The sequence below is a fragment of the Candoia aspera genome, chromosome 2 (genome assembly GCF_035149785.1).
Source record: "Candoia aspera isolate rCanAsp1 chromosome 2, rCanAsp1.hap2, whole genome shotgun sequence".
NCBI lineage: Eukaryota > Metazoa > Chordata > Lepidosauria > Squamata > Boidae > Candoia > Candoia aspera.
Genome location: NC_086154.1, coordinates 42,464,560 through 42,608,738, shown reverse-complemented (window position 1 = coordinate 42,608,738; position 144,179 = coordinate 42,464,560). Strand labels below are relative to the sequence as shown.

The 144,179-nt window shown below is 40.6% G+C and overlaps 1 protein-coding gene across 1 annotated transcript; it reads left to right on the top strand.

The window, feature by feature from the left end:
* The first annotated feature begins 70,617 nt into the window (after nucleotides 1-70,617).
* On the top strand, nucleotides 70,618-125,832 carry CHST13 (carbohydrate sulfotransferase 13). Its single transcript, XM_063291686.1, has 3 exons — nucleotides 70,618-70,952; nucleotides 121,418-121,500; nucleotides 124,553-125,832. Exons 1-3 carry the CDS (start codon nucleotides 70,859-70,861, stop codon nucleotides 125,396-125,398), a joined length of 1,023 nt encoding a protein of 340 aa, XP_063147756.1. The 5' UTR covers nucleotides 70,618-70,858; the 3' UTR covers nucleotides 125,399-125,832.
* Nucleotides 125,833-144,179: the final 18,347 nt, after the last annotated feature.

Sequence of the window (144,179 nt, the reverse complement as noted above, 5' to 3'; positions counted from 1 at the left end):
CACAATGGAGGAATGGTTGGTAAAGATAACAGAATGAGCCGAGGTGGCAAAATTGACTTGTCTGGTTAGGGAAAGGGCCATAACCACATTTATTAGTGACTGGAAATCCCTAATGGACTTTTTTGCTGAAGAAAGAAAAAAAATGAACTTGTAACTCATGGTTTTGATGACTAGAAAAGGTAGATTATAGAAAAATATAAATGCATTTATAACCGTTGTTAAGAAGATTAGAAGCTGCTTATTTATAATCTTTTCTTTTCTATTTTTCTTTCTTATCTATTCACTATTTTTCTTTATTTTCCTTATTTGTTCTCTAAAATTTGTAGTGTTTTTATCTTGTTAAAAATTTCTTTAATAAAAATTATAAAAGAAATGCTACAGACCACCAAGAAAGAGACTGTTGTTATCTTCCCTGTGTTTCCAGGGAGGCTTTTATTATATAAAAAAGTAACAAACATGCTTATTTCCTAACCTCTACCGTAATATTTATCACTAAACTTATGCTATATTACACTATACATATACTAATGCCTATGTGTTTGTCTAACTCCTAAACAGTCCTATGGACAGTTCTGTTGTGCTTTGTTGCCTGAGCTTATAACAAAGTCACAGTCTTTAGCCACCATTTAGCCACCTTCAAGTCTGTTGGTCTCTGTTGCTCTCAGCTTCTGTTCTAAACTGCTGCTGAAGTCTTGGCTTTGCACGGCCTCTCAGTCTGTGCTGAGGGTGGGAGGGAGGAAGGTGCTTGACCAGATGTGGGCTCTCAGTATCTCTGCTGCGGTGGTGAGGCTACTGGGCTATGCTACCCTTTCAGCTCATCTGCTGTTGGTTTGTTGAAATCTAAGCCTGCTCCTCCTTTACTATCAATCACCTGCTAAGCTGGCTGCTACAAATTCATCCTCTCTGCTCTCCCACAAAACACAGACCTTCTTCCAACCTGTACACCCACAGGCTGGTTCTAGTGGCGTTTTCCTTTTATAATTGGAAACCAGGTGTGCTGCCTTAAAGTCAGTGGAGAAAACAAAAGGAACAAAGAGCTACTGCTGGCCATTGGGAAGTTTTCCTTCCACAGTTACCATACTGTTATCTATTTTAGCCGATTTTTTTTTTAAAATATAACATTACACCATGTGTGAAGTTCTCTAAAGTCAGGCTGCACAAAGGAAAAGGTATTTGCGGTTATTTATCTGCAAAAGATAAAGAGTAACTACACCAAAGATGGAAATGAGGTACAGTAAAGGGTTGATGGAACTGTTCAGTGTGACTTTGCTTCATGTTAATCAAGTCATCGCTCTATTTAGACATCCCTATGCACTGTCAGTGCTTTCAAGGAAAATATGGGCAGCTGTAATTTATTGTCTCATTTAACTTTCCAATTGATTGTTATTGAAAAAAGTGAAATGCTTAAGAAGGCAGTTAAGTCCATTTCCACTTAGTTTAATGCTTGATTCGCCAATGTGTTGTTCATGATTGATATGCTGCTACTAGTATTATGACAGTCTTAAATTAATATCTTATTGCATGTTAAAATGCTTCCCTGAGAGGATGGAATGTTAGCCTACTGCACTTGCTGGGTACAGCATTTAAAAGGTCCCCTACCCCCAGTTATTGATTCTGTGCAGTACATAACTGGAACATGGAAACCTGAAAAGAAATGGTGTTTGGTATCATGCCCACAGGAGATGCTGCATTCAGACCAGACTTCGCACATCTAACTTGTCCTACTCAGCACTCTAGCAAATTAAGGTCTAATGATTAAGTTCTTATGCTCATGGTCATAAAATCAGCTTGTATTTAGAAGATAAAGTTAATGAAGCTCATGCTGTAAGCTGTAAATATCTTGTGAATAATCTCCCTTATTATTTTTTCACTATTTTTACTTAACCTTCCAGCATTGCTAAATTCTACTATATCGCTGATAGATTTTGAAAGGAGATAACTTGCTTGGCTAATTGCAAGAGTATAAAATCTGTGGTTTGTATATATGTTTATTAGATATCATTTGAATAAATGTTACAAATTATACACCATATTTTATTGTGTTATAGTATAAATGTTAATCTTATGATACTAGAATAATTGACAATGTTGTTATAGATTTACAGGTTTTATAGGTTCAATCTCATAGGTTAGTTTTAATTGATTGTAGGTTCTGTTCATTTTTATAGGTTAATAGGCCTTTGTAGGACTACAGGCTTAGTCATTTGGCTTAGTTTTATATATTTTAGTCATGCTTTATTTATATTTGCCTCTGAACCAACTCTTGTTAGGTCACAACATAGCAAAACAAGATAGAAACAATACAGAATAAATAAGATGGGATCTCGCCATTCAGTACAAAAACATAGACAAAAGCACATCCAACAGGGGGCTCCATCTAATCCAAGTCTTGGGAGAACAGCCAGGGGTTCGTGACCTTTCAGAATGTCATCAGGGGGGAGCAACACAGAGCTCAGGAGGAAACTCACTCCAAATGGCAGGCACAGCAACAGAGGAGGCCCAATTCCTGGGTCCTGTAGATGGCACTGGTTAATCAAAGGGACCTAGACCACACCAACTCTGTTGGTTCATACCAGCCAGGTAGAAACCATGATAGATAGGTGGTCCCTCAAATAACCTGGCCCTATACCATATATGGCTTTATAGGTGATAACAGCACCTTGAATTGCACCTGGAAGCATACTGGCAAGCAGTGCAGCTTGCAAAACAGTGGTGTTACATAGGCATACTGAGCCATGCCCATTCTTCTCTATGACACTGCATTCTGGACCAGCTGGTCCAGAATGCAGAGGTCTTCAAGAGCAGCCCCGTATAGGGCATGCTGCAATAATTGAGCTGTGAGGTGACTACGGTATGAGTGACTGTCTGAAGAGCCTCCTAATCCAGGAAAGGATGCAACTGGCATAAAAGTTAGACCCAAGCAAAGGCCTTTGGGGCCACAGCTGCCACCTGTTCTGCCAGGTTTTATGCTTATAATAACAAAGTAAAGTAAGATAAGATGAAGAAGAGAAATTGGCTTAAGCTACCCAGAAAACTTCATAGAAGAGTGATTTCCCCAGTCTTAGCCCATCACTTCTAGCAACTGTACTTCCATTCTTGAACACTGGTCAATAGTATATATGTATGTTTTTATTTATAATATCTGCGGTAATTTTATTAAACATTACAATTAAAAAGATAAAAGCTAATGGGTTTGGGTTTCCCTTGACATTAAGTCCAGTCGTGTCCGACTCTATGGGGCAGTACTCATCTCCGTTTCAAAGCCGAAGAGCCGGCGTTTGTCCATAGACACTTCCGTGGTCATGTGGCCGGCATGACTAAACGGAACACTGTTACCTGCCCGCCGAAGCGGTACCTATTAATCTACTCACATTTGCATGTTTTCGAACTGCTAGGTTGGCAGGAGCTGGGACTAGCAATGGGAGCTCACCCTGTCACGCGGATTCGAACCGCCGACCTTCCGATCGGCAAGCTCAGCAGCTCAGCGGTTTAACCTACAGCGCCACCACATCCCTTCCATAAAAACTAATACGAACTAAAAAAATAAAAGAATAAAAATAAATGAAAAGTGCAGAAAACAAGAGAAAAATAGAAAAGAAAGAAAAACTAAGAATATAGTAAGGAAAAAGAAAAGAAATATATAAAGAAATGACTTCCCCCTTTGTCACAAGTACAAACTATTTTAATAACTTATCAACTTCTCTTAAAATGCAACAAATGATCTCTTCTTCCCATACACCATCTCTTTACTATAAACAAACCCTTAAAGCCTCATTCAGTCCTAAGCAGCAAAAGTCCATTAAGGGTTACCAGAGATAACAACATATCCATTTTAACCCTGATCAAATAAACCACCTTCATATTCCTTCCTTTTACTTTTGACAACTTTGATCTTTAAACCCTTCAAATAATGTCCTAGAACTTTATTTCTTTTCATTTTTTCTTTATCCCTTCTCACAAAATCCTTCAAAACTTTAACATGTCTCTTTTGTAAACCCAATACAGGTAGTCCTTGACTTATAACCATTCATTCAGCGACTGTCTGAAGTTACAGCAGTGCCGAACGAAGGGACTTACAACCCGTGCCCAAAGCTATGGCCATTGCAGTGCCCTTGCAGTCATGAGATCAAAATTCAGGTGCTTGGCAGCCTGCTCACTTATGACCACAGGGGTGCTTCAAGTCCACCCACCTCCCCCATCTATGCCCTTTTGTCCCCTGCCACTCTATGCTCTGCCACCCCAGCTGACCTTGCCATCTTCTTATTTATTTATGTATTCAATTTATATTGCCACCCATCTCAAACTAGTGACTCTGGGCGGCTAACAACAATAAAAATAGTCATAATATAAAACAAAAACAATAACAAAAATTAAAAATAAATATAAATACAGCCAAGCGATCTAAAAGCCATGGTGTTAACATAACCATGAAACAGGGCCCTTCCCACGCTTGGGGCCCCAGGCCTGGGCAAAAGCCAGGTCTTCAAGGACTTCCAGAAAGCCAACAGGGTTGGGGCCATCCTAATATCAGGAGGGAGGATGTTCCAGAGGGCAGGTGCCACAGCAGAAAAGGCATGCTTCCTGGTCCCTGCCAGCCAACATTCCTTGGCTGAAGGGACCTGGAGCATGCCCATCCTGCTGGACCAGATTGGATGGGCAGAACTAACTGGGAAAAGATGGTCCCTAAAATCTTGCTCCCGCTACTGACAAGGTGTGCCTCGCCTGGCTGCTGGGCCAGGCCAGGCTAGGCTTCAGCTGCGAAAAAAAGAGCCAAAAGCAGCCCCAGCAGCCAGGCCAGTCATGCCTTGTCAGTAGCGGGAGCAAGAAGACAGCAAAGGTCAGCTGGGGCAGCAGAGTTCAGGGCGGCAGGGGTCCCAGAGTGCAGGGTGGCGAGGGCAACTGCAGCTGGGACTGGGCTGGGGCTGCTGTGGCTCCCCAGGGCATGGCAAGCAGCCCCAGAGCTGCACAGTTCTGGGGTGGCTTGCTACCCCACAAGGCAGGGTACAGGGTGGCCCAAAAGGCAGAGATGACAGGGAGATAGGTGGCTGGGGGGAGTTGGAAGCAGTCCCTTACATTACTGAGGCTCAGTGCTGGGAGGGACCAAGCCCAGAATGGGGTGGGATGGGGTGGGTACTCGCTTAACAACCCATGATTCTCAATTAACAACAGCAACTGGGACTGCCGGGATTGCCATTGCTAAGCGATGCAGTCACGTGACATCTCGCTTTGTGACTGCATCGATTAGCGATGGCAATTCTGGTCCCAATTTTGATCGTAAGTCGAAGACTACGTGTATAGGAAAGTTATCCAGGCCGCTGTTTTGAATTCCCTATAGAGGCTGCATTATGGTGGTGAGCTTGATTGAAATCCCTCGACTGCTGGCAACTCGACTCACAGGTGGACCATAAAAACAGGAGCAGCTGACAGGGGTACAAGCGGGCAGTCTCCTGATCTCTCCTTTTTCCAGAGAGCCTTTGCCAGCCAGAATTTGCTGTCTGGCTGCCAATCCCTACTGCAGTGCTGTCCCTGCTCCTTCAGGGACATCTAGTTCACCATGAATCCTCATCAGAAGTTTTTATTTATAACATTTGCATAATGTCTTGAAATAACACTTTCTTGGAGGATTACAATCAGATAACAGGCCACATACATCTTTAGTCAGAGTTCAGAGAACAAGTTATAACTGAGGCTAAGACTGTTGAGAGCATATGCTAATTAGAAAAAGCAGAAACGGGGCTATAGTTTAGGGTAGACCCTAGCTAAAATAATTTGTAAACGTTATCCTGTATACAGAGAGTAATGCTTACATATAGAAATACTCGGAACTATTTTGATGCTGAAATTAATGCATTAATAGGACTTACATAAAGTAAATCGAAGTGCTTGGAAAAAAAACTCTGAGTCTTACAGCATGTTAAAGAGTAAGTGTGAATTGTTTTTATTACCACAGGGTATCCCCTCTGAAAATTTTAGTAATGCTGTGATTTGTGGTATTACTGCGCAAAACTAGCCCTACAGCAATTAACAAATCGGTAGGCTCAGTGAAGCAGAGAAAAAGACATAATCCTGCAGATAGTATTATCATCATCTAAAAATAAAAGGTGTATTCAACCCTGAAATTAGGTAGCACAATTCAGAACTGATATTTATTTTCTATCTTCAAGAGAAAATAGAAGAAAATGATTCTTCAGCAAACTGCCACGATGGTCCTGTAATAGCAGTGGATTCCTGCAAGAATCTTTCTGTCTTTCTGAGTTGTGGGTAGGTAAAGAGATCAGTGTTGCCATTTTATAAAAGAAGGTCATAAAGTGATGAAGCAGGGCAGTGATGATTGCAGACGAACCAGTGTTTTATCTTAAACATTTAACTTTAAAAAATAATAAAAGTTCAGTGCTCTGAAGAATGATCCTTGGCAGGGTATTTTGTGGCTGCCCCCTTAATTTTTCCACACTGCACCTGGATTTCTGACTAGAAGGGCTGCCACCGCTGTTTCTGGAGCTCCTCTTTCCAGCATTTGCTCTTTTACACTGCTGCCAAGCAGGGTGGCATTACCCTAGGATGCAATTCGTCTAGTCAAGGAGCTTTAAGTCATGCAAAGTAAAGAGGGGTTCCTTGATCAAGATTTAATCATCCCGTTCTTCACAATTTCCTGCTGAAAGCCTGAACTAAAACAAATTGAATAGAAAAGAAATTGAGTTGACTTTTCTTTATGGAATGTTAGTATTTTACATTCTTCACTGAGCAGCTGGTATGCTGATTTTTTTTTTTTTTACTATTTGGAATATAAATGAAAGGACCCTTGTTTATTATTCTTGGGATTCTCTGCTAACAACATCTCATTCAGAGCTTTTGCTTTCCAAAGGCTCTTTCTACCTAGGCTACATATCTATACTGTTCCTTTGTGACCTGACCCTCTTTCCATTTCTTGTAGTTGTTATGTTTTATTTCTAGATCCTCTCTAAGCTTTTTGTGCAATTGCATTTGCTTCTTCTGCAATCCCATATTTTTATTCCCCCTAGGAATTAAGTTACAGTTGTGCTTTTACTATCCCCTCCTTTAGGAACTCCCATCCTCCTTGAGCATCTTTTCCGATGAGTTGCTTCTGCTAAGGATCTTACCATTGATTTAAGTATATTAAAATGCACTATTTTGAAATCTGAGATACACATCTGACTATTTTCAGTTTTAGTTTGTACTGACTTTGTATTGCATGGTGATCTTTTATCCCCATGTCCCTTGTTTTTCTACTTCCTCATGTCTTCCCTATGGATTAGTATCAAACAAGTGTAGCTGATTCTCTTCTGCTTTCTCCGTCATCTGAAGAATAAAGTTGTCAGCAAGACAAGTCAGGAATTTCCTAAAAGGACAACGTTTGGAAGGTTTTGTCTCAGCAAGGGTTGGGGTACCCTTTCATTATAATTCCATGCCTCTTTGAAAAAAATGCAGCTTTTAGCATCCTCTATGTATTTTTCTTCAGTAGGCAAGTGATAGCAGGCACCAAAACACTATCACCCTTAATTGTTCATCTACTTATTTTAACTGGAATGCTCTGTACAGACCACTGAGCTCATTCATTTAGGACTACATGACCAAGGCAGAAAGATTGCATGTCCAAGTTATCTGTAAATGCCTATTGTTATGTATGCTTAATGCACTGTATTTAAAAAGTGACCTGTGCATAGAAATGCAAACAGAATTAGTAATTATACTAAATTTAATCTGGAAGTTATTTAACAAAATAGAAAAAAAATGCATCTGATGCTGCCTATTTTGAAGAGGAAGCATTTTTCCTTATTCATCTAAGGTCTTGAGCTATTCCCTTTGTTAGACACAATCTTGAGATGAAATTTGACCTCTAAGCTAAACAGAAGCATCCATACAGTTTGCTTCCTATGTATTTTAGTGGTATGTGGATCTTGAACTTAAGTGTCTGCATAAAAATGAATTACATTTTTTATTATGACTATTTCTTTTATTTTCTAGTTCAGATGCCATGATAAAACTGTGGAACATTTACAAAAACCTAATGGCCGAGATCACACTTGATGACACTTTAAGCACAGCCTGTTTCCTCAATAGTTGTGGTGATATTTTACTGGGTTTCAAAAGTGATATTTATATCTTGTGTCACAATAAAATACTGCAGATTTTGGAAACTAATATTCAAACTGCCAAAGTTTCAGAAGCAGGTAATCATAATTATATTAACTGAATAGTGTTGTTTTTATAATATCAAACCATCTTATTCAGATGCATATCTTACTATATCTAACGGAATTTAAAACTTCGTAGTACTGCAGCCTCTTTGTGCCAGCTGATAACAAGTTATTCTGTATATTAATAGGGAATTCATTATCTGCATGTGGATTCTCAGCCAAAGCATTTTCACAAAAGAGGGAGGTATCAGCAAATTTGGGGAAATCCAGACTTCACAGAAATATGAACTAAAAAAAATTACATGGAGGGGAAAGTAAAAACAATTGAATAATGTTTTGCACACTTAGTGAACATGGAAATTATTGTGGCAAGGAGATCTTGCAATGTTGTGGATAAATGGATTTATTAAAGTCTCACAGTCTCAGCAGAGAGTTCATGAAGTTCTGAGTTGTAGTTCAGAAAAATAAATGTTGTTGCCAAAACAGATAATGCAATCTATAAATGAACTTTCTTCATTAGATTCAAATGGACATCTGAACTTTCCATATTTGCTCAATGAAGCTATAGCAGGCTTTAGACATGCTTTGAGAAAATAAATTGGAAAAATAATTTTAAAAAATTGGCGGGAACCATAGCCAAGATCTATTAAAAGTGGTTATATGGGTACCCTTCAAAGTGTCTGTGGCAAAAGTACTCCTATATAGCCTATTGCCAAGGATTCCCCCCCCCCCAGCTTTGACACATCATAGCTACATGATTGCAAGCATGGCTACAGTAACTAGGACTGAGAAGCCTTAAGGTGTGAAGTTATTTGTAATGGTAACTCCTGGTCACAGGCATCTGCAGCAAACCAAGATTGCATCAAAATGATGATATGCACATGGTGGTCACAATGGAAATCCCACTGAGGTTCTTGCATCCCAGTGTCTGATGCAAGTACCTAAGCCGTCATGTTTGCATCATGACACCTATCTTGTTTTTTGCCCCATACCTATGCTTCTGATTTAAGCCAACAAAGGAAGGAGAAAGTGATTCATGCTACTGTATAGGAGGAAATGAATTGTTCTAAGGCTGGTCCTCAATCTACAAACCATAAACTGTGCTATGTCTCCAGAGACTCAAAACGGCATCAAGTTTGGCAGGATAAGGATCCAAGAAAAAAATTAAATTGTGTGTTTGCTATTCATATGAGCAAAGTACAGAAAAATATCAGTAATGAGTGCAAGAAAAACAGATTAGACTTCCTTGTTGTTTTAACTCTAATTTTTTTTTTTAAAAGTAACATATAAGTGGCTTTTTATCAAAGTAAGTTCACTGTCATGTAGAGTTGCAATATAAGTATCACCATTGTGATCTTCTTTCTAGAATCCTTTATTTTTGAAAGCCAGATTTTAGATGATCAAGATGAATTTAATGTCTCTAAATCAGTTGAAATGGCTTCATATCTGGTATGTACTCTTTTGATATTATTTTAACCAACTGAGAACCTGAGACCACATAGGGTATTAAAGACATAGACCACTAAACTAACCAGCATCTATTATTAGATGCAGAGCCTGCTACCCTCCGATACACTCTAGCACATTAACTCCAAGGGGTAATTCTGTTTTTGGGATTGCTTTAAGAGATTTCAGTTCTTTACTCACCTTAGCATAAGCCTCATTTCATTAATTAAGAAGTAAAAATATACAATACTGTGTTGTAAATTTTAAGTACAGAACTTTCTAACACAAATATCTAATAGCAAGAAATTCATGCATTATAGTATTGAAAATTATAGTGCCATGGATATATTTATTGTTTTTGTTTGCTTGTTTTGTTTGTGGTTAGGTGCCTTATAAAGGCTATACCTTCACTGAAGATTTTACATCAGAGTTGCAGGTTTTGCCAAAGAAGAAAGGAAAGGTCAGAATACAAAAGGCCTACAATATAAAGAAAAATACACTTCTATCCAGGAATCTCTACAGGATTTGGCTAGTGTAATTTAATGGATAAGACTTTGAATGGGTGAATTAATTTATGATGACCTCAAACTAATCAAGTTTGATACCAGCAGAATAAGCTTCTTAAAAGAGTATAATGTGATTACAAAGGACACAAAATTCTTTCCTTATTTTACTAGCTATTTCTTCATTTTTAAAATTGAAGATAGAAAGATAGGAGTTTCAGGGGTCTTCTGTATAGTATCTGCTTTGTCATGAGCCTCATTAGGTGACATCTTTTTTTAGTCTACCTCAGTAAGTTTGCTCTGAAAATAAAATAAATCTATAAATGGAGTTCAGGAGGCTCACTTGAAGGAAGGGTAGGATACAAAGTAATACATAATATTGGAGCTGTTATATCATGCGTATGCTTATTCATTTTAACTGTTTAATCAGCGCAGGCAACTTTAATAGAGCTGAGAATTAAAGGTCACACTTCTTTGCTTTTGAAGTGGTCTTGATTCTGTTCTGATGAATATAGTAGGAAATGGAAAATGTTGAAGATAGCCTACCTTTCTAATAACAACTGCTAAATGTATCATTTAGTGAATCAGATTGGTCACATAGTTCCTATAGTGTTTAAAGGGGCCTACAAATGGTGTAAGATATATCCCAATTTGTTTGAATGTAACTGATAATCAATTCATAAAAGCAGATAAACTTTGTTTTAGCAGATTACAATCCTGGATATATCTTTTTTCTCATCCCTTAGAGATTCTGGAAATTACCACTAGCTCCCTCAAAGATATACTTGTCTCCTTGTACCTCAGAAACATCTTTAAAAGTGTTTGATTTCCTTCTCCAAGCTGGAACTCGTGACTTAGAAGAACAAGATAAAGCTAAAAGTAATGGTTTTGAGAAACATTTTAATTAAGTACCCATTATTTAAAAGGCATACCTTCTCTGTCTGATGAAAACCTATCCCATACCAATGAGCATGCTTTTTCTAGCGTAACAAGACCTTCATTTAGTTTGTTTGGTGTGCACTAAAAGCTGAGTAATGGAGAGAAATTAGGAACTACCTTAATACTAGATGATTGCCTGTGAAATGTTCTGAATGGAACAGGAAAGGAAAAATCAGTTGTACCTTGCAACTTGATTATATATGCCTTTTCCTTAATCTCATTTGTCCTTCTTCCTAATCCTCCTTTTGCCGCAGCTTGTTCCCACTTTATACTCTCTTCTGAGCACTGTAAAGGTGGAAAGATGTGCCCAACAGTTTACCTACTTATCACTGAACTGCGGTCCCATGTGTTTGATACTGAGCAGTAACAAATTATAATGGTGGATCTAACAGCATTATTCTTTCTAATTGTACGGAGGATGCCTTCGGTACTATTTGCTTTGGAAACTAAACAGGGTTACGTTACCAGAAGGAAAAGACAATTTCTGCATATTAAGGAGCAACCCCAACTTTTGTCAAAATAAATGGCTGAAATTATGTAAATTAATGCATCACCCCCCCAGTCCCCCAAATCAGAAACTGAGCACTACTCATATGTGTCATGCCCTCATTTCTTTTTACATAGTGCAGAGGGAAAGCAAACATCTACTGTATGCTGGACACTGAAACAGCTGCCATTTTAAGAAATACAGGGCAGAAATGCTATATACTACCTGTCTTTACATGTAACTCTAGGAGTAGAAAATCCATGGTTTGTATAGTACATCTCCAGATAATTCGTACTGGCTAATAAATATACTAGCATTTCAAAAAATTGGACACTATTGCAAGCAGAGAAAGAGAGAAAGGAATCAAACAATACTAACAATTTACTTTGCTTAAGGAACATTCAGTTCAATCTAGTAAAGCTTGCTTTTTAGCTGCAAATTTCATGGATTTATCATCTGATTTAAATGATAGGGAATAAATGTGAAGTCTCAATGGATATGATAATTTGCTTTATTTCCTCAGTGTCTGAAAGAATGATTGTGACCAAAGATATGAAATATGTACTTGGGCCCAAACCTGAAGCACAAGCAGCATTAGAAATACCATTCTTTGGAGTTTCTCCATGTCCATCTTTTGTTCAAGAACCACCTAAGACAACTAAACAGCAGGAAGTGCAGGTTTTTATATTTTGTATAGCTAATGTTAATATATTATAGGAACAATTCTTTATGCAGATAAGCTGCAGCTTTAAATTTGTGTACATTCTTCTTTCAAATTGCCATTTAGGTTTTTTTGTTTTTTTGTTTTAATATTGGTTTGTGTTAAGTGGAATCAAAACCTCTGCCATTCTTCTGGATGATTCATGTTCCCTGTGTGGAAAATAGGTTTATCCCAAATCATCAAAGGACACTGCAACTTCACATCCATTATTGCTAGGTCCTAGGACAGTTATCACATCTTTTATTAGAAAAAATGAGTAGCTTGCTCAGATAGCACATTATGATAGCAATAACAATGCCTTTTTCTCTGTGATCTCGTTTTGCCCAAACCAGTGACCCGTTCTGCTGCAGCATTATAGCCATCAGCAAGAAGAGGCAGACAGAACCATAGGCAGGAAACACTTTGTCGATCAACAGCATGAACTATTGCTATTTTCCATTCTGAATTTTCTCCCAGTGAGATTTTTTCTTTTTTTCCTTGACTGTTTTCAGCCTGTTTACCTCTTCATCCCCCTGCTTTTTGCTTCCATGTTTTCCTTTTCCATTGTTTCTTCCTTTTGCCTTTTCTTCCAATTCTTTGTCCCACTTTTTTTCTTTACTCCCCTTTCCCTTTTCTTGTTTCTACTAATTTTTGTTCTAGTTTTTGTCTTTTTTTTCTCTTCACAATCTCAAAGCTTAGGCATTCCATTGCTGCTAAGACATAATTGGGTAGTGCTTTTATCTGTCTGGCAATTTTCTTGAGAGCAAAGCAACTTCCTCTGTTCTTCCTTCTTCTCATATGTTTGGGAAACTAAAAAAAAAAATGGAATTGCTACATAAGTACCATTAGCTGGATATAATAATATTGAATTTATGTTATAGTCCTAGGATTGCCAGTATTTCTGTTGTGAGTGAAAAGGTAGACTTTTAGCTCTAAGTCTTTCTTTTTCAGGGGGTATTGTGCTTCTTTTGTGAAATCTAATACTGCTTTATTGTTTTTAAAGACAGCTGAAAAAGTAAGGGTAATATCCACAGTGAAACCATTAAAAGAAACTCTAAGCAAAACACAGAGTCCAACCTGTGAAGAAACATCTCCAAAAGCCACAGAAATAATGCCAAACCATGTTTACAGTTTGCATGAACATACAGTATTAGACAGAAGTCTTCCAAGCTGTGAGTTTCCATATCTACTTTCAATAAATCTCTAAATGTTATAGGTATGATTTTGGGAGTAGATGCTGACTTTGTGGCCACATAACTGTGTTAATAGACACACGTTGATGCATCTGTTCTTTCCTGAAAAGTAAAAAGATGAGGTATGACTTGGATGCCACATATTAGTTAATACATTTCCTCCTCCTGAAATTGGATCCTTGTCTTTGACCTTATAGAATAAACCAAAGAACTGAGTAGCACGTTCTAAAGTTGTAGGACAGAAATCCTATTGAATTCAGTGGGATGTTCTTCTGGGTAAAACGTGTAAATATTACTGTAGTAATGTTGTATAATATATCATTATTATAATAATGGTTATATAAAATATATAACAAGTGGAACCTGCAGCAAAATACTGCAGTGTTAAGTGTTCCTGTTTGAATGCCATTCTGTTCCCTCTCTGATTTCCCTCCCACTAAAGCACTAGGCATTCCATAGTGTAATAGCCTTCAGAAATGGTCTTGAGAAAAGGAAGAAGAGACTTAGAATGCTTCTCAGTCAGAAGAGGAAATAAAAATGTCATCCAGCTCACTAGAATTCAGGCATATGAATTCTTGTTTATGGAGGCACACTGCAGACTATTCTACAAGAAAAAGCCAGGCTTAAGTAGGGATTAATGCTTCATACTTAAAAGCCCATAGCTAGAGCTTGCATGACCAGGAGCACTGGTATGTTAAGTCTGCACTCTCAGAATTGCCAGTTTCAGGAACCTCCAGGCTTGTGTGCAGACTGACTCCTTGTTCTCCTGAACTGCATTTAATCATTGACCTTGATGTTATTGCCTCCACATTACTAATATTCTGATTCCTGATTTGTTTCAATTCTGCTTTTGGATTTCAGTTTGACTCTCATTAGCCTGAAGAATTAACTGTTCATAAATAATGGGCTTCTACTGATACCATTTTAAGTGTATTGAAAATGCCTTTGCCTTTTTATTATGTATTATATATGTTAAATAATCTTTAACATTTCTCCTTCCAATATAAAAGATTCTTTGGCTTATTGCATGCAGAATGTGGCATTTCCTGCATTTCTCCTATCTACTTTTTTTCCTTTTGGAAGGCAAACCTTGGTATTAGGAAGCTGACTCACTACCTGTCCCCTGCTGTCCAAGCCATGAATTACAAACAAGAAATTAGAATGACCAATTGGATCTATAGGCAAATTTGCCCTATGCTGCAGACAGCATGTGAGACCAGTGGGCTGCAGTTCGAACAGCATCATAAAAATAACCAATAATAATTTGCTCTATGGACATTTTTTGGATCTAACTATTTTCATATACAATATGTGATACCTGCAAATAAAATTATTACATTAGTTCTCATCTTTTTTCCTTTTTGGTTAGATTCTTACATTTATGAAGGAAAGCTGGGAAAGTATTCTGAAACAGACAGCATGTTCAGGAGAGTCATGGTATCATCTTATTTAATATACAATTACTTTAAAGCCTACTGCCTTCAACAGGGGAATACAGGTAATCCTCGCTTAACAACCAATTGCTTAGCGACGGTTTGGACATAAGAAGGTGCTGGAAAAAAACAACTTGCAGCCAGTCCTCACATTTATGACCATGAGGTCATACGATCATGATTTGGCCACTTGGCAACTGGTTTGCATTTATGACTGTCGCAGTGTCCCATGGTCATGTGATCGCCATCTTCAACCTTCTCTGCCAGCTTCTGGCAAGCAAAATCAGTGGGGAACCACACAATTCGCTTAATGACCACGTGGTTCACTTTAACATCTGCGGTGATTCACTTAACCACCACCACAAAAACGGTCATAAAATCAGGTCGGATTCACTTAATGACTGCTTCGTTTAGCAACTGAAATTCCGGTCCCAATTGTAGTCTTTAAGCGAGGATTACCTGTATAACATTTCTGTAACAATCATTGTCATCAATAAGCATGCTTAATTTTGGTTGGGTTATGTTATTGTTGTTAAACATTTTTCAAATATGATTCTAAAAGATTTTTCAGTAACTTACTACAAATAGTAATTTTCCAAAGATAAGGAATAATAAATTAGATTCAGCATTTACTGGGCAACTACCTCAGAGTCAGGAAGAAGAGATCTACAATGTCTCTAGGCCATAGATTCAAGAAGGCATAATAATTAGAAAACAAGAAAGACTACAGCAGGAATAGGGCAAGAGAAGAGAGAGAAGCCTCAGAAACAAGGTAAAACAAGAAGAAAAGAACTACATTTGATTTTCCTCTGATCCCTTTGTTTACAACTATGTAGCAGTCAACATAGCAGTTATGTATCAGCCTTCTCCTAGTGCCATCTAGATGCATTGGATTAAAACTCCCAAAGTCAATCATGGCTTAGATTATGGCTTAGTTTAGTATATCTGGAGAACACCAGGTTGTGTATCATGACATATTTTTGTGTTCAGATGCATGAATGTTGCTGTAACATTTATAGTAAATGATAACAGACTGTTTACATCATCATAAATTCATTTAGTCTTCAAGTGACATGGTTAACATTGCCTGGATAATTCAAGATTCAAGAAAAGTCATTTTTGTTCTGATTGGATTTCATTTCATTATTGCATCCTTGCTATGCAGAGAAGGCTACTTACATTTAAACTGCTACTGCTTTGTGGCTTCATAGGATAGAGGCAATGATAAGGGAACTTAAATTAAAAAGCTGTTTTGAACAAATATTCATGACTGTGTTGACTGACCAAGAAGTTCATTCCTGGAAGATAGATTAAATTCCCCAAGCCCCATCCCCCAAAAGTCTTTGGAGGAAAGCTTTTGAACTAGTATCTTGAAGAGGATTTTTCATAAAATTCACAGCTCAGCCCCACTATATATATAGTAGATCGAAATCTCGCCTCTAGGTTCCACCATGTGTTCCTGCTGCACTAATGCTATATCACTGCATGGCTCTGCAGTACAGCCTTTGCAGGCTCATGTATTTCTGAGAGCGGCTAGAACAGTCCTTATGAGCAGGCTACATCTACATGGACTGAGAAAAACTACTTAGAGTTAGGCTGCAGAGTGAGATTAGTAGTCTGTTGTCCTTAGCTAAGGCTTACCAGATTGCATATGTTCCATTTCTTAATTAGTATAATCTATGCAATGTAACATTTAGGATTCTTTTTTCTTTCCTTGTTGTATCATGATAAGCCAATGAAGACCACCATGAAATTGGGTGCCATTGTGGATATTTAATAAAATAATCTCAATGTTCAATCATGTAAATAGATTATTGGCCATTGCACAATACAAATAAGGCATCTGTGACTCACTTCACTGTGTAAATAATTAGATGTCTGATTGCCAGTTTATTGTATAAATTGGTTAATTAATTAAATGTATTTGATTATTTGGTCCATAGTTTCCTCAGGACGTTGCTTTTGAAGGATCAGCCACATACTCAGATTTGACTGGAATACAGAAAAGGATGAAGGTCTTTGAGCTTTATTTTTTCCAATATTTATACTTTGACTTTTGGAGGACACTGCTCTTAGAACATAGCCCAGTTCAAACCTGAACAAAAATAAATGTTCCTGAGAATCCAGACTTAGAGTTGCATCATTTTCTAGCATTAGCAGTTCTTTTGTGTTTCAAAACAGATATGGACAATTAAGACTCTGTGACACTCAGCACACCTATATCAGGCTACCCAAATTTGGCTGCAGAAATGCTAATTTCCAGAATAATCTTTTTCTCTTCTTTTCCCTAAGGCCACTCTGGTTCTGTCATTGTGTCATTAGTTATACCCCTTGGGGCCAATTTTTTCTACAAAAATGTTGCCCGTACCTATTTTAACGGGACTGGGGTTCACCCACAAATGCTGCCATCTACTGGTGGCAGACTGTCTTCTCTGACTTTAGCAACGGTTCTGTTGTTTCTAATCATTATCAGGATTATTTTAATGGGAGTTTACCTTAGTGCTGCTTTGCTCTTTTCTTCTTTTCTTTTATTCATTTTTATTGAAGAGATTTTCTATAGAGAAAAAACAATACAAACTTAAAGAAAAAAAAGAAAAGTGATAAGTAAATAAGTCAGAAATGAAAGATAAAAGAAAGAAAAAATGAAAAAGAAAAGAAAAATGAGATATCAAGAAGCAGCTTCCAATCTTCTTCACAACAGTTCTAAATGCATTTTTATTTTATTCTCTCTCTCTCTAGTTATATCATGGCTCCCCTCTTTCCATATTCTACCCTTTCTAACTGCCAAACCCATAAATTACAAGTATATATTTTTTCTGTTTTCAGCAAAAAGCCCATAAAGGGTTTCGGTCACTGACAAATGTAGTTATTGTCTTTTCCCTAATCAAGCAAGTCAACTTTGCCATCCCTGCAAATTCTGTCATCTTCACCAACCATTCCTCCATTGTGGGCATTTCAGTCTTTCCATCTTTGTGCATATAAAAATCTTGCTGCAGTTACCATATAAAAAACAATATTCCATAGATCTTTTCTAGTTGTCTGCCCATTAATTCCAACCAAAAAAATTGGTTTCAGTTGAATATTAATCTTTAAAATTCTTTGTATCACTGTGTATATTTGAACCCCAAATTTCTCATTTTTTTACAAGTCCTCCAGGCATGATAAAATGACCCTTCATGTTTTCTACTTTTCCAACATAATTTTGAAGTAGCTTTATACATTCAAGAATTTTTTTTCTTCTGTCATATACCAATGGTACATCATTTTATAGAAATTCTCTTTTAAATTATTACATAATGTGAACTTCAGTCCTTTCAACCACATATTTTCCCATTGATCCACCTGCATATTGTAACCAAAGTTCTTAGCCCATGTTATCATACATTCTTTAACTTGTTCTTCTTCCATTTCAAATTCAGTAAAAACCTATACATTTTAGCAAGTACTTGTTCACCATTTGCACATAATTCTGTTTCAAATTCTGTCTTGTATTGTCCTATTCCAAATGTCCTTTTGTCTACTTAAATCTTTCTCTTAACTGTACATAAGAAAATCATTGGAAACTAAATCCCTCTATGGTCAATTGCTCTTTTGACTTCATCTTATATTCTCCATGTTCTTGTTCTAACAACTCTTGATACGTTAACCATTTCTTTTTGACTGTGTTTCTTTGCTATAAAATGCTTCTTGAGCTGAGATTCACAAAGGCATTTTTGGGCACAGCCTGGGTTTGTATCTATTCCATATTCTCAATATGGCACTTTTAACGTAATGATTTTTAAAATCTACATTAGCCTTAATTTAATCATACCATAAGAAACCATGTCATCCAAATCTCAGGTTGTGCCCTTCTAACTCTAAAATTCTCTTCTTTCTCAGTAACACCCATTCTTTCATCCACGCCAAACAGCAGGCTGCAAAGTACAGTTTCAGATCAGGCAGTCCCAGTCCCCCTCATTCCTTTGCATCTTGAAGGATTTTAAATTTGTCTGTTGGTTTTTTTCCCTTGACATATGAACCTAGATATATCTTTCTGCCATTGCTTAAATGGTACATCAAGTTTTCAAAATAGGTATTGTTTGAAACAGAAACATCATTTTAGGTAATGCATTCATTTTTATCACAGAAATTCTCCCCAACAATGACAGTTGTAAATTTTCTAATCATAACATATCTTCTTGATTTCTTTCCATACTTTAACATAATTATTTTGAAATAACATACAATTCATATTAGTCATAGTAATACCCAGGTATTTTACTTTTTTCTCAATCTGAAAATCAATCTTTCCATAAAATCATTTTTTCCATAAATTATTTTTGTTCTTCCATCCTCATATTTTTCGTTAACATCTTTGTTTTCTCATTATTAATTTTAAATCCTTTTAAAAATTATTAATTTTAAAGCTAACACACTAAAATCCAAAATTCTAAACAGGAAAGTCCAGTTTAAATTGTCAAAGACCTTTTTCTGCATCTAGAATGATCAATGCAGCTTATTTTTCATTATGTTGTTGTAAGTATTCCAAAGTGTCTAATACATTTCCAAAATCATTTCTCAACTGTCTTTTGTGTAAAAACCCACATTGATCTTCATAAATAAAGTCCTGTAAGACCATTTTCATTGTCTCAGCTAAAACCATCATAAATAACTTAAGTCATTATTTAGTAATTATATTGGCCGATAATTTTTTGGTGAAGTCACATCTTGGCTTTCTTTAGGTATTAATGCTATGTTAGCCTTTATCCAACTATCTGGTATTTTTCCACTCTGTAAAATAGAATTCATCATTTATTGCAAAGGTTGTAATAATTCATCTTTAAATTGTTTCTTATAAGAGGCTGGTAAGCCATCTGGTCCAGGTGCTTTCCCTATTTTAATCTTTTTTATAGCTTCACAAACTTCCCTTATTGTTATAGCGCCATTCATTATTTGTTTCTGTTTTTCTGTAATCTTTGGTAGATTTTGTTTCTTTAAATATTCCTCAACGTTTGCCGGGAAAATTTCTTCTCTGTTATATAGTTTAGAATAATATTGGTGAAATGTTTTTTGCATACTTGCATTGTCTATTGTCATAGTGTTTCCATCTTGTAATTTTAATATCATTTTTGTTTTTGTGATATATATGCCAACCATTTCCCCAGCTTAACTGCACATTCAATTTTTTTGTTTGTTTTTGATAGTTCATTTTTACTTCCATTTCTCTCACTGATAACATAGAGAACTGCTCTGTAAAAGTTTAATTTGTTGTGTAATAGTTTTCTTTTCTGGGAATTTAATTCTTCTGTCATTTTTATCTCATCTAAAATCACTTGTGTTTTCTCTTGTCACTTCTTTTTAAGTTTGCTGTTATGTTGTATGAAATGTCCTCTCATAAAAGCTTTACTTGCATCCCAAACCATCCTTATATCTGTACCGTTACTAAGATTATTCTCAAAAAAATTATTTTAACTTCTTTTTACAATCTTCCATTATTGTTTTTTTTTAACATTCAGTCTCCATCTAAAGGAACTAATTATCCTTTTAAGTGCTGTGCTCTTTTCTGAAGTGGCTACATTCCAACTGAATCATCACTCTCTCTCAGCCCAACTTACCTCACAAGGTGGTGGTTGTGGGGAAAATAGGAGGAGGGAGGAGTATTAGGTATGTTCGCCGCCTTGAGTTATTTATAAAAATAATAAAGGTGGGATAGAAAACAAACAAATAAATAAATAAATCACTATACTATTTTACGTTATGCTAATTAATATTTTTATAGCTTTTTATAAACAGTAGTGCTATCTGGGCAGAATTTTGATGCAAAAATCCTGAACCTTATTGAGCTTGAATGAACAGAAAAACCTCCAAATTCCATAAGGCTATGTTACACTTTTTTAAAATAAGTAACATACACATAAAAAGAGCACCTCCTATCAAGACCATTGGCTCCTACCTCTAAGTCATAAATGTTTATGAAGACAGATGTTTGAATAATGTAATGTTTGTGAAATGTTTAGAAACAAGGGCTCAAGAAGCATAAGCCAAGGAAGCTACTCAAAACAGAAAAAATGGGTCTCATGAAGAAGTGGTTACCGAAATGTACAAAACCTTTTTCTGCCACGACGGTAATTCTTGTTCTTATAAATAAATAAATAAATAAATAAATTGGAATTTTTATAAGGGGAATGCCAGGGGTTTTGCTGACTGTGCCAACCAATCTATTATTGTTCTTTTTGTTCTTCTATCTGACCAATTACTGATTGCCCTTGTTTACTACAGCATCCTCTGGTCTCTCCTTATTCCCTTTTCCCACCTCATTCATTTGTTTGCCTACTATAAATTCAATTCTGTCTTTAGAAGCTAACCAAGTGATAAAGTGCATGTCAGAATGCATGGATTACATTTGGAGGCCAGAAAGAACATTTCAGAAGTGTATGGGATTTTGTTCACAGAAAAAAAAAATACCAAGCAGATCAACTCTAAGATATTTCTAAACAGTACCCAGCCAAAATGTGATGGGATGCATTCCATACAGTGCTACTTATTCATTTATAATTCACATTTCTAAATCTGCCAATTTTTTTGACAACTCTCAATTGCCCATTCTCAATTTAGATGGTTTTCCAGGGAAGGGTCTGCTATTATGCTGAAAGCAAGGAAGTAATACCTCCACTTTTTAAAAAGTTAAACTAGCCTTCCTATTCTTCAGCTCTTCCCACAACCATAATGGGATATTCAGGAAAATACATGATGAAATAAATAAGCCTTCAATAGTCCCTCCCTCCCTCCCTCCCTCCCTTCCTTCCCTTCGCTTAGGCCACTCACTAAGTGACTGAGAGGCTTACAAAGAACTATAAACATCAATATAGAAAAATAACACAGTAGTAAAAACATTGCACCAGGGGGAAAGAAATGCCAATTAGACACAACATTTTTCCGCACTGGGAGCCCATTTAATTTACAGTAAATGGGAAGATTATTCTGCATAATGGACATCACAATGGAGAATGCCTTCTGAATGAACGCCAGATAAATGAGTATCAGTAGATCACAGCACAGTAAGCAAAACATCCTCAATAGGACACAATAACCAGGTATGCCTGGATGGGAAGAAGTTTCTGAACTACTTGATAAATCTGCAGTAACATCTTAAACTAGGCTGAACCAGCTACAGATTTCTCTTGGCCTCTTAAGGGCATCCCTAAATAAAACACATTACAAAATCCAATGTTGAAGTTACCCAAAAAGGTTACAACTGTCATACCAGGCAGAACTGATAACAGTTATTGTTAATTACTACCAATAGCCATTATTAATTATTGCTAATACTCTTTAAAATATCTATGTTAGTATGAGTCAAATCACTATAAGGAATGACTCCTGCAAAAAATCTATAGAAGTTGTCTATCAAGTAATTCCAGCTGATCTAGATACTGAGACCTGACCCCAGACAAATAGGCTCCAGATATTTCTGTCTTGCAATTGTGCTGTTACTTATATTTTCAAGGGTCCTGTCCCTAAGGAATGGTGATGGGGTGAGGTGAGGGATTTATAACCAGGCAATAATGTTCAAACTCTGAGTCCAGAAAGCCCTGTTTCTAGAAATGACTGCATAACTGTTTCTTTGGCAGTAGTTGACACCACACCATCCAATAATAATGCATTAATCTGTTCCTTGAAACTTACTAATAATTCTTCTCTTCTACACGCCTACTCACACAGTAGTTTAATGTGTTCAGGAGATGATAGGGGAAGGAATAACTATTTCACCTATGGTGTCCATTTTGCAATGTTTGTTACAGAAAAATAACCACCATTTTCTGTTGCCTCCAGAGTGCTGTGAGATCAAGAGACATCACTTGTAACATACAGTCTCGATCAGCACAATCTGCAACTTCTGTTGGTAAGATCAGGTATTCTGAAACTAAATCAGATTTGTTTTGAAGAGAAAGGAGGAAACAAAAATTACTTCATGTAGGAGATATTTTTCAAAATCAAAGTAATGTTAATTCTAACAGGTATTGAATTAAGGTATTGAATTAAGAATGTATTTGAGGAATATTAACTTTTTTAATCCTATGCATTTTAAATTACAGTATAGTTTATGCATAATAACAACATAATTTCTTATTGATATACTAAATAGTGTAGAATCTTTTCCTTCATCCCATTATCTGATTCAGAAATAAGTACTATGAGGATTGTACAGTTAAACATTGGAACCAAAAGAGCACCAAAAATAAGCAATATTCAGTAAACAAGAAGCTCAGATCTTTCATGATCCAAGATAAACCTCTTAGTCCAGTTGGTGGATCACAATAGCTTCCATTTAACCTAATTACAGTAAAGTAGTTCAACTGATGGATCAGGATGGCTTGCCACAATATGTACACACACTTTAATTATTCACATTACATTATCCATTGTGGATCAACCAGCACACCAGTTGACTAGGACTCAGGACACTAATTTGTGTCAGCGGCAAAAACAATTCAACTTAAAAAGCAGTGCTCCTCAAAGATTCTTTGGCACTGCTTTGCCCTGGTGCCTGAGCTTTACCCTGATTCCTCATTGAGAGGAAGATTTTGTGGAAGATCTGTGGGTGCCAATGCTTGACAGAGTACCAAATAACACTTTAAGTTCAAATGCTAAATGGTTCATGCTGCTCCAGCAAAGCAAGCAGTGATCTTCTTATGGGATGCTGCAGAGCAATCCAAGCACGTTGCATCAGGCTGCTCCTTTGAGAAGAACAGTGATCTGATGGAGACTTCCTTCAGGGCAAGATGCTGTAAGCATAATAGGGCCCCAGAAAGCCTGTTAATTCTGCTATACTGAACTAGTATAAAACATTATTGACAGGGAAAGACAAGCAACAGTGGATTAGTATTCAATGGGGTTGGGGAAGGAGTTGGAGGGAGTGGAACGGGTAGCAATAGTTAAGCCATCTACAGTAGCAGTCCCTAAGTAAAAACCGGCATCTCTGAGAAAAAGCTTGCACTGCAGTTACCTTAAATAACCAGAATGTGGAGCACAAACTGCATAAATTGTTTTGGAAATGTGACGTTAGCTCTTACATGTTAGATACAGTTATGTGAAATGGTCCTTCTCCTCAAAGAGAAACATGACTGTCTGGAAAATTTGGCTGTATTTTCTTTATAGCAGTGGTACCACCTCTGTGGAATTCCCTGTAGCCAGGGGGCAGACCTTTCCCTTACTGGCTGATTTTAAGATAAACCTAAAGGCATAGTTGTATAAGCTAGCATGCCTTCTTAATCTCTGCATTTTTATTATTTTGTATGATGACTGGTTCGCTTTCTGTAGGTTTTTGTATTATGTTATTATTTTTCTGATACTGTTTTAATTGATGCTATTTGTTGTTTATTGAAACTTACTGTTCTATTGTAAATTTTTTTTTTAATCATATGGCATAGCAGTTCAGTGTTCATGCTGATTTTTTTCTTGCTGGGAAATCCTTGTGAGGTCCAGCAGCCAGATGTGTAGACTATTTAGCCGTGACAACTCACGTTGCCCGGGGTGCACCACGAGAAGGCTAGTCTACATTGCACTGAGTTGGGCTGAGAGAGAGCGACTGGCCCAAGGTCACCCAGCCAGCTTTCATGCCTAAGGCGGGACTAGAACTCTCAGTCTCCTGGTAAATTATTGTAAATTATACAAATATGGCAATAAATTTTAAAAAATCATGGTCCTAAAATCACCAAATGATTTATTTATTCAGTATTTAAATTTATACTGAAATATTTTAAAATTGCTAGTAGTCATGCTGCTACTCCTTTAGCAAATAATTCAAAAGTTAAATTTGCAATACCTGTATTCGGACCAATGGAAAGGTTCAGCGACAGTTTGTTCCGGTTTGGTCTTCAGAACAGAAAATTCTCACCTTCCTGCTACTGCAAAATGTGTACCTACAGGCTATGGTACTTCTAGAAGGACCTCCTCTGTTGAATATAAGGACTACATAGGCTTCATAGGCCTCAGTAAAAACAGGCATTTTTTAGATAATCAGCCCCTAAAAGCTGATAAAAATACTTTGAAACAGCTTGAAAACAACCTGGTAGCCAGTGCAGAATCTTCTATAAAGAGTTGTATGTATACAGTTCTGAAAACCCAAGCTTAATTTTTCTGCCCTTGCAGCAATTTGTCAACCACTCCCAAGAAGAGCTGTAAGTAAACGTGCTGCAGTTACCCAGTAATGAAAACTGAAGTTATCAGTGCATGGTCCACTTGGCAAGCCTATTCTAAAGTTGTAGCTGGCATAGAAGCTGAAATTGGTAATAAGAGCTGTTGGCCACTGAGTGAGCCTCTAGTGAAATTATTCTACAAACATCCTCAGAGTGAATTTTCTAATTTGCCTTTCTGATCAAATTTAAAATCTAAACTGTTAGGTCCTCCATGACCTCTAATAGGCTGTTCTTTGGAAGAAGATATGGATACCTCCACGGACTGAGAAGGAAGGTGTTCTGGCAGTGCTAGGAATAACCAGGATATTGGTCCTTTCACGGTGTTACATTAGACTGAATTTTTTAAGTTGCTGGACATCTCCTTCCCTCATTCTGAGAAGAAATAAACTCTTGATATTAGGGAGTACCAGAATCAGATGTGGAGGCTCTGTCAGCCACCAGATATAAAACCATCCTTTTAAGGAACCAAAAAAAAAAAGTAGGACTCACGTCTACCTGGGCCTACTCAGAAACTTACCAAGGTCATTCTAATAGGCTGCAGCTGAGCTATGGCTGGTGCTTTGATAAATGAGTTTTAATTTTTGGCTTCAAGTTCTGGTTGTTGGAAACAGTGCTTATTAGCAGTTACTGATGTTGCTGTGTCTTGATAAAATCTTTTTTGCTGAAACACTGAGTCCTAGCCTGCTCCTGAACTTTATTTTGGGGTCTGATCAGCTGCTGCAGACTTCATGTATGAAACTTGGCTTTGCTTCTGGACTTGGTATTGAGTAAGTGCCTTTCTGAATCACTGGCTGAGGTATGCTTTTTAGGATGTTATAAGCAAAGCTGGGTTAAGTTGAAAGACTTTAATGCAGGAAAGTCCTAATTCTCATGATGTAGAGCACAGACACAATTATTATCAGTTGTAGTACTAGATGATAATCAGTTTAAAATCACTATCACCAAGCAGTTTATATAACATAACTGCCTAAGCCAGTAGCACCCTTATAATTGGCTACTAAACCAAAATTACCACAGGATTTTTCTATCACATTTGTGCATTAAGATTCCACAGTCAGTACTCCTTTGTCACAGTTCTAGGGATTTATATCCTAACTATGGTAAGAGTAGGGACGCGGTGGCGGCGCGGGTTAAACCGCTGAGCTGCTGAGCTGCTGAGCTTGCCGATCAGAAGGTCGGCGGTTCGAATCCGCGTGACGGGGTGAGCTCCCGTTGCTAGTCCCAGCTCCTGCCAACCTAGCAGTTCGAAAACATGCAAATGTGAGTAGATTAATAGGTACCGCTTCGGCGGGCAGGTAACAGCGTTCCGTGTAGTCATGCTGGCCACATGACCACGGAAGTGTCTACGGACAAATGCCAGCTCTTCAGCTTTGAAACGGAGATGAGCACCGCCCCCTAGAGTCGGACACGACTGGACTTAATGTCAAGGGAAACCTTTACCTTTATGGTAAGTATATTATATATTTAAAAAATGAAAAACAGAGAAATATGATTCTGACTATGGCTAAAAGCGGGAAGAAAGAACTATATAACTTTTTGATTTTATTTGTTTTATTTAAAGCATTTATGTCCCTCTTTCATACTGGGAGTTAAAGGCAGCTAAGAACAGAAATGGTAATTTTTTTAAAAAGTCCTTTCAATTTTAAAAGGAGCATTAAAAACCAAAGTACAAAATGATAATCGGTAGGAAATTATTAAAAATTAAAAGATATTCTTGACCTATTATAGTAGCATGTTAAAAAATTACATGTTGAATAGCTTTCAACAAAGAAAGCCTTCAACTTCTTCTAGAAGCTCCTTCATGAAATGGACATCCTAGAGAAGGTGTTCCAGATTCTAAGTGCTAGTCCTTTCTCTAGTACCAGCTGAGATTATCTCCAGGTTGGTGGATATACTGTACCAAAGGAACTTCAGAATCTACTCTTAACAAGTAGGCACCCAGTAGACAGTTATGATTAACTATCTCACTAACACACATTCAGTGACACCGTTTATACTATTGTGATGTAATATAATGTGCCTCATATTTATGAAACATTAAAATCATTTAAACCCCCAGTTTGTCCATATCATCCACAGGTAAAGCAACTGGATATTTTTTTTAAAAGATTTTTTTTTAAAATTTGAGGCTATATTTTTATTAGAATAACAACCATGTTCTGAAGGTTGGAGATCTATTTAGCATTCTGTGAAACCAGTCTTTCAGAATATTAAATGTTCTAAATCATAATTGGAGGGAGCTGACCATATCTCTATGAAACTTCTCTGTGATTAACATAGAGTAGAATAGTTTATATTGTACTGAGGGCAGCCCATTTATCTTGCCATATTAATATTTAAATAGAGTGAAGTTTTCAATAAACCTAATCTACCATTTTTCTGTCTAGAGTAATTTTATATAATACAAAATTGGTAGTAATACTGTTTTCTTATGTGTGCGTGCACACACACTCAATCTGGAAGATTGAGTTCTTCCAGAGATGTGCTAAATATGGCTGAACAATATAGAAATGTCAACAACAATGTTCAAATAGCTTTTTAAAAACTTTTCTTTATTATGTATTATCTTTATTCAGTTAGGACTAGCCTTCCTGCACTATATAAAAATGTCAAATTAAACCCTTTTTTCCAGAGATTTTTTATTTTACTTGAGTGCTGTTGTAGAAATATGACTTTGAGGATGCCTACATTCCATTACAGTTTCTGCCCTAGAAATATTTCTATATTACAAGAACCCCAAATCTGAAGATAAACTTGGCAGAAGAGGATTTTGATTCTATATTGGTATTTCTCATTTTTATAACAAGTATTATCCTGCTAAAAAAATAGAATAAGAAAAGCATATGACAACAGAAAGGAAGAATGTAGTGGTATTGATCTGTAATCATCCTTTTGATGTCGTTAGATGGGGTGGTTTAAAGTATTGACTTGCCCAGGATTAGCCTTAATTATTAGTGTCAAGGCCAAACTACAACCATAGTCTTTATTTTAGCCAGCTCTAGATTGGAGGTAAAACAGGTTCCCTGAAATTAGTGGCTTCAGCTGGAGTCTGAGTGCAGCAAGCAAAAGGCCTTGCTCTTTTGATCTATTTTGATCAGAAGACCAGGCTTCTAGTACCTTGAACAGTACTGATTCATCCAGAAGCTTCATTTGCTGTTAATCACAGGAATGGTTGTTAAACCTCCTATTTTGATCTGCACCTGAAGAGAATTCTAGAGGCTGGACAAACAGCACACAAAGTTCATACAAGCTTACTGGGCTAAGCTCCAGAGCTGTCGTCTAAATTTTCCATTTCAAATCTTGGAGCTCACAAGAACTGGTTCTTCTTATGTTAAGTTTCCAGCTTTTCTGTATTCATGGCATGCAATATTAGAGGTCATCTGCTAGGTTTAGTATGAAAGCACAGAAAAACTACAGCGAAGAACTTTACCATCCTGGAAACATTTGGATTCTCATTGAATGTATCCATCTCTATACAATAAAAATAAGAGTGGTTGAGCAAAAGGAGGGAATACTTCTACAGCATCAATGAAAATCTCTAACTTAATCTTTGCAAGTTTCTGAACACATGGCTGCATTTGTGCAGATTAAGTCTGATAAAGATATTCAGATGCCGTGGTGTGTCTATACCTACAAAAATCAGAATAGTGCAAACAATGGTATTCTCTGTGACACTCTATGGAAGCAAAAGTTGGACTTTGGAGAAGCATGATCGGAAGAGTATTGACACTTGTGAACTTAGTGATGGAGAAGACTCCTGAGAATACCACGAACAAGCAAGAAAAATAAAGAAATGAATAATTGAACAAATCAACCTAGAGTTCTCAGTCTGGATACAAGTGACCAGGCTCAATTTTTCCTACTTTGAACACATTATGCAAAGACCTAGCTCTCTAGGGACAACTCTAATTTTGGGAAAGGTGGAAGGAAAGAGAAGAGGATGACCAGCAGCAAGGTGGCTGGAGTGTTACAATAGTGATCAGTGTACCATTGGAAGACCTGAAAGACCAGGTTAGGGACAGATCATCCTATCCCATGCTGATGCTGCCTGGACTTTAAACTGGGCTTAAGAAACTTCCATGAAGATTGAGGTACTTCAGCATGCATTCAGTCTGGGCTGCCAGCTACAAAGCCCCCTGGCCAGTTCCCCCACTTCTGTGGCTCCTAACTTACCATGCCAGGAAAGCAATTGCCAATCACTTTCTGTTCCATGAGTGGTATTTAATGGACATATATGCTCTTAAGTGTGCGTGTCTCCAGACAGATATAAAAATATACAGTATGTATAAAAATTACTAAATTTATATATACAAAGTTAAATGTAAAAATGCACATAAATGGAGGCACAACCATCACCTTTAAAATAAAACTTCCTTTCTTGAATGTTCCCAGCTTTGCCTCAATGAGATCTGCAGTTTCTATTAAAGGTCTTTCTCAGTAGTGTAATGGTTATAACTTTTACCTGAGAGGCAGAACTTGGAGTTTGAAACCTCTTTGCTTGTGTTTATTTGGGTTTTTTATTATCACAATTTTTCTTTTCCTGAGCTACCTACTTTACTCCTTTTTTAAAATCAGGCCACTGTCTTCATCCTTGAAAAGCAGTGAAAGGGTACATTGGTGGACCAATTTTTTAAAAAACAGCAAAATGTGTTATGCAAGGAAAAAAACAATTTTTTAAAAAAAATTCTGTGTTTCAGACTGGGAATGTTGTGCATCTCAAGCAAGTGGTATAATCAGTATGATTCGAGAAGAGATCTATAACAGAAGTTGCAGCAGGGGCCAAGCAGGGCAAAGGAGGAGGGGACATTACTTTCTCTTCAAGGAGCCCAAGTCAGGGGTTTTCCCGGGAGAAAGCAGACAATGAACCAGCACAAGCCAGAAAACACAACTTTCCACTTGAAACAGAAAAACATAAGCAACATAAGGTTGTATTCACAGTGGGCTAGGGTAACTAGAAGATAATGTCCATTTCTGCCTTCCAGAAACAGTTTGTGGCCCACACTTATGGCAGGGCAACCTGGCAGTGCAGGTATGTCCTGGGTTTGCACCCAACCTAAGGAAACTTCAACTGCATAATAAATAAATTCCTAAGCAGAATGTTCAGGTAGCATGAAATTTCAGTTTAGGACTAACAAGTATACATAACATTGCATTCTGTTTGTTTGTTTTTTGTTCTAGGACAAAAAGTATTCCCTGCCCTTGGAGTTCAGGTACGACATATTTAGTAGGAATGTATACTTAAAGGGGATTGACGGTATATTCAAAAGCACATTTGTGTCTTGGATGTTATACTTCGAAAGCATTGGCTGGTTTGTGGGGAGGTTAACAACGTTGGGATCTTGGTGTTCACTGAGCAAGTTTTCTTCTTACAAGTGTTTCATTACTATTCTAGATAACATTATCAATGCTTTGACAGAAGGGAGGGGAGTTACTGGCTTTTATGTTTGACAGTTTGTCCTGCCTGTCCTGATCAGAGTTGTAGTTTGTATTGTCTGTTTCTAATTGGCCTACCGTCTTGGTTCATTGTTTTGTTTCATCTTAGATTGTTCCTCACTTAAGTATTCTTGCTCCAGAAATAATATTCTGAAGCAAGTTCCAAACAGTTTGGCATCGTCTACAGATGGATTTTGCTATAGATGTAACTATCGATATTGATATAGAGAGACAGAGACAGAGATAGTGATAGGTAGAGAAAGGGAAAAAGGTAAGATTGACATTGCAGTACTGAAGAAATATTCGTTTTCAAAGTGCCAACCAGTCATATTCTTTTACAATATATTTCGCTTTGACTCTGCCCCAATCACCCTGCATGCTTTATTCTCGTTGGCTTGTTTGGGAGGAACATTTTTCCTTAAAGGTTTTTTACACTTCTGCAAACCTAAGGCCTCCTCAAGCTCTCTGAAACTCTCTGATTCTCTTTTGCGAATGGGTGACATTACTTTAGTTACATACTTGTAATTTGATCACTATTAGTATATTAGAAACTGATGGGGATTTTATGTGTGTGTGTGTGTGTGTGTGTATGTTATGTATGTACCAGGGACAGGGAGAGATTTTCTGTCACATTTCCAAGGAGTATGCTTACTTTACACTGAATGCTAAAAAAGCATAAATGAAAAATAATAATTTTTTACAGACTTGAAAAAGTATGATGGCAGATATCCTAAGAGGGAGAAAAGTTAAAATTGTCTTGACTAAAAAGAATTGACGGTGGTAAAAATGAGTATTTTGCCAAGGTTTAATTTTCTATTGCAAATAGTTCCAATACAAATTGAAGACAAGGTACTAAACAAGTAGCAAAGACAAATAACTAACTTCATATGGTCTAATAAAAGAACAGGGATCAATCCTAAGATTCTACAAGGCTCAAAAGAACAAGTTAGATTAACAGAATCAAACAAATTGTATTTCCAAATTAGCCTGGATTACAGACTAGATTATATCACTGTATGGCCAGATTGTGTCTATCAAGGGAGCAGAATTTCCAGTTGGAAATACTTCTGGTTTGATACAAATAGAAAAGTACAAATTATAAGAGACCATTCAGTAATAAGTCGCATGTTAAAAGTATGGGATAAACATATAAAAAGAAATATTAGTCAAGAAATATCACCTCTTGCTTCAGTATTAAATATTGGTTTCCATGAAGGTAAATGTATAAAGAAATTTGACCAGTGAAGAGTTAATAACTGCAATATCTAATTATTAATAAAACAAAGATGAAATCTTTCAAGATTCTTTCTTTGCAATGGTCAGAATCAGCTCACTGGTTTCAAGACCTCCAAAAAAGCAGTATAGTTTTAAACGAATTATATAAACAAGATGGAACCCTTGGAGACTTGACTGAATTTGTAACACTGATAACACAAAACAGAATTTAAACAGAACAATGCAACATGTAACAATGGAAATATCAATAGAAGAAAAACATTAGATTTACAGGAAATATTACACTTAGAGATAACTGATACAAGATGTTTTACTGATAGTATATTACTTCAGTAGTGTTTGCTAAAATAGATAATTCATTCTCTAAACATCGTTGGAAATGTAATAACCAGGTCAGATCCTTTTTTCATAATGGATGGCAATACTTTAAAGCCCAACAGTTTTGGAAAACGATGTATAGAAGAACGAAACACATTCTAAAGGTTGAATTCTCTTTCAAATCTGCTATTTTTCAATTAAGTATTTACCAAACCACATATTCCCACAAAGTAAACCAAGCTGGCTTTGTATACATTGACAGCTGCTAGGAAATTTTGTGCTTTTCACTGGTAATTAGATATAACTCCTCCTGCAGAATATGGTAAATTGTGGAAGTACTCGTCAATGTCAAAAATAACTTTGTGTTTGAAAAATACAATTGGATAAAGATTTCAATGTGCCCTGGAAACGATTCCTGGAGTATAATTCCACATGTGGGTTTATATTGCATCCAAAGTTTAGTTTTCTTCTTACCTAAGGTTTTAACATGTACATTTATGATTTGTGAAGTATAGATTTTTTTACATTAGGCAGAAGTATTATAATCTCTTGTTTTGCTTATAATTTAGACTATATGGGTTATTATTAATTATTGCATATTATCTTGATTGCAATAACATTCTGAAGTTTTAAATTGACATACAATATTTCAACACAGAAGAAAACCAATGTTACTTTGACATTTTTATTTAATGTTATAATGCTTATAGATCTCTTTCCTATTCACTTTTTGCTTTTCCTATTTTTCTGTTTGTTCTTGATTCTGTTTTTCTTTTTATGTTTTTAAATATTTAATAACATTTAAAAAAGAAAAATAATAAAACCTCTTTTAAGAAATAGCTGACGCATCTCTTTTTTATAATCCAAACCTTGCCTCTGTTTTCATCTAGTATTTCTCTCTGGTTTAGGAATTGATATCTCCTGAAAGAAGGTTTGTATAAGGAAAGAAAATTTTGGGATATTGCAAATAATGTAAATAAATGAAATATTAGGTGATCAGATCTCTACTTCCACAAACTTCTTTCCTGGAAAAGGCATTGGGGAGATTTTTATTTATTTATTTATTTATTTATATTAAATTTGTCACCGCCCATCTTCTCCCATCAGAGGGACTCTGATGGGTTAGGGTTAGGGTTATATTGATTGGAAGACCCACACTTGTGTTTACTCAAATTGAAAAATGAATTAAAAGGATCGGTGTAACAAGAATTAGATAAAACACGAATAGTTCATTCATTCATTCGTTCAACATTTATTTATTTATTTAACAAATTTATATGTCCACCCATCTTAACCCATATAACTCTGGGTGGCAACCAAAGAAATGAAAACACAATGAACAAACAGAAGCCAGTTTAAAAAATTAGTTGAGGTATCCTAAAAAAATTCTGTAGCAGCATAAGAGCACACAGATACTGGACTCCACTACCATCCTGTTTCCCACACCCAGGGGAAAAGCTAGGTCTTCACAGGCTTCCAGAAGACCGGCAGGTCAGGACCATCTCAGGGGGGAGGCTGTTTCACAAGCAAGTGCCACCACAGAGAAGGCATACCTCCTGGGTCTTGCCAGATGACATTGCTTCACAGAAGGGACCCCAAGCATGCTCACCCTGGCAGACCTAGTAGAATAGACAGAAATCATTGAACACAGGCAGTCGTGCAAGTAACCTGGTCCCATGCCATGTAGGGCTTTAAAAGTGATGACCAGCATCTTGAATTGCACCTGGAAGCCTACTGGGAATCAATACAGCTCCCATAGGGGTGATATTACATGGGTATACCATGGTATGCCCAAAACTTCCTGTGCTGCCACATTCTGGATTAGCTGAAGCTTCTGAATGCTCTTCAAGGGTAAATCCATGTAGATCACATTGCTGTAGACCAGCCTGGACAGGACCAAGGCACTGAGCAGTGCCTTTGGATATAGGAAGAGGCACAACTGGTGCATATAGATTTATGCAAAGGCCCTCCTGGCCATGGCTGCTACCTATTCCTCAAGCAGTAGTCGTGGGTCTGGGAGGATTCTCAGATTATTTCAGCCAGTTAATGATGGAAGGTCTCCAGATACTAGGGGAAAGGGAGGAATGGTGAGGCTAAAACCCACAGCCACTCAGTCTTGTTCGGGTTGAATCAAAACTTGTTCCTCCCTGTCCAGGCCCACACAATCTTAAGGCATTGGGAAAGACCCTCCAAGGCATCACTTGGACTTCCCAGGCAGAGATGTATAACTTGGTATCATCAACGTACTGATGATGCTTAACCTGATGCTGACAGATTACCTTTCCCAGTGGTTGATGTTAAATAGGAGCAGAGAGAGAGCTGAGCCCTGCAGCACCCCACAGAGCAGAGTTCAAAGGCTAGGCCTGTCTCCCCTCACCAATTTGTCTACTGTCAAATCCTATAGAACTCCCAGTGATTATCTTGTCAAGTTAATCAAGTTATACAGGTTTGATTTAGAGCTTAAATAAAACTTCTCCATAATCCATACAGGGTAAAATGTTTCCAGCCCCCCGTACCCCACAGAAAGAATAAACTGGCTCTCATTTCCAGTGTTCTGGCCAAGCACCTTGTGGTACTTGGTTTTCCCGTCAAGTGCCTCAATGAGGTGGCTCCAGGTCAGCTTTTTTCTGTGGTGGCCTCTGTTAGAAACAATTTTGTCACATACTGTATGCTGCTTTTGAGTTTTACAGTTATTCCACTGTAAATGTAATTTTCTTTGGTATTTGATAATATATTAAAGTTATTGTGTTGGTCTTTAGATGTTTTAGTGGCAGGCATTTCCTGGCACATACTCTTTGAGAAGCTTTGAAAACCTTTGATGTTAAATAAAATATAGCCAAATTGGGACTTACACATATTTGTGGGTCGATAATATTATCAGTTTTCTGATAATACTGGATTACTTGCAAACTAATGAAATCATGGTGCTAAGTACGCTTACAATATTTAAGTTTAAAAGGTGATTGGGAAAATATATTTTCTTTTCTGAAAGAAATAACTGGAAAATCATACTGAAGAAAAGTTCCTTATATAGTTTGTTAATCCATTTTGCAAATTACAGACTTGATTTTTGGTTTGTCTAACATGACCAGAGTCCTACTAGTTAAAAATTATAATTTATTTTCTTTGTAGGCCATTTTCAGCAAAGAAATCAGAACAACAATACATTGAAAGCTATGAATCCCCTTCTGAAAAACATATAAGGTACCATTGGAAATAGTAATCACTGTTATTAAAAACTTGATTTTCTCTTCTAGGGTATGTTCAGTATGACTTACACGAAATCATATAACACATTTAAAGGACCATCTCATGATCTAATAATAACTAATGAAGCAGCATATAAATATAAGCTGCCAAAGGCCTGATGAAATAAGGCCTGATATCCAGCATTCCCTCTAATTTCTGACATGCCATATGTGTAAAATAATTGTACAGCTTTTCCCAAACCAAGTACAAAAGGCAGTTCCGGCTCAGTCCATGCAGTGGGATCCCCAAGCTGCCGTTAAGCCAAAGCTTTCCAAGGTGGCAAACTTGCGTAGGACTCCTTGCAAGCCTGGAGTTTTACAGCGCCTAAATTTATTATTATTATTTTGGGAGAACTTAATATTGTGTATGCTCAACTTTTTCCTGAGTTTGTGGGTTTGATGAGGAATGTGTGTGTGCACACTTTAGAGAGAACATAGCTCATATGTCCTGAGGTCTAGCAGTAATGACAGTTTCTTAGGAAGGGAATGACTATTGTTAGTCCTGATTTCATCCACAGTGATATCCAAAATGTATACTCATCATTACAGTACCACTGTTGTTGAAGGGATATTTTAAGGCCTTTTTGTTATAAGTGACAGTGAAAGTAAACAGAAAAAAAAAGATCTAATTCCTGGCATTGGTTACTAAAAAGTTTGCCTTCAATAGCAAAGTTCATAATAAATCTAAACAGTCTAAATGCATGTAGATAAAATTCAGAGCTACTTGTAATGCCGTTTGTTTAGATTGGTGGTCTGGAGGAGGAAAGAAAATGAACGAACTAAGCAAGTGGAGGAACGACGTCTGATGCAAGAATCTGAAAAAAGGCCGTATTCTCACAGTCACTGTTTCACACCTAATAACATTCAGCAATGTAAGGTTATTTAATTAGCATGACAGGGCTAAAGGATTAGATTGGGAAGCTGAAAAATATTCTGGAAAAGGTGATGAGAGGGCAAACCATTTCCATATGGTTGCCAAGCGAACTGTGTAATGTGTCTGTTGTTTATTCGTTTAGTCGCTTCCAACTCTTTGTGACTTCATGGACCAGCCCACGCCAGAGCTTCCTGTCGGTCGTCAACACCCCCAGCTCCCCCAGGGATGGGTCCATCACCTCTAGAATATCATCCATCCATCTTGCCCTTGGTCGGCCCCTCTTCCTTTTGCCTTCCACTCTCCCTAGCATCAGAATCTTCTCCAGGGGGTCCTGTCTTCTCATGATGTGGCCAAAGTATTTCAGTTTTGCCTTTAATATCATTCCCTCAAGTGAGCAGTCTGGCTTTATTTCCTGAAGTATGGACTGGTTTGATCTTCTGGCAGTCCAAGGCACTCTCAGAATTTTCCTCCAATACCACAGTTCCAAAGCATCGATCTTCCTTCGCTCAGCCTTCCTTATGGTCCACCTCTCGCAGCCATATGTTACTAGGGGGAACACCATTGCTTTAACTATGCGGACCTTTGTTGTCAGTGTGATGTCTCTGCTCTTAACTATATTTTTGAGATTTGTCATTGTTCTTCTCCCAAGGATTAAACGTCTTCTGATTTCCTGACTGCAGTCAGCATCTGCAGTAATCTTTGCACCTAGAAATACAAAGTCTTTCACTGCTTCTACATTTTCTTCCTCTCTTTGCCAGTTATCAATCAAGCTGGTTGCCATAATCTTGGTTTTTGTGAGGTTTAGCTGCAAGCCAGTTTTTTTGCCTGGAATTTACCTCCGATGTTTCTAATTTTCTGGAAGAGGTCTCTTGTCCTTCCTATTCTATTGTCTTCTTCCACTTCCGCACATTGCTTGTTTAAAAATAATTCCTTATCTCTTCTGGCTAACCTCTGGAATTTTGCATTTAATTGGGCATATCTCCCCCTATCACTGTTGCCTTTTGCTTTCCTTCTTTCTTGGGCTACTTCTAGTGTCTCAGCAGACAGCCATTTTGCCTTCTTGGTTTTCTCTTTTTTTGGGATGTATTTTGTTGCCGCCTCCTGAACAATGTTGCGAACTTCTGTCCATAGTTCTTCCGGGACCCTATCTACTAAGTCCAGTCCCTTAAATCTATTCTTCACCTCCACTGCATATTCCTTAGGAATATTAGTGAGCTCATATCTAGCTGATCTGTGGGTCTTCCCTAATCTCTTTAGTCTGATCCTAAATTGTGCAAGAAGAAGTTCGTGATCTGAACTACAGTCAGCTCCAGGCCTTGTTTTTACCGACTGTATAGATGTCCGCCACCTTTGGCTGCAAAGGATGGAGTCAATCTGATTTCAGTGTTGTCCATCTGGTGAAGTCCATGTATAAAGCCATCTCTTAGGTTGTTGGAAGAGAGTGTTTGTTATGCAGAGTGAGTTGTCTTGGCAAAATTCTATCAGCCTATGTCCTGCTTCGTTTTGTTCTCCCAGGCCATGCTTACCTGTAATTCCAGGTGTCATTTGACTGCCCACCTTAGCATTCCAGTCTCCTGTGATGAAAATAACATCTCTTTTAGGCGTGTTGTCCAGTAGGTGCTGCAGATCCTCATAGAACTGCTCTATTTCAGCTTCTTCAGCATTTGTGGTTGGGGCGTATATTTGGATCACTGTGATGTTAGATGGCTTACCCTGAATTCGAATTGAGATCATTCTATTGTTTTTTGGATTGTATCCAAGCACTGCTTTAGCCACTTTACTATTAATTATGAAGGCTACTCCATTTCTTCTGTGGTCCTCTTGTTGCGATGATTGCCCTTATTCCAATAAACACACAGACTCACTAGCCGGGGCTAAGGATTTCTGGTTTATTAGGAATAGAATGCATACACTGAGAAAGACGGGAATGAGCACATGGCGTGCGAGGTAGCCGGTAAATACCCACGGTGCGGACCTGATCCTTCCCCACCCCCATCGTCCCGAAGTCTTGCCCGATGGTGAACCCGGAGTCTCGATGGGTGATCAGGGGGCGATTCCGGAGTCTTGATGGGTGATCAGGGGGATTAGCGCTGATTGCCTCTGTCCTCCTCCTGTGTCCGGAGCAGGTGTGTCCGCCGTGGTAATGCAGAGATGTCAGGGAGATAGGATGATGGCTTCTTGGGTCAGGGCAAAGGTATGCTCCTTTGTCCTTTATTTGTTTTTGTCTTTCAGTGCTTATAAGATTAGCCCTGATTCCTTCCTTCCCCTTCCCCTTCATCGGAAAGGCATGTTCCCCATTGTGATGTATGTATACATCGCAATGGGGGACATGACATACTGCCTCCCCCCAAAAAACTTCAAGGCACCGGTTTGGAAGGATACGCTGCATGGAAGCATGTGACTAGTCGTTGCGCTGAGACATCCCAGGCATGCACCCACTCAGGGTGGGGGAAATGTCTCCAGCGGACCAGGTACTGAAAGGTGCCCCATAGCCTTCTGGAATCTAGGACCTCCTTTATTTCAAAGTGCTGCTGCCCATCGATCATGATGGGAGGAGGCGGGGGGGGGTTTCGTTATGCCACTTTGAGGAGATAGCCGGTTTCAGTAAGGCACAATGGAATACCGGGTATATGCGTTTCAAATTGTGTGGCAATTATAACTTGAAAGTTACTGGGTTGATTATTTCCACTATTGGAAAAGGGCCAATGAACTTGGGGGCTAACTTCTTTGAGGGCTGCGGTGACTTAATGAACTTAGTGGAGAGGTAGACCTTATCTCCCACTTTGAAGTCTGGCTGCGCAGCCCTGTGGTTGTCCGCATAATGCTTGTAGGTTGCTTGGGCTTCGGAGAGAGCCAGCTGAATGATTGGCCAAACGTTGGCTAGCTGAGCCACCCAGTCATCTGGGGAACAAGGCGGGGCAGCTGGCTGTGGCAACTCTGGGATCGGAACGAAGTCTCGACCATAGACTACCCAGAAGGGGGTGTAGCCCGTGCTCTGGTGCACTGCATTGTTATATGCCACCTCAGCAAAGGGGAGTAAGTCTACCCAATCATCTTGCTGGTAGCCTATGAAGGAGTGCAAAAATTGCTCCAGGGTGGAGTTAAGGATCTCCGTAGAGCCGTCCGTGTGGAGGTGCCAAGCAGTGGACAATGCCTGCTTGGTGCCAATCAACTTCAAAAATGCTTTCCAGAATTGTGAGGTAAATTGTGTACCCCTATCTGTGACCAAGCGGGAGGGGGCACCGTGTAATTTGTAGATGTGATTTAAAAAGAGGCGTGCCAGCTGTTGAGCGGAGGGAATGGAGGCGCATGGGATAAAATGTGCCTGTTTCGAGAAGTAGTCCTTAACCACCCAGATGACCGTTTTCTGCTGGCTGGGTGGCAAGTCTACGATAAAGTCCATTGAGATTTCTTCCCAAGGGAGGGAGGGGCTTGCCACCGGCTGCAATAGTCCCTGGGGCTTCCCCACTTTTCGCTTGGCCATAGCACATGTAGGGCAAGCAGCGACATATTCTTTTACATCCCTCCTAAGTGTAGGCCACCAGAATTGTCGCCTTACCAGATGTAGCATTTTCACAAAGCCAAAATGCCCTGCCGTTTTGTCATCGTGAGAATGGCTCAGAACCTCTGCTCACAATTGCTCCGGCACGTACAAGCTATTTTGTTTCCAAGCCAAATCATTTACAAAAGAAACATTGTGTTTATTGGTTTGCAACCATGTATCCGTTTTTAAGGCTTGTACAAACTGCTGTTGCAATTGCGATGAAATTGACATGCGTCTCCCTCCCCTTGCGCGTGGTTGTGCCGGGGTGCGCTGCGTTCCAGTTTGGCTGCGCATGACAGCTTGGCAACCCAGCTGTGTGTTGGTCCACACAGTACCTACAATGTCTGATGCCTGACTGGCATCTTGGGGCCGCCTAGAGAGAGCGTCAGCTAAGAAGTTCTTTCTTCCTGGTATGAACTTCAGCTTAAAATTAAAGCGGCTGAAAAACTGATTCCCAGCGAACCTGCTTGGGGCTGAGGCATTTCGGGGTACTGAGCGCTTCCAGGTTTTTGTGGTCCGTCCAGACCTCAAAGGGGCAAGTGGCCCCTTCCAGGAGGTGTTGCCATGCCTCTAAGGCAGCTTTGACAGCAAAAGCCTCTTTCTCCCATACATGCCATCTCCGTTCTGTTTCGGAGAACTTGTGGGAGAGGTACGCGCAAGGCTTCAGCTGATCATTTAAATCCCGCTGAAGCAAGAGCGCCCCAATTGAGAAATCGGAGGCATCCACTTGGACTACAAAGGGCTTGGTGGGGTCGGGGTGTTGTAGAACCGGTTCTTCTGTGAACAGGCTTTTAAGGTGATCAAAAGCCCTTTGGCATTCAGGTGTCCAGTTAAGTAGCGCTCCTGGGTTTCGTGCTTTGCGCGTGTCTCCCAAACCCTTGCTGCGGAGTAAATTAGTTAGGGGCAAAACAATTTCCGCTAGTCCCTTGATGAACCCCCTGTAAAAATTAGTAAATCCTAAAAAACTTTGTAGTTGCCTCCTAGTGCGCGGGCGCTCCCATGCCAGGATGGCCTGGACTTTCCCAGGGTCCATTTTGATGCCCCTCTCAGAGATTCTATAGCCCAGATAATCTATCTGAGATTTATGAAACTCGCACTTAGAAAGCTTGGCAAATAGCTCGGCTTTGCGGAGTTTCCTGAGCACCTGCTTAACCAAACGTTCGTGCTCCTCTTCAGTCTCAGAATATATCAATACATCGTCTAAATACACAAGGACCCCCTTGAACAAGTGTTCGTGCAAGACCACGTTAATCAATTGCATAAATACCCCTGGTGCCCCTGCCAAACCAAACGGTAACACTTTATATTGGAATGATCCCAGTGGGCAATTGAAAGCCATCTTCCACTCATCCCCCTCTCGTATGCGTATGCGAAAATAGGCTTCTCGCAAGTCCAGTTTAGAGAATATTTTCCCCTTTGCCAGATGTGCTAATATGTCTTTGAGTAGGGGCAAAGAATATTTGTTGGATATGGAAGCTGCATTCAATCCGCGGTAGTCCATACAGAGTCTTAATGTCCCATCCTTTTTTTCTCTGAACAACAATGGGGCTCCAACTGGCAAGTTTGCTGGCTCGATGAAGCCTTGTGCTAAATTCTTGTCCACAAACTTCCGCAATGCTGCCAGTTCTTTCTGGGTCATTGCGTAAATTTTGGGCTTTGGCAAGGGTGTGTTGGGGACCAGTTCTATTGCACAGTCAGTCTTTCTGTGGGGTGGGAGTTTGTCTGCTTCTTTCTCCCCGAACACATCTGCAAACTCCGCGTACCTGTCTGGCAAGCCTTCCAGGGCTGCTGCCGCCAGGTATGTGGTTGTAGATGCTGCCCTCCCCACCGCAGCACAGGGAATTTGGTCCCCTGTAGGTGCTTGGTAGAAGCCGTCTGTAAACGTGATCGTCCTGGTTTCCCAATTTATGTATGGGTTCCTTTGTACCAGCCACGGAATGCCTAAGATGATTAAAGGGTGGCCCACCGGTGCCACAACAAATTTCAGTCTCTCCTGGTGGCTGCCTAACTGCAGCGCCACTTCTCCGGTGAATTCGGTGACCGGGCCCCCTTCTGCTGCCGAACCGTCCAATTGCGTAAAAACTGTGTGATGCTGAAGTAGAAAGCACGGGAGATTTAAATCGGAAACCACGTCCAGGTGCATTAGGCACCTAGAACAGCCCGAGTCAATTAGGGCCCAGACTTCAATTGACTTCTCAATGGACTTTAGCTTAACTTTTACGTACAGGGTGGGACAGTTGGCACTCACCCAGGCATCGCTGCGCCCATTCTCCTCCTCCACCTGCCCTCTGGTGCTTCTCAGGGCAGGTGGCTGGCGTTTCCCGCTGGTTCTTCCTGGTCGCTCTCCTCCTCTTCAATGGAGTAAGGTAGATCTTTTACTCCGATCTCTCCACTGGCCGCTGGCATCTTTTTGGGTGCTGCGGGTGGTTTGCCCGGTGTTTTTCCTGGCCTGTCAACTGCCTTTGTTTTCGGGCATGCTGCCGCTTTGTGGTCCTCTTTCCCGCATCGAAGGCACTGCCCCTTGGTGAACCGTCGCTCCCTCTCCTCTCTCCAGGGTTGGGATGTTGGCCTCACCGGTCCTGCAGCGGTTCGGGGTCCCTTTACCGTCGCCGCTTGTTGTACCGCCCTCTTGGCTTGTAGGAAGGTTTCCTGGGCATTTTCCACCTTACCGGCCAGCAGTATCCACTCGTGTAGAGTGTTTGGGTCGTCTCTGCATAATGCCCACCTCAGAATGTCCAAGTTCAGGCCCTCTTTGAAATGTTCAATTAGGGTAGACTGTGACCAGTCCACCACCTTTCCAGCCAGTGCTTTAAAGTTCATGGCATAATCTGCTACAGATCGTTGCCCTTGGCTGATTCCCCTTAGAGATCTTTTCTCTCTCTTTTTCCATGGGGTCTCTGAAGTGCAGATCTAGTGCCCAGAGGAACTTGTCGAAGTCATTGAGCTCTGGGGCATCTGCCTGGCATAGCTGCACATACCAGTCAGCCGCCCTTCCTTTAAGTTTGTTCGCAATGGCATTAATTTTGCCCTTTCCTGAGCGGAAATATGGCCCAAATTCTTCCATGTAGTTCTTTGCGTTCGTCAGGAAGAAGGATAATGTTCCTGGGTCCCCGTCGAATTTGACCCCGAGGTCTTTCACTGCCGCTCCCGGTGGGCTCCAAACCACATCTGGTCGTCTGGGCATACCTCGGGCTGCTGGGGTTCTCCGGTCTCGGTGTGGGGATTCCCCAAGCCAGACTCCGGGCGGCGTTGCCTCCGTTTCGTGCCGGCTCCAGCCTCTTCCCAGCGGTCGCATCTCCAGGGTGGGAGGGGGGGTGATGAACTTCTGGTACCTGTTCTACCTCACCCCTTCCTCGGGATTCCCACGCCACCGACCATCTCAGGAACAGCTGTTCGATTGACTCCAGCCTCGCCTCCATTATCCTCAGCCACTCAGCTGTCTGGGAGCCCTCCTTGGTTCGTCCGATCCGGCGCCTTCTCTCAGCTCCTGTGATCATTGAGGACAGCAGGTCCCACGGCTTCTTAGACGCCCTGAGTGTCCCAGGCAGGGATCCCGGCATCTCGTCCAGGGTGACCCACTCACCCTGCGACTCTCTGGTGGCTTCAAGTGTCCTGCTCCTCCCAGTCCCCTCCTCCTCCGAGCTTGATCCCAAACCCTCCTGGACTTCGTACCGTCTGGGAATAGGGTTCTCACCGATTGCTTGTGCCATGGAGTCGGGTGACCCGTCGCCGGTCCTCTGGTAGCCAGTAGTCCTCTGGGTTGAGTCTTTCCATCGCCAGCTTGGATCCCTCACAGACGAACTCTGGAATGGTGCTAGCGGAATTTTTTTTTTCCGATTCCCATCTTTATGTGATGATTGCCCTTATTCCAATAAACACACAGACTCACTAGCCGGGGCTAAGGATTTCTGGTTTATTAGGAATAGAATGCATACACTGAGAAAGACGGGAATGAGCACATGGCGTGCGAGGTAGCCAGTAAATACCCACGGTGCGGACCTGATCCTTCCCCACCCCCGTCCCGAAGTCTTGCCCGATGGTGAACCCGGAGTCTCGATGGGTGATCAGGGGGCGATTCCAGAGTCTTGATGGGTGATCAGGGGGATTAGCGCTGATTGCCTCTGTCCTCCTCCTGTGTCCGTGGTAATGCAGAGATGTCAGGGAGATAGGATGATGGCTTCTTGGGTCAGGGCAAAGGTATGCTCCTTTGTCCTTTATTTGTTTTTGTCTTTCAGTGCTTATAAGATTAGCCCTGATTCCTTCCTTCCCCTTCCCCTTCATCGGAAAGGCATGTTCCCCGTTGTGATGTATGTATACATCGCAATGGGGGACATGACACTTGTCCACAGTAGTAGATCTGGGGGTCATTTGATGTGAAGTGACCCATTCCAGTCCATTTCAGTTCACTGACGCCCAAAATGTCTATCTTTAATCTTGACATCTCACCAATAACCACATCCAATTTGCCCTGGTTCATAGATCTTACATTCCAGGTACCAATGGTGTGTTGATCCTTAGAACATCGGATTTGCCGTTCACCACCAGCACCATCAGCCGCTAGCCGTCCTTTCGGCTTTGAGCTAGCTGCGTCATCACGTCTGGGGCAAGTTGAACTCATCCTCTGTTCCTCCCCAGTAGCATTTTGACCATCTTCTGACCTGAGGGTCTCATCTTCCGATGGTATACCGACATATCTCTGGTTGTACTGATCCATTTAGTTTTCACGGCAAGAATACTGGGGTGAGTTGCCATTACCTCCCCCAGGGATCGCATTTAGTCTGACCTCTCTGTCATGACTTTCCTGTCTTGGGTGGCCCTTCACAGTTTAGCTCATGGCATCATTGAGGTGCTCAAGCTCCAGCACCACGGCAAGGTAACGATCCTTTGCTGAAGGTAATGTGTCTACAATGTCACAAAGAATTGAGCTCAGATTAAAAGATAATTTACCTCTAAGTTTAAATGTAAATTGGACCATAAGGAATGATTCTGTTTTTCTTAATATTGACTAAGTAGCCTTATTTTCTTAGTAAAGCTATTTATAATGATCAGGCATGAGCTTAAGGTATAATGAACAGACAGTGGAAGATTAAGTCATGGATTAATTTCTTAATAGTCTTAAAAAAGAGGTGATGCTAATGGATGAACAATACCAGCAAAAATTTCAGTGAAAGGCCTGGAATATTTTTTTCAAAGTTCTACTCTCAATTTTTCTTGTCGCTTAATTCTAGGTCATGTAAAAATCAATCAAAATTAGAAGTTATGATCCATTCGGTGTCAGCATGTTCTTAACCTTAATTTATCTGCTGATGGCTTCTGTTCTAAATGACAACTAAGTCTGAACGTATGGTTTATATATAAGGCATACAAGTGAGAGTGTTTCTTCCATTCCATGTAATTACTAGCTGATCGATAGAATATATTTTCCAACAAAAATAAAGTATATTTTTAGTTACGCAACAAAATACCACAAAAGAGTTGTCCACGCTATTTCACTGATACCATTTAGATTTTTAAATATAGGGTATGTACAACCTGAACCTCTGAACTAGACTCCATAAGTTAGCTGAGTAACAAATTTATAAGTTTAGTCTATAAATTAGTATATTTAAACATGAAGAAAGCTGTAGATAACCTACCTTTAAGACAGACCTTTGTAACTTGCCTGAGAAATCCAATTAACTGATGTTACAAACATGGCAAGAAGACTGTATCCCTTGAGGTCATAAACAGTCATAATATTTGTAACTGGTATAATGTTTATTTTTTACCTGAAGACAAGCTCATTCTCTGCCAAGATTTCAGATTCTGTACTATTAAGTTCTATTTAAATGTGATGCCTTTCAGACAACAAATGCTTAGCCATGCAACATTCTGTTGCACCTGGCACCTTATCTAAATTAGGCCCATGGCCTCTACAACTTCTAAGTTACCACAGGAATACAGTATATTATTTGTTCAGGCTACAGTGCCATGTCAGGCTATCATAGCATGTGTTGACAAAGAAATCTAGTTTAGACAAAATGCTAGACAAATATGTACTGCTTCCTCTTGAAGTTCTTTTGTCCATCATCTTTAGACTAGGCTAAAAAAACCTCTCCATTGACAGGCTAGCTTTGTAATGTTTGAGGTCTGTGTTATGGCTGTGTTATGTTTGAGATCAGTTCATCTAGTGCAGATGAGACATATTACAGAACGACCCTTTTATGATCTGTCAAATAGAGTAGGTTCAAAACTGCAAAATTCACCAGCTTGCCTCTTTAAGGCTGATTGAATTAATGCATGTTACCATAGTTTGTACTTGATAGAATTCATTTATAAAATTAGTTATGTCCTTTTTATCATTAAAAATGATTCCAGAGGGGAAGTAGAAAACATAATAAAAATAAAAAAAACATAGAACTATACAAAATTCCTTAAAGAAATCATTTAAAAAATAGGACAAACAAAGGTCTTTGCATGGATTCAACCAGGGCCCTAGAGAATATAATTGTTTGTCCCTGATTTGAGGAACTATTTAAACAAAAGCAGCCATTCTTTAAGATCTGTGCTACTTCTTAATATCTGTCTCTTTGCATGGCAAGGAAAAGGGTCAGTTAATTTAAGAACATTTAAATCATTATTTTTAAATATTAATTTTAACTAAGTTCCACATTATTATAAACCATATATTATCTGAATATACATAGACATATTCTGAGTGCAACCAAAATGTTAATATTCAAGTGATAAAATAATTTAATTCTGTTTTAATCTTTCCCACGTGAAATTAAACTAAATGAAATTACATATTTTAAATGCACAAAACTTTCCTGATGCATTAGTTGGTCTTTATTTGGAAGAACATTGCTTTTCTATGAAAATAAGCATTCATGCTATAGTTATTAAGACTCATAACCTTCTGGACCATTTTCACTTTGGATATGGGGACCAAGCCCACATTGATCACTGTTGTGGATGATGTCTAGCACGACTAGGGCAGGGGAAGTCTTGCTTGATCTCTCAGCAGTCTTCAATACCACTAATCACTGTTTCCTTCTAGACTGCCTCCAGGTACTGGGAGTGGGAGGCATTGTTTTTCAGTGCCTTCCTATCTTCTTGAATGTGTGGTTCCAGTCACTAGTGATGGGGAGAGAGAAGTCAAGGATCAGGGCCCTCTATTGTGGGGTTCCTCAGTGTCTGACATGTTCTCCCTTCCTATTTAACATGCACATGAAGCCACTGAATGAGGTCATCAGTTGGTACAGAGTCAGATATCATCAGTATACAGTATATGATATTCAGCTCTATGTCTCTTTTTTTTTATAGTAAATTTTATTAGGTTCCAAGAGAAAAATAAAAACTACAAAGAAACAAAAAACTACAAAGAAAGAAAAAAAACTTAAAAAGTACAGAAACACAAGAGAATTTCTTTTCAAATTTACAAAAAGATGTGGCTTCCGACTTTTAACAGCAGTTTTCCTTTGACATTATCCAGTCATGTCTGACTCTAGGGGGCAGTGCTCATCTCCATTTCAAAGCCGAAGAGCCAGCATTTGTCCTTTGACACTTCCGTGGTCATGTGGCCGGCATGACTAAACGGAACGCCATTACCTGCCCGCCGAAGCAGTACCTATTAATCTACTCACATTTGCATGTTTTCGAACTGCTAGGTTGGCAGGAGCTGGGACTAGCAACGGGAGCTCACCCCGTCACGCGGATTCGAACCGCCGACCTTCCGATTGGCAAGCTCAGCAGCTCAGTGGTTTAACCCGCCGCGCCACCGCAAGGATATACAAAAATTTCCATAATCAATCTCTTACTCTATATTAAACCAAAACACCACATTATTTCTATAAGTCATTCCACTTTGGCACATAACTACACAAGTACAGTTACTCCTCCCCCTTACATTAAAATAAAGAAAAAAAAGTTCATATAAACCTCCTAAACATCTTTCTCCCCTCCAAAAGATAATACTATTTAATTATTCCCTTCCTTCCACTATTCTATACATTCCTGTCTTCTATAATAAGCATCAAATTAAAAAGCACATAAGTTGTCTGCTATTATACTTAATAGTACAGTTTTAATAATCCCAATCTTAATAAACCCAAAAAACAAAGACAATTCAAAACAGTAATTCCATATCTTTAAAAGGGAATAACATCAATCAAATCCTTAAAGCAAACCAGATGAACATTCTTCAACCCTTATTCTGCTTCAAAATAAACCAAAGCAGTTACATATCCCCACAATGTGCACAGAGCTTTCCTCTTGAAAGAATCAAACAGCCCAACTGCCCCCCTCAGAAGTTCCAGCTTCATGGCATTCCACCAGGAGAGTGATTTTACTTATGGCTTGGAGATCACTCTCTCCCTTAGATTTCTCCAACTCCATTATCCAATCTTCATCCAGCATCTCAATAAAAATCCCAATCTCAGTCTTAAAAAAAACAAACACCTTTCTATCGCTCTTAAATTCCTCAATTTCATCCACCACATCCCCAACCTGATGGCACATTTTAGATCTCATATTTTCCACAATGTCCTGGATATCTGGCATAAAAGTTTGATAGAAGTAAGAAGAAATCTGTTTAAAATCTTGGTGAAAGTCAGAATCTGTTTGAAATCCTCCATGCCTCATGCAGTAGATTAGGAGCTTAACCAACAAAAGTTGAAGATATGGAAGAGTTTCAGAATGGGTTTACATACTGTGAGAGTGAGATAGCAGACAGTTCTCAAGGGAAAGTGAGAACAGAAAACTGGAGGTTGAAATCAGCCAATTCAAAATGTAGGAAAATGCTAATATCTTCAAATTTAATAAAAAAATAAAATAAAATGAAGACAATTGTTTACTCTCAATCTTTGGAATTTCCTTTGGAAGGAAAACAAAATCCAAAACTTAAAATATTTTTTTCAAAAAAGTAATCCCAAAAATAACACTAAGCACCAAGAGAACCAGCTTCTCCTCACTGTAGAAAGCCTCTCTTGGGGTACATATACTTAAAAAAAAATACAAATTGGTGATTTAGAAATGTGGTGGCCAGTCTTAGTGTACCTGGGAAGTGAGGAAGTCCCCACCTCCCAGCTGGCTCTTACCAGTTGAAAGCAAAACACTTTGCAATCTTCTGGCTGCAAGCAGCCATCTGGAGGACAGATGGGATGATTCCAGGTATTCTCCTTGATCTGGAAAATGTTTCTAGGCTTCAGGAAAACCTGCCTGAGCTGGAAAAAAATTACCGCGTTGTCAGCTCTGCCCACTAAACCCGCGAGCACAGCCATTCAGTCCACCATTCCCACCGGAAGCCCAGCTCTATGTCTCAATTGCTAGCCAAACAGGAGATGTGGTTGGGATACTTTCCTGATGCCTGGGGACTGTTAGGGTTTGGATAGGGATGAACAGGTTTAGGTTCAATTCCATTAAGACAGAATGGCTATGAGTACAAAAGTCTTATGATTCCAAAGAAATTCCATCTTTAATTCTGGATGGAGTCATGTTTCCCTGGGCAAAATTACCTTGATGAGCAGGTGGCAGTTGTGGCTAGGAGGTCCTTTGCACAACCTTTCCTGCTTACTATCACTCATGCCTTGATCCGACTTATGGTAGAGCAATGGTGAGCTAATATGCCTTTGCCTAATGGCAAATGAGGATCTAGCCGGCATCCAAGTTTACAACCAAGCGAACAGTGCTTCCCTGGACAAAGGAGAAGCTAGGAGATCACCCATCTGTGCTCCAGAAAGCTGCTCCTTGAGAGAAGGCTGGCAGGATCCGAAGGGATGTTGCCAGCATCTCTCAAGTAGAGTGCCAAGAGCCACAGAAAAGAACAAGCTCCAAACCTCAGTTGGAGACTGTTAAGGGACATTGAGCTTGCTGGGTCTACTTAAGCACTTTTTTGTTATGCAAAAAAAATGTATTGATAAAAGAGTCCTTCAAGTCTACGGAGAGGCTAATCCCAGCCTGGTGAGTGGATCTCTAACCCATGGAAAGAAATAAAAGTTAAGGGTTAAAAATAGTAAGAAAGAAACTAAAAGCAAAAAGCTGTCTGAGAATTTGGACTAAGAAAGTTAAAAACAGACTAAGGTACCAGCTGAATTAGAGACTTTTGCTAATTAAACAAGTAAAAGGAGCCAAAGTAAATAAGTAAAACATACCTTCATGGGAAAAAGTGTTGTTTTGGATTGCTGACTTTGATAAACAAAGGGATGACAGAGTTGATAGAGAAATGAAACAGGAAGTTTTTTGTTTTTTTTTTAAATATAAGAGTATTGAAATTCCCACAATGGAGAAAATCTAAAAATGTTAGAACTAGTAGAAATGTAAAACTGACCATTGGTCAGGGAGAAAAGTGCTTTTTAAAAAAAAGACTGGAAACCTTTTATGGGCTTTTGCTAAAAGAAGAAAAAAACAAAATGATGGTTTATGGATTTAATGATTCAAACAGATGAGAATTAAATGAGGGGTTGAAGGGATTTCTGGAAGAGTTAAGAGGTTAGTGCCTGATAGTGAAAAGGACATAATAGGTATTAGGTAAGTCTTCTAGCAGGAGAATATTCCATAACTCGGTTGTCATTATCAAAGTAGATAAATATAAGCATTGTGTATCTTAAATTGCAATCTTATTCTTCCTTATCATTCAGTGGGAATAATTCCCATTGAACTCAGGCTTAGCTGTGAGTAGGTATGCATGGGACTGCTCTGTTGTATCAAATTTATATAGCTTGATATCAGAAGTTACACTTTACAATAACTGTGAATACATAGTAAACAGCCTTATAACGGAGGGAAACCAACACTGAGAAAGTTTGTTGAATGTAAGGCCAGTTTAAAAACAAGAATGTAAGTTTAACAAGTGATATGTAACATTCCTAAACATTCATACCTCTTCCGTTTTATTCCTTGTTACCTAGTTCAAAATTTAGAATATTCTGACATTGTTCCTGAATCATTGTTTACTTGGATGAAGCCTTACAAAGAATATCACGGTCGCCCATATACTGTGATGGAAGAAACTACCATTAACCTTCCTAGGGAGTTCCCTTACAGGTAAATAAATAAAAAAACAAATCAATCCTTTTAAAATGCTAAATTGTTTTTTAAATGAATTCCTTTTAGTGTGGTTAAAAACATCTTGCTCTCATTCTGTCATATTAAGATTTAATCCCCCTGAAATTAGAATAGAATCAGCTATTCCCTGTATGGCGCAGCACTCCATTTTTAATTTTTTTGCCTTTTCATCCTTCTTTTTGGGTATTTTTGTCTTTGAGTAAATTTGGGGGATTTGGGGTGATTTCTATCCTACTTTAACATCTGCAGGGCATTCCTCAGCTTTTCCTGTCCAGCTAGATTACAAAGAAATCTTTCTAGGATTCACCGAGAAAAATAATTAAGGAGAAAAGGGTTTGTTCTGTTTGATAAGGAATTCCTTAACAAACTTCTCTTATAATGAAACTCAGTTTTGTTGGCTTTTTCTTCATAAATAATTGTTCTGTATTATTCTGTTAATACCTTCTTGTACCCTTGGCTTTAATAAACTTGAGAAACAACACTCCACCTTATTTCTTATTACTTATTTTTTTTACACTGCTATTTTCTGTATAACTGCACTGCTGGGATGCTTATTTAATTTTTTAAAATGTTTTTATTTTGGGGAAGGTGAAAAAGAAACAGGAACCATCCTCAGTGTCTGCAATTATGTGAAGTTTTATGTGTATTAAAATGTTCTGAAGCCTGTCAAGTTGGTTATTGTTTGTCTGTATGTACATTAAGCCAGGTTTAAAGAAACAGATGACAACAGAGATATTTCCTACTGCAGGTAGATGCAGTCTCTGTTAGTGTGAGTGTTCCTGAGAGCAGGAATCTCTCCTGAGCAAGGCTTAGTGAAGCAGGCTGTATAATTCTAACTGAAAGGACATTTTTTTTACAACAAAAACATTTTAAAGGCAGACAAAGCCCAGCACTTAGCTAGTTACATCCTCCCATGTGGAGAGTCCCAAGGTACAGTATGTGCTGTGTGTGTGTGTGTATGCCTGGGAAGAAAAACAGAAGGAAATGACCTGAGAATAGGAAAGAGCAATCAGAGTGGCAAAGAGGGACACAGAATAAACCTCTATTGACACCCCATTGCACTTTGAGGTCAGTAGGTTACAAGGTGCTAAACAGTCAATACCACTGGATTCAGACTTCCAGCACTTGCACCTTAACCAAGTTTTGGGGTTATGAAAATGGTGGAAGTGGCTTGAAGATACATGATGGTTGCAATGGGAAGATGACAGCATCTGGCTCTCTTACAGTTTATAAACTAAGTATGGCAACTAGGAGGCCTTCTTAGGAATGTCTGGGAATATCCTACAGAAGACAAAATGCATGTTGAAAGCCTCAGTGCCTAATCCTATTCATGTTTGTCCCAATGGAAGTGGACATGGGATTGCAAAATATTCAAACACTCAGATGGTATTAAATTGAGATGCATTTTTTTGTCCTTAAATATATATATATTTAAGGCAGTGTAATCCCTTCTGTTCTTAGGCTGGCCTGGGGGACACCAACTACTGAAGATATGAACATAAAACTTCATCATCCGAAACTGAAATTCAGAAAGGAACATGGAACAAGCAAAGTGCTTCAAGAGAAAACTCTGCAGCCAACCAGATCAATTCCGGACAAAGGGTATATTTGATAGATAACAGATGCTCACATGCCAACACTCCTTTGCTAGCAACAGTATTGGTTGTGTCAGCATTACATTTTCATTTCATGGATGCATGAAAGACAGAGAGAACAAATTTTTCAGCATGGTCTTTCAATGCATTTTCAGAGTTTGATAGGTTTTTAAGTAAAAGGGGAATTATTAAGTCCGTTTTAGAAAAATGCTGTTTTAGGATTGCTACTAAAACCTGAACATTTGGAAAGCTTAACTGAGCAGACAGATAGCATCCATTTTTATTACATTTCCCTACAGTAATCAGTTTTACGGATACTTGCCAAAAGGGTAGAATTGGTTCTCTATAATGCCAGACTGTCTGCCTTGATAAAAATGCCAAACCTGATGCTACTTTCACATTGCTAGCACATATCAGGATCTGGAGATCTTTGGACAAGCTCCTGCTTTCACAGATGCATCAATGGATCCAGAATAAAAAGCTAGGAGCACTAGATTTCATCCTTACCTCTGCACTATATGCATGGCTTTTAGACATCTTTAGTAGTTCTCACCTCTAATTTGAGATATTTCTATGTATGTGCAGAATTTTTCAGAGCTACTGTAGCTAATGTAATACAGAGATTCTCAGACATTTAAAAACAATTTTCCATATTCACTATGTTAGCAGATTTACTGAATGTTTCCTCTGTTGGGAAAATGAGCATGGCAACAGTAAAAATATGAAAATCAATAGAAGGTAAACAAGCATTGAACTGGAATTGAATTGGCAAGTGTATCCTTGCACAATAAATATATTGCAAATTCCAAACTTCTCTCCTTTTGAAAAGTTATTTCAAAGAGAGGATGCCAAAATAACTCTTCTTACAGAAAATGAAGACCATGCTTTGTGGTCCACAAGAGTTGTGAAATCAAAATGCATGGACCTCTTGTAGGTTTTGTCCCAGTAGATTGTCAGCAGTAAAAAATTGAGGCATGTCCCTTGTTCCTGGTTTTTACTTCTACTACTTCTGTAATGCCAGCTGAACCTAAATGAACACGAAGTTGTGTGTGACACACCAGAATGAAAAGTAACATTTATCTAAGTAGCTAAAGTAGGAGCACATACTTTTTTTCTGTGTGTTCTGTTGCTTCTGCTGTCTTGCACCTTCTATAAGGACACAAGGGTCCATCTCAGAGCTCCCAACTGGTGAAGAAGTAACCCAACAGTTCTGACTTCTTTACATTCAGCTACTCTTGTCGGACCCATATAATTCCATTTCCTTGAATGTAGCAAAAATTTGTTATAATGTCTATAAAACTTGAAATGCTTTGATCACCTCCATGATGTAGTTACAATTTTATGTATTTTATTTTACTTGAAACAGAAACTGTTTGCTTTGTTAACTTGTGGAGTTCTGGTTAGTGACCATAGTTAAGAACTTTTTTTTCCCCTTGGTTAAGGCCACATTTGGCCATGAGTGGCATGGTGGAGGCTGCACTCTAAAAAAAAACAATGATCAGTTTATTTAAATGTAACCATTATATTTAATGAATATTTCAATATAGTGGTCGCTGACTAGTTTCTTTCTTCCAATTACTTTCTTCCACTCTTCAGGAGATACATCTTAGTGAATGACTCAAATCCAGAACCTTCAGCTCCTGCTATGAGTTCACTGGAAAGCAGGTTGCTCAGTGCCCGTTTTCCTGGACAGAAAGAAAGGATTCTTCGTTCTTTCCTCTGAGATATGCAGGAACCACAGTAGTCTTACCCATTTTTTTCAGCAACTTCATTGTAGTGAATGAGCCATCTTCAACATCTTCACTTCTTGCATACCTTCACTAGATAGCAATGCTTAGGTAAAAGCACATTCTTCATGCATTCCTCCCAAAACTGTGTAATAGTGTCCTCTCCTTTCATATCATTTGAACAAGTAATCAGGGTTGATTAGCCATGTAATAACACCAATATCTGAGCCTCCACATTTCATTGTGTAGTATGAATTATTTTTATGATGTACTTTTTGCAGTTCTTAATCTATTCTTACATGAATACTTTGTCAATGAAGTAGTTTTTGAAGCAGTAACAGCAGAGCAAAAGATTTAGAGATGATTTTTTTTCCCATACAGTATATACTGCACCTTCTTATACTCATTTGCAGCAAAGACAGAATTAACTCCCTGTAGTGTTTCTGTAGCCACATCAACATGCTTTTGGTAGGTCTTTTGGCAAGCTGGTGATCTGTCCATGCACAGTCCAATCCTTCCTGAGGATTAATTGGTAGCTATGTTAACTAGTCCTAGTTGCTACTAAGTGAGAAGTAGTATTACCCAGGACTTATTTATCCCTGTGAATACTGAAAAAAGAGTCATTTTGAATCTTAAAGACAGCTCTCAAACTGCTGAAGCCTGCATATGTAGATTTCTTACCCTCTTATTAATGCATTGGATTCTATGTCTTTAACATGTCTAAGTGTACCTTAATTCAAGAGAAGTGAGTTGGTAGCAAACCTTAAATAAGACCGTATACTTAAAAATCTTTAATGAAAATATTTGGTATTGAAGCAAAGTTAATGTAATTTTGATCAACCAATAAATGATGCATTTAAAACTACTCTTTGGCCAATATTTTTTTCCTTGTGTAAGATTTTATCTTTTAGTTGCTTTCTAAACTCCAGTTTTCAGACTTCTTCTGGGTATAATCAATATATATGGTCTCTCCATACCCTGGACCAAAGATGTGACCCTTGAGCTCCTTTTTTACAACACTTGGAGCCCTCTTTGACAGTAGCAGTGATGTTCTGATGCAGGAAAGACATGACAACATTAGTGTGAGCCATAACATAAGCTCAGAAGTTTTAAAATCAAAGAAATATCCTACTCATTCCAGCAAGCCAGAGAAAAAATCACAAAGCCATGACCTGACCTGAGATCATTTTTATTTCAGTATAAGCCAGCTTCCTGGGCTTGAACAGAATGGCCAAGTATTAATTGACTCAGAAAGGTGGGAGGAGAACTCTAGAATTTAAGCTCTGGGTCATCAACCTATATGCACGCTTTGATTGCTATATAAGCAGATATTCTATGTGAATATGAGTTTATTCTTATCTGCAGTTATAATGATTAAAAAAAAAACCTTATCAAGCTGTGGCAAGTCTCAGAGTCTACAGCAGAGAAGCAAATCTCTGGATAAAGACATGGACAAGGATCCAGTCTCCAACCCTTTTTAAGGAAGGTGATAGAGAGGGTGGTTGGACTTCAGCTCCACAGGACTCTGGAGGAGGCAGATGATTTAGACTCATTTCAGTTGGGTTTCAAGCCAGGTTTTAGTATGAAGACAGCATCAGCTGTGCTTGTTGATGACCTGTGGTGAAGCCGGGAAGGTGGGGGGTTCCTCTCTCTTTATGCTCCCTAATCTCTCAGCTGCTTTTGATACCATGGACTATGGTATCCTTGGAGACCAGCTTCAGGAGTTGGGGGTAGGAGTCATTTTATGGTGGTTCTCCTCTTTTCTCTGTGGCTGGTTTCAATCAGTGCTGACAGGTGGGGAGTGTTCGCACCCATGGCCCTCACTTGTGGGGTGCCACAGGGTTCAACATTCTCTCCCTTCTGTTTAACATCAACATTAAACCACTGGGTGAGGTCATCCACTGGTTTGGGGCCAGGTATCATCAACATGTAGATGATATCCAGTTGTATATCGTAAACCCTTGCTGGCTAAGTGATGTGGCTGAAGTCCTAACCCAGAATTTGAAGGCTGTGAAGATCTGCATGAGAATAGACTTAGGCTCAATCCTGAAGACCAAATTGCTTTTCCTGTTTGCCCCACCACCACCCACCCCAGATCAGGACGTATTCCATTGTTGGCCCAGTGGGGTGGCACTTTCCCATTTGAGACTTGTGCACAATCTGGGGATCTTCTTGGATATTCAGTTCCTGCTCACAGAGCAGGTGGAAGATGTAGCCAAAAAGGGCCATCACAAAGGTGTATCTCTTGTGTCAGATGCGTTTGGACTGGGGGGCCCTGGACTGGAAGGCCCTTCAGACAGGCACTCACACCCTAGTCACCTCATAATCAGATTATTGTAACAGACACTACACGGGGCTGCTCTTGAAGCCCTCTGCAAGGCCTTAAAAAACTGGCTTTCCCCTGAAACATTGGGATAGGGTGAGGCTGGAGCCCAATCATTAATGTATTGGGGAGTGTTGTTTTAGGGCACCATGAGTTGTTTTTTTGAATGTTGGTTTTTATTTTTTTAATGTTTTTATTGCTGTTGGTATGAACTGCAATAAGTAAGATCAGGCAGAGTGTCTGTGCTCCAGGTCATTCAATCAAACAGTGTCATCTGTTGGAATCTAGGAAGTATACCTTGTCTGTTGTAGCACCTGTCCTCTGGAACAGCATCCCCCTAGAGACCCATATGGTCTCATCCTGCAACTGTCATTTTATTGTTTCTTACTTTTGAGATGTAGGCTGCCCAGAGTTGTTTGGGAGTCAGGTGGCTCTAAATCCAATTAATAAAATAAACATTTCCACCTCTGTTTCAAAAACCTGGGAGATCTAATATTCCATGCTACATAAGTTGTGAAAACCTTATTAACAGTCATCAGTATGGATTTACAAATCAGAAACCCTGCAAATAACGTTTGTGTTGATCTTTCAGGTAAACTTGGAAATGGGAAGGAATTCAGTTACTCCAATAATTTGCTAGAGATGCCCTTGATGAAATCACGCCTAAGGCATCTGTACAAGGAATAGTGCTTCCCCAATAGTCTCCAATCTATCTAGTCACTTCCAACAGATGCACCTGACAGATTTGTCTCTTAGCCATTCCCTTCCTGCTGCTTTTCTCAGTCCTCTCCTGCAAGTGACTGAAGAAGCTTTTCCCCAAACAATGAGGAATTCTCATAGCAATTTACTGTGTTTTCCTATACTGAAATTTAACTATGACTTTTTCTTATTTTTTTTAAGTGGGAGACTGGGAACAATATTAAATTTTTGATACACAAGTAAACAGTCAAAGATGAAAGTGAACTTTTCAGCAACTTACTGGTTGCCAGTCCAATCCACCAGTCTCAGAAGTTAGTTGTAGTTAAATAAAATCTTTAAAGAAAGTATGTACTGTATATTCCTTATTTCATTGGCTGGAGAAATCACGTCCAACTTTGCTAGCAATTGGCCCTTGTGAAAATGCCCCAATGGTATTGAATCCATTTTATTTTGTTTTGTTTTGTTTTGTTTGGACAGTCAAAATTCCTTCCCAGACCAATGGCCACAGCTCCATCAAGTAGAAAAGCAATTTCCCATGCCCTTTGGATCCCAGTGGTTGGTGAAGCAAGACCTAAAGATGACAAACTGGAAGGTTAATGGTTCCCTCAAGTCATGGGTTGAAGACTTTCTTATCCCAGAGGAGAAAGGAGAATAAGTTCAGTGGGACTGAAAGCAGGACAAACCCATCTCTGGGCAAAAGGGTCTGCAGTGGAGCTATGAGTTATGAAAGATCTTGACACACCAGTGCCAGAGCTGCTCTGTGTTTTTGCTATACATTTTGAAGCTTTACATTGTAAGAGATTAGGCACTTTCCCTATACAATTTTAAGGAGTTCTTCTTTCAAAGATTTAATTGCTGGCAAAAAGCTTTTCCTACTTTTTCCCAATCTTGCAACCTTTTAGGACTATTGTTCCCACTTATCTCTTATTTGCCTATTCTTTCCATACACAGTTGGTTGGCAGCGGGAACAGAGGTCAGTGTGCTTGGAGTTACTAGACTCAGTCTTTGTCTGCAGTCATTTTGTGTATTACAGTTCTGAAACTGATTGAATACTCATCATGGACTGGGCTGGGACACTCAGAAAATAGAAAAGATGTGCACAGATTCATCTTATACGCCAGTTGCACCCATTCCTGGATTTGGAGCCTCTGCTCACTGTCATGCTTTAGTCACTTTCTGGTTGGATTACTACAATATGGTCTACATGGGACTGCTCTTGGAGAACACTTGGAAGCTTCAACTGGTGCAGAATGTGGCAGCACAAGCAGTTTTGGGTGCTTTAAAGTTTGCCTGTGCAACATCCATTGTGGCACGAGATGCATAGGCTTCCGTTATACTTGTGGATGCAATTCAAGGTGCTGGATATCACCTTTAAAGCACTAAGGGGTATGTATCTCTGAGGGTTTCTGCCCATTCCACCAGAACCAACAGGGCAGGCATGCTGTAAGTCCCCTCTATCAAACAATGCCATCTTTCAGAATCAGGGAAGCATGACTTTTCTGTACAGTGCCTGCCTATGGAACAGCCTCCTCCCTGAGATTCATATGGCTCTACCTTTCTTGGCCTTCTGCAAGGCTGTTACAACTTGGCTTTTTCCTCAAGCATTAGGCCCTAACAAATATGCTTTTGTTTTGATGGAATTGTTACGTAATGCCTTGTGGGGGGTGGGTGGGTTCTGCATTGGATTATTTTAATTGGTTATTGTGGATAGATAGATAGATATTGCTTTGATATGGCCTGTTCACTGCCCAGATTTATGTATTTAAAATGGTTGTTATATAAATTTTCTAAATAAATAAATAAATAAATAGCAAGCAAGCAGGTTTTTCCCTGATACCAACTGAAAAGGTTGGTGGCCCAGCTATTTTGTTAGATGCTGTCTCTTCTATGGGTACATAACCTCATTTCTATCAAGCTGCACACCAGCAGTGGAAAAGATGTATTAGGAATTTTTAATTATTCCCCTTCTCAATATCCTTCTTGTTTAAATGCATTTTTCCTAACTCCCAAATGCCTCAGCACCCTGAATTGGATTGAAGCTGACCTTCTGAATGAAGGTCAGCTTCATTCTTTGACTTTGAAGAAGAAGATAAGAAGAGTACTGATGCTTTGAACTTTGGTGTTGGAGAGGACTCCTGAGAATACCATGGACTGCTAAGAAAACAAACCAATGGATCATTGAACAAATCAGTCCAGAGTTCTCACTTGAGGCACAAATGATCAGGCTTAAATTATCCTACTTTGGATACATTAGGAAAGACCCAGCTCTCTGGGAAAGGCTCTAATGCTGGGAAACGTGGAAGGAAAGAGGAGAAGAGGGCAACCAGCAGCAAGGTGGATGGACTCTGTTACAGTAGCGATGGGTGCACCATTGGGAAAGAACAGGCTAGGGGGATAGATTGTCATGGGAAAAAAATCTGTCTATAGGATCGCTAGGAGTCAAAAACAACTTAATGGTATATTAATCAATCAATCTGAATGATTTTGCTTGGTCTATGAGACTGCAACCTGAGTTCTCAAACCTTACCCAGTTCTTATTCATCCATATATTTTGTATTCTTCTTACTGGCTCTGATTTATATTGCCCTTGTGGAATGTTGTGTCTTCTCCTTTAGACTTGTGGATGTGTATGCAACAAATATCCCCCTTTAAAAAACTTGTGTGTAATTAAAACCTTCAACGTGTTTTTGTCAGCATCAAGGATCCCTTAACATATACAGTATGCACTGGAATGTAAATGAAATAAAGACACATGTCTGAGAGGAGTTGGGGTGAGTGTGCCACCTGACTGACACACACATTTGAACCTGTAACTGTCCAGGTTGAAAATTTAGCGGGTGTTTCCCTTCAGAAAGAATTCTAAAAATGAAGGAAGAATTTGAGTGTCTATGTCTTTAGTTGTATGCCCTCTGAGTTGATCTCAGGGCTTTTTATAAACTGGGAGGTGGGAAAGAGACATTGGGAGAGCGGTGGTGGTAAAGGATACTAGATGGAATTCTCTAAAAACAGCTTCTCACAAAGTATATTTTAAACTGAAGATAAGGAATCTGATGCTTTCCAGATATTTGTTTTGTTTTTGTTTACATACCAGCAGAGAACAAAATAAAGTGCTTCGTACTAGGCAATCCCTTTGTCTTCCATGGCTGTTCCACTATGGTATCATCCCACAGCTACCACCTGGATTGTTCTTCCATTTAGCTCCCTTAACTATGCATATTTACAGATATATTCCATTTTAACTTCACGTTAACATACACATCAATTATTTAAATGTAGCCAAGCTTTTAGAGGCCAATCCATACAATTGGAAGTTTGAGAGCATGTGAGCATTCTTCCAACATGGTGGGAACTGGGAAGAAGGCTTACTATTCATAGCATGACTACCATAGTAGCCTCTAACAAAGGATCCTGAAGGCAGGTGGATGCACTTCAAAACACAGCATTGCTATGAAGTCTGTATGGAGCCCAGAAGCTTTATTTAACAAACTATGAAAAGGGTAACACTGCCATACATCAGAAACATCTCAGAAACTACCAACAAACTATTACAAAATCACACGGCATCACTGTAGCACACAGATCAACTAAAGCCTTCCAGAACATCTTAAGCAAACCAAAAGACCCAGTAGCCCAAGAAGATGAAACAGGAGTCATCTACAACATACAGTATAAGGACTGTAACAGCCACTAGGACAGAGAGGCAGAAGACTAGCAGAGCGCCTCCACAAACACCAACTAGCAGTCAGAAGACACAATGAAAACTCCTTAATCTCACAACACATGGACAGACTCTATACTTTCAACTAGGAAACTGTGAGTATCCTAAACCAAGCCAAATCCAAAAAGGCCAGAGAATTCCTGGAATCTGGCACTCAGACAAAGCAGCCATCAACAGACACATAGAGGTAAACAATATTTACATACCATTCAAAAGAGACAGTAGAAAAGCCAAAAGACCAGAACACCTCCTTGCCAGCAATCAACACCCAGATATGCAAAGATTAACACCAGGATTAACACCAGCCAAACAATCAAGCAGTAAACAATACCCTAATCAAGGAACTATTAACTCCATCAGGCCGTAAACAACAGGAGCTCCCAAGGAGAGAACAACACCCCCACCAACACTGGCAGGGCAAGCTATTGCATATAAACAGGGAGCAAACCCCACACTCACTAGCACCAATGTTACCTAGGCATGTAATGAAACATTTGCAAGCAAACAACCAAGCTCAAAGAGGACCAAGGACTCCACAGTTCAACCCTGCCCTACAGATATTCTCTTCTTTGGCTTTATTATACTTGAAGATGAAACTAGAAGTTGGTACAATGTCACATTCAAGAGAATACATGATCTAGAAAAAAATAACTATTTACTAAGATTGATAAAATATGATTCAGGAACATCCTGCTTGGTAAATCCCGCAAGGATGTGATATTCAGTGGAAATCACCCATTACACCCAGTCAAGAAAAGCAAAAGCAAAACCATTGGAGACCAAACATTAATATTTTATAAACTAATATTGGTTAGTTGTGTAAAATTCATTCTTTACACTCAAATAGGCACACATTTTTCAATTAGTGAATTAGAAAGATCTGTGATATGGCACCCAGTATATTAGAAAATCTTGCAGATATACTGTTCAATAAGTATAGTTATAACAGTATAGTTTTGCAAGTGTGTTATTTTTAGAAGTACAGCATACTGGATAGATCACACTGTGGTTCTATGATTCTTTTGTTATTGATGTTTTTAAATTATTCTTCCCTTTGATAAAGGCTATTCAGGAAAATAGTTTTGTTCTAAAATATAATATACAAGTTGGGGCTAATAATCATGTAGGAAAGCCAGCCAGAACAATCTGTATTATGCTCATTAGAATATCTGAGAACAGCTTCCAGGCATACAGGTGGCAAAAGCAGCTGTAAGCTAAATTCTGGCTTATCCAACTGGATTGTTTTGAAATTCCTGAGTGGGGGCCATCAAAGTGTAGAACTCTCTAGAAAGCCTGCAGCTTAGCCTGGTATATCTGAATATCTGCTGATATTCCACCACCAATGCAGGCATACCTGAAGCAAGGTGACTTTCCTGTGAAGTGGAAGCCCCTCCTTTCAAAATCCACAACAGGACATTTCAGGATGTGAATGGCAAACTGAAGCTTTAATAGCTGGCAGCTTTAATAAGATGCCTTCTGTGCAGCAACAAAGGTGCTTCAAGAGGATGAAGGCATCTCATATAGAAAAGATTTCTGTAGCCTGTAATTTGTTGTCTTCCCTACCCTGGCTGTGCTCTGTAGAATAAAGCAGCAATCATTGCTAGCTGCAACTGAAGTAGCAAACCGTCTGCACAAGGCAGAAATCTATTTTGGAAATGCACACCATGTCATTGAATAAGCCCAAACTTCCAGACTGTATCAAACTCTTCCAATGGATATTTGAGATAGCATGATTTTTGCCCAATCAATGGCATGCAGTAATGAGTTCTATTACTGTACAAAATAACAAATTCAGCAGTTTTAATGTATTACTAACTTAGAAAGAGACAACTTGAATAGTCTTCACCTAACACTGTTGTTAGTTTAAATAATATCCTTAATGTTGCTTGCCAAGAGATGGCCACTTTCAACCTCATTCACAGGATTTGCTAAAGGAGAAGGGCCTGCTTTTAAGTTGATTTTTAAAGCAAAAGACGCTTCACTTTGCAAGGATATCTGCTATTAGTTTTTTATTCTGTTCCTTGGAAAGCGGTAAAACAGAAGCAGTGATCATTAGTGGTTAAGGCATTGGCCAAGACTGGGGAGCTGGAGGTTCTGTTCTACCCTCAGCCTGAGTGATGTGGGGCCAGTCAGTATCTCAGCCCAACCTACCTCATGGGTGGGAAATGGAGGAGTGTCTTATACATTTCCTTGAGCTCTTGAAGGCAAGGAAAGACATGAATCCTATCATAAATTCAAGAAAGTACAATGGATTTAAGTAGATCTTACCAGAATAGAATAGAATTTATAACTTTGAACATCATAGTATGAAATAAAAATATTTCTGCACTTAAAACAAAAAAGGACTTAATCTAGAACAATAATAAAAAGAATGAATGATAAATAATAAAAAGAATGGTGGCTGCATTTTTATTTTTTAATTCATTTTTTAAAATAATAATAATTCATTAAATTTGTATGCCACCAAACTGCCAGTGACTCTGGTGGTTGTTAAGTGTGTAACAATCATTTATTTCTCATTATCACTGTTAATATATTTTATCCTTGCATTGTTGTAACTGATTACTTATTGTTTCAATTTATTTATATTTACCATGACATTTTAGCTATTACAGATGTTTTTGCCAATTGTTGTGTAAACTACTGTGAGTCTGTATTGATTTGGCAGTATACAAGTAGAATAAATAAATATTCAGAAATAATGATAACCATTTGCATTCGATTATCCACCATAGACCTAAAGTTGTTAGGATTTATGTTCATGGTAATCCAGGATAATTTTGCTGCTTACTTACTTTTATAATGGAGAATATTGAGTTCTTAGTTTAATAATGTCTTGAGAGATCAAAAGATTGGACACACATGGAATTTTGGCTTAGGAGATTTCCTCATTTGCATAAATGGAGGGCAAAGAGTTTGACATGTGAAAGAGCAATTTGTTTATTTAATCACTGCATATAGCTGCCTAGATACTTAGGGTGAAACTTCTGTAAAACTCTTGCATACACAAGACTCTAGAGCAGTGTTTCTCTCAGAATTCCCCAGGCACCATGTTTGGAGTTGAAGTCCACACATCTTAAAGTTGCTGAGGTTGAGAAACACTGCTTTAGGCTATTTCAATAGTAGTTGAAATGGGCAGTAATAGCTCTGCCTTGGTCTGACCTTATTTTACACATTGCATCTTCAGAAAGATCCAAATAAATTGGCAGAGATGAAATGCAGTGAGGATGATCTGGGGACTGGTAAATCTTAGGAGGAGCAACTTAGAGAACTCAGTGTCAGATCCCCCCGATCAAAGATTTCACAGAAAACCTCATCGGAGCATCTCCCATCATTTCCTTCTCCCGTGTTGCCAGATGGGAGGGGTGTGTGAAGTTGGAGTGTAAAGTGGTTTATTATGGCTACGGAGCACATCAAGGACGCAGGGTTGAGATATGCCAGGAATACCATCTGGATGGGAGGGGGAGTGACATGGTTTCATGGGAAAGGGGACTAACTAAGGGAATGTAGTTTTAAGTTAGGTTTGAGTGGGAAATCTTTATTTGCAGCTTACCTTCTGTACTGTTCATTATGCTTCATTAAAACAGTTAAAGGAATCCCAGCCTCCTGACTGTGATTGTGTGAATGTTCGAATGATCAGATGCTGACATTAAGCTGCAAATCCATCTTTTTGAAAACTCTTCCTGAGCAAGTAATCAGCTGAGAGTTGACAAACCATGCCTAAACATGGAAAATCCTGGGCTAAGCAGCCATCGCCTTTACCATCATTGGAGAGGACAGTGCTATATGCCAAAGTGGAAGAAGAAAAAATTGAGACGGAGGAGAGCTCGGGGAGCGGAGACAGCAAGTGCGAGATGGAACCCCAGCTCAACACTACGGAGTTGGAAAGTGCCCTCCACTCCCTCAATTTCGTAAGAGAGCCTCAGATGCTGAGTGTTATTATTGAAGAACCACAGATGGGTCCTTCCCAGATCGGTGCCAGAGAAGAAGAGGGAAGGGCCCCTCCACCTGTGGAGGCACAAGTAAGGGTGCAGAGTCCGGGGTCGCATGGGACCATTCCAGACCCCAATGGAACTCCACAAGAAATGTGGAATTTGGAGGTGAGGATGTCTGCCATGGAAGTGGTGTTGCAGCAGGTATCAAGAACCCTGGAGACCATGGCGTACCCCTTGGCAGAGATCTCAACTCAGCTATCCAGAGTGGTGTCGCTGGACTCACAAGGAAGACGGTGTACCCTAACCCCAACCCCGGATTTCGAATCCCCAGTGAGGTGCCGGCGGAGTGGAGGCCACCCAGAGAACCAAGGCGACTGGGGGAAAGCTATGCCCAGTGGGGCGACACAGGTTGCAGCCCCAAAGGACATACAAGTTAAGTTCGATGGAGACCCACGACAGCTGGCATTCTTGATAAACGTGTCCATATACATGAAGGAATATGGATCTTGCTTTCCAACTGAGTACAAGAAAGTAAGCCAGGTGGGCGCCAGACTCCGGGGACCTGCGACTGAGTGGTTTGTGCAATTGCACGATGCCATGGCCCTGGAGCTGAGCAGCCTGCGTGAATTCATGAGGGGACTGAGAGACCGGTTCGAGGAACCACTTGACAAGATGAGGGCGAAGACAGGTATCCAGCAACTTAGGCAAGGGGGAAGAACCGTGGCAGAGTATGCCATGGAGTTCAAGGCTCTTGCCGGAAAAGTTATGGACTGGTCAGAAACCACTAAGATTGATTACTTCAAAGGGGGCTTGCAGCCAGAAATCCTGAGATGGGTGCTCTGCCGCGGAGACCCCCCCACTTTGAAGGACTGGATCTGCCTAGCAGGAGAGGTAGAGAATACCCAATACCAGTTCCGTCGGCAACTCCGAGTGCAAACGATGGGAAGAAATACCGTAGCCCCAGATCAATTTCCCTTCACCCAGCAAAAACTCTTCCGTGACAAGGATGATTGGAAAGACCAACCAGGGAAGAGAGGCAGCTGTTTTAAATGCAGGAAGGACAACCACAGAGCAGCAGAATGCCCAGATGCACTGAAAGGAACAACCAAATCAACTAAAACCCCACTGACCAGACGCAAGGCAGCAGCTGCATCGGCACTGGCCTGAAAAGATCCAGAGGTGAAGTCTCTGATTGATTCAGGCGAAGACTCCGAACAGGAGGAACTGGAGCCGGTGGGAAATGAATTTCACCTGTTCTAAATCGCACCCGCAAGCAGTGGAAACTCCAGGGCACAACGTTCCTACTTCAGAGATAGACGACAGAAGACCCTTTGGTGAGTGATGATTGCCTCACCTTGCTGGTGAAAGTAGAACTAAAAAACTTAAGAACCCAGCACAAAGCTAATTTGACAGCTATGTTAGACTCATGCACAAAATGCTTGATACACCTTGCCCTAACTGACACAATGAGCCTTAAAACCAGGAGACTTAAAAATCCCATTATTTTCACTCAGATGGACGGTTCAGTTGCCCACGGGGGTCCCGTGGAATTCCGGACTGAGACTTTGGCCATGAGGTTTAGCCAGGAGGAAAGACAACTGAGAAAGAAAATGATAGCACTTGTCAAGTGCCTGGAGAGGTGTCTTACAGGAGAAAGTCAAGACCTATTCCGTATTGTCCCCGAATGATGTTATTCTGGACTTGGAATAACTGTCTAAAGTTATAGGAAGGTTGAATGTTAGGAACACTTTCTTACTGGTAAAAGCAGTTTGAGAATGGAGTTGCTACCATAGAAGTGGTGGGCTTCCTTTCACTAAAAAGATTCAGGCCAGTTGGCCAATCATCTGCTGTGGATGTTTTAATTTGGATTCTTGCAATAAGCAAGGGATTGAACCAAGTAGCCTAAATCATGCCTTTCAACTCCAACATTCAACATTCTAAGAACTATTTGGGAATGTGAAACTCATTTTCCCTAATGAAAATATTTTATTATATATAGTAATTACTTTGCCCAGTTAATGTTACTAATACCGTGCTTTGGGCATTGCATTTTTTAAATACACAAATAATAAATAATTGCCAAATTATTTACAGGTGTTTCTGATTAAAATGGGGATCAATTAGCTCAAATCTTTTACTCGGAATCACATACTGTATAAAGGGAAATTGTCAGCTCAATCAAACATTTTTACACTTAGAAGCAATGAAGAGTGATTAGATCAAACAAGCACTGAAATGAAAAAGCTTAGCATATTTATTTTACAAATGCACAGAACCTCAGAGATATGTAGAAGCGAGCCTGCCTCTGAGAAAATAGCTTGGCTCCTCTTCTCATCTGTTGAATTGACAAGGCATATTAATCCTAAACAGCCAGAGAGAGTAAAGGAGGAGAAAGGGGAAATTGCATTTACCATATATGGAAGAAAGATGGTGGCACAAGGAAATAATGCGACTGAGCTGCTTATAAAAATGGTGAAAGTTAGAGAGGAAGCAACAAAATCAGGTTATAATTCCAGAGAAAGAAGTCAAAGGGGGAACACCTTTGTTGTTCACTGATAATTAAATTGATATGCTACATACAAGCCTTCTACAGCAGGGATTGGCAAATTCCCAGATATGTGGTGAATGGAAGCAGCATGTGTATCTCCTTTAACTCAGTGAGCAATGGATGCATAAGAAACATTTACAGAGCCTTTGATCCTGTCAGCCTCACCATCTCCTTTTCTAAAACACTTTCCCTCACTGTATGGGATGGAAACGGCATTGGCCGCGCTTTTGGATGATCTTGGGTGTGGGCGGGATGGGGGCTGTGCTTCCATTCTTGCCTTGCTTGATCTCTCGGCGGCTTTTGATACCATCAACCATGGTATCCTTCTGGACCGGCTCAGAGGACTAAGGGTGGGCGGCACAGTGTTGTGTTGGTTCGCCTCCTTCCTTCAGGGCTGATTCCAGTCAGTGGTGATTGGGGAGGAGAGGTCCCACCCTCAGTCCCTACTCTGTGGGGTGCCACAGAGTTCGGTACTTTCTGCTCTTTTTAATATCTACATGAGGCCACTGGGTGAGCTCATTTGTCATCATGGGGTGAGGCATCATCAGTGTGCTGATGATACCCAATTATACATTTCTACCCCTGGTGAATTAAGTGATGCCATGAATGTCTTATCCTGGTGCCTGGAGGCTGTGAGAGTCAGGATGGGAACAACAGCCTTCAGTTGAACCCTGGCAAGACCGAGTGGCTCTGAGTTTTGGGGCCCAGGTTCCAGGACTATGCCATCTTTGGTGCTGGATGAGGTGGTATTACTCCTGACAGACCCAGTGGCAATCTGGGGGTCCTCGTAGACTCACAACTCCTGCCTGAGGAGCAGATAGCAATTGTGGCTAGGAGGATCTTTGCACAATTTCATCTTGTGCACCAGTTGCCCCCATTCCTGGACCAGTAGACCCTGCTTACAGTCACTCATACCCTACTCACATCCAGATTGGACTACTGTAATGCACTTTACATGGGGCTGCCCTTGAAGAGTATCCAGAAGCTTCAGCTGGTACAGAATGTAGCAGTGTGGGCAGTTATGTGCACTCCTAGAACAGTGCATGTTACACCTGTGCTCTGCAAGCTGCATTGGTTACCAGTTTGCTTCCAGGCCCAAATCAAGATGCTGGTTTTAACCTTTAAAGCCCTTCGGGCATGGGACTGGGTTATCTGAGGGACTGCATCTCCCCATTTACATCAGCCTGCCCCATCAGATCTAGCAGAGAAGGTATGCTGAGGGTACCATCAGCTAGGGACATACATTTGGTGGGTCCCAGGCGTCGGGCCTTCTCTGCTGTGGCACCCGCCTTGTGGAACATTCTTCTCACCAATATTAGATTAACTCCATCCCTTTTAACCCTCCAGAAATCCCTCAAAAGCTGGCTATGTCACCAGGCTGGGGGCTTCCAGGGAACCAGAGACATGCTTAGATGGCTCCATTGCTGGTTATCCTTATTTGCCTAGTTTTATATTATTTATCTTTTAATATTGATTCTCATATTTTTATACTCATTGTTTTCTATATGTGCTGTTTTTATTGGATTGTTGTATGCCACCCAGAGTTGCTTTTGGTGAGATGGGCAGCCATACAAATCTGATAAATAAAGAAATGTATAAATAAATAAATGATGCAATGAGGAATATGGATCTGAAAATCAATGTAGCCAGACCAACGTAGTTGTGTTTGGCAAAGAAAATGAACTGGACAATTAAAAACTATACAGAAAAGGTGAAAAATATGAGCAACTGGGTGAATTTGTGCACTATGTAGAATGTTTACTAAGGATGGGAAAATGGATAGAAAACTCTGAAGGCTTGTGAAGACTAGTAGAATGGCACTTGGTAGTATGTGGTCTGTAGTGAGGAATGAATGCAAAAATGACGGTATATCTGTGTGTTTCTGCTTACTTTATTATATGGCAGTTAGAGTTGTGTATGTTTGAAGGATTATAAAAGCAAGGTGACTGCACTGAGAATGGGTTACTTAAGCGTGCATGACAAAACAAGGAGGTCTGGGTTCAAGAACGAATGCCTGCGGAATGAAGGTGGTCTGAATTCACATGAGTCACTGGGCTGAGATGGGCGGCTCTATAAACTGAATAAATAAATAAATGTGAAGGACTAGTTAATTAAGGTGATTTGGTCATATAGAGATAATGAACAAGGACTGAATCACTAAACTAATCTATAAAGGGTTACCTTGTCAGGCTATCATCATCCTACATACAATTTAAGAATAAAAAATATTCTCAATCTGAGCTTGACTCCCAGTGATAGTCTGCAGCCTTGATATTCCTCAGAGGTCTCCTGTCTAAGTATTACAAAGGCCCAATCATGTTTAGCTTCCAAGCCCAGCTAAGGTCTGCCAGGTGCAACCTTCTGAGATGTTCTCCTAGTGAGGACATGAACTCATCCATCTTGTTTTCTTTACAACACTCCAAGCGCTTTCCCATAATTTTCTTCTCCCCAGTCAAGCCTCTAGCCCTAGGATTTCCCAGTGGTTTCCCATCCAAATACAGTAACTTCTTTTTTCCAAGATTAGCCAAGGATTGATAAGTGCTGCCACCTGCTGTGAGTACTTTTTGAGGGGAAAGAAAACCTTGCAGAAGGGACTATAGTTTACGGCATGCAAAATATCTCAGATTCAATCCTAATTATCTCTACATAGGATTTGGGAAGACTCTGACCTTCTCTAAAATTCTGGGGAACCCCGCCAGGTAAGGGTGGCAACGCCGAGCCTCAAGGGCCAGCAGGCTTAACGCCGCAGACAGCAAGGTCCTGCGCCAGGTCACACTCTATAACAGAAAGGGCACTTCTAGGACAGGGCATCGCCTGAGCTGCCAAGAGCTAAGAGAAATGGCATCACTCAAATGCTGGGGCAGGAAACTCTAAGCATCGCGACACCACGGGGCAATTCTTTCCTAAGGATAACTTTGTTTTTCCAAACTAATTACCAGATGCATAGCCATTCAGTTGCATTTAGCAGAAACTCTTCGCATGCTCAGGAACGGTCTAGTCTTCCTTCATTCATTCCGGAGACTGGACTCTAGCGTTAAGAAAGACAAGAATGAAGCCGGACTCCCGAAAACTTCCCCGAACGCTCAACCTCAAAAGCAAACGGTAAACAGCCCGGTGTAACTTTGCCTGCGCTTGTGACTCCCCTCTTCAGTCGGACTGATCCACGGGACAGGAAGACGGAGGGGGTGCCGCCTTTCCGCTTTCCTGGATGGTCGTGTGTAATAAACTTTTCTTCGCTTTTCCCCGCCTAGACCCTCGAAGACATTAGGCAAATAAATATATAGGGTGACACCAAGAGGAAGGGGCTTGCAAAGAGAGGGCATCCTTTCCCTCTCCTTGCTCTTCGATCCCCACTCCCCGGCCCGCTTACTTAGTACGGTCCTATTCTGTGAAGAGGTTCCCCCTTGGCCCAGGGGAGCGACGGACTCGTGAGCCAGCGGAGGTGGAAGCGGCTGCGCTCGCCTGCCAGCCGCGCGGCGCAGAGCCGGGCAAGCCGGGCCATGAGCAGCTGGCGCCGCTCCTCGCTACTTCCCCGAGCTTCCTCCCTGCTCTAATTCCTTGGGATGCGGTGCATAAGCGAGGATGAGAAAAAGCAGGGTGTACCGCATGGTCTTGGCCACTTGCCTGGGCTCCTTGCTCCTGGTCATCTACTACTTCCAGAGCAGCCTGAACCCGGGTAAGTTAAATATTTACCCCGCAGCCCCGTCCCGGCGCGTAAGCAGGAGGGTTCTGTGGGGGCTGGCGCTCTTTTTTAAAGCTCTTTTGCCCTAAGTTGAAACAATGAAGAGGCTCATGGCACCTTCAAGGCTCTCCTCTCATTCTTGCCTGGCGTAAGTTCCTGACCAAAGAGCGACATACATATTTAAGGTGGCCTCAGAAGACGCGCTTTGTGGCTTTCCCTGCAAAAGACTTAACAGCAGACCCCCTTTCGAAGCTGTCCAGGAGGGGTTTCTCTTCTCAGTCCTTCTGGTTAATCGAGACCCAGATGCAGACGAGCATTCATAAGGCGGCAGAGTACAACTCTGTGTATTATGGTTAATTAATTAATGACTTTATTAATTGGGAGGGGCTTTGCTATGAGGGATACCTTTGAAAGTAACATTGACAAATAGAAAACAAAAATAAGGTTGTTAGAACAATGATACAGGCTAACATCCTTAGCTTTTACTTGAATGCTAAGTGGGTGTGATTTCTGAGAACAGCTGGGAAGGAGTGGGCTGCATGGTAGTGGAGCAAAAGATGTCATTGAGAGGTGTCAAGCAGTGCAATACTTTTCAGTCTGCTGGTTTCAGTGAAAAGATTTTAGTGATTTTATTTTCATGCTGGGACATGAACCAGTAGGATTGATTTTCAACAGGTAGCTGAGTCAACATCTGGAGAAGCACTTCTGATACAAAATTGGGTTTAGAGAGTGTAGAAGTTGCCAGGTGGCCAAGGACAACAATATAGATAATTTTAGTATCTTAAAATCCCAATTAGCTCTGTGACTTATTTCTAAGTGGTTTTGAGTTTAGGTTTCTTAAATGTGTAGCTATAGGACATTGAACCCAATTTGCACAAAGCGTATAAGAGGCTGATGGCCTTGAGATATGTGAAGAGAAGTCAAGGCTTTAGTTTAACTGAATTCAGTTTCAACGAATAGGCTGTGAAATCAGCCAGCCTTCCATTTAGGTTTAAAGGTTTCCCTTGACATTAAATCCAGTTGTGTCTGACTCTAAGGGGTGGTGCTCATCTCCGTTTCAAAGCCGAAGAGCCGGCATTTGTCCGTAGACACTTCCGTGGTCATGTGGCTGGCATGACTACACAGAACGCCGTTACCTGCCCGCCGAAGCGGTACCTATTAATCTACTCACATTTGCATGTTTTCGAACTGCTAGGTTGGCAGGAGCTGGGACTAGCAATGGGAGCTCCCCCCATCACGTGGATTCGAACCGCCAACCTTCCGATCGGCAAGCTCAGCGGTTTAACCCACAGCGCCACCGTGTCCCTCCATTTAGGTTTACAGGATAAATTTTCTGACCTAAACACAGTTCGTCTTAATATTGGGTAGGTCAGCTGTAAGCAACATTGGTAAGCAAATAACTTACTGTGAAAGCCTTCTTAAGTAGAATCATGGAAATGACTCCAGGGGAACTCCTGAGACATTGCAAATTTTAGCTAAGTTCACTCTTTGGGTAGTTGCATATTTTGACAATGGGGTGTGACATATAGAACGTGCTTGCTGCAAACTGAGCTGTGTTTAAAAACTTACCTTGGCATAAGTGACACCCAGAGTATGTGTAGTGGAGATAGAATCGGTATGGAAGTCCAGCTATTCCTATATTTGCCTTAATTTCTTGGATTCGAAGCATTATTGAATAAATGACTTACCTCTGAGTAACATGAATGAGACACATGCACTTTTTAATGCCTATCCTAAGACTATGGTGCTCCCCTTCATACACAGATGATCTGACAATTTTTAGCAACCTACATCCACTTACAATGTACTTTTTACATCACTCTGGCACCAAATTTAATTAGCAGGAGGGTATTTTAGAGGCAAAGCAGTCCAGATTGGAAGGCATAGAAATACATAGTGTTGCACTCAAAGACAGATAATCTTCTTGATTATATACAGTATGCCATGCTACATATAACAAAGTGACTGTCTTCAACTGCTCTAGACTCATAGGTAATAACACCTATGGTTTGTTGAGGCAGTGGAAATACTAGGGAGAAGATTCTCCAGGAAAGAGAGCACGTGGGGGGGGGGGGAGCAGTTCCAGTTCTCCTCCTCTGTTTCCTTGATCCCTTACCTTTTCCCAAAAGCTCATCAGCATTCCCAAAAGCTCCTAAGTGAGGCTGGACATGCACAAACCCAACTGAAAGAGTTTTCCAGATTCAAGAATGTGCACAGAGTTACCTAATGGAGCTTGGAATATGCTGACAGAACCTTCTTTCACAGATGCTTGGCTTTAACTGGATGGGGCTTGTGACTCAAATAGAAGAACTTGGAACTCAGTCATGTATTTATTTTCTAGACTCTGTTCCTCCCTTCCTACTTTATATACTGAGAGAGATCCACTGCACTGAGAGATGCACTTTTCAGTAGGACTTAATACTCAATTTTGCCTTTGTTGCATTAATTTAACACAGGTGCAACACTTCCTTTATGTGTGTATTTGGAAGTTCTGTTCAGTTTGATGGGGGTTATTCCTGGATATATGTATACGATAGCAGTCTTGGCATGTTTGAGTTTCCGGCTGACGACCAAAGCCTATATAACTAAAAGGAAGAGATTCAATGAATGACAGAGCAATTCTTCTTTATATAGCGATTCAAAAGAAAGTCAGTGTAGTTTATTTCTAGCTTAAAAATGCATAAGATTATATTTCTTGATCCCTACGATATTTCTCACCATTACTCTTCTGCATCTGGGACATTAAATTAGCAGTTTCTTTTGCCTTCAGAAAGGTAGTTTATCTGAGGATAAACCATGACAAACACTTTGGATGAAGCATGACTGAATTTCCATTGATTTCACTGGTTCTTCACTAAATAGAAATAACTTGGATCTCATATATTGGCTGGGTCAGGTGTTCCAAAGCATTGACAAGAGGTTATGAATTGCAAAAAATAGTTCCATACAGGTCTAATAAATTAAAAGCTGATTCATTTCTGTGGCAGTTAACTAATAGGTTGACCTACCAATCAATTCAGTTAATGATTTGGCTATTCATCCAAGCAGTGCCAAACTTAGAGAAATCATCCTTTTGTTTCCTTTTTTTGGTTCTTGGAGGTGTATTGCTTCTCCATTTTAGAAAAACATGTCCATGTGATTTTTGTGAATCAAGAATATGCCAGTATTTCTCAAGAATCTCTTAGCAGTTACCAAGATTGTGCTGATGTTAAGTGTCGGAAGTAACATTTTTAGTATACTGTGTTAAGGAGAAGAATGTAATCTAGTTGGCTGGATATTATACAGTTTGAGCAATGCATTATGGGATTGGTGTGTATTTAAAATTTACTATTGGGCTGTCTTATGCAGTTCTGAAGTTTGGAGAAGACTGTATTTTGGAATTATTAAATAATAGTGTTGGAAGGAACTGCATTTATTTAATAAGGCTTTATTAACATGATTTTACTCAGTAAATTTAATCCCACCTTGCTTCCAGGAGCTTGCACTCCACGCTCAATTTTTTTACCACAGTAATAACCCTGCAAGTTTCTATGCCCTTGGGTGACCTGGACATTGGTTTCTCTATTCCTATTCCAACTGAGCACCTCCAGCCTTTCTCATCCTGAGTAATGTTAAAATATCTAGATTTCAACTCTCAGAATCCTCAGCAATGACACTACCAGTTGGGGAATTCCACAAGTGAAGATGCATACTCCTGAAGGCCGACTTAGCCACTGCCCCACCCATAAAAGGGTGAAGGAGCAGCCTTCTAGAGGAAAGGGAATGAGCGTGAAGATGTTTTTTGTTGTACCAGAGGGAAAGGGGGAGGAATAAGCCAAAAGCACACAGTAGAAGATAGAGACAAAGATATGAAAGGACAAGATGGGAAAGTGCATTGGCCAGGGGTATTTGGAGAGGGACATTTTTTTCTATGCTAATATTAGAAGTATCTGAATCAGGCAGGGGATATATTAGAATATATGCTGAACACTTGGTACAAAGGACAAAACTAATGGAGTATATTTATCCATTGATGCAAAAACAGAACTGGAAAGCCATATAAGTATTCGTAATAGGAACAGGACTATAGTGTGTACTGGGTGTATACAAGAGAGCCAGCCATCTAAATGTTCTTTATTCTTCCTAAATATTAAATTGCCCTTAAAGGTCAGATATGCTTACCCCTTCTCCACACTCTAAACTGTTAGGATGATTACAGGCTTGAAGAGGGTCAGTGTCCTACTAGAAACCCCCAAAGGGATAGGTTCCTTTTAGGATTATTGAGGATGATATATCCAGCTCAGAGGTGATTTAGTCTGGTGATAATGCTCTTGTTCTCTGGACCAAAATGTTCAGGGTGATCTATAGAGAATAAAAAAAATGTAGCAGTAAGGAATAATTTCATTCTCTTTGGCTACACTGGATAAATGCATATTTCGTTGGCTATGCTGCCTGAAGATGATGGAAGTTACAGGTTAGCAAATCTGTAGAGTACCAGTTTGGTCTCCTTTAGTGACAAACTGAAAAGAAATCACCATGTTTTGATAACAGATATCTGCATGATTTAATGTGCACATGTAAAATTGCTGGTCCTCTAATAGAGAACTTGAATCATCCTATGAAGCCGAATAAAGGAAAGTTCAGGATTGGCAAAATAAAACAATTCTTCCTATCGCACAGAGTTTGATTATGAAATTTTTGTCACCATAAAGTTTAGTGTGGCTGCCTATTTGAAAGCTGTTGAAAGGTGATTAGACAAATTGATGGAGGATAAAGCCATCAATGTCTACTAGTTACATTGGCTTTCTAATATTTTCAGAACCAGTGGTTTCTAGTAATGTGTGCATAAGTGTGACTGTGTTTGAACCAGGATATGATTGGACATTGAATACATGGATGGGCCACTAATGTCAAGGATGGTGTGACTCTTCTTAAATACAGTACTTTTCTTTTGATGAACTAGGCTTCTTTCTAGAAAAAAAAATATACATACTTTTAAATTAATTTAAAACATGGAAAATTATCTCAGCATTGATGTCAGAATGTATGCCTAGCCAATTACACTATGAATCATAAAAATACTAAAATTATGAACAGTAATTAACAGAACTTGAGGACTGATTCGTACAAATAATAATTTAAAAGTCTGTTCTACTAAACCTGTAATGATATTTTATGTATGCAATAAATATATTGTTATAACTATTAAAGCATCAGTTTAATTTTGGCATTTCAGGTTGGGAAAGAGATCTAACAGTCGAACGAAAATTTAAACTACTGTCATTTATAAATGACTCCATATTGATTATACAGTATATAGACAATGGAATTATAAAGGAATTATTTAACACTGAAGCTGACTACAGAGCAGCACTGTACTAATTCTTATTAAAGCTGGTTTGTTGTTTATTCATTTAGTCGCTTCCGACTCTTCGTGGCTTCATGGACCAGCCCACCCCAGAGCTTCCTGTCGGTCGTCAACACCCCCAGCTCCCCCAGGGACGAGTCCGTCACCTCTAGAATATCATCCATCCACCTTGCCCTTGGTCGGCCCCTCTTCCTTTTGCCCTCCACTCTCCCTAGCATCAGCATCTTCTCCAGGGTGTCCTGTCCTCTCATTATGTGGCCAAAGTATTTCAGGTTTGCCTTTAATATCATTCCCTCAAGTGAGCAGTCTGGCTTGATTTCCTGGAGGATGGATTGGTTTGATCTTCTTGCAGTCCAAGGCACTCTCAGAATTTTCCTCCAACACCACAGTTCAAAAGCATCTATCTTCCTTCTCTCAGCCTTCCTTATGGTCCAGCTCTCGCAGCCATATGTCACTATGGGGAACACCATTGCTTTAACTATGCGGACCTTGGTTGTCAGTGTGATGTCTCTGTTCTTAACTATTTTATTGAGATTTGTCATTGCTCTTCTCCCAAGGATTAAGCGTCTTCTGATTTCCTGACTGCAGTCAGCATCTGCAGTAATCTTTGCACCTAGGAATACAAAGTCTTTCACTGCCTCTACATTTTCTCCATTTGCCAGTTATCAGTCAAGCTGGTTGCCATAATCTTGGTTTTTGTGAGGTTTAGCTGCAAGCCAGCTTTTGCACTTTCTTCTTTCACCTTCATCATAAGGCTCCTCAGTTCCTCTTCACTTTCAGCCATCAAAGTGGTATCATCTGCATATCTGAGATTGCTAATGTTTCCTCCCAAGATTTTAACTCCAGCCTTGGATTCCTCAAGCCCAGCATGTCACATGATGTGTTCTGCATACAAGTTGAATAGGTAGGGTGAGAGTATACAGCCCTGCCGTACTCCTTTCCCAGTCTTAAACCAGTCTGTTGTTCCGTGGTCTGTTCTTACTGTTGCTACTTGGTCATTATAGAGATTCTTCAGGAGGCATACAAGATGACTTGGTATCCCCATACCACTAAGAACTTGCCACAATTTGTTATGGTCCACACAGTCAAAGGCTTTAGAATAGTCAATAAAACAGAAATAGATGTTTTTCTGAAACTCCCTGGCTTTTTCCTTTATCCAGCGGATATTGGCAATTTGGTCCCTAGTTCCTCTGCCTTTTCTAAACCCAGCTTGTACATCTGGCAATTCTCGCTCCATGAATTGCTGAAGTCTACCTTGCAGGATCTTGAGCATTACCTTACTGGCATGTGAAATGAGTGCCACTGTTTGATAGTTTGAACATTCTTTAGTGTTTCCCTTTTTTGGTATGGGGATATAAGTTGATTTTTTCCAGTCTGATGGCCATTCTTGTGTTTTCCAAATTTGCTGGCATATAGCATGCATTACCTTGACAGCATCATCTTGCAAGATTTTGAACAGTTCAGGGATGCCGTCGTCTCCTGCTGCCTTTTATTAGCAACACTTCTTAAGGCCCATTCAACCTCACTCTTCAGGATGTCTGGCTCTAGCTCACTGACCACACCGTCAAAGCTATCCCCGATATTGTTATCCTTCCTATAAAAGTCGTCTTTATATTCTTGCCACCTTTTCTTGATTTCTTCTTCTGTTAGGTCCTTGCCATCTTTGTTTTTGATCATACCCATTTTTGCCTGGAATTTACCTCCGATGTTTCTAATTTTCTGGAAGAGGTCTCTTGTCCTTCCTATTCTATTGTCTTCTTCCACTTCCGCACATTGCTTGTTTAAAAATAATTCCTTATCTCTTCTGGCTAACCTCTGGAATTTTGCATTTAATTGGGCATATCTCCCCCTATCACTGTTGCCTTTTGCTTTCCTTCTTTCTTGGGCTACTTCTCGTGTCTCAGCAGACAGCCATTTTGCCTTCTTGGTTTTCTCTTTCTTTGGGATGTATTTTGTTCCTGCCTCCTGAACAATGTTGCGAACTTCTGTCCAGAGTTCTTCCAGGACCTTATCTACTAAGTCCAGTCCCTTAAATCTATTCTTCACCTCCACTGCATATTCCTTAGGAATATTAGTGAGCTCATACCTAGCTGATCTGTGGGTCTTCCCTAATCTCTTTAGTCTGATCCTAAATTGTGCAAGAAGAAGTTCGTGATCTGAACTACAGTGAGCTCCAGGTCTTGTTTTTACCGACTGTATAGATGTCTGCCACCTTTGGCTTCAAAGGATGTAGTCAGTCTGATTTCGGTGTTGTCCATCTGGTGAAGTCCATGTATAAAGTGGTCTCTTAGGTTGTTGGAAGAGAGTGTTTGTTATGCAGAGTGAGTTCTATCAGCCTATGTCCTGCTTCGTTTTGTTCTCCCAGGCCATGCTTACCTGTAATTCCAGGTGTCATTTGACTGCCCACCTTAGCATTCCAGTCTCCTGTGATGAAAATAACATCTCTTTTAGGCGTGTTGTCCAGTAGGTGTTGCAGATCCTCATAGAACTGCTCTACTTCAGCTTCTTCAGCATCTGTGGTTGGGGCATATATTTGGATCACTGTGATGTTAGATGGCTTGCCCTGAATTCGAATTGAGATCATTCTGTCGTTTTTTGGATTGTATCCAAGCACTGCTTTAGCCACTTAACTATTAATTATGAAGGCTACTCCATTTCTTCTGTGGTCCTCTTGTCCACAGTAGTAGATCTGGTGGTCATTTGATGTGAAGTGGCCCATTCCAGTCCATTTCAGTTCACTGACGCCCAAAATGTCTATCTTTAATCTTGACATCTCACCAATAACCACATCCAATTTGCCCTGGCTCATAGATCTTACATTCCAGGTTCCAATGGTGTGTTGATCCTTAGAACATCGGATTCGCCGTTCACCACCATCACCGTCGGCCGCTAGCCGTCCTTTCGGCTTTGAGCTAGCTGCGTCATCACGTCTGGGGCTAGTTGAACTCCTCTGTTCCTCCCCAGTAGCATTTGGACCATCTTCTGACCTGGGGGTCTCATCTTCCGATGGTATACTGACATATCTCTGGTTGTACTGATCCATTTAGTTTTCATGGCAAGAATACTGGGGTGGGTTGCCATTACCTTCCCCAGGGATCGCATTTAGTCTGACCTCTCTGTCATGACCTTCCCATCTTGGGTGGCCCTTCACAGTTTAGCTCATGGCATCATTGAGGTGCTCAAGCTCCAGCACCACGACAAGGTAACGATCCTTTGCTGAAGATTAAAGCTGGTAGGCTTGTCCAATTATTTCCAATTTTTTTTTGCGGGGGGATTAAACAATGTAATGTTGAGAAACAAAATATCTTTAAAAACGTTGTTAGATTTGTTTATGAGTCAGTAAAAAGAAAGCATTTTTTTCACTGGAATTAATGATGGGTATTTGTAGCCTTTAAACAGAGAGAAACTTTGTATCACCGGCACATCCTTAAATTTTACTTAATCCAAAGCAGTCAGATTCCACAGTGACTTTTTGTTTTTCATTTTAAAATGATTTCTGTCGCGTCGCGCGACCAGTCCTTCGCCCTTCGGTCTATGGGATTCCCTGGGGGGGAATGAGCCAACGATTCCCTCGCAAGGGTGAGGTCGAAAAAACAACGGTAGGTACAGGATTCTTTTGTGGTGAGACACGCTACATCTCAGGAGGTTGCTGGTACTGCCTCCCGCGTGCCACGCCCCCACCTCCTTTTATTCAGCAGTTCTATCAGGGCGGGGGAGTGAGTACAAAGAGAATAGGGAAATACAAGTCATGCCCTTATAAGGGAATATACAGCATTCTGAGGCTACGTGAGAGACGTGCAATCTAGCTGTGCAGTAATGGAGTCAGGTTCGTCACATTTCTACCTTTTTTATTTAATTTGTCCTCCCCTCAGAGGGTCTGAGTCGGGGAGCCAGGGACTCTTCAGTCCAAGGAGACCCATCCCAGCGTCCTCTTCCGGGGGGTAGTGTGACTGGGGGTCCTTGTCCATTTCCGATTCACTATCAGAGGACCATCCCAAGAGTGGTGTTTTCTCCATACCTACAGCAGTGACCAGGTGTTGAACAGCAAGCTTTGTCTCGGATACCTCTGAGTCCAATGTATGAAGTCTCTGCTTTAAGAAGCGGAGAACGCGACCCAGCACACAGGGGCCTATGGTGCATACGAGAATCAATAACAGGAGGGGCCCCAACAGAGTGGACAGCAGTGTGGTTAGCCACGGAGAAATGCTAAACATATTTTGATACCATGACATAGATTGTTGGCGCTCCAATTCCCTTGTTTTTAAACGGGAATCGAGCTCTTTCATAGAGTCCAATACTACTCCTGAGTTGTCGGCATAAAAACAGCAGTCTTCCTTTAGAGCAACACACAGTCCCCCTTGTCTGAGGAACAGAAGGTCGAGACCCCTACGATTTTGCAAAACCACTTCGGATAGAGAGGTAAGGGAATCTTGTAGCGCCACAATAGATTGTTCGATGGCGCGAAGGTCAGTGTCAATGATAGCACTAAGGTGACGCAGGTTCTGATCATTGACAACAAGGGCTGACACACCGGTGGCGGCTCCGGCCGCACCTAAGCCCAGTAGGACTGATAAAGTTACAGCAGTCACTACTTCGCGCTTAGCCTTGAGGGGGTAATGAGGGGGCTCTAGGATGGAGATAAGTTCGTCAGGGGAATAGATGGAGATTTTGGGGAGTAGGAGCACCTGAATACAAAAGGCGTTAGTTCGTAACAAAGTATCACCATATACACATGCGGTGAGGCCAGAAGAACATGCCCAAACAGAGTTGTTCCCAGGGATAAAGTATTGCCCTGTCAATCGGGCAGAGATATTATCAGAGGTAGTGTAGAGTACGCCGTAGCCACCATGGCCGGTGTAACCGTTGATGTTCAAGCGATTTTTTGGAAGATAGAGGGCACAGTGATCATGAGAAGAATTAAGGCAATATTGAGTATAGTTAGCAGGAACACGGCCAAGGCAGCAGCCCTGCCCTATTATAGAGGTGATAGTCAACGTGGTGTTTTGCCAGCGGCAGGAGGAGGCTGAGGTAGAGTTTCGGATAGGGTCAGGAGAACCGACTGCTTCATAGAATGGTGGAGAAGAAGACAAACAAAGCCAACATCGAGATGTGTTAGAAGTGGTGTGGACAAGGGAAAAGGAGGAGTTAAGAAGAGAGACAAGGGGTTTTTTTTGTTTGTTGAGGGGTTTAAGAAAGGTGGAGTGAATGTCGTCGGCATTGGGCCCAACAGGTGGGGACTGAGGGAGAGTGACCTGTCGTTGAATGTAGAATATGTTGCCATAATGAAACCCGGGCCATGTGCCATACACACGACCTCCCCATTTTACACCTGAGTCCCAGGCATTCCCCTGAGCTTTTCCTGCAGCAGTGAATTGTACAATAACCGGATTACATCTATTCCAAGCCCAGGGTCCTGCCGCACCCTTTCTGCCTGCGGTGCATCTAATGTCCTTTCTCAACCGAGTGAGAGTGATGTAATCAGTCTTATATGGAGGGGTCCAGTCGATGTAGCCGGTGGAAACGCAGGACCAAGATTTGCAAAAGTAATCTGCTAAGCCTCCGCAGTCGTGCACGTGATCAGGGCTGGTGTCATGTCCTGGGCACACGTACAGGGGATAGCTTTTAATGGCGGAGTGGCTGGGCTCTGGGGTGCCGTCCAGCCTCCTGTAGGCTGTCACTCCTAGAAGCATTTCTGCAAAGTCAAAATACAGGTTAGGAAAACAAGATATAATTGGGCTATAACAGGAGGAGGTATTCAGGGCCTGACCCAAGGCATCGCGGATTGTCCAGGTGATACTGTAAGGGCGATGTGATTCCTGGGCGTCGGATGCCAGCAGGCGTCGTCCCTGCCAACGGGCGGGCTCAGGAAGGGAGAGTTGAAACAAGGTGAGCGTAAGGCGAGATGAGGTGGCGAACCCCTTAAGTAATTTTGTTATTTCACAGTGATATTGTCCTAGATCGGTCAACTGTACGTTGGTGATAGCAAGGGTAGTTTGGCGAAAGTGATAAGTGATGGAATAGGAATCGCCATCTTGGAGAAGGGTGTTGTTGCGGAACCAGCGCCAGAAGGTGCCTTTTCTTTTGATGGGAGAGCGTTGAAGACATTCCATGGCGTTGGACGCTGAGCTGCGGCCGATGGTGGCAGGGTAGCGTAAACGATGGGTTCGAATGAGAGAGGTTGTTTTAGGGTTCGTTGTGAGGGGAGCAGAGATGGAAGAGAGATAACAGAGAAGGAGGATCAAGGAGGTGCTTGTCAGGAGGCTGCCCATGATACGGCCGGATACAGCGAGCAGGAACCCAGAGCACTCGATCAGGAAGTTGCACAGCAGCGTAGCCTTTTCCCCAGGTGACGAGTTGCGCAGGGCCTTTCCACTCAGGGCTGGGCAGTTGCCTAAAATAAACAAGGGGACGGGAAGAGGGAACTACTGGCTTAGAGAAGTGTCGAGATGCGGCCGTAGCAGGGGGGGTACCGGTAAGATTAAGGAAATTCAAGGTAAACAAGGTGAGATTAAGGAGATTTTGTAACATCGGGAGGCTCGGGGGGCCTAAGGCCTTTTTCCCCGTTTGCCGATCAAGGGCATTCTTTAGGGTCTGGTTAGCCCTTTCCACAATAGCCTGACCTTGGCTGTTGAATGGTATACCGAATCTGTGGGTAATGGACCACTTACGGCAAAACTCAGCAAAGGGAGTGCTGACGTAAGCAGGGCCATTGTCAGTTTTCAAAGTTTTGGGACATCCCGATGTGACGAAAGTGCGAATACAATGATTGATTACGTTTTTCGTGGCTTCTCCTCTTTGCAAAGTTGCCAGGATGAATCCCGAATAAGTATCCACAGATACATGGATATACTTCCAAGGTGCAAAAGAGGGATAATGAGTGACATCCATCTGCCATGTGTCACAAGCTTGGATACCCCTGGGATTAACTCCCTCAGGGATGCACTTTGCCTGCAAACTGCAGGTTGGACATTGTTGAAGAATGGCGGTAGCTTCTTGATATGTAATGCCAAATTGGCGCACCAAGGCCTTTCTATTTTGGTGGAAATAAGCATGGCTGTCCCCTGCTAAAAGCTGCGGAGGAAGAGGGGAAGAGGCCATAATTTTGCAAGCCTCATCTGCCATGTGGTTGCCTTCGGACAGGAAACCGGGTAGCTGTTGGTGGCTTCTAATATGCGCTACAAACAAAGGGGATGTTCTGTCCTTCAGGAGAGTTTGAAGCTGCAAAAAAAGCGTCATGAGAGAGGGGGGGGTAACAGGGGAAATATATGCATCAAACATGGCCACAGCCATTTGAGTGACATACATACTATCTAATATAACATTCAAAGGCTGTTCTGGGAAAAGAGACAAGGCTAACAGAAAAGCGGCTAACTCAGCCTGTTGGGCGGATGCTTGTGGGGCTGTTAGGCGTTTTTGCCATTTGCGATTATTTTGCCATATGCAAGCCCCTATGGTTTTGGAGCCGTCTGTAAAAACAGTGAGTGCTTCCTTGAGTGGCTGCTGAAGGAACGGTGAGGTTAGTGTGAAGGGTACTGTTCGCAACAGTTGCAATCGAGGATCAGGGGGAAGATGGCATGACACCTGGCCACACCAGTCCTCCAAGGCATCCTGCAATGCAGTGGAGTTTTGTAGGAGGGGTTTCCATTGAGTAACCTTAAGGGGAATGTACAGGGTGGAAACATCCAGTCCCATTAGGGCTCTAATCCTCTTCCGGCCTTTCTCAACAAGAGAGGCCATTTGTGCTGCTCTGGTGATGATGGATGTCTTAGGTGTGTGTGGCAAGTGTAGCCATTCTAAAATATGTAGATGTTTTTTATCAGACGTTTGGACAATGATGGCAGTCAGTAATTGATGTGTTGAAAGAATGGCAAGAGAGGGTGGTTTGTCAGTGAGCGCACGGTCCACCCATTGGGTCGTAAGGGCGGCATTAACCTGTTGTAGGGCATGCAATTGTTGTTCTGTAAGGTACACCTTGTCAGCTGGATTTGTCAAACCCACTAACGCTTGGAATAAAGGTGATAACATGGGTGTAGTTAAAGCGAGGTATGCGCGGGCCCAGTTAATGACCCCCAGACATTGTTGTAATTGGACCAAAGTGGTCGGCTGGGGAAGCGTGAGCATAGGTAGAAGTGGGGCAGCCGTGGAGGCTAAAACTTTGTGGCCTAGATATTGCATTGGGTAACAAGACTGGACCTTTTCTGGTGCAACGTGTAACCCTGCCGTTGCTAGGGTGGCTAAAAGAGTAGGAAAAGTTTTTTGAACTGTCCCTTTCGGGCCCTCAGCAGCGACTAAAATGTCATCCATATAATGATACACAAGAAAATGCGGAAATTGGGATCTATAGGGTTGCAATGCTTTATCAACAAAAAATTGGCACATTGTGGGTGAGTTCAACATGCCTTGTGGGAGGACCTTCCACTGGTACCGAGCAGTAGGCTTTGAATTGTTGAGCTCCGGTACCGTAAATGCGAAAATAATTCTGTCCTTTTGTGCCAAAGGTATGGAAAAAAAACAATCCTTGAGGTCTATTACAATGAGGTCGTGCCCTTCCGGAATCAAGTTGGGGTTGGGAAGTCCACACTGCAGAGGTCCCATGGGCTGAAGGATGGTGTTGATAGCCCTAAGATCCTGTAGGAGGCGCCATTTGCCAGACTTCTTTTTGATGACAAATACCGGAGTATTGTATGGGCTGGTGGAGGTTTCGATATGGCCTTCAATTAACTGCTGCTGGACCAGGATATGTAAGGCGTCCAGTTTCTCTTTGGTGAGTGGCCATTGATCAACCCATACCGGCACAGAGGTTTTGAGAGAGAGAGAGAGAGACCCTAAAGGGTCCTGCAAAGCCATTAGGGAAGTTGAATAAAAGCGTGGAACTGTGAAAGCAAATCACGGCCCCATAGGTTGCAGTGCAAAGGCAAAATATAAGGCTTTAGATAAGCTGTAATATTAGAATGAGCAGTCGCAGCAGAAAGCCAATAAGAGCTGACCTTAGCGGCCTGTGCTCCGCCTACTCCTTGCACCGAGGAGGCTTCGGCGAGAGGCCAGGAGGAGGGCCATTCAGCGGAACGAATGACAGAGACGTCGGCGCCGGTGTCAATCAAGCCTTCGAAAGAGCGACCATTTAGTGTGACAAGGAGGGTGGGTTTAGAGGTTTGGACTGGTTGCTGCAAAGCAAACGATGGCATGTCAGGAGAAGGGAGAAGTATGAGCGTGGCGACAACTGTTCCTTTATCTAAGGAAAAGCACCTATCTCCCACTCCTGCCAGAGCAATTTGTGTCAAATCTGACGAGTCATACAAATAGGGAGCAGCAACCATTCCCTCAAGCGTGAGCGAGGAGTTGGGAATGAGCAAAGCAGGGGTAAGAGGAGGAAGGGGTTTATTCAGCGTGACAACGAGAGGGAGGGAAAGGACAGCCCCCGGATCGTCATACAAAAGATCCTCTGCCAACTCCACAGGGAAGCTGGTGATGGGTAATTCAGCCTTTGGGGCGGGGTTAGCTGACAACCCCCGATCTAGTTTTCCGAAGGCTGGTGAAGGGAGGAGTTGTTGCGACACTGCGAGGCCCAATGGTAGCCTTTACGGCACCTGGGACAAGGAGTTTTAGGTTTGGAGGGGGGGGCGGCCCCCTTTGAGTGGAAGGGGGCGCCCCACCTCCCCCGGGTGCACGGCATTGATTCTTAAAGTGGCCTGGCTTCCCACAATTGAAGCAATTTCCATGACGAGTGACTGCGAGGGCTTCCGGGGAATGGAGCTGAGGGGAGGGGTTAGTAGAAGGCAGCGAGGTGGTAATGGCGGCAGCGAGAGCGCTCACTTTGTGAGAGGTGGTACCAACGATTCTACAAAGTTGCAGGAAGTCTGCAAGTTTTACACCCGGTTGATTGACTACGGGTTGCAGAATGGTCTGGCAGTCATGATTAGCGTTAGAGAAAGCAAGTTTCATTAGCAGCTCTTGTTTAGCCGTGGCATTATCAATTTGTCGGTCTAAAGCAATCTGAAGGCGACTTATGAAGGAAGCATATGGTTCATTTGGTTCTTGCATAATTTTCAAAAACGTTTGGGTGGATTGAGAGTCGGAATCATCCACTCTTTTGAGAGCATTCATGGCGCACATGTGAATGATAGCAAAACTACGACGGGGGGAGTTCTGTTGCTGGACTAAGGTTGCGAATTGTCCCTTTCCTAATAATTGATTTGCGGTCACCCCTGCGGGAAGACCTCTTCTAATTTCTACTTCCACCCCTTTGTCGTATTCAGATTGCCACACAACGTATTGCGCCGGGGTCATAAGCATAGAAAAAAGCATTTTCCAATCATACAATAACATAACAGTGTTAGCAGTAACTAAAGAGTCTAAAACTCCCCTAGTAAAAGGAGAGTGCAAGCCGTAGGTGGTTACAGCATCTTTGATTTGTTTCAAAACCTTAAGTTCAATATTGTTATACAAATTTCCTCCCGCCGCCCCTAGGCCGATGGTCATGGGAAAGGCAGAGGGACTCTCCATTTCCAATGAGAGGGGGGAGGAGAGGAGTTCAGTGATGGCGCCTCCGAGGGGGTGGTGTTGAGGGGAGTCGGGGGTTGGAGCTGAAGGGGGAGGAGGAACGGCTGGGTATGGAGGGGGGGGTGGTGAGGCAGCATCGAGATGGGCGGCAAGAGGGGGTGGGATTTTTGGGTCGGGAGGAGAAGGGCAAGTCTCCGGGGAAGACGGGGGAGGGTAAAGAGTGTTGATGGCCGCCATGACAGCCTTCCAGGCAGTCAGAATAGGCACGGGTGCTCGTGGGGTATCATGAAAATATTTTCCTATCCTTTCCCAAGTGGATGCTTTGAGCGACCCCTCTGAAGGATAGACAGGGCAGTGTCTCTCCATGTACAGTAGGAGTTGAGTCACCGATTTTTTTGAAATGGGAAAGATGGTCGTACCGTTAGCCTTTTGACAAGAGTTAGCCTTCTTCACTAAATCATAAAGTTCGTCCCTATGAACTGACGAAACTTTGGAGAGTGGGGAGCCCATTACTTACGATTGCAGAGCCTTTTCCAGGTGCGTAGTAACGAGAGTGAAGGCAGTGCACCTCTAGACAGAGATCACACCGTGAGACCGAAGGGATCCCGGACGAGCCCCCAGTTGTCGCGTCGCGCGACCAGTCCTTCGCCCTTCGGTCTATGGGATTCCCTGGGGGGGAATGAGCCAACGATTCCCTCGCAAGGGTGAGGTCGAAAAAACAACGGTAGGTACAGGATTCTTTTGTGGTGAGAGACGCTACATCTCAGGAGGATGCTGGTACTGCCTCCCGCGTGCCACGCCCCCACCTCCTTTTATTCAGCAGTTCTATCAGGGCGGGGGAGTGAGTACAAAGAGAATAGGGAAATACAAGTCATGCCCTTATAAGGGAATATACAGCATTCTGAGGCTACGTGAGAGACGTGCAATCTAGCTGTGCAGTAATGGAGTCAGGTTCGTCACAGATTTCAGATTCTGTTTTTAAGTTAGTTGTGATAAACCTAATGATGATGGCACGTTTTAGAGGTTTCAGATGTGGCAGTCATCTGAGATTCCTATTCTTGAAAAGCTGCTTCTTCTATCTCTTCCTGAAAAGTTTGTTCCCTTTAATTCAGGCTAGTACATTCCAGTTCTCAGTTATTCTCATTAAATAACCATATCCCCCAAATAAAACTTGCAACTAGAACGTTTTTTTTTAACCTTTAGGATTTCAGTGGATTAAGCCTGACTAATATAGGTTCATGAAGCGAGATGAGGCTTTTTAAAATAAGCTAGAAGTTAAGGGCTTACTTAAAGCAATTAAGGGGTTGGACCAGTAGAAGGGAGGCCAGCCATCTTCAGCCAAGGAAGCTCCTGAGGAGCTATGAGTCAGTCTTGTTTCTCAGCCCAACCCACCACACAGGATCGTGCGCAAAATAGAAGGGAGTGCCACGTATGATGCCTTGAGCTCCTTAAGGAAATGGGGGATATAAAACAAACAAATAACCTTACTCAAAACATGCAGAATATAATATTGCAGAATTTAGTATTGACACTGAATTTATTAAACATACCTCAAGATGAATGAAATGCTACTAGTTATAGACTGGACAGGCTCACACAGGGGAAGAACCTCCTCACCAAAGTCTTTCTGCCTCCTGGAGCAACCCTTATTGGCGGGCCGGTATTATTCCCTCTCTACTATGACGTTGCAGCCTAAATTGAGAGCTTCTTCCTGAGAGATGCCCTAGCTTAGCTACCACTATGGGATTCATATCCCACATCCCAACAACATGGAGAAAAGTTACAATCGGCAGGTTTTCATTTACAGACAAGGCCCAAAGTTCGAGTCCTAAGGAACTACTTTGGTTGGAATTTTGCAGGAAACGGCTGCCTTTCAAGTTCCACTCAGAGCTCTGCCTGCAGCCTGTTGAATTAAACATTGCTTCAGAACTGTGGCTGGCAGCAAGGCCAGTCTTTCTCCTTGAACATAGCTGCAAGGAGCCCAATATGAATAGGACCTTAAGGAGGAAGGTGTCAGTAGTTGGCTTTTGCTTGGATGGGGAGAAGCAATGCAAAGGGTAAGGCATATCCAGTTGAAGACCACAGCAGAGGCCAAGAGTTAAAGCCTTCCTGCCTCTCCTGCTAAACTTCTCCAGGCCCCTCTCTCCTGAGTCAGAGGGGTGTGGTAAAGCTAAGGCAGGAGGCATTATTGTAAATCTTATCCAGGACCCTAGATGCTTGCTTTTAAGAGTTGACTATGCTGTGGTTTTACAGATGTGGCTTCTGTTTAGCTAAGGAGCAGCATGTGAAGCAAAAAGTAGGATTATTGCTCTACTTCGATGGTTGATGGGTTTAGATCTTGAGAAAATACCAGTTCTGTCCCTTTTAAATTTAAGCTGAGAATCATGCACTTTTATCAGTCATGTCCTTACTAGTTTTTTTCACAGCACTTACCTTGTTTTTTGGTTCTAATGGTTTTGTAGCGAGGACATAGTTCTCCCCTGCAATATTACTTCAGAGAGTGATAGTATGAGCAAGGTAATACTGAGTTATCTGAGATGATAATTTATGCTGTGGAACTTTAATTTGCTGGCATACTTGGTATATTAAAAAACCAACATAAAACTGAATAAACTCTACGTATGCCAAATTGGCAGAATCCTATCGGTTCCATTCATTTGCTGTAGTGACTATATGTGTTTTGTCCCTACAATCCCTATGTGTCTGATAGATACTACATAACTTTCTCAACATTGTATTATTGGGGATCAGAAACCATTGTTTCGATCTGATCTTTGACAAAAATAAAGTTATATTCTTGGTTGCTGATTTACTGCTGATTATGTAGCGGTGTAGCAACTGATCCTAATCGATCTTCCATTCATGCTGATGATTCAAAATTACACAAGGCCAATTTCTTTGTTTTCCATGCAGAGAGCACACTCAGAGAAAGGGTCTTCACGTCAAACAGGGCAAATAACGTAATATCCTCTAATTTAGTAATGGAATATACAGAAGCACCCAGGATGATTGGAGTTGCTGCTCAGTCCAGAGCCGTGCTTACATATAGCACCTACTCAAATGCAGCTGAAAATGAACTAGTGTCCTTCATAAACATAATAATAAAATGGGCAAAGAGCTGATGGAGGTGATAAAAGAAGGGGCAATTCCGTATTCACCACTTTGAACACCCAGGGGAAAGGGAAGTGTGTACCTGCATGTATGAGAGTATCTGTAATCCTGCAGCACTTTTCTACAGGATAAACTTTACTAACACTTTGATTGTAAATATCTTACATATCCTTTTAGATGGAGGAATTTGGGGGGAAAACAGCAGGAAGGAATATTAGGTATGTTCGTCGCCTTGAGTTATTTATAAAAATAATAAAGGCAGGATAGAAAATAACTGAATAAATAAACAAACAAACCTAAAATTGCTTGCTTTGAAACTAAATGTGGAAATTTGCACAGCAGTTGGCTGGGCTTGCAAAATTCAGTGTTTACACATTTTGCATGCTTCAGAATATCAGATACTACTTCTATTTCCTGTGAGAGTTGTTTAAAAAAAAATCACCTTCCCCATCCCTTCCTCTCCCTCTGTCATGAAGTCCCTCACTCCATTGGAAAATATAAAAACTGGTTCTCCTGCCTTTCCACAGTTTTCTCTCTGTGTATTAGGCAAGTTACACATTTATTTATTTGTTTACTGAATTTCAACTCCAAGACTGGAAGCTGTAACTTCAGATTAAAAGATATGCAAGTATCAGCAGGGAAGGCTGATGCCACTTTTACAACAAATTTTATTTTTTTCAGAAGATGAAATGAGAATACAGGTAGTCTTTGCTTAACAACCAATCGTTTAGTGGTGGTTCAGACTTACCTTGGTGCTGAAAAAAACGACTTGTGACCAGTCCTCACACTTACGACCATCACAGCATCCCCACGGTCACGTGTTCATGATTTGGGTGCTTGGCAACAGGTTCACATTTATGACCATCACAGTGTCACATGATCTCCATTTTTGACCTTCCTGGCCGGCTTCTGGCAAGCAAAATCAATGGGGAACCGCATGATTGCTTAACAACCGCATGGTTTGCTTAATGCCTGCAGTGATTCGCTTCTATGACTGCTGTAGAAAAGGTTGTAAAATGGGGTTGGATTCACTTAATGACTGCTTTGCTTAGTAACTGACATTCTGGTCTCAATTATGGTCATTAAGTGAGGACTACCTGTAGAGTCTTTTCAGAAATGTTAGAGTTCTGTTACCGATACCATCATTTAGTCTTTATAATTAATCACTCTGAGGCCTTTTGGACAAAGTTGTCTTAAAGCGAAGGAAGGTTTAAGAGGCACACCCATGCTGTTTGAATGCCCAGCAGAAGTTTAGGTTTGAAGAAGGCCTGGAGGAAAATTTCAGAACGTAGATGATCCCTCTTACTCAGGAGAGGGGTATTTTCTTTTCACCAGCAGTTATATTCTTTTGCAGCTCATCTTCCAAAAGGTGCAGATTAGTGGTGGGGATGATGCAAATGGTTCATATTGAGACTAGAACCTTCCCATAAAATCAACTGTATTGAAGTAATGGGTTGGAACTTTTCCACACCTTTTTTCCCCCCTTTCTGTCTCTCTTGCTGTGCTGGAGTAGAATATAACCAGAATCAGAATTTGATTCCAACACATCAGAATAACAGTTCAAGGGCTCTTCTACGCAGCCATTGACTTCAGCCCCCTCAAATTCTCAGAAGCCTTTTCCCAATGCTCTGTGAGGGTCCTTGTTGACTTCCTCACAATGCTCAATACAACGCCTGTGAACCCACCAGCACTGTCACCCTTGGCTGTGTTTATTTTTGTAGCAATAAACAGCATTGAAACAGCGTGGTGAAATGGTGGGCACGTTGGCACTTTGACTTCAGGGAGAGGGGAGAACTGAAGAGTCAGGAGACGGGCAAGACAAGAGTTATCGCCAATGGGAAACTACCCTGTCTTGCAACTTGTGTGAAGGTATCCTGTGCTCCCTGCTTGTTAAGTGGCCCTTGTGGTTATTGTGGTTGTTGCTTTGAGGAACAATTTGGCATCTGTGAGTGAAACCAGCAACACTGGCTCCAGATATATGTGATCTTTGTATGACTATCTCCCTCAACAACTTGAGGCCCAACAACTTTAAGCCATGTATGCAAGATGGGCAGCAATAAACAAACAAACTAACTTTATAGGAACACAGGGGAGTTGGATTTCTAAAATTTGTACTAGGAAACTGCTACTGTAATGTAATTGTGGCAGTTGTTGCTCTTCCTGGAGAGTCTTATTGCAAATGCTAAAACACCCTGTCTTTTTATGAGGTAGAGAATTAGATTATAGAATAGGCAAACTTAAAGAGCACAGTTGAAGGAGATCAAACACTGTCCACACTCCCGAGAACTCTGCCCCTCCTCCCCTCCAGTTTTCTATTTCTGTCCTTTACCTGCAAATTAGCTGGGCAAAAGTTTCTTTAACCCCCCTCCCTGCTCCCCTCACGCAAGTAACAGAAGCAGTAGAGCCCTTCCTTCATGGACTGTTTCCTCCTATCTGAACTTGTCTGAGCTGCTGTAGGAAAAAGAGGCCGCAGCCCTGCTTACAGTGAGGAGAAAAGCGTTAAAGAAGGTTTAGTGTCTTGGGTTGTAGAGGGGAACTGGGGAAAGGCATAGATTTTCTTTTCTTTTTAAAAATATTGGTGATCAGGTGGTGGGGAGGGGAAACTTTTTACTTGGGAGGGTTTTGGGGATGACTGGAAATTTGCTTGACACGAACCTTTAGCTTTCTTTGAGCAGTTCTGTTTTAGCATTGCAAATATTAAGGCTAGGAAACATCTGTTTTTACTTGTGCGTTTTTCTCTCCACATGTTCTGCTTGCAGGAGCTGTTAGAACTGTGCTGTTTTGTTGCTGTGTTTGAGCTGGATTAAACCTTCTCGAAAAGCTGACATTCTTCCCTTTTGCAATATTTTTTTACACCTCACAGGCATGGCAACCATTTGGTTGGCCCAAAATAGAAAAAGGCCAGGGATGTCCAGAAACCTCTCTTATGTGTCACCAGGACCTTCCTTTGGTTTTCTGGCTGTCAGTCAGTTCCTCACCCAGTCCAATCCATGTGACGCAGCTTTGGAAAAAGAGGTAGCGGGTTCCACCTTGGCTTCAGCTGCCCCATGTGGGAATGCCCCCATCAGTAACACATCTGTTTAATGCCAGCTCCCAGTTTGTTTCTGGCTCCAACAAGCTGCTGACCTTTCTTTCAAGAGCATAGAACCCTCAGGAGTTCTTGTTCCCTTCAGGAGCTTTTTCAGGCCCCATCAGTTGTATCAAGAACATGTTCCTTTCCTTAGTACTCCAGTCATTAGAGCAGCCTTTCTCAAATTTTTGACCCTGGAGGGACCCTTGAAATATTTTTCAGGCCTTGGGGAACCCCTGCACATTCAGGCTCCAATATAGGCCACAAGTTACAAAATTACTGTATTTGTTTCATCTGTGTATATGCATGAAGAGTGTTCTTAAACTAAACATGAAGAATAAAACTTACCTCTTTAATGTGAAGTTGCCTGAATTTGAAATACATTTTTAAATAAATTGTGATCTCCCAGGGAACCCCTAGTGACCTCTCGCAGAACCCTAGGCTTCCACAGAACCCTGGTTGAGAAACTGAATTAGAGAGTGATTCTCTTTTTGTTGCTGTTGGAAAAAAGCTTTATTATAACCGTATAGTCACTTTATGTTCTTCCAGCTAAAATAATAAAGAATGTAGGTACAAAAAAGTGAGATAATAAAAGCAAAGTAGGAAAGAAAAAAGGGCATACAGCATTGTAAAGAGGAACTTTTGATAGCACATTTTCCCCTTCTCTTCCGCTGTTTCTATCCACTAACCATATTTATACTTTTTAATACTTTTACATACTTTATTTGAACATTGGAGATGGTTGCTTGCATCTATTTACATTTTCTTTTTGATTAGTCTCTTAACTCTTTTTCTTAGAAATCATATTCCAAGTGTCTCAACTTTTCTTGCTCTGTGATGTATCCCATGTAGGGGAACCATTCCTGCTTGACTTTGGTTCAGCTTTGGTTCAGCTGAAGATACACAGTCAGTTTTGCCATCACTGCATATTCTTCAGTTATTCAACAAGGTTTCACTTTTCAGTGTTGGGCCAAATTAATTCTTGCTGCTGTCAGCATGTATCTTAATAAATTGTGATATTTTTGTTTATAATTTCTGGAATTATTTAGGAATAAAAATGTTTGTGGATTCAATTCAAATTTTATTTTTAAGATTTAAGATGTTTTGGTGCATTTCCTACCAATGCTTCTGGATTTTTTTACATGACCACCACATGTAATAAAATGCAGTTTTTATTTTGTTCTGTCTCCGTGTCCTATTTCAATAACAATTTATAGATGTGGCTCAGTAGAAGGTCTTGGTTCTGTATGAGTGTTTCAAATTCTCTCAACTTTCTCAAGGTCCCTCCTTCTTTCTTGACTTCACTTTTTATTCTTCTAGTAATTTGTAAGTACAATTACCATGGTCAATCCCTGCTTTCACTGAGCAATTCTTGCTGTGCCTTTAATCTATTTTCTTATTCTGGGTATACCATATTGGCATATGTGATTAAATCCGTCTTGTTAATAATTATCCTTGAAGTAAAAAGCATTTTACAGTAATGCTAGTGGTAAAATTGCTGAACTTATCCTCATTCTCAGAAGATTTAGCAGACCTTGTCATATAATGCCCCTTTAAACTATTTGCTTCTTTTGTTTCTTTATACCATAACTACCTGTGGAGTCCTTTAGCTAAGCCAGCTTTGGGGACAGCATCAGGTGGGAAGCTTGACTAGGGCTGTACGCCTGTAAAACTGTATCACGGCTGTCCTAAGGCAAGCTCAGGGAGGATGAAAACCTCCTGCAGAGCAGAAGGGCAAAAGCTTGCTTGATCTTGATTGGCAGAGAGTGATTCTCAAGCATAAGCCTTCACAGTGGCTGTGTTTCATCGTCGGAATGTCTTGAAACTCTAGCAAATTCTGGTTTACTGTTCACAAGCAAGCATGAATGCCTTTCTGTGATTCCTTCCACCAGTAGAAGGCATTGAAGCAGTTAAGCTTCAGAACTGCCTCTGGCCTTCTTCAAAAGTCACAGGGGAGACCCCCTGAACACTTCCCAAAGTGACTGATTATTATATTTTACTATCATCATCTTCATCATCATCAATTTGGAGAAAAGTGAGGGAAATGATTAAAGGCATGGGCTGTAGACGTATCAACTGTATTTAATTAATTTTACATGAATTAAATGTAAAAGAAATCAGGTCAAATGTAGTTTCCTTACTAGCCCCATTACATCACTGTCCTAGCTATTTTTTTTTTTGCAATGAAAAAATTGAGCTTAACTATCAGGAACTATTTAAAAAGAAGAAGGTCTGAACTACATCAGAACCTGGGCTCCTACTTTCTCACATCTCCCCCAACTAATAAGATTTTGGAAGGACAATTTGTACCTTGTTTCCCACTTTTGTGAGTAAGTAAGTGGCAAGTAAGGGACCAGGTTTGGACATACATTAAATCTTGATTTTATGGATCAAATGGGGAAAAGGGATGGCATAGTTAAAGATGTACAACCTTATAAATGCTAGGATCCACATGGAAAATTTAAAAAAATGGTGGCCAAGAGCCTTGGTAGGCTGGCTTTGACATCATATGAGTTGTGGAGCTGGGATTTCGCTTTTGGGTTCTTGATTGTTTGCTGCTTTTCTTGGTGATTCACCTACCCACCTAATTGTTTTTCCAATTACATACCTTTTTTGTTTGCTGAAAATAGGCTGGGAATCGTGGCTTTCTATTTGATATTTGCTGCTGACTTTCTTCACATGGAAGTTGATATGAGGGCCACATTAAAGGAGGTTTGAGGGATTCATCTAAGCTTATTTGAAATCATGACTTTAGGAGGAAATGGTAAACCTCTTGCAAAACGTATTTTTGGTATGTTCAAGCTTTTATCTGTCCAGCTAAAGTAAGAATAGGCATTTTTCCCAATAAGGTTCTTGTAGAACATTTGTATTCTACGTTACCATTTCTTCCCTGGTTTTGTATAAGTTTGAATGGGAGTCTATTGGGTGCAGAAAAACAAAGAATACTGTTACAGTGGCAGATGATCAAATATATTGCAGAATAAGTTGTCATAGGCCAAAGTCCATTTTGTCAGATGCCAGAAATGATCACGGAAAAGGGTACATTTGGATTTTTTTTTAAAGGACTGTTTTAAACTTTCGTAGCTTTGTCAAGGAATCCTGGAAATTGATGAGAATTCTGAGTAATCAGATCCCTAGTTCCGCCAAAAGCTGTAGTATTAGAATATGAGTCATATTACTTTATTTTTATAAGCTTTTCAGTTTCTTCTTTAACAATGATGAAGTCTTAGCTCAAATAAAAGGGAGTAGCGTAAGTTGGAACGACATGAGAAGTTGTGCTGTATTTCCATTCTTCTATTGTCTGATTACTGTACCGTGAACTGGAATTCATCAGTTCCAGATGTGGAATTGGCAGACAAACTAGAAACAAGCCATTCAGGCATGCATTACCCTCGGAGAATGTCAAGTTTGAGCAATACATCATAGGGGAAATCTATTTCTTTTAGTTGTTGATGTGTGTGACGTTGGGTGTTCCTGGAGCTAATTTGTAATGTCCAAAAGCTATCATGTGAAATATTAGCACAGTCTGAGAATGGACAAATGGTCACATTTACTCCAGAAAAAGCTTGGGAGTCATTAAGTCAGGTTGAACACCATTTGCATGTTGCCATTTGAAGCAGTAGGTGAACATACCCAATATAGTGTGGCTCCTATGAAACAAGGCATACTGTACATTGTACCACTCCTTCTCAAAGTGTACAGAGGATAGCATTTATAATCCAACCATATTTTTCCACCGCTATTTCTCTCTTTTTTTCTCTCTCATTGCACAAAGTCTGACTATTTGGGGAAGGGTACAAAAAGGATGCATTGTCCACAGATGTAGATCTTCCTTGTGTTACTCTTCTGTTGTTTTGTTTGTTTTAAATAAGCATGGTTTTGTGCAGGAATGGGCAGGTGAATTTACCTTAGCTTATTACACTTTCTTGATGGATTTGTATTGAGATTTGTTGCTCATCACATGTAAAATGAAAGGTTTAATATGGGATTCTCTCTCTCTCTCTCTCCCCCCCCCTCCTTTGCTCTCCTTCCTTCTGATAGGAAGCAGTTTAAAGCAGTTTCATATCCTGAGTCCATTTGTTTTAAGAGCATTTTGTAAAACAATCTTCCAGTTCTTCCTCAGATCCTAAGGGATTAAAGCAAAAAAAAATAAAAAATTGGAGTTCTACTACATATATAACTGTTAGTTTATCACCTATTTGCTCTCAGAACAATGCTGGACTTTGTCAAGTTTTGGTTAATAGAATTAAGTTCAGTCTAGTCTTACATCTTCTGTTGTGGAACTTGACAGACTCTTGTTATGGGTGTCTGGCTTTTTCACTGCATGAGTTATAAGAAATCTACAATCTCTTGCTCCGCTCCCGGTTTTGTCTTCTTTAGACATTTGGCTGCAGCTGTCCAGCCGGATGCCATCATGACTATAAACGAAATACCGTTAAACATGGAGTCATCTTTGCATTTTTTTTTCCTTTCTGGAATTTCTTTTTCAGGCAGGCATCCAAATACCTGGCGCTAATGATTTGAAGAATGGTTAATAAGATAGTCAACTTGTCTTTGGGATATACTAGTTCAGTATGTGGGTGGTAGATGAGAGTATGGATAAAGGTTTCTTCAGGCAAAAGGACGATAATTGCACACAGAAAGTTAGAGATAAAGGTATGAGTCAACATCTGCAGTCTAAAGTAGGAACGTCCATTTGAGCATCTCAGGACTTGGACACCTTATTTCTGTCCTTATTTTGGTTGTACATTGCCATTTGGTCTTAAGTGGTTTGTTAGATGGCACTACAGGAAAAGAGCAATGGTTAAGTATGCATATGTATTTCATTAAATGAAATTAGGTTATTTCAAATGAATGAATGTTATATAAGAATGCATGAACTAAAAACATACATCGGAAGGTGGTTTATTTGTTTTCCTTAGTTTGCTTGTTTCCAAAAATTTTAGTCACAGTCCAACAAGGTTTCCTACTCCTAAGCTTGTTAAGAGAAACTAGTTCTGTGTTGTGTACTGTGGCAAATACAGTATAACCTGTTACAACAAGCTATGATTAACCCTTCCCCAAAAGCACAGAAACAATAAAATAAAACTAGTTCTGTGTTGTGTACTGTGGCAAATACAGTATAACCTGTTGCAACAAGCTATGATTAACCCTTCCCCAAAAGCACAGAAACAATAAAAGTGCAGCTGCAATTCTTTTCCTCCTCCACCCTTCTTATCCGTTACCAATTATCCTATTCAGGTGTCTGTGGAATTTCCAGGCCATTTGAAAATATATTTTGGCAGTTGGGGTTTCTAGTCCCAGACAATCTTTATAGGCTTGATTCTAATTTAATTCCTTCACAAATCCTTTGAAATAGAGTAAAATAAGAAAATAATTAGGATTTAATTACGAATTCATAAAGGCCAAGTTCAGAGCAAGCAAATAAAGCCCAAGTAACCTCAGGTAAATTCTGAGGTAACCCTGGATAATGTAGATGCTTAACCATAGGACTTTTGAGCCAATGTGAGACTGACAGAATGGTTGTTGAGTAGAAAACTGGGATGGCTATTGAACAGTTTCTGAGAATAGTGAGAAATTGATAAGGGACTTTTTATTTTGGCAGAAATTTGGCTTTAAAGTTGGGGGAAAGCCACACGGTCTTTGGTGTTCTGACAGTTTCGAACAACCAAGGATTATTTGATGCTCTGTCCAATCAGAGGCAATTTAAAAAAAAGGCAACCCATGGCTTTTCTAATTATTGAACTATATTCCCCTCTAGTTATTTAAGGAACATAAAAGAAAATTATGGTGTCTTTCAGCATCAGTAAGTTCCTAGAATCCCTAGCTGGAGTTATAGTTCCAATACATATGGAAGACATCAGTGTTAGAATGGGTGGAAGATACTGTTGTAAGTTTAGCACCAGGTTGAGTCCATGTAATCCAGTGTTTCTCAAACTTGGGAACTTGCTGGCTAGGGAATTCTGGGAGTTGAAGTTCATACATCTTAAAGTTCCCAAGTTTGAGAAACACTGATGTAGCCTGGCTTGCTTGCTTGCTTGCTTGCTTGCTTGCTTTTCAAGACTTATAAGGCCTCCCAACTCTCATACTGTGACTTTTGGGGGCGTATAGCATAAAAACCAAAACAACAAAACAAGCAGAGCTGATGACTGCAGTGGAATGAAGAGCCGGTGAGTAGATTGGCTCTTCAATAGTTCCTCTCCAGACAAGAAGACGACTTGAGATCACCCACATGCGCTCCAGACAGCTGCTTCTCACGAGGAGATCACAAGATAGTGTTCTTAGGTGGGTTTAAAGCTCTGGGAGGTAATAGCCATCTTGCTCAAACCACAGTTGGCACCTTTGTAAGGGCACTGAGTTTGCATACTTTCTTTTCTAATCACTTTCAGAAATTGCTTGTTAACTGCTTTTCAGCTATTAAGAACCTTTGGATTGACAAGTCTGACAGCACCAGGTGAGTTTCCTTCAATCCATAGGGAAAGAAGTTTTAACTACAAATTTAAAAACTTTTTTTGAATAAACAGCAAAAGGGTGATCAAAACTTTGATTTTAGAAAGCTACAAATGGACTAAGGGTTCATATAAACTTGAAATAAGATTTCAGAATTAATTATAAAGAATCCTTCCCATGAGAAAATGCTTTCATTTTGAATTTTCTTTTAAAAACGTACGATCAGATTTTAAAAATTGGACCCTAGAAGGAACTAGAGAGAACTAACGATTACAATTAAAGGAGAAGAACACTTAAATATGATTTACAATTACAGAATGAAGCAAAATATTTTAACATTGGACATATTGAAGGATATTTTTTGAACAATGGACTCAGAAGTTCATTTCAGTAGTGTCTGTCTTGTTCAGACTATGAGGCAGCCAGTCAGCAGTATTATCAAACTCTTTATTAAAAACAACTATTTACAACAATAAAGTATGTGAGTAATAAAGCAAGCAATTTCAATCAAGACCACCCAGGCAATGACAGATGAATAGGCAAGGCTGTGGTATCAATCTGAGGCAGAACCGCATGGCAGAATTCAGCTAACTCTATGATTGAAGCTGTCAGACTTGGTGAAGCTAGAGTGTGTGGCAAGGCAGAAGCTGGAGGCAAGGAGCTGTGAGCTGACACGCAGATAGGACCGGACTGACACGTGGAGCCTAGGTGAGACTGAGCTGGAACCACTGGACAAGGCTTGACTCTGGAGGCTAGGCTGGGCTTGGCTGGAGAGTCAAGGCAGTGCTGATCTCTGGAAATGAGGCTGGGCTGGACTGGAGATTCTAGGCACATCTGAAAGCTGGAAGTAAGGCTGGACTGGACTGGAGATTCTAGGCAAGGCTGAGAGCTGGAAGCAAGGCTGGACTGAACTGGAGATCCTAGGCAAGGCTGAGAGCTTGAGGCAAGACTGGACTGGACTGGAGAGTCAAGGCAAAGCTGACCTCTGGAAACCAGGCTGGGCTGGACTGGAGATTCTAGGCACATCTGAGAGCTGGAAGTAAGGCTGGACTGGACTGGAGATTCTAGGCAAGACTGAGAGCTGGAAGCAAGGCTGGACTGGACTGGAGATCCTAGGCAAGGCTGAGAGCTAAAGGCAAGGCTGGATGCACACCAGGATTGCTTTAACATGCGGTGATGAGGTCCGAAGCTAGATGCGAGGCTGTGCTCAGCAGAAACGGCAAGGAGAGGTTCAACTGGAGCAGCTTGTGCAGAAGGCAATTCTGCGGAGGTAGAAGACTCTGGTGCTGGTTCCACTCTGGCTACAGGCAAGGCTTCTGGCGCAGGTAAAGATCTTCCGCAATGGCTGTGAGATCAAAGGATCAGTTGTATCTGGCGGCTTGCTCTTCGTACATCTGCCTTTTAAGCCGATCCTTTCCGTGCCTTTTCTCTTCAGCAGCCAATCAAGCTGCTTTCTGATTTGCCCGCTTCTCAGCTCTCCTGTCTCACGCATTGATTGGAGAGTTCAAATCCCCCACTGGAGTTTGTCCAATCCGCATTTGCAAATTCTCCCACTCTGCTGAGTCACTTCCTGGTTCAGCTTCTTCAACTCTCTCCTAATGAGTTTTGTTTCCCCCTTCTGACTCCAGATAAGTTTCATTTTTGGAGTCAGAAGCTGGCTGAAACCTCACAGTGTTTCCCTCTATAGACAGACTATGTCTAAAAGATGTTATGGAACAAGTTCTACCTGACAAGATTGAGGCTGAGTTGAAAGTGGATTTAAAAATGACAAGCTACAAGAATGATGTGGAAAAAGATGTTACACTGGACATACAAAAGAAACTGGCTGATGTCTTAATAATTGAAAGGGATATGCAAATAACAAACCAAGAGAGTGACCTGGATAGTGTTCCTATATTGGATTTACAAAAGAGGCTTGTTAAAGCTTTGAAGAATTTTGTGAGAAGGTACAAGGGAAAAAAAAGAAAAGAAATCAAGTTCTAGGACATTATTTGAAGGGCTAAAGCTCAAGATTTTTAGAAGTAAAAGGAAGGAATCTAAAGGTGGTTTATTTGTTCAAGGTTAAAATAGCTATGCTGTTATCTCTGGTAACCCTCAATGGACTTTTGCTGACATCAAGACTGAAATGACAATGCTTTATGGATTTGTTTATAGATAAGAGATGGGAGATGGGAAGAAGAGATAATTTGTTGTACAGACAGTCCCCAACTTACAAACAGGTTACGTTTGGAGAGGCTGTTCGTAAGTCTGTTTTGTTCCCAAGTCCAACAAGCATAAAAAAAAACATTTGCAGTGAAGGGTAGGGGGAGTCGGACGGCATGTTTCTCCACCTTTCTGAAGAAGGGAGGGGTTGGACGGGATGCCCACTGTGGGCCCTGGCCTCTGCTAGGCCTCTCTCTCATATGCCGGCCCAGCACATGCACACGGCCATTGGATGCCCTTCCCAACCTCTCTTTTTCTTCTTTTACCAGAGCAGCCTCTGAAAGGTGGGAGAAGGTGGGAAAGGGTTAGTTTGTGGTGTGCCATAAACTAACCCTTTCCCACCTTCTCCCAACTTCCAGACCATGTTGTTCATATTGGCGAAAGTTTGTAAGTAGGGGACTGTCTGCATTTTAAGAGAAGGTGATAAGTTACTAAAATTGTTTATACTTGTTGTGATGAAGGGGGTAGTCACTTCTTTATATATTTCTGTTCTTTTTCTTTACTATATTCTTATTTTTTCTTTTCTATTTTTTTTCTATTTTTCCCTTTCTTTTCTGCACCTTCTACTTTTTCTTTTTATTCTTCTATTTATTTCAGTTTGTATTAGGTTTTACTGTTGTAATTATAATCTTTAATAAAATTACTATAATATATTAAAAAAGTCAGTGTGGTTATACACTATCACTCTTGGAAAACTAATAGGTTCTCCATTGAACAGATTACATTGCTTAAGTGCCTGGGCATTTCCTTTCAATCTTTGGCCATCTGGAAACACCTGGAACCTCTAGGGACCATTTCTGTCAAGGCCTACAGATTTGCAAATGCCATTGTGTGTTATGCCAACAAGAAAGGCAGCGATTATACGTCTGCTCTGATACAAATCTTCAGAGCAAAGATAATTAGCCTTCTGTTATACAGTGCACAGCTTTGTAATTACTGTGATTCAAATCTTCTAGAAGTATTCCAGTCTAAATGTTTAAGAGACTTGTTTTAAGTTCTTTGGTGTGTTTCAACTCATTTCTGAGGGCCTGAATGTGACTCTGACTTCTCAGTTACTTTTTTGCTCGATTGCCATTGCTAAGTCATAACTACTTTGTTGAAGGGTTTTTTTTTTCAGTTATCTGCATAAAATATATTTATTAGCTAGTATTTCTATGCTACTCATTTCCCAAGACTCCAGAGATTTACAACATTCAATAAATAAATAAAACAAGAGCCACTTGTTGAGATGGGTGGCTATAGAAAATAAATAAATAAATTGATAAATAAAACACAAAATCAGCAACAAAAGATAATAAAAGATGGTCAAAACTATATATCCATCAACATCAAAACCGGTAATGACTCATTGAAAGTCTATTGAAGCAGGACCATTTTTACAATTTTGCAGGAAATCTGCTAAGGAAGGTGCCTGGTGCATCTCTGCTGGAAGGTGTTCCAAAGCAGGGGCTCTGCTGCAAAGGAACTTTGTCTTTGATCTTTCATGGTGGGCCCCTAAGCAGCTCCTTCTGGAATGCACAGGGCAGGCAGATTCCACCTAGAGGAGATAGTCTCTAAAGTAATCTAGAATTAATCCATATATGGCCTTATATGTAATAAGCAGCACTTTAAGTTGGGTTGGAAAATAATTGGTAACCAATGCAACAAGCAGAGAATTGGTGGTGTATGAGAATAGCAGCTCTTATCCACTAACATTTTGGTTGCCACAGTTTGTGGATAGTCTTTAAAGACAGCTCCATGAAGAATACCTTTGAGTGATGAAGGCACAAAGAGAACATGGGACACTGTTGCCAGAGCTTTATGGTCCAAGTAAGATTACAATTGAGCCATGAGTTAGAGTAAGAAAAATGATCTTAATGGAAATTTGCAAGCTCTGTTACCAAAGCGACAAGGTGTGAACCATGTCTTAAGTCCACAACAGACAGATAATATTTGGAAGAGGCTCAGATAGACATTTACAGGAGTATAAGAAAGGGGAGGAGGTACAGCACAATCAGACTTGCAAGATTGATGTCAGCCCCACTGGGTAGATCAGACCAGGAAATCAGCCACAGGAAGGCTAAAACTACTTTTTTTGAGATTGGCTAGAATAACAGACTCTTGCAAGTCTGATTGTGCTGTACCCCTGTGAATTAGGGAGGTGTCTGCCTGAGCCTCTTCTGTGAGTGTTGACTATTGTCAGACATCACAGAAAGAAAATGAACTCTTTCAAAAGAAGGCTCACTGACTTTGAACTATGACATCATGCTTAAAGCAAGCATATTTAGAAGTGGCAAGCTGGTTTTGATTTCAATATTTATAAATAGTGTTTTAATGTAAAATAACGTTGCTTGCTATTTTTCATGGCATACATTTGCATACTGCTATGCTTTCTTTGGAAAAGCTTTTTCAACTTTGCTATAACCTAACATTAAGATTCATATGCCAGGAAATTCAAAATTAAGGGCAGAGATTTGAAATGAGATTTGTAATGAGGTTCATCCAATGTGTTTTCTGTTCCTAAGAGCAGTGGAGAAGAAGGGAAAGAGTTTCAGCTTTAATAGCCATATTAAAAAGTTCACTGAAACTGAAAGCCTTGAGGTGACATAGCTGTTACTGCTGGTATTTTACTTCCTAATGTCTCTGTTAACAATTTAGCAGCCATTGTGTCTCCTCATAGGAATACTTCATATAGCTGACTTGAGTCTCCAAATATGTGTTGCCAGGAATAATTTGAATTATTCCTGCATCAGACTTGGCCCTAGGACAGAATAGATCTCTTTATGAAAGGTACTTCTGGAGAGATCTCGGTGCAGAGCTTCAGTACTGAGTGCAAGATTCATTTTCTTCTATATTTGGATTCTTGCTACAGAAACTCACAAAAAAATTGTGTTTTGTGATTTCTGTATTCTTTGTCCCCTCCCACCTGGTTCCCCTGCTTCCCATTTCTTCTTTCATTTCACACATACTCTTCTGTGAGGAAAAAAAAGTATCCACATTAGCAATAGGAGTTGTTCCAAGAAAAGGAATGTTTATCTCCGTTTCCCAGGTCCGAACAAGTTTATCTTTGATATCTTACATACAGGGTTCCTGTTTTGGTGGGGTCTCTGTGTACATCCAGAGTCATAGATTCCTTAATATTTCAAATATGAGAAAAAGGACAGGTAAACTTGTTATATTTTTAGGACATATAATTCTGCAAGTCCTCTGGTTTGTGGAGTCCTTGGCACTATCTGAGCCTTGTTGTTTTCTTGCAGACGTTTCATTGCCAGACTAGGCAACATTTTCAGTGCGAGAAGGGAGTGGGCCTTGTTCTCAGTTTATATACGGCGGCTTGCCCTGCTTGTGTTGGTGGGGGTGTTGTTCTCTCCTTGGGAGTTCCTTGATTGGGCTGTTGTTTGCTGCTTGGTTGACTGACTGAGTTAATAGTTCCTTGGTTAAGGTGTGTTGTGCTGTTTGATGGTTCATCTGGTGTTAATCCTAGTGTTGATTTTTGCATATCTGGGTGTTGATTGCAGGCAAGGGAGTGTACTGGTCTTTTGGCTTTTCTACTGTCTCTTTTGAATGGTATGTAAATGTTGTTTACCTCTATGTGTCTGTTGATGGCTGCTTTGTCTGCATGCAGCCATGCAGACTTCTCTGGTGTTTTTGGATTTGGTTTGGTTTAGGATGCTCACAGTTTCCCAGTTGAAGTTGAAAGTATGGTTGAGTCTGTCCATGTGTTGTAAGATTAAGGAGTTCTCATCGTGTCTTCTGACTGCTAGTTGGTGTTTGTGGAGGCGCTCTGCTAGTCTTCTGTCCTACATCGTGGCTGTTACCATCCTTGCACTGTATGTTGTGGATAATTCCTGTTTTTTCTTCTTGGGCTATTGGGTCTTTTGGATTACTTAATATGTTTTGAAGAGTTTTAGTTGGTTTATGTGCTACGGTGATGCCATGTGGTTATAACAGTCTGTTGGTGGTTTCTGAGATGTTTCTGATGTATGGAAGTGTTATCCTTTTCATACCGTCTATTGGTTGGGTTGGTTGGGTTGTAGTGGGTTGGGTGGTGAGGCACTTTTTGATAAAGTTGAGTGGGTATCCGCTCTGGTTTCTGGGTCAAGCAGAAGAAGTTCCATGCAGTTTCAAAGGATTATTTTCAAAACGATGTCTTTGTAATAGAATGACAGATGCCATGCTATCCTCCATTTTGCTTCTTTGAGCATTGGTACCTAGGGAAAATTGGGAAACTCCTGGAACAGAGATATTTGCATATGTGATTGGCCAGCGTGTCTGTACATGCACACCAACCCACAGCTCCACAGCTGGATTGTACACCCATGTATGTGGGTTGGCTGCCATTCAGAGCATTAAAATAAGCACTGAGTAAGGTTTCTTATTAAGTTAAGTTGTTTATCTTACTATGTCTGTCATGCTTTATCAAAAAATCAAGGTCTAGTATGAATACTTTGTTTTGGATTGAGGTCCAGACCATAAGAGTCTTAACCATTTTTGAGATTTTATTCATATAAGAAGAGCACATATATAATATGAATGGCTGGAAGAGGTCACTGCACTTCTTTTTTAATAAAGCTTGCCCACCCCAGTGCCTCCAGACATGTTGAACTCCAGATCCCTCTTCCAATTAACATAGATATCTCTGGGTGGCAACCTGTGGCCATCCTAGAACAGTGGAAATAGTAGAAATTGTGGTCCCACACATCTGGAGGGCACCCACTTGAGGGAGACTGACCTAAACCTATTCTTCATCTAAAAACATGTCTTCCTTCTTCCTGGGCCACTAGCTGGCTTAACTTACAAGTCCCAGCTACCCATTCTCAGCAGTGGACTTAACAGTTTGTCCTTCCAGTAGTGCTTACTTCTATCCAGTTGCACCTAAAACCACAGTACAGTACCAGACCTACTACTTTATTTTATTTTAAAAAATATTTAGAGGCCACTTCTAATAGCAAGAAAGCAAGCTCCTAATTGAGTCCAGTATTAACATCCAGCAAATGACTTCTGCTGAAACTATCAGTCAGCCAATAGCAATTACCTCAACAACTATAATCTATTTATAGCAACACCATAGAAAACAGATATATCTGCTAAGGTTCTTCTGGGGCCTCTGCTGTATTATATAGATGAAGACATCTATTTTCAATTTATGTATTTGTATTTAATTTCTTATTTCATGCTTCTCCCAGCTTATCCTCTGTTCTTTTGGCTGTGAGGTGTTGGCTGATTTAAGTATCTCTGTTGGTCTTAGAGAGGAGTGAGGATTTGAACCAAAGTTTTCATGGTGCCAGTCCAACCAGGCACTACACTACTCTGTGAGTGTGTGTGCATACCTGTGTGTGTGTGCATGAGCCACAAATGGCTTTGTGGGTCATAACCAACACCTTGAATTGGGCCCAAAACCAACTGGCAACCGAGCTTAGCTCCTATGGTTTCGAGGACACTCTGCTGTGCTGGGTTTCCCCAGTCAGAAAGTGGGTGGGTCTATTCTGCACTATCCGTAGTGTTTCAATGGTTGATTAGAGTAGCTCAGAGATTATTAGCATTCCTTTCTTTTACAAGCTCCTTCATTTCCCTTTTCAGAGACAGTCTTCTTCTGTTGGACTTCCTACCCTTATTTCCATTAAAAAATCATTTAAAAACGTAATGCTTAATAAATCCTTAATAATAAATAAATTATTAATGAATATTTAATACCCTTTCCCACAAATGAATTTTACTCCCCTTTCCTGAGTAGTAGAGTATGAACCAATGAGTCATCCAATCTATAAAAGTGTGCTTGGTGAGGAATATGTCAGGGATGCACAAGCAAAGAAGTAGCTCTGGCAAATCTCTTACCATCTGTAGGATCTCCAGGAATTCAGAAGAGCCAAACTATTTGTAGACTGGGGGGAGCTGGCAAGAGGCAGGATGAGCTAGAGGAGTTGCTTTGATGGAGTATTATGTAACTGTTTCCTTTTAATAAAGTTAACAGGAAAATAGATTAATAATAATGGTCAACAACATATAGCTTTTAATTCCAAACGCTGCTTTATTATTCATATGTACATGTGCTTAAGAGGGAGTGAGGGAGAAACTGGACTAATTCATGGATTGAGGAGAAATGGTGCATGTATACTGCTGCTCAGTGCAACTCAAACTTTAATTCATCTGGTTCAAACTTGGGCAGCCTTTGTATCCAATTGCCTACACCTTCAGTGGCTTCTGAATTGGAAGTGAATTTGTGTTTATTCAGTGGGGGTTTATCTCATGCCAGAACAGCTGTCTCTAAATTCAGAGAGAAGCTTCTTTATTTATTGCCTTCATATAATTCATCCAATATTAAAATTGCTTGCATCCCCTTTTGCCTTGCAAATAAATAAAATGCAGTTGACTTTTTTTAACTGCACTGAATCTTTTTATTTGCCAAAATTTACAGATGATAAACATTGTGAAGAGTTTGTAATTATCCTATGCACCAGACAGAGATACTAGGAAAAGAGAACATATGAATCTCTTAAATTGTACAATGTTGCTGTATGTAATGCATATTATATATTTATTCACAAGCATAACATTGTGTTCATAGGCTCTTCATCTTTGTCTCCCCTGTACCTGTCCCCAAGATGGTTTTTTTATCAATCTTTAGAAAAATAGAAAATTGCAACACAGCCAGTTTAGTGTTTCTTGGAAAAATGAAGAGGGAAAAGTTCATTGCTTGCTTGCTTGCTTGCTTGCTTGCTTATATATATTTCAAATTTAATTACTGCCTATCTCCCCCAAAAGAGGGACTCTTACATGGAATTATATGAATTACTACTGTGTTTTTCGAAGTGTCAGGGCTTGTGTCTAACCAATGGGCTAGACACACTCAAGCCATACAAGAAGTACAGTATGGCTCACATGATGCATTTCTTTTCAAGAAAGCTGAGGCATTTAACTGGACAGTGCCAGTTAAATGCCTGAGATGAAACATCATTTAGGCTTTTTATATGATGACTTATTCACTTGCAAGGGTGGACAGGACTGATTTTCACACTGACATACATCACTCGATTTCTCTAGGCTGGGCCCAAGAATTGAAAGTGTAAAATGGCTGCAAGGATGTGAGGCTGATGCTCATAGACCCTTAGCATTTTTTTAACAAGGAAAAGAAGCAAGTATTTCCCCTGGTATATTAAAATAGACATGAATAAAACAAAATAGAGCCATCACATAATATTTTCCAAAAAAAGCAGCGGATCTCAGGGGGAAAAAATCTTTGCCATCCCTGTTTCTTTTAAGAAGCAGCTGGCTTGCCCACAGTTTCTAGTTAACCACATTTTCCACTTACATTTCTAAAATAAGAATACCATTTGTAGCTCTCGAGCTTATCCATGTCTCCAGTGTGATCTTCTGTTTCTTCCAACCCTTAGAAAAGTCTGGGTTTATATCTCTTCAGGATCACATGCTCTTTCATTATGAGCTGCTTTCCATTGAAGATCATACTACAGATGCTTAATACATATACTTATTCTCTGATAAATATATACATTACCTATTTGTGCACATTTTCTATCGGGTTCTGGATCTATATTATTGATGTGGTCTTGACTATGATTGTGAAAATTAAATCAGTTTCTTTCTAGAAATAGGAATGCTGGCTGGGGAATTCTGGAAGTTGAAATCAACACATCTGAAAGTTGCCAAGTTTGAAAAACACTGATTTAGTCTCTTGTGGAACTTCATCAGGGTCTTGCAGCATAGAATACACTTTGAAAAACCCTCATCTATGACTCCTCACAACCACTTCTGCATACACCCCCTATTTTTTTCCTCAGATTGTCATTCACAGCAAGACTTGGTGCCCATAATCCTGATATAATAGGGAAGACAAGAACTTCAACTCAGTAAATATTTTATCCATTCAGCCAGAAAGCTGAATCCAAAGCAGTTTTCTTGCCCCATAGATTTCAGGTTCCTTTTGTTTGTGCCCATTTTTTTTACAGTGCCTCTCAAGCAAACAAACTGGGCCAGTTCAGGTTTTTGCATGTCTCCCATTGCAGCTATTACGCCTGGGGTGTTTGCTAGGTAAATTGTTCCAGCCCTTTCAGACTTCAGCTAGCTGTCAGACCACAATCACGCTAGTCTCCCTTGGAAAAGGAAAATGCCTGCCGTCTGGAGACAGATGGATCTTCAGGAAGGGAAGACCAAGAGGTAAAAATAAAGATCCTCCTCAAGGGCAACGTAGATTAGGGACTGACTGCCAAAATGCAGCTGAATTTCTTCCATTCAGACCTGTGCAGTATATTTTTTAGGTAGCAGAACTGAAAGACAGCAAAACATTCCCAGCTGGCATGGTTCTCCTGGATTTTCATGTATTCTTTTGTCCATCAAGAGATCTAATTGCCAGTCATGGACGTCAAGCCCTTTTCTTATTTTCAGCGAATTCACCAGCTTCCCTGCTCCCTGCAGAAGACTGCATTGTTTCTGTGTGAAATTCTGAGTAACCAGATCATATTTCAGTCCCATAAATTCCCTATGAGTTGCCCATTTGTGAACTGAATGTGAGGTTTTCTTTTCATACACAGCCTATGCAGGGGAAGAGGAGGAGGTCCCAGCCAGATTTTTCTTCCTTGCTTCTATGGAATGTGCAGAAGGACCTCCCAAGGATGCCTCTAAACTTGAGCAACGGTGCAATTAGGGCTGAGCCAAATCCCAAAACGACGTGGGCACTAAAAAGACCATCTGAGCAATAGCCACTGAAGGGGGCTGTGACAGAAGAATACCTGACGCTGTTTACTGCAGCTTGCCATTCCATTCTTTTTTTTTTTTAAGAATTCATAATCACAGCCCAAGAATGTATGTTGTTACAGTTCCTTTTTTATTTTTATTTTTAAGCTGTTACCCCGTTCTATCACAGAATGCCGCTTATTCCCACATAAATGCAGTAGGGCCCTAGAGGTTGGCTTAATTTTGTTCCTGTTGGCATGAGGGTGTTAGGATTTCAGTGACTTAAAACATGAAACTTCACACAATCAATACATGCTTTAAAACTAACCAGGATCGCTAAATTATTATTTGTTTTTGTAATACAGGGATTGTAAATTAGAGAGTGGGGTAGGAAGAAGATAAAGCTTGTGTGTACAGTAGCACAGTTGCACATGGCCATCTACAGTTCCTTTTTAAGTTATTTAAGTGTGATCTCTAAACTGCATTACTCTGTAATTTCACTTGAATGAACCTTTTCTGCGTGTCTCCCTATAATGCAAATATAAAAAAACTATATCGGCTGCAGTGCCTACTGAATTCATTTTCCACCCAAACGTTGGCAATATACACAATTCTGCCCATCGAGTGGGGAGAAAAATAATCCTGAGAAGTAGACTAGGTTGAAAGACTAGCAAATCAGTCAAGTAGTGAGCTGAACTTTGCTCTACTATACCATGTTGGTTCATGACATTTTGACTCCTCAACTAGTATTAATTAAGAACTTACCTGTGGTGCTCTTCATAGGATAATGGTACAAAGAGATGTGTCTGTGAAAGAGAATTTAGGAAGCTGCAAATCTGTTCCTTGGCTTATCTAGCTCAGTATTTTGCCTGCTGCTCAGCAGCAGCTCTCTAGGATTTCTTTCTCATCCCCCCCTTGTGATGCTGGGAAATGAACCTGAAACTGTCTGCATACAAAACACACACCTTCCATTTAAAGCAGTGTTTCTCAACCTCAGCAACTTTAAGGTATGTGGACTTCAACTCCCAGAATTCCCCAGGCAGCAATGCTGGCTAGGGAATTCTGGGAGTTGAAGTCCACACACCTTAAAGTTGCTGAGGTTGAGAAACACTGCTTTACGCTAATGATAGTCTGGCTTGAAATCCAATGGCCATGCATTCCTCAGAGGCAAAATGCAACAATTTATTAAGGATGTTTCTTATAATGACATAACTCCAAGAGAGAAGGCCATGTTCTCTCTTTCCATTTTGTGTTGATTGTCATGCATTCAAAAAGGCTAACTCCAGCTAAGGCATAAAGGCAAACAACCAGTAAATGCAGTTTTCCTCTTCAAAGTAACACTCTTCCTAAAAACAGCAATGGTGTACTGTAATAAGGAGAAAGAAATAATTTGGGTCACTGTTCAAGATCTCCACCTCTGGGTAATTATTGACCAGAGCTATAATTTCTGCTTTTAAAGCAGCTGTATAATCTTCAACATCTTTTTATATCTTGTATAGATACAACCAAAACTGAAGGAGGTGGCTGAATGTAGTAGCTGGAGAGATTAACATTTTGTACATGCTACAGATGGGTGAACACTTTTCATTTTGTAGCTCTTTGGCTTAGAGTTAGGGTTTATTATAAACATTATGATAGTCCAGTTAAAATTGATGCTTTTAAATAAAGTAGTGGAAATTAAAATTTAGATCTTGAGTTTATTATCTGTCCCACATGCTTAAATGTTTTCACAGAAGGTGGCATATCTCATATCTCATTTCCTGATGTGCCCAGTGAATGAAGTGCTGATTACGGAACAGCGGACATTATTTCTATCTGTATACTTCCATCTCTTGAGATGAATCTAGTCTTAATCATCTGTTAATTCCATAGAAAGGAAAGATTCAGTCATGATTGACCCATGTTGTGCAATTCTCTTGGCCTACTTCCTTGCCCTTCTCATGCTTAGTTGGAAAGGAGAAAGAAGAAGTTGGAAACTTGGGTTGGTGAGGAAAAGACCAGATAACAGCTGTGACTGATTCTCCACTAAGAAGCAGGGAGAGAACTTGATTGAAAACTTGGATTTCTATCTCTTCATCAGATAATACCGGTGCCAAATATAATATTGGAATTTTGTCGAAAAGTTAAAGGGTGGCCAGATCCATCTGCCTAGAACTACTCACAGTGCTGAGTCAGAAAATAATAATAATAATAATAATAATAATAAGGGAAAAGATTAGAGAGGCATTAACTCTGGGCCCAAGTGCTGAAGCTATCTCAGAATATCTGATTTCAGGTAGCTAATAGCAGCAAAACTCTTTTCTAAATTCAGGCTCTCAAAGGCTACCAGATAACATTCATTCTTTGTCCTTTATACCATTCAGTCAGATTAATAACTCATCAGGCTTAGCTTCAGATTGATTTTCTTCCTATTCTTGAAAGAGAATGATGGGAACCAACTGACAGCCCATTTCAAGACCTCGATTTAAAGTGATTATTGCTGTCCAATTGTTAGGGAATGATAGCACTGCTGATTAATAGAATATTACTTCAGTCTGGAACAGTTTTCTTTTCTCTGAGTCCTGTATGCAAGATTGATGGCAGGAGTGGTGAACAAGCAAAGCTGTCCATCATTCATGGAAAAAAAAAATGAAAGCAGCTAAAGCAGCCTAGGCTATTGTGCAATAGCAACTACTTAGTTGTTTTATTAAACTTCTTTTTTTCCAATATATTGTACCCAGAAAGCATGCTATATCCACACAATTTCATTCATTTTACAAAAGTTGCCAAGTTTGAAAAACACTGCTCTAGAGAGAAGTAGGGCTATTAGAATGATTGAAAGACAGTGCCTGTTCCTGTTGGTGATTGACCTCAGTGTTTGACCCAGATTGAGAACCTTCCTATATTTTGTGCTGTACAAATACTGATTATAAATTTTCTTACATGGGGTATGAGAAAAGAGTAATGTGTGAATTGGCTACAAGTGTTTTGTTCAGGTTAGTTCTCAATACTGAAATGTGTTTTTTCCTCCAACCTGCAGTCAGTGATGGATGTTGCACTTCAACCCATCTGAAAGATACCAGATGGCTGGAAACGATAGCATGTTGTGGTTGGGAATAGATGCTTTTATCCAATCATGTGATGGAAAAAGAGGATTAGCCTGGAGAGTTGGGATTACAGTGGGAAACCTAAATTTTGTTCTGTTACGTTAAACTCATTTCATTGCAAAATTGGGCTTGTTGTTTGAAAGGAAATGGTATGAGCAGAACAGACATAAGGGACAGACTATGGCTGGTAGCACCCAATGCATCATAAAGTTGGATGATTTTCAGCCAAGAGATTTAAATCTTGGGAAACTTGTAGTGATGGAGAATCCTGATGTACTGATGGCTATAATCTCAATATTCATTGCCAGAATATCTATATTTATGTATATGGGAAGAAAATGTGTGCATTACATTTGGTCTCCAAAAAGCTTTAGTGTGCCCCCTAATGTCCTTTTCCAATATGGCATTAAATGTCCTAGGGTTTAGGGGGCAAGAGCATAGCTCAGTGATAGAGCACATGCTTTATATGCAAAAACTCCCATATCTACCTTTGTCACCTCAAGACTCAAAGGGCACTCAAAATTCAGTACTGATTGGCTGTTTTGAATGACATTTATAGCAGATAATGTAGGGACATTTTTTTTTTAAAAAGGCCATAACTTCCACTTCAAATTAGCAAATGTAGCTGACATTTGAATTGTATGAATCGTTCGGGTCCAGAATAATTGTATCATTCAATATTTGTATTGCATGTGGTATTCTGCTCTTTTATTCTAAATAAAAATACTACTTTACTAGATATAGTTAAGATTATGTTGATTGAAGGAGTCAGCATTATGGATTCCAATGCCTCTCCTGAAAAGTCCCTTGATCAAACACACAGTTTCAATTTACAGAAAATTCAGTTAAGTATTTCACAGCTATATATTTAAACATTTTGGGATTTTAACATTGCTAGCATTTAGAATATATTTAGAAATAAAGTCTATATGGAAAAATGATGTTTTCTCCTCCTAAACATACTGGTTGAGAATTTAGAGTTGCAAGTCCAACAAATCTGGAGAGTGCCTATTTGGGTGGAACCCATGTTAAAATAGCAGTTGTGCTAAATTAAGATTATTTCAAAGGAAAGTTGGTTAATTCATTCTTCCTTGTCTTTGCATGTTGAAAATTGCTCAGGGCTGGTTCCAAAATGTATGTTTGGAATCATAGGGTTGGGAAGTGCTATTTAAGCATCAAGATTAGCTTGCTGCAGGAATCCCAATTAAAATTTCTCTAGTGGGTGACTTTCTATAGCATGTGCTGGAACATACCCAGTGAAAGGGGGCCTGCCCTCTCTTTGAAAAACTGGCTTCACTGCCAAGCAGCTCTTATTGTTAATACTTTTTTTCTAACATTTAGGTAGAATCTGGTTCCCTATAACATAAATTAATGATTTTGTGTCCTTGCATCCTGAAATGAGAGAGAACAGGTCATGACCTTATTCTATATGACATCCTTTTGGGTATTTGAAAAGGGCGACCATATTTCTCCCCTACCCACACCCCCATCTTCTCAAGGCTAAACATGCCCAACTCTTTCAGTCTTTCTTCATAGGACAATTTCTAGTTCCCTGGTCATTCTCATTACCCTTTCTAATAAGTTGTTCCAATTTGAATCATTCTTGAAATGCGGTGCACATTCCAGGAGGAGTCTGATCAACTATTGATTAGCCTAAAATCCAATGGCCTCTTTGGCAGCCACACATCATTCCTGATTCTTGATTGGTTTGCCTTCTGCGACTACAGGTAGTCCTTGTTTATCGACTGCTTTGTTTAGTGACCATTTGCAGTTACAATGGTGATGAAAAAGTAACTTTACAGCCAATCCTTGTATTTATGAACTTTGCAGGTCTGTAAAGCAAAGGATAGCTTTGTAAGACCATAAGCACAGTCATGGTTTCACTTAGTGACCAGTTCACTTAATGACCAAGTTGCTGGTCCCTGTTGTGGTCACTAAATGAGGACTACCTATATCCTGCTAACTTGTGCACAAGTACAATGACCAAGGTAGGCAGCTCTCATCTTGTACTTGTATTTGATGTCTTGTTTAAGTGAAGAACTTTGCTTATGTCTCTTGTTAAATCTTGTTATGTTAGTTTCAACTCAGTTTTCTAAAGAATCAAGATTATTTTTAATGCATATTCTCTGTATTTCAGCTATCTACAAATTGGATAGGTATTCTTCACCTCTTCATCTAAGTTGTCGGTGCAAATGGATGTGATGGCTATATAGACTATACTGTCTAGCCAAGATGCTCCTTTATGAGCTTTCATAGACATTTTGCATGTCCAGCTGAATTCTGGTGAACGTTCTGCCTTTCTATCCTTGGAGGAGAAAGGAACAGCTGCTTTTGCAGCTCCTCCTGACTCTCCATTAGAGGCATTTTCCTTTGATGATAATGGCTAGAAAAGGCATAGACAAGGGGAAATGCCTTGGGCCAGAGCTGGTCCTGACAAATAAAGACCACATTCTTCATCTGGAACCAGAGGTTCCCCAGAGTCTAATGGGGCCAGATCCCCCCATGAAATGGTTAATTGGGCATCTCTCTAGGAGAAAACAGAGGAAAAAATAAATCTGATTTTTTAAAAAAATCCTTGGTCATCTATGCCTATGAGAACGCCACAGAAATGCTTTTACTTGCATCTTGGTAACAGTAATTTTGTGGGCAAGGATGGCAGTTGCTTGCAACACCCCACTTCCTTCTTCACTATGATAGAGCCAGATGGGGAAGAGGCCTGTTCATACCACTTAAACCCCAGCCCCAAAGTCGACTTCCTGCAGGTTTGTTGCATCAGCTACCCCTTGCTGTTCCTTTAGCAGCAGCCTGCCTTATGCATTTGCTTGGCCCAAATAACGGTTCTTGCTGAGTGAGCTTGCCTCATCAACTTTTCTGTGACAAGCAAGTAGGAGGGTAGGCTAACTTTTTGGTTTATGCGGTTGGGTTAAGTTCCTTTTCTGCTGATCTCTGAAGCTGATGGAAGCACTTGGGTGGTATTTATGGCTGTTCTTTGTTTCCTCTTTCTTTAACAGGCTATAGTTAGAAGGCTGCATTTTCCAGATGCCTATCAATGGTCTCTATAGACTTTATAACAGGGTTTCCCAAATGGTGAGGGAAGGTGCAGACAGAGCCCAGGGGAGGTGTGAAGAACCTTTTAGTACATTGTTACCATAAAGCTGCCTTTCCCAAAGTTTCATTGTATTGCTTTCATTGTTCATTTGTGTTCATTTTGGTGTTTGGAGTTTTAGGGGAGGTGTCTACATTAAGATTACACTAAAGGGAAGTGTGATGGCAAAAGGTTTAGGAACCCCTCCTTTATCACTATCAATTTGACATACAGTCTCTCTTTGTACTTCACAAATATGGTGCCAACAGAGGCAGCAGCTCTGGAGAGCAGTTATGAAGAGATATATGAGGGCCAATTCCATTCTAATGTGTTGTATCAGAGCCATCAGACCTGACCTGCAAAAATCTGGATGGTTGGAAATTAGATCTTGGCTTTCATTTGACAATCATACAGATTTTTGCAGCCTAGATACAGTGGTTCTATTATTATCACAGTGTTCACAAGGAAAGGGGACATAGTCTTGGATATATACCACAGACTCTACAATGGATAACAGATATCAACGTGTGCATGGTAAAAGACTAAAACGGATGCATTACAATTTTTTTAGTGAGAGACCCTATCCTCATAGCAATTGCAGGAGTAATGGTTAAAATCTTTTTGGTGGAACTGCCTTGACAGATTTCTCTTTCCAAAAGCAAGCCATTGACACAGCAGGTCCCCAACTTCAAATTGGGACTCAAAGGTATCAGATGGTTTCTTATGGTTTGAACAGACTCTTATCAAGACATTGCACAACAGCATCACTTAGTTGTAAGCACAACGCACTGGGTTGGGCAATTATTACTGGAAGTTGCCACTTGTTGAATGGTTATAATAAGCATGAAGAGTTTCAGCCATACATACATTTTTGAAATATCCCTGTCTTAAAAAAGGTATTGGGAGAACAGCAAGAATAAAGAAAGGACAGCAGAGGAACCTCTGAATTGTCCAGCATAGACCCTATAGAGTTGTGCTGAACTAATTCAGAAAGTATTATACTTCAACTAAAGATTAAAGAACAATGTTAAAACATCTGTTTTAAAAAATAAACTCCTAGTAAATATCAGCATCCTCTGTCCACTTGGCTTTTAAAGCTGTTGGTGTGGCTTATTGGCAAGGGAATTTGTGAATAGGTTATGTGTTCCTTGTACAACACTACCATACACTTCTCAGACTTTTAAATTACTCTGCATATATAACACCACGCTAGGAAGTACATTGTATTACACTGTGTAACAGCAAGCACACTTAGGTTCATGCAGAAAAAGACAGAGACAGATAAATAGCAGAAAAAAATCCCAAGGTTTTTGGTTTTTTGATAGTTTTTTTGGATGCAGACTGAATACAGAGACTAAGAGTGCCTCAGCTGGAAGTCAGACATATGGACTAAGAATTAAAGCAAGTTAAAGATAAAATTATAGATTTGGGGAAAGGTAAAGGATCACACAAGAAAGAAGAGACCAAATTTTTCAAGTAGAACAGAATAAATCTGAATCTACTGCTTTAAGCAAACCTGCCCAGACAAATTGTAACAAAAGTGAGACACAAACAGTGTTCCCAAGTGTTCTGATACGCAGAGTTTCCAGGATTCATTGGTCAGCTGCTCATGTCCATTGCACTATTGCACCATATAACCATTGTACCATAGAGAGCCCATTGCACCATCTAACCCCTCCCTCCTGGTTTTGTCTATATATGGAATAAAAGCTGCAGTGATATTTGAGACTAAGCCATAAAATTTATTAAGCGTCCAAAGCAGCTTCAGAACTGTCTGAAGTGATTCAGAGTTACCTAATTTAATTTACTTTGATGCCTCAAATTAATTCAAATAATTTGGAAGGGTGATTCATTGTTTGGATCTTCTAGTAGAGTAAACCCTTTAAAGATTTGCACAGCCCTCATACCTGTTCAATACAGAGACAGCATTGGTCATACTTGCTGATGACCTTTGCTGGAGCTGGGATCTTTGTGCTCCTTGATCTCTCAGTGGCTTTCAATACTGTCGATCATGGTATCCTCCCAAACCTTCTGCAGGGTTTGGGAGTTGAGTGCACCATGCTATGGTGGCTGTGCTCCTTTCTTGGTGGCCAGTTCCAGTCAGTGTTGGCAGGGGGGAAGAGGTCGCACCTTTAGCCCCTCATCAGAGCCTCAGGGCTCTCCCCTCCTTTTACATGAAACTATTGCAGGAAGTCATCTATCAGTTCACAGTCTGGTATCAAACCATGGATTGTGCCCAGTGGTACATCTCAACCCTGGGCCAGTCAAGTGATGCCATCAAAGTCCTGTCCAGTGTCTGGAGGCTGGGTGGATCTGATGGGGGAGAACAGACTTAGGTTCAATCCTGATAGGGTGGAGTAGCTGTGGCTTCTTGCCTCCCCACCAGATCTGGGTACTTTCTATCCTTAGTCTTCAATAGGGTGCATTTCCCCATTCAAGACTGGGCACAATCTGAGGGTCATCTTGGACTCACAGCAGCAGATGTGACCAAGAAGGCCTTTGCCCAGCTACATCTGTGCCTCTTCCTAGATTGGGAGGCCCTCCAGATGATCATTCCCTAGTCACCTCATGGTTGGACTGTTGCAATGTACTGTACATGGTGCTGCCCTTGAAGACTGCTTGGAAACTACAGTGACCTTGAATGCAGCAGTCTGGGCGGTGTTGGACATGCCTTGGTATGCCCGTGTGACACTACTGCTCCACAAACTGCACTGGTTGCCAGTTAACCTCTGGGTGCAATTCGAGGCGCTAGTTATCACCTATAAAGCCATTCATGGCATAAGGCCAGGTTATCTGAGGGACCACCTATCTCCCATGGTTTCTGCCCATCCAGTAACTTTGGGCAGAATTGGTGAAGTTCGAGCCCCATTGATCAAGCAGTGCTATCTATTGGGACCCAGGAAGCATACCTTCTGCCTCACAGCACATGCCCTCTGAAACGATGCCCATGGGGCTCCCACTCTAATAAAGTTCTGGGCATTTTTTTAACGCTTGGCTGTTGATGCAGGTCTTAGGGTAGGATGGATGGGAAACCCTATTGGTTACATTTTCTGTTACTGGGAGTTTGTCGGGATACATGGGATTTCTTTATGCTGTTTTCTTTTTCTTATTTCCTATTTCGGTGCAAGCCACTAAGAGTTGTTTTGTTTTTGTTTTTATAGTAATTTTATTAACGATTATAATTACAACAATAAAAGCTAATACAAACTAAATATAAAGGTAGAAAAATAAAAAGTACAAGGTACAGAAAAGAAGAAAAAAAGGAAAAAAGAGAAATAGAAATAGAAAAGAAAGAAAAGTAAAAATATAGTAAAGAAAAAGAAAAGAAATATATAAAGAAGTTATTTCCCCCTTCATCACAACAAGTATAAACAATTTTAGTAACTTACCACCTTCTCTTAAAATACAACAAATGATCTCTTCTTCCCATATCCCATCTCTTCTCTATAAACAAAACTATAAAACATCGTCATTTCAATCCTGGTGTCAGCAAAAGTCCATTAAGGGTTACCAAAGGTAACAACATATCTATTTTAACCTTCATCAAATAAACCAACTTTATATTCCTTCCTTTTACTTCTAACAATCTTAATCTTTAGACCCTTCAAATAATGTCTTAGAACTTGATTTCTTTTCATTTTTTCTTTGTCCCTTCTCACAATATTCTTCAAAATGTCCAATGTTACAATATTTTGCTTCATTCTATAATTGTAAGTTGAGTTTATGTGTTCTTTAATTGTAATTTTTAGTTCCTTCTAGTGTTCAATTTTTTAAACCTTATGTTGTTGTTTTTTAAACATTCAAAACAAAAGTATTTTCCCATGGGAAGGATTCTTCATAATTAATTCCAAAATCTTATTTCAAATTTATCTGGACCAATAGTCTGTTTGTAACTTTCTAAAATCAAAGTTTTAATCGCCCTTTTGCTGTATATTCCCCCCCAAAATTGTTTTAAGTTCTTAAACTTGTCATTAAAACTTTCTTTTGATAAGGATTAAAGGAAACTCACCCAGTGCTGTCAAACCCGTAAATCCAAAGTTTCTAATAGCTGCAAAGGAGTTAACCAGCAATTTCAGAAAGTGATTAGAAAAGGAAGTATGAGAACTTAGTGTCCCTTCAAAGGCGCCAACCGTGGTTTGAGCAAGATGGCTACTCCTTCGTCTCCCAGAGCTCTAAACCTGCCAGACATTGCTATCTTGCAGTCTCCTCACGAGGAACAGCTCTTTGGAGCGCTTGTGGGCAATCTCAAGTCCTCCCTGTCCAGAGAGGAACTATCGAAGAACTGGTCTACCCACCAGCTTTTCGTTCTGCCACAGTCATTGGCTCTGCTTTTTGCAGAACAGTCTTCAATCCATCATTTCTTCCTCCAGAAGTCTGCCCAGAGTCATTCTGGAGTCAGGCAGCCTTTGAGTCTTGTAAATAAAAGCTGAAAAATAAAAAAAAAGCAAATTTAGCAAAGCCTAACTATTCTTTATATTTAATTTTGGGAGAGAAATAAGACATCAAGTAAGTGAGATAATCCTATTATTAGATCAGCTGATTCTCAAACTGCACATCTAAGCATTCAGTTTAACCAAGTCCTATTTGAGAATGCTTCCTGTTGGATTTTTCTTAGTATCAGCAATCTAAAGATACTGTGCAGCTATTCCGTCTTTCTCCCCTTTTTTCCTAATACTTCTTTGAAGAGGAAAATAGGACAGTCACAAATGGCAGATGATGTCATTTAGTTATTTGGTAAAGTTCCATCATAAGGATAGGGTGGTTGTGCAACAATAGCCTAATTTAAAAGAACTCTATGCCCACCCTTAATTTTTGTAATCCTCTCTAAGTATGACTAAGTCTGATCTGATCCATTGCATTTTCCATTAAATACAGAATCTGTCCCATGTGTTTTTAAATCTCTCCCCCCCCGCCCCCCCGTCTCTTCTCTTTCCTTTCCAGCTGCAGAAGACAGGATATTGAGGATGAGCTGGCATGGGAAAGCCAGTCGAAGTCCACTTCAGACTCTTTACAAGGGTGAGCAGGTAAGTGGACTTGAAAAGGCTAAGTGCTTGTATGTGAAAGAAGAGGACAGGCAATAGTTGAAGAATGCTCTTTGCATGCAGAAAACATGATCCTCCTCCCCACCCCCTAGTTGCCACACAATTGTGCAGTTCTTTTCGTAAACGTCCCACAAGCCAGTCATAAATGCAGTATACATTTGCTGTTCTGGCTGCATATTGGCTCGACAGTTTTCTGGCTTCTCTGTCAAATCATTGTCTGCCAGTCTTGGTCTCATCCTGCCCTAGAATCTATTGGCAGCATAGCCAAGAACAACCAAGGCTGAGATGGGTATTAATAAAGAGAGGGGGCCTCATTGCTCTTATCTGACAAGTGGGATAAAGGCTTGTTTGGAAGAGCAGATGCCAATAGCTGAGGGAGAAACTGGGATATGAGAAAAGAGGTGCTCTTGACTATGATAGTGGCTAGCCCTGTTAGGAATCCTCAACTGCCAGATTAAAAAGGAAAAATCTGCTGGATGCTGCAGCCTCCTTCAAACAGAAAGGCATATTGTGCTGTAGTGAGAGCCTCCATAAGTCCTCCAGAGGTTCCTATTATGAACTGTTTGTGGAGAGCTCTTTCAGTAGTTTGACGTGAATCCTGCCTAATAGGAGTTCCATCATGAAAGCTGGGAATCCTGGCCTGATGTAAAATGAAGTATCAGCATCATTGAATAACGAACTGCAATATCTTGTATCGATCTTCAGGGTTCATTGAGCAATGGCAGTACAAAGAGAACTTCAAGTAAACTTTTTGTGCAATAGCATAGAAGGTGGGCCAGCTTGACTGATTTTGAAAAAAGCACGCAGGGTAGGACCTGGTTAACACTTGGATGGGAGACCACCAGGAACTCCCAGGGCAGTAAAGATATACTGGGAAGCTGAAAAAAACTTCCTGGAAGAAAGAGATAGCAAGCCGCTTCCATACTGCTGCCAAGAAAACTACACGGGCCTCTCCATGAAGTCACCATGAAATGACTTGAAAAGCAGGAATGTGTTGTATTTAGTATCTAAAAAGCAGTAAAAGCAGTAAAATATGGGGGAAATGAAGGAACAGTAAAGACAGTAAGATTCTATGACTTTTTAAGACTGAAATACATAATCATGAGATAAATCACGGTTAGGCAAAGTGGTCCTTCTGACACCTCTGTGGATACCGGCCCATCTCCCTACCCCACCTGCCTTCCTTTTTAAGATTCTTTTAATGAGAAGCAATGATTAAATCAGGGGGTTGCAAAGCAGTGAACCAAGCTCTAGCATAATCTTTACTTCCAGCCATGCTGTTGAAAAGCCCCTACAGGTCATCTGAAAAAATAAAATAAAATATCCCAGTCCTTTGGTTATAAGTGTACTCATCTGCTTTTAGGGGTGGGAAAGGGTGAGGTGGGAGAATGGAGTGGGAGGGGGCATTCTGGAGATTTTGGGGCTGGCAGGGAAATCTTACCTGTTTGTCTTCCAGTGAAAAGCTATTTTGTGATTGGCTGCAGCCATTGTCTTATAAAAGGAACGCCCCCCATCCCAAGTCAGTGAATGAGAGAGTGCCTGTCACGTGTGCTCAGCATTCTAAATGTGCCTCCTACCCAGAGCTAAGCTTGTGTGCATCTGATGAAGTGAAGTTTATGGCATAATAAATGTGCTCGTCTGTCTCTCTTTCTGAATATAGCAGAGGCGGTATAAACAGCTTGCTGAAATGAGAGCTTTATATATTTAGTCCAACTGCAAATAAGCACTTTGTTTTAACTGTAATTAGGAGGAAGGAAAAAGACTTTTCCCCTTTTAAACATATGCCACTTTATGTTTCTAAAAGAAAGTTATAAAGATATCCAAAATCCATACATGGATAGTATCATTCCTAGATCCAAAATGCTGCAAAAGGACATGGAAGTTTTGGGAATTTTCCTGAACCTTTCATCAGGTGAAGTGCTACAAAATGCCAGAGAGATAGGGAAGAATTTAAAAAAAAAAATCCATTAGCCAGAAGTTACAGGAAATCAAGAATAAACCCCAAGAAAAAAAATTATTTCCTGAATTTGTTGGGAGTCACACCTTCAGGAGCCAAGCTCCAATCCCAGGTAGCTTGAGGTGCCCTTTTGTAGCAGATGGTTCTCCTGGAAAAGGTCTCCAATTATGGGAAGGAGGGAAATTTTGAATAGCCAAGGGCAGTTGGTGATCATGCAGATAGGCCTACATTCATAGCACTTGGTTTCCAAGAGCATTTTGCTCTGCTAAGAGCACTCAGCTGGACATTTGATGTAGGCATTTGATGCTCTATCATGCTAAATTAGTGCACTTTAGCCCTGTTCATTTCTATCATTCTTTATCATTAAAACAAAATAAGAGATGATCAGGGAAAAGAAAGAGGCAACTGAGTCCTTCACTTAGAGGAGACACCAGTGTTACTCAGAAGCCTTGAAAGAGCTGATAACAAGCAGTAGGGGAGTATTTTCATTCCGATTCTACATTTTGATTCATAGATAAATTTTGGATTTATACCGTTCTCCTCAATGTAGACACATACATTCAACTGAAATATCAGTCACAAAAGCAACGAAGTTTAAAATAAAATGGAGCACATTGCGGCCCTTACCTTTCCCTTTCTCTACCAAAGTCAACTGCTCCTTAACAGCCATTTCTAAGACTGAAAATGAGACCCAGAATGGGAAGTTTGGATAAATAACCTCCTCTCTATACCAGTCCTTCCCAGTCTGATGACCTATAGATTGTGTGGTGCTCCATATCTTAGATTTTGACTTCCTAGCTGGGAGTTCTGAGGTTGCAGTCCTGTTCAACCTGAAAGACCCCCTAGTTTACCCAGTTTTACTTTCTGTTAACTTTTAAATCGCCACCATTAAAGGGTGAGTGCATCACTTGAAGGAGTAATTATAACCAGTGATAAGACAACTTATGAATCTTAAAGGTGTCCACAGGCACCAGCTCCTGTGCATGGAGGGGGGATATTGGGATCTTATGAGAGGGGCTTGGCAGACGGCACGTGGTGACTCCTGTTCCCCCTTCCTCCTGCCTTATGTCTCCTCAGTTTGAACAATCCTCCCTGAAGGCAGTTCATCAGCACAGGAGGGAACTGCTAAACAACATGTGCCATCGTTACACCCGCAAGCGGCGCCTCCTGACTCCAGATGACTTGCGGCACCTGGTGGTTGATGATGTTCATGGGCTGCTGTACTGCTATGTCCCCAAGGTGGCTTGCACTAATTGGAAGAGAGTCATGATGGTCTTGACAGGGCAGGGCAAATATCAGGACCCACTGGAAATCCCAGCACATGAAGCTCATGTACCAACCAACCTGCACGCCCTCGTTGAGTACAGCACTCCTGAGATCAACTACCGTTTGCGCAACTACCTCAAATTCATGTTTGTACGGGAGCCTCTTGAACGGCTGGTCTCAGCCTACCGGAACAAATTCACCCGTAGCTACAACACGGCATTCCATAAACGATATGGGACCAAGATCATCCGACGGCATCGTCAGGACCCTACCAGTGAGGCCCTGGAACGTGGCCATGATGTGCGTTTTGAGGAGTTCGTGTACTATTTGTTGGATCCAAAGACCCAGCGCGAAGAGCCTTTCAATGAGCATTGGGAGCGAGTGCACTCCCTTTGCCATCCATGCATTGTCCACTATGATATCATTGGCAAGTATGAGACCTTGGCTGATGATGCCAACTATATCTTGGAACTGGTTGGGGCTGATGCAGGCATCAAGTTCCCATCCTCTTCCAAGACCACCAGAACCAACAATAACCTGACAGCAAAGTTCTTCAAGAATATCAGCCCCTTCTACCAAAAAAGATTATTTAATTTATACAAGATGGATTATTTGCTCTTCAATTACACCATCCCTTCTTATTTACATATCCAATGAGGCTGTTGACCAGAAACATGCCCTTCCCTCCTCATTTCTGCTGTCAACCAACAGACATAGATAGGAGATGCTTGCAGTTTCGCCTGTGCCCGTTTTTTTGTTTTTGTTTCCTCAGCAGGCATAGTTCTCTCTCTCTCTCATTCCTCTGTTTTATCAGACAGAACCTACTATTATCCTGCCTCCTGCTCCTTAACCAAACAGCATTTGTTTCTAGGAAGCACTGGGACTATGACCTTTTGTCAGGAGGTGGGAGAGTCTGTGGAAATAGCAGATGTAATAAAACGTGCGTGCATTTAATGGGATCAGTTACAGTTCCCTCAAACCTGTCTCTTCTTCACTGATGGAGGAAAGGGGAATATGAGCCAGAAGTGTCTTATTGTGAACAGTTACTTGGTGTGAGGCAGAATTTTCTATGAAACAAGAGTCTACTGCATCCCCCCTTCTACCCTTCTCCTCGCAGCTGGCGTTTCAGAGAACTGCATTTTTTCTCCAAAACAGCCCATCAAGATTCCATAGATTTGCACTGGAGTGACGCTTAGTGGATTGCCCACTTTTCTGTGCAGGTTTGTCTATGTGAGAATATCTTGACCAAAACAATTATTTAATTATTTGCCTTGGCTTTTTCCACATGAATATGTATTGGTATGTGCAAGAGTTGTTGTGGTGTCCTGGTTTATGTAGGCCTAACCAAACTATGCTCCAGATCCAAGCTCTTCAGTTTAATTAGTGGATCCTTATCCAGGTGAGGGAAATGATCTCCCTTAGAACTGTATGGTTGTAGGTGATACCCAAGACTGGAAGATTAATGGAGTTGGGCAGTCTTAGCTTATATATGAAATTCTTATATATAAAATTGGATTGAGCTCAGATGGTGTTTAAGAAGAGAACAGATTGTTCTTCTACAACAGGTGCCCCCCAGATGTGCTTTACCAAAACCTGTCACCTCGTACCAATATGACAGCCCTTGTGAGTGATAATGGGAATTATAATCTGGCACACTGGGAGAGCACTGGGTTGTGAAAACTGAACAGAGCATTGATCAGAGGTCCTGCTTTGCCCTTAAACAGTATCCTCAGAAGACATATCTTGAGTTAAGCATGAACAATGCCTTTTGCTGTAGAACATTGCTATACTGCATCAATCAAGTAATGTTTTCTGTCTGAAATAGCTGTCTCCTTTTTATAAGCAGTAAAATTAATTTTACTGCAGAAGTCAGGATATGGCTTGGGAGACAGAGATCGCCTGTGGAAGGAAGCTGTAGAGAGAGAAACAACAGATACTTAACTGGTAAAGTTGGAGGCTTGTACTTGAAAAAGCAATCCTTGAAGAGTACATTTAATTCAGTCCACATGGACAGTTTTGCTTAAATCGGCATTTTTGTCTCTACTTGGTCACATTTCTGTGCATACTAAAACATATCACCTCTTTTAGGTAAATCAGCTGGAAATAGAGTTATTGTACAGCAACTTTCCCCAACCTGGTACCTTCTGGATATGTTGGATCTTAACATCCATAAGTCCCACTAAGCATGGTCAGACTGGCTGGGAATCAGGGGGATTATAATCCAATACATCTGATTCTGTGTGAATAATTTGATTTATGCAATACTGTGCTGAATGTACATGGGCTGTTTGAGGTACACAGGACGTACATATTAAAAACATTGTGATTTGGTCCTTCCTGCCTCCTGTACGAACGTGGCATTTTTTCCCCCCATGGTTGCCTGTTTTCTATTAGGCTAGAGTGAATTCCCAAGAGGGGATTGAGTAGTATAAAGTTTGAATTAGTCAGCTCACCTGTACTGGCCCCCAGTACCAATCCAAGCTTTAATTTTAGGTAGCTTAGATTCTGGCCATAGCTTTTTCTTACGATTAGTCATTTAGGGGCAGGACAAAATGCTCTTTTGGGTAGAATGAAGTGACAGGAGGGGGACTGGTCCAAAGTTACCCAAGGTAATTTGTGATTAATCCAGCATTTGAATTCAAATCTGTCTCCAAGTGTCAGCCTTGCAAGGTAGTCCAGACAAGAAACACACTCAGAAGTACTAGCTCTAACTTTACTGTAAGGTTATATTAACAGAATCTTGCAAGTCTGAAAGTACCTCTCTCTTCACTTACCTTTACAGTCCAAGAAACAAGGGAGGGTCCCTTCTGAGAGGTTTGCCTCCCCCGATTCTTTCTGCAGACACAGCTGCCTCTTATCTGACTGTTGCCTAGTCTGTGGCTCTTCCTCCTGTCTCTCAAAGTCATTCATACATAACATTACACCAGGTTTACAGTCTCTGGGATATGTAGCCAGTAGCCATGTTGGTAGGGAATTCTGAACATTTGATCCCAGCATCTAGGAGAGGCACTAGCTTGGGAAGGGTGCTATTTACAATAGAATCTCTGGTTGGGATGCTTAAGGCTGCTCTAATTCTGTGGCAGGTTATTACATTCCTTTGCAAGTATGTAGTTTCTATACATTCTGTGGCTTCCTTTAATGCACCAACACATTGTTTTTGCACTAACATGTAACCAGTGATGTCTGCTCTGTGGTTTGCAATTTTCCCCAATCCTTGCTGTGACAATTAATTAACTGCACTCAAAGATGGCAATACCAATGAATTAGAAATCCATATTATTTGAAAAACCGAACTAGGCAGTTGCAGTAATCTCTTCAGCAAATTGTCCAAAGGCATCAAGGACAAAATTAAGCGTGTGCCAGTGTGCAAAATTCAGTGATCAATGAAGTATGGGAAGAAAGCATTACGTTACCTAGTAATTAAACTGCACTTAAAAAAAATAAGCATAGCTAGGATTATTATGTTATTTAGATAAAAATTCCACTGAAATATTTACTTCTAGTAAATGGATACATATTCTTGTTCTGGACAGATGTTTCCGCTAAAGTGAACAGATTCACCCCAAATGATTTCCATTGGTGAAGTAGGCTGCAGTCTTTTCTCTCCCTCCCTGGAAAGTCATACTGAACTGAATGCTTCTGATTAGGCAACTATAAGACTTGCTGTTGGGCATATGAAAAACAGCAGGATCTGAATGTACTCAGGGGCATGACATTTTTATCTTGCTTTTTTATGAATAGCTTGTGATTGGTTTGGTCTTTTTTAATTCCAGCGTTTATCCTTTTTTTCTCTCAATGGTAACTTATCAGCTGTAGCAACTTGTGAAGACACAATGGAGTGTGGAATTGAGAATCATATTCATCACTTTGAGATCCTAGCAGAAAAACAGAATACAAATGCAGTAAGAAATAACAATAGCATAATCAGGGAAAAACAGTTAAAATGCAAAATATAAAAACCACTGCATCAGGAACATCAAATAATTTTAAGAACACAAATGTTTTGAATAAGTGAATCTCTGAAAACACACAAACCAACAAAAACTATCACTGATGGGCTAGATGAATATTGTTCTGAAAACCACCATTGCAGATAAGGCCTAGTCACTTCACCACCTCTCAAACATTTGATATTAATGGAAGGACAGTGAAACTTAGGATATTGGTCTCAGAAGTTGAGGCAGGCTATGTCCTGATTTATATATTTTAGCTGAATTTTAGAGGTAATAATTGAACCAAATTATCAGTAAAATGGCACAGAATTGTAAGCAATGATTAGTTTATTCTAGCCTGTGTACTTTTGTCCAGTAAGCACAGGCTGTTTTTATCAGATGCATGAAAGAGAAGTAGAAAGTGACTGGTGTTTGTTTTTAATGCCTTTGAGTCAGTATTGACTCCTGGTGACAGGCTGGACAAGTCCCTGCAGTTTTCTTGGCAGGTCTTTCAGAAGTGGTTCGCCATTGCCTCCGTCCTAGGGTTGAGAGAGAGGGACTGGCCCAAGGTCACCCAGATGGCGCTGTGCCTAAGGCAGGACTAGAACTTGCAGTCTCCCGGTTTCTAGCTTGGTGCCTTTAGCCACAGTTTCACACACTGGTTCAGATGTGAGACACATCATGTCAAGTGCAAAATACCCATTTAAGTGGGAAGCAGTTGTTTTCAAATTTGGGGTGGCTGTTTCAATAATTTTGGAAATGTTTCAACCCCAAAATACTTCCAGACTGAACAAAGCAGCCTATTTCCACACACAAAACAGTTGTTTTGTTCTGCAAGTAGGATGTTTCAAATAACAAACAGTTCAAATTAAAAACGTTTTGCGCACTCCTAGTACAAACACGTCTGCACATTGCCACCCAATGAGAAATAGAGGTAATGAAAATGCAAAAAGAAAAAAGGAAGAAAAGAAAAAGCCACATCCTTTGGTAATAGCACTTCAGAATAGCTTATTCTGAAGAAATTCTCATGAAGTTCAGTGAGCTTTACTGGGTATATTTATATAACCACCTGAACTGAAAACTAACCTAGCAAGTTACAGGAACCTCACACGTGTGCTTCTAGAGTTCCGTTTCTAATTGGGCTGAATAAATGACGGCTAACTTTGGCCAAGCATTTCCTGCAAAGGCAACCCAATTTTTGAACATGCATGGGGAGAGACGTTATTTACTTAATTTGTGGCTAACGTTTCCTTGCCGCTCCATTCCAACGGCCTCTAAGAAGCGTACAGCATAAACGGAGATTAGAAATGACTGGCAGCGTCAGCCATAGTAGCGCCATCCACCAGCGGCAGCCCAAGCTTAACACCCCCCAAACGGGGGCTCCCACAGCCAGGTTTCCACAAGCTTCTGGAAGCTCATCAGGGAAACAGCAGTCTGTGTACAGGAGGACACGCTGTTCTCCATTGAGAAGGCTCAACTACAGGGTCCCTGCACACATGCGCGTGCACACACACACACACACACACACACAGACAGAGGGGCAAGCCATTCTATCAAGTGAGACCTGCCATCGTTCTCAGCACGTAGCAAGAGACAGGTGCTCCTCCTGGCTGGGGAAAGAAAGTGTCGGAAGAGCAGTTTCTTCCCTCTTCGCAGCTCTTGAAGGGAAGGGGTCCCAGACTTCAGACTCCTTCCCACAGTTGCACTAAGACGGAGATACCCATTTGTGTTAGAAGTGAAAAGTGACTGTGCATTTCAGTGTTTCTCCCGGTGGCTCTGATTCTTTTGTAAGTGGCTCTTTCTTGCAAGCCTTGGGCTCCTTTTCTTTCTGAGCATTGCTCGTTTTGCTATTTATTGATTGAAATTATTTATGTGTTAAATTATATCCCACTTTTCCTGCAGGAGCTCAAGGTGGGGTACGTTAGCCACACCAAAATCCAAAGTCACCGTTTTCTGTATCTGCTTGCTACCATCCAGTTGTCCTATAAATTACTGCAGCTCAGATTTGGTATGCCTAGTGTACACAGCACTTTCCTTTTTGTGTTTGTGTTTTCCCCCTTTCACAACAACTCTGTAGGATAGGTTGGGCCGAAAGAGCATGACTGGCCCAAAGCTTCCTTGACTGACGGCAGGCTTGAACCTGGGTCTTCCTTATCCCAGGGCAACACCCTGACTACCTTTTTTAGTCTTTAAAGTCTCACAAAGCTCTTCCGATGTTTCCAGACAAGGCTGTTACTATGCAACAACCTTCCCTCAGTGGTGGAACTTTACAGGAGATCCAGATGTCATCATTTTCCATTTGTAATTTAATTTTACCCTTTCTTCCAACTGTTCCTTTACCACACACACACATTTGTTAAGGAGGGAAGAGTGGAGTAATTACACGGTGCCTTTTGACTTGTCCATCTGGAAACATGCTTTTACTGCTACAGTTTTACAGGCTTTCTGAAAGTGATTTTTAATACTCATACAGTTAAATGTAAACTTCTGATACCTATAATACCTAGAAACAGTATAGAGCTATAAGGACATCTTAAGGTCAAACTGATGAACTGCAGCTATTTAGTTAAAGTGGAATGTAATCTTTATGCATTGAGATGCCACATTTTTTTTCTTAAACTTTTTGCTTTTTGCACATCCTCACCTGATGAAGAATTCTGGAGAATGTGAAAGCTTGCAAAATATTTTGTGTTAATGTTATTTAATCCTAATAAATATCTTACCATAATGGATTTCAGATCCTTTTTTTTTTAGTTGCTTTTTTGTTTATTTACTTTTTTGAATATGACCTTCTACATTGTAATTACAGTCTGTTATTCACTACATTCCTTTCTGGTATTGAAACTGACTGGAAGGTCTGACCATTTCCAGTTAACAAGCCTTCAAACGCTTCTGTGATAATTGTTATTGGGCAATAGCATACCATAACATATTTCAACAAGGCATTTTAAAATGTGGGATGCTTGCTATTAGGATTGTGTGATATTCTGGAATCCATTCAGGAGGGGTGCTTTGGAAAGCATGGAGCTATGGGACCTGGAAACTGAAGCATCTGCTTTCACGAGTTGCAAAGAGTTGCTGCGTTGATGCTCCCATACTTTCAAACCACCTCTTCCAAACTGAACCCAAAGCACTGCACAGCCCTACTTCTTTGCAGTTGAACAAAATCATTCTAGAAAGAAATAGGGAAACAAAATAAGCACTGGCTTATCCAGCACCAGTGACTTCGCTGAGCATGTACTTCCAACACTGTACATGGATGGACCACAATTGAAAGGGGAAATACTTCATGTTGCTGTTTGACTGCTTAGACCAGCCTTCCTCAGTGAGGTATCTTCCAGATGTGATGAGACTGCACCTTATTGAAATTTCAGACAACCTGCTTTGTTGGCTGGTGGTGTTAGGAGTTACTGCAATTTCATCACATCTAGAGAGCAAGTTAGGGAGGACTATCTGAGATGTTTTATCTAGCACAATGGGAGATGCAACAAGACTGTGCAGCACTTTGGATTCAAAGGCAAAAGGTGCTTCAGATCTATGTGAGCATACAGAGCACTTGTTGGTGACTCCTTAGACCAAACCCATCTTTTCTGGGATGTTGCTCCCTAACTCTTTTTGTCTGTTTTTGCCACTGCTGGTGGGGGAGCTTGGTTGCTGTTCTCTCTAGGTGAGATTATCTTTTGGGTTTCATTAATAATTTTATTGTTTTGTATATGCTATGCCAACCCACCCAGAGTTGTTGGAGTTGGGTGGCCTAGAAAATTAATACATTTAATTAATAAATTTTCAGTCCCCTAACTCTGGAATCCCCTCTAGCTGTCCCCCACCCCCCAATATCCAATATGGAAGCAGTGTGATTGATGAACATGAGTGGTGCAGTTTCTCACCATGCTGAAGTTGGAAACAAATGAAACTCTACTGCCCTAAAGAAAGTTTAAAGCATTAAACACACATAATACTAATCCCCCAACAGAAAAAAAAAAAACATTGTAGCCCCCTATTTATTTATGTGATGAACCCTGGCCATGATGTACAAGTGCAATATGCCCATGATGGTCCTCCCCCCCCCCCCCATTATGTTGAGAATGTCCCAAGAGTTCCAAAAGATCACTCATGCTTCGTTCTAGAGGATTGAGGTGTACTAAGCAAAAATTTCTTTCCCTTTTCAGAGCTTTTCAATCAGAACAAAATGCATTTAAAACAATTTAGCACTGAATAAGCAGATCTCTGAAACTTTTGAAGTAGATCAACAAAGTTCTGTTTCTGACTTGTTTTAACAAAGGGATCAGCAAAATGAGCTCCTAGAATAAACTCTGGGAAAGAACAGCAAGCCCAGTTCAGAGCTGGCATTCCAAACCAATATGTGACTTAGTACTCCAAGGGCATGCATGCCAATCACACCTATTTCTGGTTTGTGGATCCTGGAATTCTAATTTTAAAAATATTAGCAAATACCTGTTCTAAGGTAATTTTGTGTTGGAGTAGTCAAATACTCTATGTTGTCAGGAGCGGAATGACTGGAATTGATTAATGTGCAGCAAATCCATAACAAGCCATGATGATGCCAGAATGGTAGGCATGTGGACATCAGGATGGACATGTCTTATTTGACCCCCCCCCCACTCCCTCTGTAGGTGTCCTTGTTATTTTGTGTGCATGCGGGTATGTTACAATATTCTGTGATTTTGCTCATTAAGTCAATAGTATAACACCTATAAGGTTATTTAGTATGACAGCAAAATTGAAGCATTAAACATAAAGTGTGTGCTTGTTGATCAAATTGGCAGCATCATGCATACCTGACTTGCACAAATTCTGATTCTGTTAAAAGCCAGTTCAATAGTATTAAATTAACTTCAAAAATAATTCGGGCCATCTGTTGGGAATAGGCTAGCTTGGATTAGACAACCTTTGACCACCTGATGGTCAACTGCACTACAATTCCTAGCCTAGCTGATCAGGGATAAGAAATGCTGGGAGTCCTAGTTCAGCAACCTCTGGAGATCAACAGTTGCTTATTTCTGATGTTGCTCTAGATTTCATGCGTATAATGGATGGATGAGATGACTTCAGTTCTCTGCAGCTCAGTGATCTTACGACTTACAAAGTACTGCATCAGGACTTAAGATGAGATAATTTCTCTACCTTCAATAAAGGCTGCCACTGTATCAAGGGCACAGATTTGCACAGTGCTGCTCAGTTTTTGTTCATGATTGTTTTGCAAAGTATCACTCTTGGGCCGAGAACTAGTACAGAAGGTACTCTGAGCAGATTCCCCTGCCTTTAACAGCAGGTGTGACAGGCAGCAGTCCAACTGATGCAGCTTTCCCCAGCACAGAGATGAAATGATACAGGCCAAACAGATGGCTGGTCTCTAGCTGTAGTTCCAGGGAATTATCTGTAGGACTGTTGGATGGAGAATTTAGTTTAGATTGCATTCAGCTGGACAACTCAAGCCAGCTGGCTCTCTTATACCTCCTGCAAGCTACTAAAAGAAGAACTTGCATCTGGGAGCAGTTGAGCAGCTGTGACCTGATGCCTGAAGTCAATCTTTGGAGTTAATTAAGGCCCATTTCAAATGTTCCCTCTCCTGAAATTTGCTGGCTTTCCTTTCTTATCCTTGTAAAGTGCAGAATCCTTCTTTCTTTGTTCTGAGTCACAGGACAGTAGTTCTTAGTCTTTTGTTCTGAGACCCACACAGTAAAACTATATCAGCTCTCTTTTGTTAAAAAGGCTGGATTTCACCTGGCTTCAACCTTTGGTCAATTAGATTAGAGCATGCTGCGTACAGCGGAATTAATCTGCCTTCCCTCAGACCGTATTAATGAATAATCTGTTGCCGAATAGTCACACACTTCTCTTTCTTTCAGTGGAAAACTCAGGTCCACTCTCTGGATGGCTCTCTGAACAGACTTTAATTGTTTCGACATAATACTAAAGGATTTGACTTCGTATTAAGTCTTTGTTTCTCCCTCAAAGGGCTTTTTTTTTTTAACGTCTGTAATTGCTGCAAGATGCAAAAAAGGAATAAAAAGAAATAAAAACCCCGCAGCTCCAATCCAATCCCTCTAAAGCAGTATGTGTTTTTACTTGCACTCCATTCCTGAGTTCAAGGTAAACATTCCTAGAACACTTACCTGGGGCTGGTTGCCTTGGAATTTGGTTGTGGGAGGCAGTTTGGCATTTGCAAAGCACATACAGTACTTGTTTGCAAATATCCTGGCTGCATGGAGGTCCTGGCATTCAGCTGAAAATTCCGAAAGAGAGTGAACATGGCGCACACAAAAAGGGGCAGGGTTTTGTTCGTGCAGTTGTGGCTACCGTCTTTACTTCTTTGAAACCTTCTGCAGATACCCCTGGACACGTGTGTTTCGGATGGAGAGTCTAATCCATTTGCCCAACTGGTTACTCCTTTCTAGGCTTTAGCTGTCCTTAAACTTTCATACCTCAGTCTGACTCAACCAGGAGCCAACCACAGAGCTGACACAATTAGAAAAGGTGGAAAGGAGAAACATCTGGGTGGTGTTTGTGTAAAAATGGCATCCAACTCCATAGTCCCTAACAATTGCTCCTAGTGGCGTCATTCAGGTAGTCCTCGCTTACCAACAGTAATTGAGACTGGGAACTGTCGCTAAGCAATGCTGTCGTAAGGCACGACATCACGTGGCCACACCGACTTACAACAGCAGTTCCAGCAGTCCCAGTTGCTGCTGTTAAGTGAATCCCACAGGGTTGCAGCGTCCCACAGTCACGTGATCGCAATTTGCAACCTCCTGCCGATTTCCCCATTGATGTCCTGTTCAGACTAAGAGACAGCCAGGCAGATTACAAAAGGAAGTTCTTTATTTACAATTAACTATTTACAACAGATAAGAGTCCATAGATCAGACAGTACAGTTCAATCAAGTCCACCCAGGCAGTGGAGGGAAACAAGGCAAGACTGCAAGATCAGAAGTAGGAGGAGTTTGTGGCAACACAGCAAGGCAGAACTCAGCTAACCCTCTCAACGAAGCAGCAAGACCGGGTGTGACTAGAGTGTGTAGCAAGGAGGAAGCTTGAGGTTCGACTGCAGGGCGTGGCATGGAGGCGAGGCTAGGCTTGGTGACAGAGGCAAGGCAAGACTCAGCTGGAGTGACAAGACAAGGCTCGGATCTGGAGGCAAGACTGGGCTTGGATGGAACGGCAAGACGAGGCTTGGCTCTGGAGACGAGGCAGGACTTGGCTGGAGCTGCAAGACAAGGCTTGGATCTTAAGGCAGTTTGCTCCTTGCACTGGTGCCTTTTTATCAGATCCTTTTTGCACCGTTCCTCTTCTGTAGCCAATTGGACTGCCTTTTGCTTGGCTCACTTCTCAGCTCTCCTCTTGCGAGCACTGATTGGAGGATTCAAACCTCCCTCCGGCTTCTGCCCAATCAGCTTCTCCAAATTTGTCCACTCTGCTGAGTTACTCCTGGTTTCTATTTCCCCAATTCCTTCCAGGTAAGTTTTGTTTTCCCCCTTCTGGCTCAGCATAAGTTTTGTTTTCAGAGTCAGAGTCAGACTCAACCCTGACAATTGACTTTGCTTGTCAGAAGCCATAGTGAAGGTTGCAAACAGCGATCATGTGACTGTGGGACGCTGCAATGTTGTAACTGCAAGCTGGTTGCCAAATGCTCAAATTGTGATCACATGTGACAGCTGCAACTATGACTGTGACACCTGCAACTACGAGGACCCATTGTAAGTCTCCCTCATTAAGTGCCGTTGTAACTTTGAACAGTCACTGAACAGGTGGACATTAAGCGAGGACTACCTGTATTGATATGGAAGAGCAGGAGGGATTAAAACAAGCCTGTAGCACTCCATGGTTTAATGATTATGGGGAAGAGCAGTAATCCTCCAGTACTACTGTTTGGATCCTTCCCCTGAGGTATGAACAGAACAATGACAAAGCTGTGCTTTCAACTCCTTCAGTGGTCCAGGACACCATGATCAGTGTTATCCTCCTAGAGATCCAAGAACATGAGCAGGGGCGGGCTTCCTCAATTGTGAGTGAGGGCAGATCTCTATTGTGACAGGCCCATGGAAGATATGGCAGCCATGAACTCCATAATGAAACCTGACTAATACCAGCATGGATGCTGAAGTTCCCAAGCAGCAGCAGATCTCATGGCAACACCTTCCTTCCCCAGGCCCATTCTTCTCTAAAACAGATGAAAAATCTGAGCCCAGATAACACTGACCAGCTCACAACTAGGTCTCTGATGCACAAACCTGTATTTGACAAGAGAAGGAACACAATGGGGAATTACCGGGGCACTTCCTACCTCTTCCAGGCTGAAGCAGATTCTGGTTGAATTATTTCTCATTTCCCCATAACTATGTGCCAAAAGTTAGTCTAGAAATCTCTTTTTGGCAATTCTAGATCTCTTTCTGTGCCTTGTTATTTTTTTTAGTAAATTGTATACATATTTTTTTAAATCACCAAGCTTCTTGGATAGATCTCAGTACCATCTATCAGGTTCAGTTAGGATGTTCTCAGTATGAACATACTCCAACTCAAACCAAGATTTAGAAAGTATATTACTACATAACAACTCTTTTAGTTGTTAATGCTATTTCTTTTCTTAAAACTTCTGTTATATATACATCCATATACGTCTAAGACTCCCTGTGACTCAGTCTCTAGGGCTAAGATTCTTCCTAAGTTTTTTAACATGCTTCCCATTAAGAAGGGTTTCTTTCACATTGGCAGCTCAGTTTGGGTGCCTTTGATAGCACAGTCCTCTTTTTAAAAAGTCATAGACCACCTGTAATTAGCTGCAGTACTCTGGTGAAGGCATAGTGTGGCATGAGAAGGTAACATATCACCATGGCTACCCATCCTCTGGGCATTTCTATGTATGTTTGTGGTCAAGTGCAATGCTTCGTGGAATTCTTACCTCAATTCAGCATGGTGCTGCTGGACCCAAAGGAAAAAATTCCTGGAGCTATGCACACAGTGAGAAGTGACAAGCATTCTGAACAGGAGAACAGAGCCTTCCTTATGTTCAGAACATGGCCTGCACATTTTCTTTGGACCGTCAAATGAATTTCTCACACCGCTTCACATTTTTACACAAGGGAGGAAGATGTCCTCCTTACCTCCTTGGTTAAAGAACATTGTATTTGGTGCCAAACCGAGTTGCATGAGGGAGGGGATGAGTAAGAGATTTGTGCTAACACCAAAATCTGCTTTCAGAGCTTCTTGTTAAGTGCTATAGATTGACTATTTACTAAGAGGGATAGGCTTCCTCCCAAGGAGATAATACTGTAATAAGCATACAGGGAAACTTTAAAGAAAACTCTTCAAATCTGACCATGTTTATTTGTTGGTATTTTGCTTGTTCCTTGTTAAAAGAATGTTCTACCTCTATCAAATTACTCCTCCTGGAAAACTATTGGCTAGTGCCTCATGCATCTCTTTCTGGGGTGAAGTATTAGGCCTGTGTTTGCCCTGTTTTCACAGAAATATGCCCTATTGCTAAGGCTAAGCCAAAGCATTCTGCTGCCTGAGTGGGATCAACTACTACTACCTTCTCCATACTGAATGTTTCACCAATCTGTTCCTTCAGCTGTGGCTGCTTCTGGTAGGATTTGAAGCAGGAAACAGGAATACTGGCAGACTGTCTGGACCTATTCTTTCCTTCACTCACAATGCAATATTGTGTTTCCTTTTCCGAGTGAGATGTTGAGGATACCAGGATGAGATGGTCTCAGAGGGATCCATAGGAACATTGCTGTAAACAACTATCACCATTGCTGGTTATTATTTTTAGCAGTTTTTATTTCAGTTGCAGAGCAATCAGTAGTAGGCCTGGATTTCAAGGTTTCTGGCCACTCCATGGCTGACTGTGAGGGCAGGGTTAAGAATGGTTAATGGTGGACATCAGATCAATAGTGGCAGTCAAGAAGGGCAAACATGAGCAGTGGAAGGAGAATGCTCATCATCACTCCAAGTCCTTTATAAGAGCCAAGAAGCTTCTCCCAGACTTTTCTGGCAAGCTTTCACAAATATCAGAAGTTCTACTTCCTTCAATTTTGATCAAGAATACTTTTATGCCATAATGGGTTTCACTCTCAAACCCACAGAAATATTTTTGTACTACTCTGTCACTCTTGAACCCTTGCCATGCACAGAATTCTCTTTCCAACTGATTAGTAGGAAGGGGGAAAATGGGCATCTGCAGAGCAGTTCTTCATCATTCTTATCTTTTCTTGCTGCAAAAACACAGCCAGTTTCTGTACTTCCTCATCAGACAAGTTGAGTAAAGAATAAAAGAGTCCCGTTATGCTTAGACTTGGTGAAGTTTTGCTTGGAAACAGTGCAAGGTGACATAGCATCTGGACTTCAGCCAGGAGTGGGGAGAACCCTTAACTACCATTGGTCTGTACCAACTTGGGTTTTTATACATTGCTGTTCAGAAATCTATCTGGACTGCTGTTTTTGTTCTATTATTTTAACTATAAGCATTTTGATTGTTTTTCATTGTATATTTTAATTTTGTCTGATTTTAGTCTGCCATAAACCTGGTTTTGGAGAGCAGGATACAATCTGTTAACCTTAAATAAAAACTGAGCAGCTGGGAAGTGGTTTAAGGAAAAATTCCTGCCAATGGAAAACTTGTGGTTACCCGTGGCTCAACAGTTCTCACAGCATTTCCTCCCTTACCCTGAGCTGGAAGCGATTGGCTCAGATGCAGAAGGGCTACAAAGACCCTCAACATCAGGAGCACAGCATCAATTCTGGATCAGAATTGGGTGGTCTAAGTTTGTCTCCTAAACTGTATATTAAATTGTTCTGTTTGTCATAATAACCTATAGGGCCAACAGTGAACCCAAGTTCAGTTTGGCTTTTACTTTCAGTGAGTGAAGGAACAATATCCACCTGATATTACTGTAGTGTGTGTACATATACATCTTTGTGAGATACATTAGAAACTGATTGGAAGAAAAATATAAAATGTGACAGATTGAGCATAAAATGAAACCACCCTTCCTAGCCTGATTATCCATCTGAATTAGGTCTGAAACTCTCAGAATTTCCAGTCAGCATCACTCTTACCACACTGGCTACAAATTCTGGATGTTGCAGTCTCCAACACGTGGGCTTTGCTATACTGGAGAAAACTGAATTAGAGAAAGTCAATCTCCTTGGCAGAATTACTGTATCTTTCTTAGTGATAAAAATCAACAGATTAATCATGATGTCAGAAAATGTTCAGTCAGTTCAGACGAGCCTTTCAGAGGAAAATAAAGTACATTTTAGTGGACTTCAATCTAAATTTGATGTTATGAGGACAGCCGTATCTGGTTATCTAACCATCCATTCCTTTTATGTAGAAAAGAAAAAGAAGTGACAGGTGTTAGTGAGCATAGCTTTCAAGAGGCATGTCATTGATGGGAAGTGATCCATCTGTGCCTTGCTTTGCTTTGCTTTCTTGGGACCCACTGCTGGAGTTGAAGGGCTAGAGACAAAGTGGTACATGGGTGAGCAGAGATACAGATCCCAACTCTAGGTTTGAAGGGAAGATGGATAAAGTAGTCACTGGTGGCTGCTGAAACAGTGTGTTAACATCTGATGGGGAATGGAGCCTGGTGGGTATATTGGTACCCACTGGAAATGAAGGCACTAACAAAATCCTTTTCAACCTCTTGCCTTCAAGAAAGTGTTGGAATTCTAAATCAAGTGGAGAGCATCATCTGGCATACTATTGGGTTCAACTCCCGTTGACCCCATTTGTCAAAACGAGCAAAAGAAAGGATTTGTTGAAAAAGATTTTGAGGGGAATGATTTCTGGGATCATGGCCTGATAACCCAGATGATGAACCACTGGCACAAGATGAGATGAGTCTCAAAGGATGTATGAAAATGAGTGTTTCACTGAAGCATAGCAAGCTTGAGCAGACGGGCTTCCATCTGAATCCTGTGAGGATTAGAGTTGAAAACCCAGGTAAAGGCTTGAGCACTGTAAGAGGTGATGGCAGTGTGCTTTAATGCAGCCAATGTACAGGCACTAAAAGTCATTAACTTTATGAACCAATGTTTGTCTTGATTTTTATTAAATAGTTTTATAAAAAAAAACATTGGTTCATAAAGTTAATGACTTTTAGTGCCTGTACATTAATGTTCAAGAACGTAGGGAATAAACAAGTTAAGCTTCATCTCTTAAGATGGTGGCAAATAACAAAGACCTGGTGAGATGCATCTCATGATTGGAATGTAACAATTCAAGGATACAATTTGCTCAAATGGAACAGAAGCAAAAGAAAAGGAGTTGCCCAGCTATCCAAGTGAATGAGCTTAATGATACTCTAGAGAAAATCTGAGCTAAAATACATGGCAGAACAAGCAGCAGTACTGTCGTGGTGTCTAATATTGCCTGCTCACCCAATGTGAACCATGCTTTCCGAAAACAAATATTATTTTAAAAAACCAAAGAAGCCGGTTTTTGGTGTATAGGATTCCATGATGGGAAGCTGATGGGAAAAGAATCTCAAAGTGGGTTGCAATTCCTAAAACAGGAGATGGCAGATTCCAATGGAATGCTAGAAGAAAATTCCTGACAGAGCAATTTAACAGTTAAACCAGCAACCTACAGAAGTTGAGTACTCTGCTTCATTGGATGAGTTAAGTGGAAGTGGATTCTTACGTTAAGCAGAAAGTGGGACTCAGCCTAAATACTTCCTTCCAACTTTATGAAACCATGACTTCATTTTTTGAAATAAAACAAAATTTGGCAAGCTAAAAATTAGAACACTGGAGCCACCAGGTATAATGGTATGTAGGAATGACCTTGGAAGATGGGCCAAGAAACGTTGCCTAGGGAACAGATAACAGAAAATGCCTGCAGGTGGGTAGTGGGTGGGTCAAGAGGCTCAGAAGAGACTCTCCCTAGTTTCTTGGGCTGTAAGGGAGATGTCGAGGGAGAGAATTGTACTTTCAGACTTGCAAGATTTTGTTAATATAGCTTTACAATAAAGAAGAATTAGCTTATCTGGTTGTGTTTCCCTTCTGGTCTATCTCGTAAGGCTGATGTCAGTCTTGCAAGTCTGAAAGTACAGTTCTCCCGCCATCTCCTTTACAGCCTGAAAAACTAGGGAGGGTCCCTTCTGAGCCTCTCGCCCTTCCCATTTTGCAGCTGTGGGCTATGTTCTCTCTTATCTGACCATTCCCTAGACAGCATCTCTTTGCCCTGTCTCCCAAGGTCTTTCCCACATACCATTACACCAGGAGACAGAATGCTTGGAATTATATTGCTTACCTAGAGTCAATTCATTGTTCATCTGTGGAAAAATATGCCTCCCCTCCCCTCACTTTGTGTTTTATTCATCATCATGGTAACCACTCACCCACAAACCAATTCAAGAATATTATTTTTTGAGACAGGGAACTGGGTATAATGCCAACCACAATGGGATGGAAAGATGTAAGGACCCTTAGTAACTTCTTAGTAAGAACTTTCAAGGCAATTCCCATACCAACATGATTTAGACAGAACAATAGCTGCTTTCTGTGGAACAACACGGTTTACACCAGTTGCTTTTACTGCCTGATTTGAATGAGTTGGAATTACACAAGAGCAAATCTAAAACATGACCAGATGTTCTCTAGGACCTCTGCCCAAGGTAGAAATAAACACAGTACTTTTGGATAAAAAGATATTTCTTGTTTTTTACAGAAAAGGGGAAGAGTTAGGGTCAGGAATGGGGTGAGGACTGTATAAATCCTTATGGTATAATAACAAACACAGACCTTTAAAAGCAGTAGCAGAACTCAGTGCTATAAAAGGGTGAAAGCATTGTAGCATTCATTTTAATGTTCATTTTCCATAAATAGATGGACTTTAAGTAGAATAAATAAATGTCCTTGAATGGCAGTGATGGACAAACATGCTGGGCACCATTTGATTAGCTACTGTGCTACTCTGCTCCCTGCAATAATTGTTTCTACTCAGTAAAGCCATAGTAAAGGAAATAGGGGTATGCTTATCATCTAAAAACACTATGATTATCACTGCATTCCTTGAGTTAGGAAAGTACCCTTCTCCAGTTGCACAGCAACTGGACCACAGCAGTTGCAGCCCATTTACCCTTATGGCTAAATGCACTTGTAACCAAATCATTCTGATTTTACAATAAAAAACAGATTTTTTTCCCTTATCCTCATCCTCATCCTCTCCATCTCCCAACCCCCACCCCACAAAAAAGGAAAATATAACATTGAAACATTTTGGAGATATTTTCATTCAGATATTTTGTTATGGAGGTGATTTGGAGCAGTTTAATTAAATGTAGACAAAGAGAAATTATGGTAGGTGTAACTGATGTCTGTTAAGGATCCCTGGGGTATGGTAGGCTTCTCTTCCCCACCTGCCCACATGAATCCATAATCCAGTGCCACCGAGGTCTATGGGTGCATGGTTCAGAATTCTGGGAATGTAGTCCCAAAACCTCTGGAGAGCTCCAGGTAGGAAAGGCTCTCAAGTATGAGCAGTGCAGTTTTGATGTCTTCCAATTGTTTTGCTGCTCCTCTGCTGTCTTCCTACAGCTACAACCCGCTAAATGTATTCTGTTTTAACGGCCCCTTCCCTTTTTTTCCAACCAGGGAACAGGTCTTACAGGGAGCTTATGAAGACACATCTTGGTTCTGGCTTGTCAGACTACAACAACCAGGACTCTTGTTTGGGAGGGAAACTGTGTTACTTAAACTGAAATAAAGTCCATGTACACTTGGGATATAGATACCCTTTTACAGATTCTTTATTGCCCCCCCCCCTTCATAATGAATTTTCATTCAGATCCTATAATATCCATTTTACAAATGTTTCAGTTCAGTGACTGCAAACTGAAGGTCTCTCTTATGTTTTGGAGAGAGCCATTAGAATCATAAAGTAAACAAGCATTTATGAGGCTTTCTAATATATATTTTAGAGTTCCACTTGCATGTTTTCTTGGCCTCCTATCCCTACTTTCCCTTGTGAGTCAATGGGATGTAGTGGTCAAGCTGCTAGGGAGGCTGAGGTCCAAGTTCATCCTCAGCCATGGAAGATTGCTAAGTGACTTTGGATCACTGCCCCTCTCTCTCCACACAATCTATTTCTCAGGGTAGTTGTAACAAAAAAATGAGAGGCAGAAGTGGTATGGATGTTATCTTGAGTTCCAAGAGGATGTATACCTTTTTTTGTTTAAGGAACCACTTTCTCAACTGCATTCAGTGCAGTTGTCCACATCAGACTGGTTCTTACAATTCTTCTCACTTATAAAGCTGATCAACTGACCCACATTTTGCCTGCTGGATCCTAGAAATTATTAGCTTAATATCTAGCCCGGGGCCACATAATGAAGCCACCCAAGCACTAACTATTATTTATATTTTATTTTTTATGTGTACATTTCTATGACCCATAAAAACAATCATCTCAGTTGACTTCATTGCCTTTGGAACAGCTAAGAGATCACAAAAAGGTATGTCCCTGGCACAGAGCT

Excerpts from the sequence above, each read along its gene's own strand:
- CHST13 (XM_063291686.1), top strand. The coding sequence starts at position 70,859 with ATGAGAAAAAGCAGGGTGTACCGCATGGTCTTGGCCACTTGCCTGGGC. Across the intron at positions 70,953-121,417 it reads CCAGAGCAGCCTGAACCCGG|CTGCAGAAGACAGGATATTG; the intron begins GTAAGTTAAATA and ends TTTCCTTTCCAG. Across the intron at positions 121,501-124,552 it reads CTCTTTACAAGGGTGAGCAG|TTTGAACAATCCTCCCTGAA; the intron begins GTAAGTGGACTT and ends ATGTCTCCTCAG.